Source organism: Trichosurus vulpecula (genome assembly GCF_011100635.1).
Source record: "Trichosurus vulpecula isolate mTriVul1 chromosome X unlocalized genomic scaffold, mTriVul1.pri SUPER_X_unloc_1, whole genome shotgun sequence".
NCBI classification, from domain to species: domain Eukaryota; kingdom Metazoa; phylum Chordata; class Mammalia; order Diprotodontia; family Phalangeridae; genus Trichosurus; species Trichosurus vulpecula.
In genome coordinates this window covers 1,137,592-1,252,959 of record NW_023494377.1, presented here as the reverse complement: position 1 = coordinate 1,252,959, position 115,368 = coordinate 1,137,592, and the positions used below count along the sequence as shown (strand labels likewise).

Here is a 115,368-nt window from a genome sequence, read left to right as displayed (position 1 = left end):
CTCTAAGTAGCTGTTATCAAGGAGCCTCCTGGCTGTGAAAGAGAACCAAGATAGCAGTGCTCTCCCTTCTGGTGATATGTATAAATATTTCTGTTGCTCTGTTGAGCTTTGTTTTTCTGTATTTCTATAGTGATGTTTTGTCTTGTCCTAGTGTGCAGAATAAATGTTGTGCTGGTTTAGTTTTGAGTGAAGAGTGCTTATTATACCTTGCGATTTGATCCTTAAAATATATATACATATTCATAGCAGCTGCTCATATTGAATTAACAATACAGTAGGTTGTTACCAAGAAATTCCTAGACAGTATGGAGGTGGACCAACACCAACCTATGGACTTACATGTTGACCAACCCTAGGTTGGATGCTGCCAGCTAAAGCCAGGTAGCAGCACTGAGCCTACTGTGAGTTCACTTATTGTCAGGGAAGATTTATGTAGATGCAAATGCCATGTCCCATACACCACACAAGTCTGAAGCTATGATGACACCCAGGCAAGGAGCAAAGGCCATCTGTGACATGTCACATGAAAATACCTCAATGGCCACGGAGTTTAATCTGTATCTGAAAAGGAATATAACACTATAACATATCTGACAAATGAATATCCAGCCTTTGCCCAAAGAACTCCAAGACAAGTGAACACTCAATGAGGGATGCCTCCACCTCCCTGGTCGACCCATTCCCCTCTGGAACAGCTCTAATCATTAGGAAGGTTTTCCAAAGAGAACAAATCCAATCCCTCTTCCACATGACAACCCATTAAATACCTGAACACAGCTAACATGTATCCCCTAAGTCTTCTCCAGGTTAAAAATCCCTGGATCCTTCAATCGATGCTCCTATAACATAGACTCAAAGCCCTTCACTATCCTGGTTGACCTCGCCTGACCTTCTCCAGCTTGGCAATGCTGTGGCACCCAGAATCGAACACAATATCCCAGATTTGGTCTAACCTAGACAGAGCATAGTAGGCTGGTCACCTCCCCATTCCCAGAAGCTGGGCCTCTCAGTGCAGCCTAAGAGCCCAGTAGCATTTTTGGCTTCCACTTCAGACTGCTGACTCATTGAGCTTACAGTCGGCTAACGCTCCAGGCTAGCAAGTGTCCCACAGCCAGAGCCAGGCCTGCTGACTCCATGCCCAACAGTCTCTTCATTAATGCTATGTGAATCGGGCTTGAGGGGTTCAGGTGACTGTACTGAAGCATTCCGAGCTCAGCAACTGAAGAAAAGGGAACCTCTGAGGTCCTTTCCCTCTAGCTTCTTCTGAGCCATATGTGAGGTCAGGGTAAACTAAGGAAGTTGTTGTAGCAAACAAGTTAGCCCTTGATAAGGGGCAGATGTCACACATTTCCACCGCCCAAGATCCCTCTGTGGAGATGGACTGGTCCATCCTTTCCATTCCTCTCTTCTCTTCTCCCCTCCTCCCCTCCCCTTCCTTCCTTCCTTTCTCTTCCTTCTCCCTTTCCTTCCTTCCTTCTTCCTTCCTTCCTTCCTTCCTTCCTTTCTTTCTTTCTTTCTTTCTTTCTTTCTTTCTTTCTTTCTTTCTTTCTTCCTTTCTTTCTTTCTTTCTTCCTTCCTTTCTTTCTTTCTTTTTCTCTTCCTTCCTTTCTTTCCTTCCTACCTTCCTTTCTCTCTTTCTCTTCCTTCTTTCTTTTCCTCTTTTTTCTTTCTCTTCCTTCTTTCTTTCCTTCCCTCCCTCCTTCCTCCCTCTCTCCCTCTACCCTTCCTCCTTTCTTTCCTTCCTTCTTTTCTTTCTTTCTCTTATGCCTAAAGGAGTCCTAGGATCAATTACAGGGTTTGGAGCTAGAAGGGACCTTTTTTTTCTTTTTGCTTTTGGAGGGGGGAAGGCAGGGCAATTGGGGTGAAGTGATTTGCCCAAGGTCACACAGCTAGTAAGTGTGTCAAGTGTCTGAGGCTGGATTTGAACTCAGGTCCTCCTGACTCCATGGTCAGTGCTGTACTCACTGCATCACCCAGCTGCCCCACCATCTGTGCCTTCTTAACCTATGCCATTAATGTCCCCATGTGAGATCTATTCAACCTGCTGGAAGCTTTCCTCAGGGACTTCTGCCATTCTGTGCCTATCAGTGAAGCATGTGTGTTATTCATGTATCATTTCTGACTTTTCCTACATAACTGGCCCATTCTCTGGTCATATGTAACTTTGAGGATGACTTTCTTACATTCAGATTATCATTAGTATAAGCTCCAGCCTCCTTGGCTGTCATTTCACATCACCAGGAGACTATTAGTGTTGACGAAAGATGGGCTTACTAGCAGCTAGGCCTTGTAAAAGATCCCTCTGCCCTCTTCCCCAGGCTTCCATTGCAGGGCAGTGGGAAGGAACCTGGAAGACCAGATCCCCATGGTGCTACTGAGCCTGGCAGAAGCTTTCTTAATTTGATCTGGTTGAAAATCCTTACCTTTCCTTGGGAGACCTAAGAAGTGCACCATAGTGGCTAACAGTATGAAAGTCTCTCCCTTCTCCTGCCTAACCTTCCCCAATGAGCCTAGGAGTGAGCAGTATTAAAGAAATTCCTGTGGTAAAAGGCCTTCCCCCACCCCCTCCCCTGCCACTTCCATTCAATCTAATAATAAAATGGACACCATTACTTAGAAAGGACTATGGGGATTATTTGGTATGTTGGACTAGATTAACCACTTCTCCCTTTTAGGCCTGAACATTCTGTAATGCTGTGGTCATTCAGTCAGACTTTTGATGTTCAGTCATTTTTCAGTCCTGTCCAACTCTTTGAAACCCTGTTTAAGGTTTTCTTGGCAGAGATTACTCGAGTGATTTGCCATTTCCTTCTCCAGATCATCTTACAAATGAGGAAACTGAGGCAAACAGAGTGAAGTGACTTGCCCAAGGTCACACAGCTAGTAAGTATTTGAGTCAGGTTTGAACTCAGGAAGATAAGTGATGAAACAATGTAAAAAAAGAGACTTCAAATTCCTACTAATGAAACAGTGTAAAAAGGAGATATGGACATCTGGACACTATTGTGGCAGGGCCGGAATAATAATGTTGCCCAACTGACCTTGCCAACACCACCCCCTCAATTCCTCCCCTTCACTAAGGGGAAAAAGTGAAGCACAGCCCAGCGGAGCTCCAATATTTTCAGTTAAAAAACACCAAAAATAAACATAAAAGATGGACTTTGACAGCATAGAACAACATGGAATTGTTGAAAGAACTGTAAAATTTCCCAATTGCAATCCAGCCCAATGTCTTCCTATTCAACTTGAGACCCATCTCCAATTTGTGTGCCCATTCAACTGCATGGCAGAAGATCTTTGGTGTACACGAAATGGCTCAGGGAGTTGGCCTGATCATAGATCGACTCATCAGCAGGACTGGAGCTAAGCGCTCAGGAGTCCTGATTCTGAGAAAAGCTCACTAGTCCCTACTGGCTCCCCAGCCAGAAGTTCTCCTTTCATGGTTGCTTGGCTTAGCTGTGGATGTAGACCTTATACACCTTGAGGAAGTGGACTGATTTCTCTTAGAGTCATTGAGTCATAGAATATTGGCCCTGGAATTAGAATTCATGTCTTCTGGCTCTGTTTGATTCACATGGAGCTACTTGACCATGCCTTAAACCCAAATCACTCTGACTCTCACTGATTGGCCAATAATAGGTCCCAGTCCAAGCCTTACTTAGTCATTATTTGGGTTTTGACGGCTTAGAGTGAGTATAAATAGCAACAGTTTCTGTTTGAGGGTCTTCACTCCCAGTTTGATTTTTTTTTTGAGTAGGCAAACTTAGGCCATCTTTTGCCTCATTTCTTACCTAGCCTTAAATCACTGAATGGGTGTTGCCTCAGTCAGACTGAGACCTGGGAAAGACCTTAGCTTAAAAAGTCTAAAGTCTCCCACTGCATCTGGGCCATGGCCAGTCGTTTTGATTTATGTCTTGCCACTGGACTCAGATGACCCTGGAGGAAAGAGTGAGGCTGGTGACTTTGCACAGCCCTACCTCACTTAAATCCAATTTACTTGCTAGTCAAGACATCCCCCTCCTGATGTCATTGATCCTTTGCAAGAATGAAGGACAAACAAGTGCTTTCTGTGACACCATCCATCTATATTGAGTGAGCCTGCACAGAGCAAAATAGGGGAGCCATTGGTACCCTGGTTGGTGCTCTATCACCCTAGATCTGCCCTTCTTGGTGGTTTCTCTCATTGTCTTCCCCCTCTAGCTGTCATGCCCTCCCAACTGAAATATCCTTTCCCCATGTAACTTACTTCCTGATGTTTCAATATGCCACTAGGTACCTGATCTGACAGCTTTACTCATGACGAGAAGAGCTAGAGAGCAGTCTCAAGTAACATGTATGTAGCATCTCTTTGGGCTACACCTCTCCCTACCCCCCACCCCAACTGGTGCTCACAGGTCTCCATATGCAAGGTAGGTCTACAATCCTCAAACTATAGCTTAAGAGTCCCCATCAACATGTCACCTTTCGGTGGGCAGAGGATACAATTAACTCAAAGTAAAGCCATTTGCTGAGATGTTATATAGAGTAAGGATAGTAGCAACAAAACATCTACCCCATAAACCTGGGATGTACTCTTCCATAAATACACAGAATGTATACAGGGGTAGGATAGACTGAGAACATGACCTATGACCACAGAAAAGTGTAAACTACCTTGAGTAAATGTAAACAGCAAAAGAAGCTCCAACTATCCCATGGAAACACTTGCACATGACCCTGGGCCAGCCTGGCACTATACCTTCTTTGTTCTGTTTCTATATAATACCTGACCTGACCTGGCCTGGCGTCAGTGCAGGAGTCCATGATGTTACTTTGTCTTGCTGCCTCCCAGGACAACTGGCTACTCCCCCAATTAACTTAATTAACCCTAATAAAATTTACTAATAATCAAGCTGGTATGAGCCCCTCTTTCTTTGGTATCTTAGTGTTTTCTCCAAGGGTATGCCACCCTGCAATTGGCATAATTAGGCAGAACAGATCTGTTCCCTTACATTTGGTGTAGTCGGCAGATTAGCAATCACCCTTACAGAGTGTCAGTAGGAAAAGTGAATACTCATGGAGTTTATAAGTGGAAGGCCAAGGCAACTTCTACTATGGTGCTTCCACCATCATGATGTCCTTGCATGTTTGTCATCTGGTGAGGTATCTCCTCTGTGCAAGTTGTTCTGCTGAGCCTCCTGGGTCTGCTCCTGGGTCAGGTATGTGCCTCTGATGCTTAGCCATGGTCTCTATCACCCCCAGATTTGAGTTCAGCTAACAGCCAGGCTCAAGTTACTGCTATGAGCTTTTGGAAAGAACTAGAACCCATATCCTAGAGCAAATAGGATTCTTGGCTCTGAGGGGTTTTTTTTAAAGTTAATTCATTTATTTTTAGTTTTCAACATTCGCTTCCATAAGTTTTGAATTTTTCCCCCTCCCTCCCCAAGACAGCATGCAATCTCATATAGTCTCTACATGTACGTTCCTATTAAAACACATTTTCACGTTAGTCATGTTGTATAGAAGAATTAGAATGAATGGGAGGAATCATGAGAAAGAAAAAGAACAAAACAAAACAAAACAAGAAAATAGTCTGCTTCACTCTGCATTCAGACTTCATATTTCTTTCTCTGGGTGTGGATGGCATTTTCCACCATGAGTTCTTTGGAATTGTTTTAAATCCTTGGATTGCTGAGAAGGGCTAAGTCTACCAAAGTCAGCCATCACACATTGTGGCTGTTACTGTGTACAATGTTCTCCTGGTTCTGCTCACTTCACTCAGCATCAGTTCATGTAAGTCTTTCCAGGTTTTTCTGAAGTCCGCCTGTTCATCATATAATAGTATTCTATTACATTCATATCCCACAACTTGTTTAGCCATTCCCCAATTGATGGGCATCCCTTCAATTTCCAGTTCTGGCTTGCCATCTCTTGAGGAGACACTCTGGTGCTCTAGGCACCAGACCCTTTATACCTCTTGCCATCTCAAGTGACTCTACCACACAGCTAAAGCAGGATCCCAGCTCAAGGGGCCAGACTCTGAACTTGACTCATCTGACTCAGCAGTTGTACCCTGCTCCACTGGATGGCCCCAGGTACCTCTGTTGCAAAATGTCATTGCCAATGGAAGGAGGAGAGGGCTATCCCCTTCCCTCACTGTCACACTCTCTGGGTAGAATTGGGGAAAAGGTAAAGAACAGACTCTTTAGATGAGCCCTTCTTCTGGAGCTGCCTGACTTGGAGTGGGGCTAGCTTGCTTTTGATCTAGACCACCAAGGTCATGACCTGATCTTGGTCAATTACTAAAAATTTCCTATGTTCAAGTTAATGACTTTATCCAATGGCTCTATAATTACATTAGTTTGATTGAAGAGTTTCTTCACATTTTGGGGTTGCTTAGGTACCCCCTTGATGCTTTGTGGTCTGGTTGTTTAGCAGTACTTGTACATGCCTCCTTTACATATGGGCATTTTAATACTGGCCCTCTGGACTAAATCTCCCTACCCTCCTTGCTGCTTACCACATGAGTGACTCTGGGAGCCATCTCCAGTCATCCTGATCTATATTTTACCACTGGGCCCACATGGCTCTGGAGGAGAAAGTGAGGCTGGTGACCTTGCACAGCCCTCTCTCACTTAAATCCAATTCACTTGCAAGTCATGGCATCACCTTCCTGATATCATGGTCCTTTTTGAGGATGAAGGACAAACAACAACAATGAATAACTCTAATGATAGGAACTGATAACTTGTTAGGAGGGGAGGCTGGCACCAGGGCAGGCTGCTGGGGCAGCCATTTTGGCCAGGTGAGCCTGGTGGAACTCTTCCTATCACACTAACTCCATTTATAGGGACCCCCTGCCATTTTGGTCTACACTAAATGGAATTCCAATCAGTGAATCAATCAATAAGCATTCATTAATCACTTATTATGTGTTAGGCACTGTACTAAGCTCCGGGGATACAAAGAGAAACAGAAACAGTCCCTGCCCTCAAGGAGCTCATAGTATAATAGAGGAGACAGCAAGAGCATAAATCAGTACATACCAGATACCTAGAGAATAGATGGGAGGTAGTCTTATAGGGGAAGGCACTAGCAGTGAGAGGAGGCTGGGAAAGACCCCCAAAGGAGATGGCACTTGAATTGACTCTTGAAGGAAGCCAGGGCATCTGAAATGGAGGTGAGGAGGGAGAGCATACCAGGCATGGGAGCAGCCCATACAAAAGCATAGAAATAGGAAATTAAGTCAGTCAGTCAATGAGTATTTATTAAGCCCTTATTATGGGTCAGGCACTGTGCTAAATGCCAAGGATACAAAGAAAGGCAAAAAATATGGTTCCCTGCCCTCATGGAGCTCACACTCTAACAGGGAAGACCACATGCAAACAGCTAGATACATACAAGATACATATGAGGTCAATAAAAGATAATCTCAGAGGAGGAGGCATTAGCAGCTAGGGGAAAGGCCCCCCGCAGAAGATGGAATTTCAGTTAAGTCTTGAAGGAAACCAGGGAAACTGGCAAGGAGGGGCAGCATTCCAGGCATGGAGGAAAGCCAGTGGAAAGGTAGGGGGTTGGTAGATGGAATGCCAAGTACGAGGGACAGCAAGCAAGCCAATTTCAAACAGAGGACTTCATATTTTCTGCTAGAGGTAATCTGCTTCCTGAAATCTCCTTGCTGTGACCCTCTTCTCTGCCCATCACCACACCACCAGAAGCTTGGACTCTCATCTCTGGTTCCTGTGCTTTTCCAGAGCCCAGGTCTCTATGCAACTGCCCTTAAATCTCCCGGCTATCTGCTCAGCCTCATATGTGTGAGTGGCCCAAAGAGGACTATGCAAGGGATGTGGAGAAATCAGTGGAAAGATTTGGCACTGGATGGGATATGTGGGGTGGATGGAAATGAGGAGCTGGGAAAGACACTGAGCTTGGAAGCCTAAGTGATGTGGTCTTGATAATCAACAGGGAAGTTCAGAAGAACAGAGGGCTTGGAGTGTGGTGGTGGATGTAGAGATAATGAGTTCTGTTTTGTACATGTTCACCTCGAGATACCCACAGGACATATCATTCAAAATGCCTAATAGTGAAATAGGTGATGCAGGCCTGGAGCACAGAAGAGAGACTAGGGCTGGATATGGAGATCTGGGAATCACCTGCATAGATATGATCATTGAACCCTTGGGAGCCGATGAGGTCATCTAATGGGATAAGGTTGAGAGAAAAGAGAAGAGTGCCCTCACAGAGCTGTGGGAGATGCCCATGGCTAGTAGATGCCATTAGGATAAAGATCTAACAAAGGAGATTGGGCGGGAGTGGTCAGACAGGCAGGAGGAGAGCCAGGAGAGAGCAGAGTCATCAAAACCCAAACAGGGGAAAGGATCTGGGATGTGGTCAGCAAGGTCAAATGGTACCTTGAGGTCTAGAAGGATGAGGGTTAATGAAAGACCCTTAGATGTGGAAATTAAGAGATTATTGAGGAATAATTAGGTGGTACAATGGATAGAGCACTGGCCCTGGAGTCAGGAGAACCTGAGTTCAAATCCAGCCTCAGACATTTAGTAGCTATGTGACCTTGGGTAAGTCATTTAATTCCCAATTGGAATTCTGGTTAGAATAGCTTCTGATGAGTGATGAAGAGTCAAGTGATGAATGTTAAATCAAGACATCCTTTTCAAGAGTTTAGCTAAGAAGGGGAATCAGTCATCAAGCCTTCATTAACCACTTACTATGTGCTAAACACTGGGGATACAAAGAAAGGCCCTGCCCTCAAGAAGCTCATATTCTAAAGGGGGAGGTTACATGCAAAAAGATAAATACTATGTAAATGGCAGGTAATCTCCGAAGAAAGGCATTAGCCAGTGGGGGAACAGGGAAAGGCTTCCAACTGAAGAGGAGATTTGAGATGAGCTTACAGAAGCCAACAAAGCCAGGAGACAGAAGTGAGGAATGAAAGAATCCCAGGCATGGCGGACAGCCAGAGAAAATGAACAGGACTGGGAGATAGAGTACCTCATGCAAGGAACAGCTTGGAAGCCATTGGTACTCATCTCAGAGTATGTGGTAGGAAGTAAAATGTAAGAAGACTGGAAAGCTAGGAAAGAACTAGGTTATGAAGGGCTTTCTTTCAAAGCCAAACAGGGGCTTCATTTTGGAGATAATGGGGAACCACTGGAGTTTCTTGAATGGGAGGCCAGGCCTTTGCCAGTCATCTTGACTTGTCTTGCCTCTGATGATTGTGGAGAAGAGAATGAGGCTGAAGACTTTGCCCGGTTCTGCCTCACTTAAATCCAATTCACTCTGGTGTCAATGATGACATCTTGTGATGTCATTGGTCTTCTTCTAGAACAAGGATGAACAACAAGAAAATAATTGAACGTGGCGGGGAAGATGTGTGTGTGACATGATCAGACCTACTCTTTAGAAAGATCCCTTTTATAGTTTTATGAATTATGGACTGGAGTGGGGAAGAGATTGAGGCAGGGAGGCCCACCACCATCAATTGTAATAGACCAGAGGACTACATAGACAGAGGTCCTGCAACAGAGCAGTGACAGTCAGAGGAGAGACGGGAGCATATGTTTCAACAATCCAGCTAGCAGCTTCTGTAGGGGTGTAAGATCCAACAACAACCAGCATCCAGAAAGCTGCCAACACAGGTTATTTTGATCTGCTTTACTTAAGGAAAGCAACGTTAAGGGGTTAACAATCTTACTTTAATCCAACATACAAATATCATTAGCTTAGTTCAGGGGAAAAAAACCAGCACCCTGAATTACAGACCAAATACAATTCAACATCTGGGTGTACAGATGTTGGCCCAGAGTCACAAGCCACTCCTGCTGTGGCTCAGAGCTCCAAGCTAGAATGCTAACGTCTGAGCCCTGACCTCACCCAGGCTGGATGTGGAGAAGTTCCCCACCCCCAATATCATATCAGATACAATACAAAAACATCCCACTTTATCTGCCACATTCAAACAAAGGCCAGAATCATTAAAGGTCAACAGCAAAAAGTCCCACCTTAATTACTATTACAGCATATACAAAAGACTTTAAGAAGGTAAAACCAACAGGCCTCGGCAACAGATTGGATATGGGGTGGAGGGCTGGGGTGGGGGTGGGGTGAATGAGAGTGAGGAGTCCAGGATGACTCCTGGATTGAATTCCCTTCATCACAAGGGCAAAAGTTCGGGTGGCAATGAAGACTCCACAGATTATCTTGAAGAGGCTTGGGGTTGAGGGGTGCTCGACACCCCAAAGTACCGACACGCCGGGTCCTGCCGAAAGAATTCGACTCAAGCCTTCTCAGCCATGGGAAAAGACAAAGTTTATTAAGGGTTAGCCATGCTGGTTTGCTTTAAGAAATCCCACCCTTTGTGATGCCTGTTTTCACAAGCGGGCCAGATCCAACCTACTGAACTAGATTGAAGCTGAGCGCCTTCATGGAGGCAAGATGCAAATTATATACACAAAGATTGTGGGAGGGATTGAGGGGTGGTCTGGGGTGACTAGAGGAGGGGTTTAGGGAGGGACTTGAGGAAGAGTCTAAGGAGGAGCTTGATGGGACTGAGATGAGGTCAGACTCCGCGGTGGGAAATAGCTGAAGGCTACATGGAGACATACAGACTATAGAGGGCTGGAGTAACAGAACTAGGGTATAGATATTTTGATCAGGATTAAGTGTGGGAAACTGCTGGACAATAGAGGGCTAGGCTAGGCAGAGACTCGGGCCCAATGATAATGCAAGGCCCATGGCCTTAGGGGAAGGCCAGATCTAGTTGGAAGACTCAAGGAGAGTTCAAGGGGGTTCCCAGAGACTGTGCCCTCATCAATCTGATGGCGTAAATGAAAGTGAATAAATGAATGAACAAAAAGGCATTTAATAATAAATAATCTCAACCTGAAAGTTTGATTAAAGGAGGCAAACAAGCTAGGTGATATGTAAATTCATAATGTTTATTCCCTTAAAGCTAGCGGAGCTAGCTTACTTGTACATACAAAGAGCCAGAGCATAAGTTCTGACTGCCTGAACAAAAGAATGAAAAGGCTTAAATGCATTTTTAGTCCCAACTCAGCATGTCTGTGTCACTCAAAATTTATGATCTCCATGTATGTTTAATCACAGTATAAGAAAGGAATTTCTTAATTGGATATGTGGTAAATACAATAAGATGAGAGAGTTGACAAAATGTCCATTGAAATTATGATCCAGGACATCTTTATTTTCTTTACCACTAACATACCATAACAGAGTATATGTCCATAAAATACTGAGATAAGGAAAAGTCCCATCATTCCAAATAATGTTTCAGGTTAAGGGTCTCATCCTTAATGGCCATGAACAGAGGAAAGAATGCTCTTAAGTCAGCCCCATCTGGGCTTGTTGACATAGGAAGAGGTATACTCTGACTTTGCTCAGATAACAAAGAAGCTGTTAGGTCCAAACTTGTCCTCTGGTTGATTAGTTCAGGCTCCGGCCCTTATTGAAGTCACTAAATTGATATTAAATGATTGTCAATAATCATATATATAATAAAAGCATTTGATAAGTACTTCTTATGTGCCACATACTGAGGGGATACAATTGGTGTCATTGTTCTCCTTTGTTCTCAAAGAAGACTAAAATGACATCACTATGCTAGAGTCAAGTTTCAACGTGTCCAACTGTAGCTTATCAGACCAATACAAGCTCGGAATGTTCTATCACAGGTGTGGAAAATATTATACTATTTTATATCATTTCTAATTTCTACCAGACCCAGAGCCTCCATTAACGAGTAACTGGATGAAGATCCAGGACCTGGGCTTCTTTGTTCTCTCTAAAAGTTTGCTCAGGCAATACCCTTACCTCTCTCAACAAGGCCGGATACCTGTTAGCCATTAAGGGATGAGACCCTAAACCCAAGAGAGACTACCTCGCTTAATATTAACTGACCTTTGTCAACATTCCTTCCATTAAGGAAAATCCTCTTCTTGTATCATGGTTAAACATACATGGGGGTCATAAAAATGAGGTCATACAGGCTTGCTAGCTCTGCTAAAATAACGTATATAAGTTTTCTCATTGCTTTGTTCAGGCAGCCAGAGTTTATACTCTGACTCCTTGTATGTACAAGTAAGCTAGCTCTGCTATGCTTTAAGGGAAAATAATAAACAACATGGATTTTTCTATCACCTAGCTCTGTTGTTTCCTTCAACCAAATTTTCAGGTTTAACACAGGTCAGGCACGAATAGTCCTGTGTGAACATTTGGGGTAGATTCTCTAAATCTGCATATCCTGCATTTCCTTTGAGTTGTTTCAATTTTGCTTTGCTCATAGAGCACATTGCCTTCTCTGATAAGGGCATGCCATGCTGGGCGGTCCTGTGCCAATGTCTCCCATGTCATACAATTAATTCCAGAGTTCTTAAGAGAGACCTTGAACTCCAGGTCTTCATAAAATTTTTCTTTGACCTCATCAGGGTTCATCATGGTGGGAGCATAGGCACTGATGATGATGGCATGATGTTTTCCTACAAGTAGCAATCGCATTGTCCCTGTGGCCAGAAAAACTTATCTCAAGGGCAGGAACCCTCACAGATGGGTGGTACAGATACAGAAGATCAATGGGGTAGTAGTCAGGAGACTTGGGGTCCTAGTACCAGACGAGTCACCAACTCACAGTGAGATCTTGGCCAAGTACCTTCCCCTGTGTGGGTCTAGATTTCTATTTGTTGTAAGATGAGAGAGAGAATTAGATGAGAGAGAATTAGATGCTCTCCAAGTCCTTTCCTCCCCCCCCCACAACTCTGGGGTTCTGTAATTCTAATGAAAGTAAGAATGGGAAACTCCATCTATTTCCTGGGGTATGATAATCCCATAGTGGAAAGGGAAGACTCAATTATGGTAATACATGCAATTAGGCATCTATTGAGGTCATACCTAAAGGCTATTTTCCCACAGGAAGCTATCCATTCTGAATGAGTAATTAGAACTATAGTGGATGGACTAGGACCTGCCCAGGGTTTGGGGGAGAGGTGGTCATTTGACTTGAAGAAAATGAACAAAGGGGTCCACACTTAGGATTGATCATAGATTTGGAGCTGGAAAAGACCTTAGAGGCTATTTTGTGGATGAGGAAACTAAGACTGAGAGGTCAGGTGACTTGTTCAGGGTTGCATAGCTAGTAAGTGTTGGAGGCAGGAACTGAACCCAGGTCCTCCTAACTCCAAGTCCAGTGTGCTTTCCACTATGCCAATCTGCCAAACAGCCCTCCTCATCCTCATGGAAACTCATGATGGGATAGATACAAAAAGACAATGCAGAAAATGAGAACTGGAAAGTCTGTCATCTTGGCCAATTCTTTCATTTCAGAGGAGGAAACTGAGGCTCAGAGAAGAGACAGGATTTGCTTAGGGTCAAACAGTAGTAAGTAGTAGAGTCAGGATTGAAATCCAGGACCTATGGCTGTGAAGAGGTAAAAGGTTGAGGGGTGATCGACACCCCAAAATATTGACACACCGGGTCCTGCCGAAAGAATTCGACTCAAGCCTTCTCAGCCAAGGGAAAAGACAAAGTTTATTAAGGGTTAGCCATGCTGGTTTGCTTTAAGAAATCCCCCCCTTTGTGACGCCTGTTTCCATAAGCGGGCCAGATTCAACCTACTGAATTAGATTGAATCTGAGCACCTTCATGGAGGCAAGATGGAGATTATATACACAAAGACTGTAGGAGGGATTGAGGGGTGGTCTGGGGTGACTAGAGGAGGGGTTTAGGGAGGGTCTTGAGGGGAAGTCCAAGGAGGGCAAGGTGAGGTAATGGGATTAAGGGTGGGAAGTAGCTGAACAACAAAGGGCAAGGCTAGGTAGAGATTTGGGCCTAACGATAATGTGAGGCTTGTGGCCTTAGGGGAAGGCCAGATCCAGTTGGAAGATTCAAGGACAGTTCAAGGGGGCTCCCAGAGACTGTGCCCTCATCAGCTGGAAATCCAGTGCAGAATCATGACTCGAGCATGCTGGGGGTCTTCCTCTAGGTTTTAACCTTCTAGGAATATCAGCGCAGCCCTTAGACTGGCCATCTGTTATTCCTCATTTTCCATACATGACTGGTCCACTTCATTCTCTGGTCATTTATATCTCTGTCTCTAGAGTGAGTCACCCGAAGCCCAACTCAGCATTCCTTTCAGGGAAGAAGAGGAACCTGGCATTGGAATGAGTTCTGTTGGACATGCCTGGTTGCTTCACAGGCCACTTTTCCCCTTTAACCTTATGGAGGGGAACATCCCACTACACACCCAAAACATGGCCTCCTACCTGCAAGGATGGAGCATAGGATGTGTAAGAAATGGGAGGAGGAGTTTTGTTTCCACAGAACTAAAGGTGTGCTTCCCCGCCCTTCCCCACCCCAGCTTTAGCAGAGACCAGGTCTCAAGGTCGGTCAGGTGAGAGGTCAGAGGCTTGTATGCATGTGCATGCTTTTTGAGAAGGCAGTCTGGGGAATTAGAGAGGCCAAAACCACTTGAAACAGTTCAAGCTTATCTAGGGTCTGGTCTTGGTCAAGAATCCAGGCCTACTGATTTGCATAATTTGCATATGTTAAAGAGGGAAAGTAGGGGAAATAAAAGAATATAGTTTAATCCTAAACTAAGACAAGGAAAATCTAATTAACTTCACTTTTGCTTCTGTATCCTTATTAGCCTACCTATATAAACTGTATAACCTAGGAAAACTATGTAAAAAACAAACACTGTAAACTAACCATAACTCTAGCAGGAGTGGAGGGAATGGTTACCCCTATTCCCGTAGCTGTATCAGTGTGAATGTTCCAGTGAGCACTATACCTGCTCTCTCAAGAAGCTTTATGAAATGCCTTTTTCTGCCTACTCTGGTTTTGAGTTTTTTAGGTGAGGATAGGCAAATCACATGGATCTTCCTAAGGTCAAGTGAAGGAAAGCAATAGGCAGCAGAAGCTTGCTGGGCTTACTCCTGGATCTTATCTTGGGGTGTCCTGTGATTCCCCACTGCGGTGTTAGGAGAGCTACCACTCCTGATTCCCTTGGGGAACCCTGTGGTCTGCACAGCCTTTTTAGGGGGACACCACTTGGGACTTCTGGCCCTGTCTTGTGATCTTACCGCAGTCCTAAGGGACCATCACTTGGACCCTCCTTAGGGTCTGACCCCTAGGAGGCCCTGTGATCCTCACAGATTAAGGGCGGGGCTACCACTTGGTTTTCCTCTGGGAGTCCTGTGGTCTGCACAGCCTTCCCTAGGGATTATCACAGGGTTCTTCCTCAGGACTTTGGCCCTGCCTAGGAAGTCCAATGATCCCCAAAGCCACGTGTTCTCACAATTTGGGGAAGTCCAGTGATCCCCAAAACCACAGTTTCTCACAGATGGGATTATTTCATCTGTCAAATAAAAGGGGACAGTGTGGTAATAGTGGAAAGAACACTGACCTAGGAATTGGGAAAACCTGGGCTTGGATCCAGGTTCTATCACTATTAGCTAGGTAACCCTGGAACTGTAACCTCCTCTCTCTGATCTCATCTGTTAAATTGGGGAGAGGGGTCATGATGATGGGGATAGTCTCTGGGAACCCCCTTAAACCTGATGGGGTACAGTCTCTGGGAACCCCCTTGAACCTGATGGGGTACAGTTTCTTGGAACCCTCTTGATCCTGATGGGGTACAGTCTCTGGGAATCCCCTTAAACTTGATGGGGTACAATCTCTGGGAACCCCCTTGAACTCTCCTTGAATCTTCCCACTGGATCTGAGGCCATAAGCCTTTCCTTATTGCTAGGCCCAAATCTCTACCTAGCCTACCCCTCTATTGTCCTGCTTCCCACCCCAATCCCATCAAAATCCCATTCTCTTGTTTCCTGGAGTCTTGATCTCTAGTCACCCCAGTCCCATCAAGATCCTCCTTAGACTCCTCCTCAAGACCCTCCCTAAACCCCTCCTCTAGTCACCCCAGACTACTTGACTATCCCTCAATCCCTCCCACAGTCTTTCTGTATGTAAGTCTCATCGTGCCTCCATGAAGGCACTCAGATTCAATCTAGATTGAATCTGGCCCACTTGTGAAAATGAGCCTCACAAATGGCGAGATTTCTTAAGACTACCCATTATGGCAAATCTTTAATAAACTTTGTTTTCCTTGGCTGAGAAGGCTTGAGTCTAATTCATTCGGCAGGACTCGGTGCATCGGTATTTTGGGGTCTTGAGCACCCCTAAAAAGCTATGGTTCCTTAACCTCATCTTTTTCTTTAACTTCATCAATGATACCTGCCTGTCTTAACTCGAAGGGTTAAGAATTAAGTAAGGTATTTCTGTAAAAGTATTTTGAAAACATTTTTTAGCCTTCCCTTCGTCCTAAAGGTGGGGGACTATGGGCGTGGGATATGCTGACTGTCACACTTGGTTGATGTATATTCAGTTCTGCTGATCTCTTGGCATCTTTTTACTCTTGGTTCAAAAAAATTGCTCACTGGGTAGGAGACATGGAGGGACAGATTTGAAAATAAAAGTGATATAAAACCAAAAAAAGCAATACAAATTTAGAAAGCAAACACTCCAGAAATGTAAAGGATGATAATGACCACTTGGGGGCACCTGGCCAATGCTGATATTGGCAGCAGGAAGCCAAAGTTCCTCTGGAGGCATCCATGGGAATTTTCTTTTTTGATCTATCACAAATGAAATGGGTTGTCTTGGTCATTTTCTCCTAGTTCCCTGAATCCAAGCTGGGAAGGTTCGATTGGCCCAGGGGCCTTCCTCCACCTATCCCGAATTAGCTGGTTTAAATCAGGAAAGATTGTTCTTTGGGTCCAGCCGAGTCATCGGATACATCGATGAGTATCACTGTCAGGGCCAGTTGGGCATGGTAGTGATGGGGGTTAGATCGTGGGAACCCCCTTGAACCCCACTCTGAATCTTCCCACCTGATCTGACTTTTCATGCCCAAATAGCCTAGCCTAGCCTTCCATTGTCTGGTTACCTCCCGATTGCCTTCTGGCCAGTTCCTACCCTTGGTCCTATCAAAATATCTATACCCAAGTCTGTTACCCTAGGTAATTTCTTGGTAGCCTTCAGCTATTTCCCACCCTGGAGTCTGACCTCACCTCAGTCCGCCCTAAACCCCTCCTCCCACCACCCCAGACTACTCGACCACCCGAGATCCCTCCCACAATCTTTCTGTATACAAGATCCATCTTGCCTTCATGGAGGTGCTCAGATTCAGTAGATTGAATCTGGTGTCTTGTGTCAAAAAGAGTGTCACAGATGGTGAGATTTCTTAAGACTCTACATAGTATGGTGAATCTTTAATAAACTTTGTTTTTAGTTGGCTGAGAAGGCTTGAGTTGAATTCATTCAAGCAGGACCCAGCATGTCGGTATTTTGGGGTCTCGAGCACGCTTCAACCCCAAACCTCAACAGTAGGAGTGGAGAGGACCGCTAGTAGAAACAGAACCAAGAGTAACCTCTGCTACTGTGGGTGGGGGTGGGGAGGCATTATAGCTCCATGAGGACTCCCTACTCAGGGAATAGATCCCCAAACAAGTAGAGCCCACGAACTCAGCATGAATCAGTGGCATTCCCCCCACCCCCAGGCTCATGCTGTGGTAACTGTGCCCAAAGTGTCCATTCTGAGAGAGTTCATAGTCCCACTGCGCTCTGCCCTGGCCCGACCACAGCTGCCTTGGGTGCCACATACTTGGAGCTGCTGGAAGGTGCTCTGGAGGTCATCTAGTCTGACCAGAATCCCCTCAACTCCAATGAGGAACCTCCCCCTACCCCATTCCCCAGCCCCTGAGACAGCCACCCATTCTACTTTGGGTTGGCTCCGATGGTCAGGACATTTTTCCTGTCAAGTCTACATTTATCCCTTTGCCCTTTCTGATGGCGTACAGTCTCTGGGGACCCCCTTGAACTCTCCTTGAATCTTCCCACTTGATCTGGTCTTCGCCTGAGGCCATAAGCCTTTCCTTATCACTTGCCCCCAATCTCTGTTACCTTTAAACTAGCCTAGCCCTGTATTGTCTGTTGTCTCCAGGTGGCCTTCAGCTATTCCCCACCCTTAATCTCATTCCTGGAGTCAGACTTCTAGTCACCCCAGTGACAAGATCCTCCTTAGACTCCTCCTCAAGTCTCTCCCTAAACCCCTCCTCTAGTCACCCCAGACTACTTGACCACCCCTTGATCCCTCCCACAATTTTTCTGTACATAAGCTCCATCTGGCCTCCAAGAAGGCGCTCAGATTAATCTAGCCCGCTGGCATTGGCGTCACAAATGCTCAGGCTCCCTAAGAGGCTACCCAATATGATAAATCTTTAATAAACTTTGTTTTTCTTTGGCTGTGAGAAGGCTTAAGTCGAATTCATTTGGCAGGACTCAGTGCATCGGTACTTTGGGGTCTTGAGCACCCCTAAAACATAGCTTCATCATTTTGGTTAACCTCAACATTTCCATCCCATTATTTCTAGCTCTGCCCTCGAGGGCCTATCCCTTTTTCATGTGACAGACCTTCAACCACTTGGACAATTATTGGTTGTCCACCCTTCTCCACCCCTCTTCCCTCGCCCCACCCCATCTTCTCTTCTCCAGGCAGGCTTCGCATCCTCAGTAAAGGGGAGAAAGGGATGTCTTAACAATTAGAAGCCCTCCTAAGCTCCCCATTACTTCCAAGATAAATATAAATCCTCTGACTTTTTAAGCCCCATATAACCTGGTCCCTTTATAGCTTTCTAGTTTTACACTTTCCTCATATGCCTTGTGATCCAGTGCCACTAGCCTTCTGGCCTTTCCCCATACACATCACTCCATCTCTCAGGCCCCCCGCCTTTGCCCAGGCTGTCCTCCATGCCAGGAATGGCCTCCCTCCTCACCTCCACTTTCCAGCTGCCCTGGCTTCCTTTATACTGAGCTCCAATTCCACCTTGGGCAGGACGCCTGGTGCCTTTCTTCTGAGATTACCTTCCATTTACACTGTGTATAGCTTGGATATTTACGTATGCATTTTGTCTCCCCCATCTTGAGGACAGGGTCTGGGATTTGGTCTTTCTTTGTATCCCCATCACTCAGCATTGTGCCTGGAGCATTGTTGGCACTTAATACATTCTTGTTGGCAAACTGTAGGTATTTAGGATAAGGTCTACCTGCTGACCCAGAAACCACGAGTAAGAAGTATTTGCTTAATCCCCTCTTAGGAGCCCTGGCAACCTTCTGTGGGCTTTTCTGAGTATTTTCATTTTCTTTCCCTATGGGGGTGAGTTCTAAACTCCACTTATATTGTCCTTTTGGGGCAGAGATCCACTGGAGTGCCCTTATAGAGACCCAAAGGAAACTTACCTGGATGTCCAAGGGCATTGCTGATGTTAGAAGGATCCAGGGAATCATTTTGGTGTTCCCTGCATAGAAAGGGACAGCTGGCATTTTATCCAGACCCCAGTTGGATGGCCTTGTATGCTGAGGAAATCATGGAAGAGGTTTCACACAGTTTGGCTTCTCACTGAAAGAGTGAGAGCATTTGATTTCCCACCTGAAGGATGAGGGAGTGGCTTTCAGTTGACCTCAGGTCCCTAATCCCTATGGGGTGAGCCCCAGGTATTCATTTTCTTTTAAAGTTGGCCACTGATTAAATGCCTGTGTATGTGGGCACAGGATGAGGGGGGTCTTCATAGGAAAGAGAATCCTAGTTCCCCCTGGACCTAGCACTGGTTTTGTTGTAGCCCTTGGCTGAACCTAGAGTAGAGGGACCCTTTGGTGGGAGAGAGAAAGGGCAAAGGTCCCTAGCCCATCTCTAGCCAGTAGGCTAGTACTGCTACACAAGAACCAACCCACATTGGTTTGATTTCTCACTTAAAGCTGAAGGTGTGATTTCTAGTGAACCTCAGGTCCCTAATCCCTGTGGGCAGACTCCCACGTGCTCAGGGAACTCTGTCAGGGACCAGGCTTTCCCTCAGAGAAGGGAGGCTTGGTTTTCCTTTTATGACCTATTAGGACTCTGTAAAATGATGTTCGATAAATTGAATTACAGTATTTGGAGTACAGGAGATTGTTAATTACTGGCTTTGATGACTCACTGAGTCCCTTAGCCTTTCTCAGACTAGCACAAGGCACCAGGGTCGGCATTCACAAAGGATAACATGGCACCTCCTCCAATCAATACTGAGTTTGGAACTTTGGCCTTTGCCAAACACATTTCAGTGGATTTGCTGAGGACAGCAAATATTCAAGCTGGGAGGAAGGTGTAAAAGTGGTTGAGTCAATCCATCTAACAGCTTAAAGTAAGTGATAAGATGGAACTGGTACTTTTGTCAGGTGAGAGCAATCAATCAACCAGAGGTAGGTGTGAAGAGGCCCAGACTCAGTTAATCAGTCATAGGCTTTACACTAAGTGTGAGAGGTCTTCGATCACTTTTGTTGTCTTTGAAAGCCATATGCCTGAACTGGAGCTGTGCTGTATGCTCAGATTCCTGAAAGGATCTTGGTCATGGCATGGATCACGAGTAAAATAGTTAGATGGTTTACAACCCAGGGGTTAAAGCATCTAGCCACTTAGCAGTGGAAACCTCTCGCTAAGTTCCTGAAGAAGAATCACTTGGGCATAGGGGTTGTGGGAGTAGAGTGCCTCTGCCTCAGTATCTTTCTCCTTTCCCCTTTGAACTTTGGGGCATTGAAAGATTTAGAGTTTTCATTAGTGTCCTAGGAGCATCCCTGGGACAGCAGTGTCTGCAATGGGATAGAAGATAGACTGGACCTGATCAGGAGAGGCTGATTCAAGGCTCTACAAGGAGCCCAGCAAACAAGCTACACCATACCTAAAGGGGATTTTCAAGAGAGTCATGTCCAATTCTTCATGACCCCATTTGGGGTGTTCTTGGCAGAGATGCTGGAGTGGTTTGCCATTTCCTTCTCCAGCTCATTTTACAGATGAGGGAATTGAGGAAAACAGGGTGAAGTGACTTGCCCAGGGTCACACAGCTAGTAAGTGTCTGAAGCAAGATTTGAACTCACAAAGATGAGTCTTCCTGACTCCAGGCCTGAAGCACTATCCACTGCAGCGCCACCTAGTGGCCCTAAATGTGAGTTACCCTTTTGCTATACCTGCTTTAAACTTTGAGTCTATTTTTTCCGGAGCTCTGTATGTACTGGTGGGATAATGTCATAAACTTTTTTTTTTTTTGCGAGGTGGAGGGGAGCAGGGGCAAATAATTTACTACCTATATTGCCATAGTTAGTATTCATTTCTAAACACAATCTGGTGGACTGAAATCAAACAATAATGGGGGGGACACACTTTGAGGGGTTCCTAAGCTACATTACTGGAAATTAGAAATCCCCCAGTCCCTCAGAATCCCCCAGGACCCTGAAAGGAGATGTAGCAGCCACTTCTTGGGCATCCAGAGTGGGGGTTGGAAGAATAACTCCAGGGTATTCTCTACACTCAGATGGGATGAACTTAAGTCCCCTCACCATCCTGGTTATCTTTTCCTAGATGCTCTCCAGATCTTCAATACCCTTCCTCAAATGTAGCACCCACAATTGGACACAATACTGGAGTATCTAGGACCAAGCAGACAAGGATTCATACCCTGGTCCTGGATACTAGGCCTCCATTAATGCAGTCTACGAGCCTTGTTTTGGCTGACATATTACACTGTTGACTCATTTGAGCTTGCAGTCCACTAAGGACCCCTCAGGCCTTTTTCGCAATCTAGCCATACCTCTCCAACCATCTTGTACTTGTAAAGGTGATATTCTGAACACGTGTAGACTTTATGTTCAGTACTGTTCAATTTGATCTTTTTAGATTTGACCTAATGTTCTAGCCCACCAAGATCTTTTTGGATCTTGACTCTATCTTCCAACGTTCATGCCCGTGATGCCTTTATATAAGGCATTTATATACAAATGGTTTTTTTTGTTTTTTGCTTAAGAAAAGAACAAATCCTTGGGTCACTCCACTTGGAGATTTCCTTCTAGGTTGAAATAGAACCAGATGCTCTGGGTCCAGAAATCAAAATCATATCCCCTAAGGCCATCTTCCCAGGCAGCTGTTCACTTCCCAAATCTGGCTTTTGACAAAGGGGTAGATTTAAGGTGATGTAAGAAGAAAGTTCTTAAGAATGAGAGCTGTAGGGGCAGCTAGGTGGTGCACTGAGTACAGCACCAGTCCTGGAGTCAGGAGGACCTGAGTTCCAATCTGGACTCAGACACTTGACACACTTACTAGCTGTGTGACCTAGGGCAAGTCACTTAATCCCAATTGCCCTGCCCCACCCAAAAGAATGAGAGCTGTACCACTGGGTATGGGCTGCTTTGGGAGGCACTTGCTACATCCTATTCTTCACGACAGTCCCTTTTACTGGCAGAGTGGATAGAGTGCTGATCTTAGAGTCAGGAAGACCTGAATTTGAGTCTTGCCTCAGAAGTTTATTAACTGTGTGACCTTGGGCAAGTCACTTGCTGTGAGGCTCTAATGAGATAACACATGTAAAGCACTTTGCAAACCTTAAAGTGCTATATAAATGCTTGCAATTTTTAGTATTTTTATTTTTACATGTCTTATTTCCCCTAGTAGATATAAGCTTCTTGTTTTTCTTCGTTGTATCCCCAGTACTTGGGATATAATGGGTGTTTCGTTATATTTATTGTATTGAATTCGATGGATCCCTCACCATCCTGGTTGCTCCCTTCTGGATATTCTCTCCAATGAATCACTCTGTGGAGATCAAGGACCTGGGACATTGATCATGGAACTGAAAAATGGAGCTGCCCCCACCAACAAGCAAGTCAGTAACTTCTACATTCACATTCCCACAAAAAACAAGTCACACAAAGGGCCAATTAGGATATTAAGATGAATAGATTTAATCTTTCTTATTTGTAAAACAAGACACATTGCATATATAATGTATATATCTTATTTGTATATATACTATATACAGACATTAAAAAATGGATCCTCTATGAGGATGAGAGGCCAATGAAGGGAGGACCTGGAATGCAACAGGCACAGAACAGGGAAGGTGTGGAAGAAGGATTCAGATGGGGAATTGGTGGCTATGAAAATATGGGAAAGAGGAGAGACCAGAGACCACACATGGCAGCTCTTCCAGCTTCTGTGGTCACAGGGGTAATCTGTCCCCCACTGGCAAGCTCCCTCTGATCCATTTGGCTACTTGGTCTTGGGGGTCGGGTAAGGAGCAAGGGGGTCTCCTTCTGTAGAATTCGGCCCTCTTGCCCTTTGCCAGAAATATTCACCACTCAGGGAATTTTATTGCACTGGGGCATTGGGGATCAGTTTAAAGCACAGTGTACATTCTAGAAAAGTCGTGGAACAATGGGAGATTTTCTGTGGGCTTCTAGAATAATCATAAAAAAAAGTGGATGATGGCGATGGGTGGGTGGACAGTAATTGATCTATGCAGGAGGATAAAGCCACTCTGTTTCATCCCTACAGTGGTAGGGAGACATGGGGACTTTGGGGTTCCACTCCTAAAGGGCTGGGAATCTGGGATGTATATTGGAGGGGAGGGTTCGGAACAGTGTCAAGTCTGCTCCAGGTTCTCCTGGAGAGAGGGAGGTGCAGGGATGCACCAGATAAGGCTCTCAGTTCCTCGGGGGCTCTCATGCTAACGCCCAGGAGTTTAAAAAAAAATTCACCCCACCCTCCCCTGGGTCCCCCCTCCCGGTTAAATCCTATGGGCACTATGTCTGAAGGAGCTGTTGAGAGATGGTATCTCACTCAGCCAACGGGAGTGGCTGGCCCTTCTGGGGGGACTGAGAAGGGGGCTCCGAGAATTCAGACATTTGAACCAGGTGCCTTGGCCAGAGTAAGGGAGAAGATTGATAGCTGTTAGCTCACTAAGGGCCTGGGAGTTGCTCTGCCTGGCCGGCCACTGGGTGGCATGCAGGCCTGTGGCAGGGGGCTGGGCACCCCTGCCGGGGCCAGGGCAGAAGGGCTCCCTCCGGCTGCTAGCCGGCAGCTCAGCTTCTGGCTCGTGGGCAAGCAGGCACCAAATAGCCAAGGGCCGGTGAAAGGGCCAGGTGGCCACCCGTTAGGGTGGTCGGGCTATATAGGGCACCGAGACTTAATGACCTCAGGAGGTGGTTCCCTTTGGTCTCCCCACGTGATAGCGTGGGTGCCCAGCTTGCTCGGTGCCCATCTTGGTGGCACTCTGCTCCCATCCCCCATGGCAGTTATAGTTGCCTTGACTCTGGGTTGTTCTCAGTTGGGGGGGAGGTGTGGGGCACTTATTTGTGGGGAGCCTGGAAGTCAGTAGCCAGCCCACTTTCCCATAGGATAAGGCCCCATTAGGCTTAAATAAAGGGCAGGAAGTGAGATGGGTATCACCTCTCAAAAAGTGACCTCACTGGTAAGGGTTGGGGGGTGGCTGGGCAAGGGGGAAGGGGGCACCTGGGCAGCAGCTGCCTGGAGGCTCCAGGAAAAGCCTTGACCAAGGTGGGAATTAGATCTTGTTTCCCTGACAGGAAAAGACTCTCATCTCTGTCTGGCCTGGCAGACACTCACACTTACTGCGCTCCCTACAGCTAGGATGCTCAGAGGACCATACTGGTCAGCCATCAGCTCAGTAGGTGGAATTGTGAGGTGGGGGAGGGGGTGGGGGAGGGGCGGGGGGCAGGATGAAGGTTTACTTGTTGATCAGGGTCTTCAAGGAGCGCGTGAATGTGCTCATAACAGTCGCTGATGTAACTGGTGGGCGCTCAGACGCTGGTCCTGCCGCCCCCGCCGCCGCCATCTGTTGCTGGTTCAGGGTACGGGCTGTGGACTCTTCAGCGGCTCGCAACAGGAAGGTGTAGTTCTTCACGACCTCTTCCACCTTGACCAGCAGCTCCTGACGTTGGGCCTCCGAGCGCACGATGTACACCAGCCGCACAAAGGTCTCAATGAGGCCACTTAGCACCTGGAAACTGCCCGTGATGGCTGCCAGCATGTGTGTGGGGCTCTTATCCACAGCCGCCACACGGCGGCAGGAGGCCCGAAGCTCCTTGAATTTGAGGGCCAGCTCCTGTTTATACTGGGAAAGCTGGGAGGTGTGGGGCTTGGAGCCCCGGACCTCAGGGTTCACCACACACTGCCGGAGGGCTGCCAACAGCTCATTGGTGTCCAGCTGCACGGCCAGGAAGCCATCGGGCAGGGCATAGACGTGACCCTGCAGGGCATTGATCTTAGCCAGGCTCCCCTCGAAGGTAGAGATCCTCAGGTCAATCTCTTGGGTCTGGTTGTCTTCAGGGCTGCTGCTGCTGCACGTGGTAGCGTCTAACACCTGGAGGGTATGGCTCACCACAGGTACCACCTGGTCGTCCAACTTCATGCCCGGTAGGAACTGCATGGGGATTGAGTAGGAGAGCTCATCCTTGCCGTCACTTCCGTCATCGGCCATGTCACACTTGCGGTAATAGAAGCAGTAGCGGATGGAGCAGCACCTGTCCCCTTCGTCATCCTCCTCCAGATCAGCTGGGCCAGGATACACCTCTTCTGGAAGGGAAAATGTGGCTGTTGCTTTGGGGCCTTTGCCCTCGGGAGTGACTTGGACATAAGAGGGATCCCCCAGGGACATCAGCTCATGGGGCTTGCCTTTGGGACCCACACTCTGGGGAAAGCCAGCATCTGCCTCCTTGGGCTGCAGCCCTAGGGGCGGGTGCTGGTAGATGTCAGAGGTCAGAGAGGCCTGGTCACTCTTGTCCAGCTCACTAACACTATAGCGGCGCATTAGCTTCCTATAGTGCGGGGCTGCCATGCACTCCCCCCTAGAAGCACAGGTGGCCAGGCATGACACACCACTCTCAGGCTCTGATCGGCATTCCCGGGATTCCAGGCTGGTGGACCGAACTCGGCAGCTCTTGGCGGGGCTGCTGAAGCTCAAAACCGAGGGGGCCTCTGGGTGCTTCGGCAGGGGGAGGGCTCGGTTTCTCTCTCTGCCCCGGAGCAGCTCAGGAGCGGGGAGCTGGGCTGCTTGAGGTCTCCCTCCTCGGCAAATCCGCTTACAGTCGCAGCTGCGGCGCTGCTCCCGGGAGATGCCAGGCACCTGCTGGACGGGGCTGCTCCGCAGCTGGCAGCTACAACGGCCAGGGCCCGAGGGATGTAAGTACTCCGGGGCAGGGAGGTCCCCCTTGCTCTGGGGCTTCAGGAGCTCTTCCAGGAATTCCAGCTCATACTGCTTTACCTTCTGTAACTGTGCTTGCCGTTCATCAGTCTCCTTCTTCATCAAGGATGGGAAGGTGGCAGAGAAGAGGTTCCTCAGGCGGAATGGTGCCTTCGAAGCCTTGGGCTTGGCCGGCCCATCAGGGTCAGAGTGAGCCCCATCCAGGGCCTTGTCCGGTTTCCTAGAGGGCATCGTGTTTGCCTGCCGGCCACTAGCCCAGAGCCCCAATGAGCTTGGACCTCTGGGCTGACCACCAGAGCTCTGGAAGGTGCTAGGGTGGCCAGCTCGGGGGCCTCGGCCACTATCCTCCAGCCGACTGCTTTCAGTCTGCCCTCTCTCCCCTTGACCCATGGCAAACCCCTGCTTCCTAGAGACTGAACTGGCTCCCTCGGACCCACCCCTGCTCCCCACCTCCCCACTGACCTGCTTCCCGAGGGGCTCCCGGACCTTTCTTGGGAGGTAGCTTTTGGCAGGGAAGCCCTGAGCAGAGAGCTTGTCCTCCTCTATGAGAGAGAGGCGCAAGGGGGGGTCAGCCTGGGTCCTAGAAGGGGCCTTGGCTCTGGGAGAGCCCTCAGGGCTGAACTGCCCCCTACCCCGCTGTTGCTGCTGCTGCTGCTGCTGCTGCTGCTGATAGCTGAATGTTATTTCAGCAGAACCGGGGCTCCCCTTGGCTTTGAGATTCTTACAGATGCCGCCGCTGCTCCCTGCACTGGGCCCCTGCTTCCTCTCTCCCCTAGGAGTGCTGTCCAGGGCTGCCCCTGGGGAGGCCAGAGCCTTATTATGTACCACTTGCTGCAAAGCTGCTGAGAGTATGGCTGGAGTCACACTGCCCTTGGAGTCCAAGATCAGCTTGGGACTCAGCCTTACTTCCTTGGGCACCTTGTCCCTCAGCTCTGTGCCCTGATCTCCACTCAGAGCAGAGGGGGTTGCCCTCAGAGACATCTCCAGGGCAGCCTTAGGGTGCTCAGGATCCTTGCCTTCTGCTCCCCAGGGCATCAGGCCCTGGCTCCGTTGCTCACTGCTGAGCTGCGAGGCCAGCGCTGGGTGCACAGCCAGAGCTGGGGGGAGCTCTCGGTGTGTCTGCACTTCAGTTGGGTCCAATCTTCTCCTGCCACCTGTGGGGCCAGAGCCTTGACCAGGGAGGACTGCCTTTCCAGGAGCTGCCGATGTTGGGCCGGCCTCCTGGCGCCCCAGAGGGTATGGGGCAGTAAGGACAGCTTGGGTGGCGCAGCTTGGGATCCGGAAAGGTAGGTCCTTGTGGGCCATGAGGCTCTCCTTGTTGATGTGCTGGGCCAGAAAGTAGGTGGCATTCTGACGTTGTTTCATGGCGGACACCATCTCAGACATGTCTGTCAACTCAGATGAATTGGTCTCATGGCCAGAGTCCAGAGATGACTCAGGGGTGATGGTAGCCAGCACAATCAGACCTGGACAAACAAGGGAGGGAAGTACAGAGCTCATTACTTTTGGCAAGGACAAACATTCCTAAAGAAACCCAGAGGGGTTAAGGAGGGATGATCTAGGCAGAGCCCAACTGACAGCTTTTTCAAGGTTGGGCAAAACCAATCATAAAACCATAGAATGTTGGATCTGGAGGGACCAGAGAGTTCATATAGTCCAATCTCCTCATTTTACAGATGGGAAAACTGAGGCCCAATGAAGTTAGGTGATTTATACAAGGTCACATAGCTAGTTAGTGGAAGAGCTGGGACTAGACAATTGGGAACTATCTTTGCCCAAGATAGTTCCTCCTCCCCATTGGAATGGGAAGGTCCTGGAGGCCAAAGACGGTGCGTACACAGCAGGCACTTAATTAATGTAGAAGACAGGGCAGTAAACTGGTAAGAACATTGGCTTTTGAGTCAGAAGACCCAAGTTTGCACCCCAACTCTTCCATTTACCTTCATTGTGACCCTGGGCAAATCCCTTCCTTTTTTGGCTCTCAGATTTCTCGTCTTTAATAATAGCAGCTCACATTTATTATGTCACCCTGGTTTTTCTTCTCTCGTTTGCTTCTCACAACAATCCTGCAAGGTAATTACTACCATCATTCCCATTTTATGGACAAGGAACCTGAAGCTGAGAGAAGTGATGAATAGTTAGTGTCTGAGGCAGGATTCAAACCCAGGGATTCCTGACTACAAATCCACTAAGCTGCCAAATGAGAGCTTTGGATTATTTAACCTCTAGCCTTCCAGATCTAACTCTTATTATCTCATAGGCCTAATGTTTGGGGTTGCTTTAAGCTGTATTAGTGCGGAATCCGGGTTGGACTCCCAGGCCACTGGTCTTTCCATAACACTATGGTACAACGTCTTCTTGGGAGAAAAAGAGAATACGGGTAAATTAGAAGCCATGAAGGAAAAGAAGCAGGAGTGGGGGTGGGGGTGGGGGTAAGCAGGAAATGGGAGAGAAACTGAGGGGTGGTGAGAGGAGAGTGTATTTTTTGGCAGCTTGAAATACATTTTATACAATGCCGGCTATATACGAAACAGTATGCCAATTCACACATTCTTTAGGGTTCAATAGCTGGGCATCTTTCTGGTAATTACCCCAAAGAGGGCCATTGAGGCTTAGTTGAGTTTGGCCACCAGGCCTCCTGGGCTGCAGACTGGAGACCTGGACCCTTGAGACAGGTCTGCTAGATACTCATAGGCCATCTCTCTGAGGCTTTGTCCTTGAGGCTCAGTCACTGCCAGCTCTAGCCAAGTTGAGATGGAGATATGCCCTGGGGACACAGTGTCTGAGCGAGCACCTTTGGAGCTGAAAAAGGGGAGCTTGGGAGCTGGTGGTCAGAAGCCCTTCTATTTCCACTACAATCTCTACCTATCATGACATTAACTGTCTTAACTCCCTTGGATCCACCAAAATAATGTATGCAAAGTGCATTGCAGACCTCAAAGTAGCCTATGTGCTAGTGATTATTTTTGGAGGGAGGAAGGCAGGGCAATTGGGGTTAAGTGACTTGCCCAAGGTCACATAGCGCGTCAGGTGTCTGAGGCCGGATTTGAACTCAGGTCCTCCTGCCTCCAGGACTGGTGCCACCTAGCTACCCCTGCTGTTGCTATACAGAGGGGCATTTCCAGGGGACAGGACCAACTGAAGATGGAATAACAGACACTGTCACCCTCTTTCCCTTCCTCCACCTTCTGCCGTTTGCCCATAATTCATGCTCTCTGTACCCCTCCCCCAAACCTTCATCTCCTATCTGTACTTTGTCTCCATGTTCCTTTTCTCCCTTGGTTTCATTTTGCTCATTATTTTTTCTCCTCTCATTCTTTTACATATACATGCATATGTCTTTATGTTTATTCATATTTCATAGAATTTAGGGCTGCAAGGGACTATAGAAGGGACTATTCAACCTCTTCATTTTACACATGAGGAAACTGAGGCACAAATTGGGGGGGTCTTGCCCAAAGTCATGCAAAGTAAGTAGAAGAGCCTCTAAGATTCAAACCCAGACCTAAGTTCAAATCTGGCCTCAGACCTTGACACACTTACTAGCTGTGTGACCTTGGGCAAGTAACTTAACCCCAATTGTCCTGCCTTCCCCCCTCAAAAAAAATAAAAAAGAGATGTGCAGGAAATGAAGGTCAGAGCCTTGCTCTTGAGCCGGAAGGGACGTCAGAGGTTATCTAGTTCAACTATTTTATTTTACAGAAGAGGAAGCTGACTGGCCCACCATCATACACAGGATCTAAGATTTAGAGCTAGGAGGGACCTTAGAAGTCATTGAGTGCCACTGCTTTATTTTATAGGAGAAACTGAGACCCAGAGTCTTGCTCAAAGTCATACAGCTAATAAGTAGCAGAGCTGGGATGTTAACCCAGGTCTTCTGACTCCCAATTCACCTCAGAGAGGCTCTCTCTATATGGGTTTGAATGAATACATGTATATTTGTTGGAGGAGGGCAGGAATTCCTTGGTCCCAATTACCAATGGCCCTTTACTCCCCTACCCGCAGCCTATTTGATGATTTCCTTGTCACTTCCACTCCCATGGTGGCCCCACTTCTCTTGACTCCCTTGGATCTGAGGACCAAACAAGGCAGTTAGGTGGTACAGGACCTGGAGTCAAGAAGACCTGAGTTCAAATCTGGCCACAGACACTAGTTGTGTGACCCTGGGCAAGTCACTTACCTCTTGTTTGCCTCAGTTTCCTCACCTATAAAATGGGGATAATAAGAACTCCCACCTCCCAGGGTTGCCGTAAATATCAAATGAGATAATAACTGTAAAGTGCTTCGTGAACCTTAAAGCACCATATACATTTTAACTCTTTAAGGCTGTAGAGCGCTTTGCAAACCCTCAAGCATGATCTATGTTAGCTATTCTTATCAAGCTCCTTGTCAGGGATATTTCTAGGGGATAGGACTAAGAATGAGCCAGGGAGAGCTGCAGCTGGAGTCACTGGCTTGGGAATGCTGCTTCTCACCTGGGCCACTTCTGGCCCATTCCCAGGGCTGTCTGGCCCTGGGCATCACACAAATGCCCAGCTGGGGAGTCTCTCTGGTTAGATTTAATCCAAGGAACAGTGGTCCCACATGAGATGAAGCCTAGAGAGAAGGGAAAGAAAGAGGGAGGGGGAGAGGGACAGTTTATTACCTGCTGTCTGTGGGGGTGGGGGATGCGGACAGTCCTCTGCCGCGGCGAGAGCTTCCAAGGCTTGCAGGGTGGACACCAGGGCATCATCTAGTTCTTGGGCATGGTCTCGGACAGTTCGGGTCTGTACGCTGTCAATCAGAGTAACTGGGATCTCGTCATATAAGATTCCACACAAGGGTCGACCTTGCTCCTGGCTTTGGGCCACTCGGCGCTTGGGATCATCCTCATCAGAACTGTTGTCCCGGAAACCAGGGGGTGGGGCGGCAATGGCAGGTAGCAGGGAAGTGCTCTCATCTTCCTCCTCTTCCTCTTCCTCACTTCCAGGGGGAGGGAGGGACATGAGATCCACCATATTGTCACAGGAGGTCCCAGGCCTCCTGCTCTTTCGGGAACCCAGCTGGTTCTTGAGCTTGGCTTTGCAGGAGTCACAGTAGAAATTCAGGGTCTCAGCCCCAAGGGTATTATCTATGGTATAGGCCCGGGCTCTGCTGGTACAGGGCACCTGGACCGGCCTGGTGGTGTCGTAGTCATTGGCAGCCTCACTATAACCCTGGCCAGAGCTTTTGGATGTTGGATCCGACTTGGTCCTGGGTCTGGTCTCCTCAAAGAAGATTAGATTCTCATTGATGTCTGTCTGGTTCTCCCTCTCCTTCCTCTGCTCCCGCATGTGGAGGTAGCAGAAACTGACAAGCTCTGAGTTGGCAGTTGGGGGGCCCTGCGAGCACGGCTTCCCAGGGCTGGAGACCATGCTGCCCACAAAACTACTCTCCTTCTTCCCCAGGTGGCCCCCAGAGACAGGGTGGTGGGCATTTTGCATGTAATCTAAACCAGAAAAAGAATGGAAGGGTCAGACCAAGCACCCAGGATTGCTGCTGAGCAAGGCTGTTCTATGTCCCCTTAGCATCACCAGCACCTTGCTCTGAGCCATCCGTCTACGGGTTGAAAAGAGTGCCAAAGGAGAGAGCCCTCTGACTGAAGCAAGGGAGCTGTGTCAGTTCAGGAATCCTGGGTGGTGGCCATCCGTAGGAACCGCTGCTATGCCTGTCGCCTCTTGAAATGAGGAAAAGGCAGGCACAACTGGACTCTTCTATATGGATATACCTAAAGAACTTGTAAAGTATGCGAAGTTCTCTTCTACTCCCCTTCCTTAGCCCTTCCTATCCCACCTCCATAGAACCATTGTTTGAATGCTGTTTAGGGTTCCTATAGTCAGGAGCAAAGCTATCTAATTAGTCATCAACACAGTGTGGAAATAGTGTATGGTGCTACCCCTCACCCCAGAAGAATTTAAATTTTCAAAGACTAAGACTTATTAAGGAGCTCCAAGGAACAAACCACAATTGGTGAGATTTGCACTTGGGTTAAGGTGTCAAAGTTGACACCAAACATGGGTAAACATGAGAAGATACTGTATGAGATTAGAATAGCTCCAAATCATTCCACTAACTAGCTGTGTGACCCTGGGCAAGTCAATTAACCACTCTGGCCCTCCATTTTCTCATCTTCAGAAAAAATTAGGGGGGTTATAGCAGGTGACCCCTAAGGCCCCCTCCAACTCTAACATTTTATGGCTCTGTAAGCAAGCTGATTATTTTGAAAAAATGGGAAATGGAAAAAATGTGAAGGCATTGACTTATGACTTAATTTACTTGAAAATTTTAACTGATGCTGAACAGTTGTTGCAATGAGACCTTAAGCACCCAGACACCCCCTTGATCAGCATTTAATCTTTTTTTTTTAGGCAGAATAACATGGTAGCCAAAGGTTAGAGTGCAAGCTCATATGTAAAACACTATGTTTGTAAGATAGCACAATGCAATTGAGGAGAAAACAAGAGCTGGGAGCATTGAACATGAGACCCAGCTAAGCCAGATAAATTCAAGAGCGTTTGCAGATGAATCTAGAGAGGGGATAACAAAGAGATGAGAAATGGAACAGCTCTGCCAACATTTTTATAGCGAGTTATTCTTGTTAGCAATAATGATGAAGCCATATCTGGACTGTACCCAATATACAATGTGAAAAAAGCAATAATGGCGCCTAAGATGATGAAATCAGCAAGGGATACCGCCATAGGCTTTTAAGAGAGAAGTAGGGTAGTGAACTAGGAAGAATTCTGGACTCGGGATCTTGGTCAAATCTCAGTTCTGCTACATACTAGCTATGTGACCATGGGCAAGTAACTTGGGCCTCAGTTTCCTTATCTGTAAAATGAAGAATACTTGCATGGCTAGTACTGTAAAGAACACTCATTGTCAAAAGAATTACAGAAATAGGAGTTATCATTCATGTTTATAAATATTCCTGACTTAACATGAGCTGTTACTATTAATAGTGTTAGGTGGGAGGGCTTAACCTTGGCATCTCAATCCTTTGAGGCCAAGAAGTTTTGAGGTAAGGAGGTGGGAAGCTCAGGACTTAAGTAGGTGGTGAGGTCATCTGCTGAGTCTGTGTGTGTATAAGTGCTTAGGGGCCTGCAGAGAGAGGAAGGGAGGAGGGAGGACTATGGGTAAGGCAGATGGAATTTGTCACATCTACTGTTCTCTCCCCCAACATTTGAATACAGGTGAAATCTAGTCAAAATGAAAGAAAAACGATACTCATGAGAAAGGAAAGACAAAGCCAAAGGGGAAAAGATGTCCCAAAAGGGTGGCCTGAGAAGTATAAGTAAAAGGGAGGAGGGGGGATGTCATTGCCATGTGACCAGGCCCCTACTTTCACCTATGTTGCCTTGGTAGTCATGATCATGGCCATGGTGTGGTGTGGGTATGGTGACTTAGTGACATGAATGAGTTGTAGCTCTTTCTCCCTTCAGGTACTCTCACCCTGACTCACTGAATGGCTTTGGTTACTTAGTTCTTGAGGCAGCTACGGTCCCCTAAAGTGCAGGGCTTGGGCAGGGGGGATTGGCCAAATCTGCCATACCTTAGGGGTGATGGCAGCAGAAAGTTACACAAGATTGGCCAAGTTCTCTAGCCAAGACCACCAGAGAGCCTTCTGTAGGAGGGATGCCCTGTGCCCACTTCATCACAATTAACTTTATTGGCTCATAGGTCTAGAGCTAGGAGGCACCTTAGGTGTCAGCCCCTTCCTTTTACAGATGCGGAAAGAGAATCAGAGAGAAGTTAAGTGGCTTGTCCAAGGTCATACAGCTAGTAAGTGTCTGAGGTGGGATTTGAACCCAAGTTTTTCTGACTCCAAGTCCAGTGCCCTGCACAGTGGTGTAGTTCTGTGTACATCTTTAAACCTCCTCCTGGGCTATCCTTTGTGCTTAGAAAGTCCTCTCTCTCCCTCAATCCACACTTCGAAAACCCCATTAATTTCAGGAATCACCTGAATGCCATCTCCACCAGGAAACCTTCCCAGACTTCCCAAGAGAGAAATGAGTTTGTGTCAGATGACCTCTAAGGTCCCTAACCCTGCAGTTCTAACACTTCATTAATCTAGAAGCAAGCTAATTACTTTGAAAAATAGGAAATAGAAAAAAAATGAAGGCATTTGTGCTCTCCTTCTAACCCCAATGGATCTGTGATCTCATTGATGGGGGTGTTCCTTCCAACAATTCAGATCACCATCCCTTCATGTCTGTCTATCCTGTGGGATTCTCATACATGTCCTCCCCTAATTCTATCACTGATCCTCCCCCGACCATGCTGATGACTGTCTTCTCTTGATATTGAATGGTCCTCAGTGGAGTACACAGTGTGCTCACTGATCATCCTTCACTCTTGCTATATGGCTAGTCCATCTCTTTTTCTAGTCATAGGAGTCTTTGATGACTCTCTTTGTGCTACTTTCCCTGGTTAAGTTCTTGTTTGTAATGTGCCGCAACCTGCTCTCCTTCACCATGTGCCTCTCCTTTGCCCTTTGAGTTATCCTCAGCTTTAGTTCCTTGGAGACTATGTCACCTGATGACTCACAGCCATAGGAACTCACCGGAATATTGGGTGCTAAAAAGACAGGCCTTTGTTTCAGGGAGAAGTTGGGGGTCATTCAAGGTGCTGTGCTGTTTCCCCAAAGCAATCCATTCCACTCTCCTTCCTGTTCAGTTCTTGGGTCCAATTCCTTGTCCATTTGCAGCGTCTGTCCAAGCTCTACGTACCAGTGGACAAACTCTATAGGGAGCCGATTCAACTGCATACCACAGCCTGGACAATGAGCATCCTTCATCCACTTGGTTTTCCCTGTTTGGATAGTTAGGCTAAACTCTCTCGAATGATTATAGATCATAGGTAGGAGGCACTGAAGTGTTCCAGCGCCTGGTACAATCAGCACAATGTCATCCCCAAACAGGAGCAACTTCAGGACCTCAACACCCATAGGGAATCCTTTATTTACTTGGACTCTGCACGGGACTTCTTCCATGACAGTGGGGAACAATTTCAGTGAGCATGTGATTCTGTTTTCTGCCTCACATGATATTAGTAATCAGAGAGGTGTGGAACAAAGTTCTCTCTGCTGTTACATTTTTCAAGGAATCATACAATTTTGAAATACACATGGCAAATACCTTGCTGTAGGAGAGTTTTTATTGGTGTTTTGCCCTATGAAGTCAAATGCTTTTGTTTTAATAGTCCACAGATAATGAGCACAGGGGGAAATCTTACGTTTTCTGCCCCCTTCTGCGAGATTCTAAAGATGTGACCAGTTGTGGCCTATTATCTGTGGAAACCTACCTGTTCTCTTTCTTTGTTAAGGAGTGTAAATTATTCACATATGAAATTGAAAGACATGGAAAAGTGTACATACAGGTCAGTAGTTATTGATAATATCTCAGTTGCCTCCCCCCCCGCCCCCTTCAATACACATTTGGTACTTTCCTATTTTTCAGATACCTTGGGAATTGATTCTTCAACATCCTCAAAATTGTGTCATTTCCAGGACGGACCACCTCTGTTTATACTTGATTTAATCCAGCTGCTTTTAGCCTCATCGTTCAGGGCCACTGTCATTTCCTCAAGCAGCACATCCATGACTGTGAAGTTAGAGTGCCTAATGTGGTAGTTGCACTGTCTTTGATGGCGAAAAGTGTTATAAAATTTTTTTGCAGATCTTTTCCTCTTTCCTATCTTTGTTGTCCTTTCATCTTCATCCTCATATACTCTCAAGAAGATTTTGCTTAGTTGGATCTCTCACCAAGCTTTCTTTAAACTGGTTTTTCCCTCTACTGCTTCTCACTGTTTTATGAAGTGATATTGCCAGAAGTATGCTGGAGGCAACTCATACTGGCTCTCAAGCCAACTGTTAAATTTCCATGTGAGTATTTACATCTCAGAAATTAGTAAATTCTACAAATCAAGCCTTGATTTATTGTTTTATTGATTGTCTAGACTTAAGAAAGTGATGAAGAAAATGTTAGTAATGCCGATTAAAGTTAAAAGTGTGTCGAATGTACATTTTTTTCAGAAAACAGGTGATTAAACATTTACCAGCACACCACCAGATACTATTCGTAATCTTCCACCATCCTTCTCTGTAAGATTTTACAAATGAATTCGTATTCTAAACCAATGTTGTCCTTGCTCTGCTTGTCTCTAGCAAGAAGATCACTGTTTGTCAGCTGAGGTCATTTCTAGGCTCTTTTGGTGTCATTGTTATGGTCATTAATTTATTTGAATTCAATTTAGGAAAGTAATATAATCAGTGTTGCCATCTGTTCCTTCATCCATTTCTCATTTCTGGCATCAATGACTTGTCTATATAGGTCAGTTCGTAGTTGTTTTACTGGCACACCCATAACATGTTAAAAATCTCAATATCTTCACCAAGAAAGTGGCATGAGGCTATTTGCCAACATGTTGGAAAAGTACATGCAGAAAAAAGGCTTCACAGGTAAGTTATGCCCTAATTTTTTACAACCATTGCCCAGTAAAATACACAATAGGTACCATTTGTGCTATGTTGTCTAACATTACCTAGTACCAGATGACAGTCCCGAACAGTATAAATGGGAAGTAGCCCCTCACCCTAGGGCTCTCCTGCAGTCTTGGCCAGTGTAGCAACATGTGTGGCATACCCACTTGAAGAATGACAATTGCATATCCCAGAATCTAGACACCTCAGAGTCAAGGACCTGTATGGTGGGCCAGTCCTAAGAACATGGTGATGTGTACATTAATATGCCAATTTCCATTGGCCCTTTAAGTAAAATTACTTTCACTTTTAACTGATGATTCTCCCAAACCACCTTCCCTCAGTGGCACTGCTTTTACTTTCGACTAAGTTTGTGTTTACTGGTTCTCCTGGGAAACCTTGAGTCCCATCATAACTAATAAGATACAATTCTGTATCTTTTCCCTATGTTTATTCTTTGTTCTAGTTTTGGGTTAATTTTAACCTTTGTTCTGACAAGTCAGCGATCTGACTTTATACAGATAGCTGCTACAGGAAGGACTCTCATATCCATAATGAGTCATTTCATATCTGTTAAAACATTATTGCTTTCTTTTTTTACGTTGTTATTTGATGTTTGTTAGGTCCGCTGCCTCCCAATTCTTTTCTCAAAGAGATTATTCGTGACAGACAGGCATAAGGCTTCCATGTGGTCTATATGCTTCTCTCATTCCTTACCTCTGAATTATACCTTCTTGTATGTTCCCCCCAAACCTTCCCCAGCATCCCCTATGCCAATCTTTGTATGGAAGTCACTGAGTATCAAAGTATAGGGATAGGGATAAGGGCTGGATGAAGAGACTCCTCCAACCAGTCCAGATTGGCACCTTCTCTGCTACTTACAATCTTAGAGAGAGTTGCCTAGGACACTGGGTAGGGAAGTGACTTGTCCAGGATCATTCAGCCAATATATGCCAGAGGCAGGGTAATATATACCAAAGTATATGTTGACCTAATTTTATTACTTCCTGGACTTCTGCAACCAATATTGGAATGTGAGATAGAATTATTTTCAGTGGTCTTTTTGCAAATACTTACCGTGGGCACTGCAATATGGAACAATCGAATGTTCTATGACAGTGTTTCTCTTGGCCTTTAGACACAACTCTTTTTATTTGCTTCTGCAAGGGGAACCTATGAGACATCCTTGCCTTTCACTGCCATTTCTGTCTATCTTCTGATTTCATTTATTGGGAGAATGTAAAGCCTCATGTGAATTCATTCCTCTACTACTTATGGCCACCCTTGGTCACTGGTCATGTTTAGAGGACCAACAGCTAAGTTAATATTTGTAGACATGTCTAAAAATAGTGCGATTCTAAGCAACCTCTGCCCCCATCACTGCAGAATCAGAAATGGGAGAGGGCTATTTTGTACTCTTTGGTGTTTCTTGGCTTGTCAGGGCCAATTCAATTGAGTAAACATTTATCAAGCACCTACTTTATGTCAGGCGCTGTGCTAAATGCTGGGGATACAAAAAGAGGCAAAAAAATAGTTTCTGCCCTCAAGGAGCTTACAGTCTAATGGGAGAGACAACACACAAAAGACATATCTACAGAGCAAGCTATATACAAGATCAATAGGAAAGAATTAAAAGAGGGAAAGCACTACAATGAAGAGGGATTGTAAGGGTTTCCTGCAGAAGATAGGATTTTAGTTGGGGTTTAATGGAAGCCAGGGAGGTCAATAGTGGGAACAGAGTAGGGAGAGTATTCCAGCCATGGAGGACAGCCAGAGAGAACGCCCAGAGCTGAGAGATAGAGGGTCTTGTTTGAGGAACAGCCAGGAGGCCAGGGTCACTGGATCCAAGAGTATGTGGTGGGGAGTAAGGTATAAGACGCCAGAAAGGTAGGAGGGGGCTAGAAGATGGACTTTGAATGCCAAATAGAGCATTCTGCATTTGCTCCTAGAGGCCATAGGGAGCCACTGGAGTTTATTGAGTAGAGGGTAACATGATCTTATCTGTGCTTTAGGAAAATCACTTTGGTGGCTGAATGGAGAATGGATGTGAGTGGGGAGAGCCTTGAGGCAGGCAGACCCACCAGTAGGCTATTGCAATAGTCCAGGCATAAGGTGATGAGAGACTCGACCAGGGATGGGGGGTAGTGTCAGAGGAGAGATGGGGGTGTATCCAAGAGATGTTGCAAAGGTGAAATCAGTAGGCCTTGGCAACAGATTGGATATGGGGAATGAGAGTGAGTGAGGCATCCAACCCTATCTACAGTAACAGGGAAAGCCAAAGAATTCATATTACCAAGTAAAGATCCTAGTGTCTCCAACTTAGCTAGGTTGGGTCCCAGAAGGCAGCCACAGTCTGTGACCCTGAAGCTTTGCCAGTGTGGGAGAACCTATCAGAGATTGCACTCTGATGGCAAAGCCTTCAAAAATCTAGGAAAAATGCATACCACAACTAAGTATCAGAGTAGGGCTAATCAAACAAAAAGTTCCCACAGACACTAATTCCTTGTGCAGAATGTAATAATTTACTCTTATGCATTTATTATCTATTTATTCTCCTATGTTCATTCACTCAAAGGCCTTAGCTTTTTTTGGGGGGGGAAACTGGGGTTAAGTGACTTGTCCAGGGTCACACAGCTAGTACTTGTCAGGGGTCAGATTTAAACTGAGGTCTTTCTGGCTCCAGGGTCAGTGCTCTATCCACTATGGCACCACCTAGCTGTCTGGGCATTAACTATTAAGTAATTTTTTTGTATTGGCTACTTTGAATGGTAAGAGAGGCAAGAGGGATGTTTACAGGCAATATGAGTTTTTACATACTTTACAACAGTCTACATAATGGATGACTTTTGTTAGGTTTGTGCATCAATTGAATTTGGATGAATCAAATCATACTTTCTCAATTGCCTCTATTAAGATTCCAGAACTGCTTTGTTTGACTATCCAAATGTTCTTTCCATATATCAGAAGATCCTTCCAGGAGATAGTGTGGTACTGGTTCTATGATCAGAAAATTTGGGTTCAAATCCCACACCCTTGATACTAACCATTTGTATGACTTTGGGTAAGTAACAATCCCAGCGGGCCTCAATTTCCTCATTTTTAACATGAGGTCCTTTCCAGCACTATATCAGTGATCTTAGGTGCTGGACCCCATCCTTCTGAGGCATACAATGTTCTAGAAACAAACGAGATATTTCTGCCTCCAACAGGGGATTGGACTAGATGACCTGTAGTCAATTGTGAGATTGGATGGTTCTAAGTACTGGAGGTACTAGAGTAACCCCCTGTTTAAGGGAAATATTTGTAGAGTGAATATTCCTTTAGTAATGTGACTAATCACTTCCATAATGTATGTTGTAAAGAGCTATACAAATACTGGTTCTTATTATCAGTTTTTACATACTTAGGTTTTGCATATAAAGATAAAACCCTTTGGTCAAGAAGCTCTATTGGGTTAAGTGCATTGCTTTGTTGGAATGTTATTTAAATGAACAGAAAGAACATCGGGCTGAGTCCTGGTTTTGTCCCTAATTAGTCATGTGACCACAAGAGCCAAACTTCCCTGGTCCTCAGTTTCCCCATATATAAAATGGATGAGTAGATTGGATTGGATTGGATTGGGTGATCTCTGGGGTCCTTTCTAGCTCGAACAATCCAATGATTCTCTGAGCTCTTTGCTAGACATGTCCCACTCCTGGTTTTGGCTCTAGTGATGAAAAGCTGATGCCCAGACTTTCTGTATGAAATCAGCAAATGAGGCCGATGGCAAAGGCAGGAAGGTGTCTGTCATGCATCCCAGCTCACCCTATTACTGCTGCCTCTTCCTAGGTCTTGGACCTATATGTGAGATTTGAGTGAGCAGTATGGGAAATAAGGGGGGGTTCTTTTATGGGGCTCTCATTTTTTGCTTTGCTTTTTATCTTTGGATCCTCAGTTTCTGGCACCTAGTAAGTGCTTAATAAATGCTGGTTGAATTTAATTCTGCCTGCCTACAATACAAACAGTACAAGATGACTAGGACTAGGTACTGCATGGATGCTGAAGTAAACAGATCAATACAATTTTGTTTCTATGGTCTTCCTGCTGGGACCTGGAAGCCTCTTCATTATACAGAGACTTGGGGAAAAATGGAATTTGGTATATTCAGATATCACCAGCTTCTTTTAAAGAGGGATGGAGGTGCCATGGGATTTTGGATTTACACTCTCGTATGACATTACTCTGGGGTTTGGAGAGGGCTCAGACCAGTAATTTCATCCATGTAAAGAACTTCCTATACCTTCTTTACAATTTCCAGTCTTAGAGAGTTGTCCGGAGGCACTAAGATATTAAGTGATTTACTCAGGTTCGCAAAGCCAGTGTGTCTCAGTGCTGAGACTTGAACACAGATCTTCCAAGGCCAGCTTTCTATCTATTAAATCATTGTTTCTTACCTTGTCATTTCTATTATTGCAATATGGACAAATCGAAAGGAAATCCTTTTAAAATTGGAATAAAGGAGGCTTGCAACTAGCATACATTAATAAGGTTTTGATTGTCTAATATTTCATTTGAATTGCCTTTGTAAGGTGTGTGTGTGTGGCGGGGAGGTGTGAAGAAGTACCTTGCTGCTTTAATATAGCTTTTTTCTCTTTCTTCCCAGGATGCTTAGTGACTGGGGGAGGGAGAGAGGGGATTAGACAATGAATGGATAAGAATGTAGTGATAAGAATTTTGAAGAGAATCTTGAGAAGAAGACATGGGGAAAGAGAAAGAGACAATAGCTTCCATGGCCAGGTTGCTCTACTGGGCATCCATTGTGGGTAGGAAACTCTCTTCCATACCTTTGAGGTACTGAAGCAGCCTGGGGAGGGGTGGTTTAGGTAGGGGTAGGGGATTGTTCCTATCCTACCAAGCCAGAGATATCAAGGGAGCACAGGGGGCCAGCACGCAGAGCAGCCGAAGGTAGCATCACTCGCTGTCTGAAAATGTGTTGTTGTTTGTCCTTGGTTTTGGAAGAGGACCAATGACATCACAGGGTGATGTCATCTTGTGAATGAATTGGATTTAAGTGAGGCAGAGTTGCATAAAGTCATTAGCCTCACTCTCTCTTCCAGAGTTATCAAAGTCCAGTGGCAAGACAAAAGTCCGGATGACTGGCAATGGCTCAGGATGCAGGGGATGACCTTGGCATCTTTGATGCCTGACCACAGCACCTGAGGAATGTAGAAAGATCAATATAGCCCCCAAAGCCTGTTGCTAGCTGCCTGAGCCACATCGTGAGTGACTGTTGAGTTTTCCCCTTGAGGGAGGTGAGGAAATGACATGGGGAATAAGGAGAGATCACATTTCCGGCTGAGTGTATGGGAGTGGAGAGAAGCACTGGACTCCAGTCTGGACTAGGGGGAGGAGTAGAAGTGAAGAAGGTCGTTTGGAGGTTGAAATGATGGCCATGTATTAGAATATCTTTTTTATGATTCTCAATACTGCCATGTTTTTCATGATCAGTTAAACTGTTTCTATGATAAAATGGTACTTCGTTAACAGCTGGATCCAAATGGAGGAGATTTCCAGATGGGATGAACTTAAACAAGGAGTCTTTTCTATTTGTACGCCCAGTGCTTTGCACATAATAAACATTCAGTAAATGCTTCATTCATTCATACTGAATTAATGTAGATATCTTGAATCCAGGTAAGCTTAAAAGTAATAGGAAATAAGTTTATCCATAAACCCCTAAAGAATGTTACATTTGTGGGGGCTTTATCTAGGATAACTTTTTTTTAATTTTGTCCTCTCCTTCTCTCTCTCTCCCCCTCCATCTCTCCTTCTCTCTCTCCTCCTCTTCTTCCCTCTCCTCTCCTTCTCTCTCTCTCTCTTTCTTTCTCTCTCTCTCTCTCTCCCCCTCCTTATCTCTCCTCTTCTTCTCTCTCTCCTCTCCTTCTGTCTCTCTCCCCCCTCCTTCCATCTGTCCTTCTCTCTCCTCTTCTTCTATCTCTCCTCTCCTTCTATCTCTCTTTGTCTCTCTCCCCACTCCCTCCATCCATCCTTCTCTCTCTCCTCTTTTCTCTTCTTCTCCCTCCTCTCTTCTTTTTCTCTCTCCCCTCTTCTCTTCTCCTCTCTCTCTGTCTCTGTCTCTGTCTCTCTCTCTCTGTCTCTTTCTCTCTGTCTCTTTCTCTCTGTCTCTGTCTCTCTCCTCTCTCTCTCTTTCTCTCTCTCTCTCCCCCTCCTCTCCTCTCTGTCTCTGTCTCTCTCACCTCTCCTCTCTCTCTCCATGTCTCTCTCTGTGTGTCTGTCTCTTCGTCCTTTGCCTCTTTCCCTCTCTCTGTCATTATCTCTCTGTCCGTGTCTCTCTCTTCCCCCTCTTCTGTCTCTCTGTGTTTCTCTCTGTAAATCCATCTCTCCCCCCATTTCTCTCTCTCTTTTTCTCTCTCTGCTCTCTCTGTCTCTCTCTCTGTCTCTCTCTGTCTCTCTCTCTCTCTCTCTCTCTCTCTCTCTCTATCACCTGTTTGAATATTACATCATACTGAGGTTAGTTCATCTGACATTGTTGGCCCCCTGAAGATTTTTTTCCTGTCTTTTTCTGTTCTATAGGCTATAACTGCCAGGTCCAAGTGTTGACTGTTGCCCAATGGCATTCTTACTAAACAGACCCATTGATGTTTCCCTATACTTTTTATGCAATGGCTGTTGTTAAACATCGTTGGATTGTCAAGACATGTGGCAATTGAGATTGGGCTAAAGTAGCACCCATTTCTATGCAACCACTGGCAAGTTGGTTTGTCCTAGGACTGTTCATTTCAGTTTATCTATGAGATATTGGGAAGAATATAATAAAAAGGGACTCCCCAGAGTGCTCAAGGAGGACGACAGAACAATGGCTCCAACCTGGCAATTTGGGATAGTATCTTCAAAGATATGAAAGACTAAAGATGTCTGGGGATTAGTTACTTGACTTCCCTCTTCCACCCCCAGCCTATGGAGGATGAGTTAGTAGCAACAAAGGGGGAAGCCCTCCTACACAGATGGTTGGACTGAAAAGGTCACAAAGCATGGGGGTCATGACCCACAGATTGAGAAGTGCTGAAGGGGCCATGTAAAGGCAATCAGTGAATGGAAAGATCTTTCCCGCCCATCTGAGTGGGCTTCAGGGGCAAGGCTCTCAGGGTCCTAGGGGGAGTGCCTAGGACTGGAGCCAATGGTAGGCACCTGAGTTCTGGTCCACGTGATGACATGAAGCCTATGGTGGGAGGAGCTTGCTGAGCGGTTGGAGCAGAGCTAAGAGGCAGTTGGTGAGGCAGTTGGTGAGACCAGTTAAGAGCTGAAGGAGAGAGGAAGCAGTCAGGTAGCTGGAACACAGCTTGGAGATTGTGGCGGAAGCGGTGGCGATGGCAGCAGGGGTTACAAAAAGGCAGGACTGACCCTCGTGGAGACCGGAGAGTGCTAGGCAGGGGCTTGAGGCCAGTGGGTGGTCTTCTTGCTGGAGGGCCCTGGCATTGGGGAGGAAGCACCAGTATGGCTTGGCTTGCTGCCATAATGTTTTTCTGTGGCCTCCTGGTCACTATTGTGAGATGGGCATACTGGTTTTGGAAGGTTCTTGCCAAGATGTCGAATTGGGGACACTGGTCCGTGGGTCTGCTACTTTTGAGTTTCAATAAATGTTTTAACTCCTCTGCCTTCTACTTAGAGAATTCCTTATATCCTGCAATTCTGGACCATTCAGGCATATTCATGGTTATCTTTGAAGTCATGAATTCTGCCTTAATGATATAGGCCATGAGTGGAAAACGTTTAAGAAACCCTGGGCTAGGAGAGAAAATAGCACTTGCATGGGTGATGTCAACAAGAGGAGGAGACAAGACTGTAGGCCTGTTGGTGGAAGTACAAGAGACCCACTAAGGGAAATCAAGATACTTCTCAGGAGGATAGCCTTAACTCTTTGGGGTGGAACTGTTTGAGTCCTAGATAGGGCATATTGCTAGAATAGAGAGATACGGCAGTGGTAAAGGACTGACTATAGAAAAATGGAGGAAGCCAATGAAAAGTCTCAGGAGCCCCATATTTGAGCTCATTTGTGTCCTGAAACTGCAGAATCCCGATGTGACTGAGTACCCAATTTGGGAAAGTGGAGATTGTGCAATAAGTCTACGTCTAATTGACCAATATATTTCAGCAGAAGAGAGAAGAGCCCTCCTGGGAATTTGGGTTGTGTGTGAAAAGGCTGCTTCTGAGACTGGTGGCCAAGGGGTCATCAGATCAGAGAGTCTGAGAGCCAGAGCTGGAAGGGACCTCAGAAGCCATCGTCTCCAACCCCTTCATTTTACAGAAGGGGAAACTGAGGCCCATGGTGAAGAAATGAGTTGTCTAAGGTCACACAGCTAGTAAATGTCACAGACAAGATTTGAACTTCCTGACTCCAAATTCAGTATCAACAACATGAGATCACAGATTTTTGAGCTGGAAAGGCCCTTAGTGCAGAAGTTCTTTGCCTGGGAGATTTCAGCAGATTTCAAGGTATCCATGGACTTGAAAAGGAAAAAAATTATACCTAAGTTTTTACCAACCTCTAACTGAAATTTATTATTTCCTTCAATTATTAATTTTTTTTAAAAAATTCTTACAAATACTTTGTAGCTGTCACCAGACTGCCAAAGAGGTCTGTGACACTAGCAAGGTTAAGCAGGCCTGCTTCAGACACCATTGAGTCCAACACCCTCATTTGACAGATGAGGAAACTGAGGCACATAAAGGTTAAATGAATTGCTCAGGATTATGCAACTTGTAAGGCAGGATTTGAACTCTAAGCCCAGTGCTCTATCTCCTGTGCCAAATTAGCTACCTTGGGGTCTGTGCATGGAGAACAAGTGGACAGATCAATACAAGCAGATAGTGGGTTGGTGCAAACCAGGAGCCTATGAGGGCACATGGGCATGCTTGAGCAGAGAGGAGTATGGGTTGGACATGATGGACTGCTAAGAGCAGTGAATTTCTTTGAGAAGAGGGCAGTGGATAGAGTGGATAGTTAAAGACTGGAAAAAATTATACTCAAGCGATGAAGAGACAGCTCTTCATGAAAGGGCCACAGAGGGAAACTGAGAGACTACTTACTCTGGGTAACTCTGATTCCAATTCAGGAGCTCTTGAGGAATGAAACAGTGGTCAGAGCTGCCTCTCTTAGAGGGGCAAAGGTGGGGGTGAGGTTAGGGCGAGGCAAGCATCAGCAGAGGGCTCTCAGAGAAGCAGAACCATGTTGTGCTATAGCACAGTGCCTGGAGCACATGGAGGCACAAAATCAGGCCTAAGTTTATTAGAAACTGCCATCCTCTAAAGCAGCACTGAGACACGGATGTGGGGCTGGCGCACATCGGCTTGGGTCCTAAACAACTTAAGCCACCCCTTGCCAACAGCCTTTCTTGTGTCCTTTCCACTTGGGCTCATGGGAACTCATGTGGAAGTGACACAAACACAGAGGATATTGAGGGTCCTGATTTGTTGGCCAGCATATCTCAAGTGACAGTTGTATATTAGTTATTTTAGAAAAGACATCTAAGACATGTATTTCCATAGCCTGTGCAGGGCCTAAGGCCTCTGTAGAGTGAGGGCCACCCACGTAATAATAAGTAAGAGCTGTTATACAGTGCTTTAAGGTTTACATGACACTTTACACATAGTTTCTCATTGGGTCCTCACAACAACCCTGTGAGGTAGGTGCTGTTATTATCCTCATCTTACAGATGGGGAAACTGAGGTTGAGAGAGATAAGTAATTTGCCCAGGGTCACAAGGCTAGTGTCTTGGGCAGATATTGACCTTGGGTCTTCCTCCCTCCAAGATTACCAGGCCAACAAGTGGCCACTCCAAACCATGTTTGGGTTTTATCGATGAGAACTTGATATTCCCTAGGAAAGTCATGGAGTTTAAGTAAGAAGGGGAACACCACAGCCTCTATGGAGGGTAGCAAAAAAGCACTAAACCTGCTGCCACGAGGGAAGGTCCAAAGAAATGTGATGTTGGTTATTCTCCAGTGAGCTTGAGAATATCCAAGTGCAAGGAACGGAGAGCTCTCACTGCATGAGAGATGGGCCAGACCAATGGAACAACACAGAGAATCCACTTGGAAGGTGCTCAGCTTTTGCTAGAGAAGCTGCAGGAGACTACCCTCTGCAGACACTGTCAGTCAACAGCATCATCAAGGAGTTCCCTGATCTATGTGTCTCCCCCTAAGGGAGAAGACTAGAAATATCTGGATGCGAATAGACTATTGGGATTTGAAGAAGAGAAGCAAAATGGAACAGTGCTAATGCTAGGAGGCCAAGATGCTGTGAACCACTCCTTAGGCAGCCAGTGATTTGAGGAAGACAAGGAGAAGATGGCTTTGGCAGCCCAAGAGGAGGACTCTACTGGCTTGAGTGCTGATCCTAAGGCATTAGGAGGGGTGGGTGCTCACCACTTTTCAATGGCTTGTGGGGAAGGTAGCTGGTGGCATGGGCTACTCAGGGGTATATTTTGTTACTTTTTTGAAAGAGTCTTTATCTTTACTGATGCCTTGTTTTAACATCACAGTCAGTTCTGAGTCTTATCCTGGCCCCCACCTTCATCCCTCAACTCTTCCGTCGAACTGAACCCTCCTTTGGAATAAAGAAAAAACATTCAGCAGGAACAACCAATTCGACCAATGTCTTATTCTGATCTTGACAATGTACGTATGGCCCTGAAATTCTCCAGCTTTCTGGGGAGCAGAGCAAGGGGTGGTTCATTCTCTGTGCTCTGGGATCAAGATGCGTTATCACAGTTACTCAGAGCGCAGCTTCCTTTTAAGATTCTGTACATTTACCTTATTGTAGATTGTATATTATTTTATATTGTTCCTCTGGTTCTGCTCACTTCACTGTATCAGTTCATAGAATTCTTACCACGGTTCACCAAATTCTCCCATTTACCATTTCTTGTCTGCATCTACATCTGGGATTTCATGGCCCTGCCATTTATAGGTTCAGAGTTGCCCCGAGGCACTGAGGAGTTAAGTAACTTACCCAGGGTCACACAGTCAGTGGTGGTGGAACCTCAAGCCAGGTCTCTCCCAGGCTCTGAAGCTTACTCTGCATTTCTTACTACATAATAATATCCCATTATATTCATATACCACAGTTCGTTCAGCCATTTATTTCCTCAGTGATGAGCACTCAATTTATTACCCTGAAAAGTGCTGCTTGGAATGTATTGGTATATATGGAACCACTCCTTCTATTTTTTACCTCTTTGGGGATATACGCCAATAGTGGCAACACTGGGTCAAAAGTTATCAGCAGTTTAGTGACTTTTTGGACAGGATTCCACATTCTTTTCCAAAAGGGTTGGACCAAACCACAGCTCCACCAACAATGTATAAGTGTGCCCATCTTTCCACAGGCCCAAACTATGTGGATTCCTGATTTTGAGACCTATTATATGCCTGAATCAAATCTAAAAAAACTCAAGTCAAGTCCACCGATGTCAATTGCTCATCTAAGTGCTTGGCTTCAACTGTAAGCTTTTCGAAGGCACGAATTAGGTCTGTGGACTTCTTTGAGCAGTGTTATCTCAAGTAGAACTAGGTGATGGAGGTGGTTGCACATTCCTGTCTTGGCATGCATGTTTGTTGGTTTGATATTGTTGATAATGTTAGATGCCCTTTTCCTGGGCAGGACTGTGTCTTTCTACCTTAAGTTCTGCACAGGGCTGTTGTGCACATGGCCGGGGCTCAACACATATGACGGCCAGTTTAGAGGAGATTCACCTGCAAAGAAGCAAACTCATTCATGGGCAGGTTAAAAACCTGGCCACTTGGCTACGGTCCCTCCTTTTTATGTGTCTCTCCAGAAGGTGGTGTCCCCAGAAATTGCCCCTCCCCTCCCCCCACATTCGCATGGCAATTGTAATTCCTATAGCGCATTACAGTTTGCAAAGTTTTTTCTTCACAATGAAACCACAAGGTGGGTTGTGTAACTCATTGATATATCCATTTTTACAGACGAGGAAACTGATTCCTAGTCCAGTCCTCTTTCCACTTTACCATATGACCTTTTATATTATGCCAAGACTTCCAAATAGGTATCACAGAGATTAGCATACCAAGAAGCCCTAGAGAATGACGGCAAAAGGCCTGTGGGCCTACTTCATTCAACAAAGACACCAGGCTATGTCTGGGCAGACCAGGGCAGTCCATCTTTGACAGGTGGGAAACAAGGGAAGTCAACATAAGGCACTGAGGCAGCCACAGCCCCCCAGGCCATTGGACCCATGTCCATGGCACATGTAAAACGGAGGCTGAGCCCTACCTGCCTTGTTCATTGGAGCTGGAGGAGGCTGGCTGGGAGTCTTGGAGAACATCATTTTTCTGGAATCCAACAGAAGGCGGCAGTACCCCGCAATCAGGCAGGCAAAGTTGGTGGCTTCCGGCCATTCCATCAGCAGTACCAGAGGCTAGGAAGAAGATAGCACAAGACTAAGCTATTTCAGAGATAAGGAGAATGATATGTGTGTGTGTAGAAGCATGGTGTGCAAGTGTTAGCATATCCATTTTACAGATGTGGAAACCAGAGTTCGAGTGACTTGCCCAAAGCCTGTATATTCTGAGTCCAAATCCAGTGTTCCTGCCTTACTTAGCCAGTATCTACTGAATGAAAAGGGGAGTTGTCTCCAGTCTCAGCTGGAGAGAGAGCTGACTTTCTGGACTTTAAAACCCTGCCTCTGTACTGAGTATCCTCATGCTTTATCTCTCCCCCTTTCCCTTACTTTTCATCTCCCTTTTGTGTGTTGCTTTCCCCTGTTAGAATGTAAACTCCTTGGGGCAGCTAGGTGGCACAGTGAGTAAAGCACCAGCCCTGGAGTCAGAAGCACCTGAGTTCAAATTTGGCCTCAGACACTTGACACACTTACTAGCTGTGTGACCTTGGGCAAGTCACTTAACCCCAGTTGCCCTGCCTTCCTCCCTCCAAAAAAAGAAAAGAAAAAAAAGAATGTAAGCTCCTTGAGGCCAAGTACTGGCTGTCTTTTTGCCTGTATTTGTAGCCCTGGCACTTAGCAAGGTGCCTGGTACATAGTAAGCACTGTGTAAATGCTTGTTTCCTTTTTTCCTTTCTTGTCCTCACTCACTGAATAACTGGCCCATCTCCTTCCCTAGTCCTCTATTTCCCAAATGCTATCTTTCAGGCCACTTCTTGAGCACAGGTCAATTGAATTTGTCACCAAGCATGTCTGAGTTGTCTTTTGGGTCAACCAGAATAGGCTATTGTATCAATGCTGAGAAAATGGGAAATGGACAAAGAAAAAACTGATTCCAATTATTACCACTTCCTACATAAATTTAATCAGTGTAAAGCAATCATGCCAACGAGAAGGCCAAAAGAGCCCACTCAATATCCTTATCAAATAGTTACACATGACAGCTTAAGGGAAACACCAATTTAGAATATAATCTCCTATGTAAAACATTTCAGGAGGACGGTGAATAATAGCAGAGAAAAAATCTGGTTTGCAGAAGGCTTGATGGGATACCCAATTCAGCCACTGGCAAATTTTATTCTTGAGACAACATACCAATCCGTCCTTCTCAGTTATATGGCATGAATACGATTTAATCTCATTGAACAAACATGTATTAAATGCCTACTACATGCAAGTGCCTGTGTTGGAGGAGCTGACATTTTCATGGAGGTGTTCAACATATGCAAAAGAAAGTAAGCATGAAAGTATATAAACAGTGATTTCAACCGACTACTTGGAGGGATCGGGGAAGGCCTTATGTCAGAGGTGTTTTGGAGGCAGTCGGGATTCCAAAAGGTACAGGAGTGGACACACAGCACTATCTGTCTGAAGGGGGGAGGCATAATGTCATTTATAGGGACGAGTTGGTAGGCTAGTTTAACCAGAGCAAAGAATGAATAAGAGGAGTCATATGAAATGAGAGTGGAGTAACAGGGAGGAGCTAGACTAGGAAGGACTTTCAATGCAAAATGATTTTGTATTTGATCTTAGGAAAATAGGGGGCTATTGAAGATTTCTGAGGAGAGTCACATGGTCAGATCTATATCTTGGGTAGTTTTGGCCTTGTGTTACAAGATGAATTTGGAGGTTAAGGAGCATGTTGAGAACATTGAAAGTGCATTTGGAGGACCTTATCTATGGGGAATCTTTCCAGTTGGACCTTATGTTGCCAGTCTCCATGACTTTTGGGGAATGCAGATCTGTCTCTCTGGTCTCTATGCCTCACTTGATATGAATAACTAATCACTCAACTGGAAGTTCCTAAGTGCCTACTATGTGCTGGTCAGTCATTGAACAGTTATTTCTGTGGCTGCAAGGGATCAAAGGATCCTAGATCTTGAGCTGGAAGGGGGCTCAGAGGTCATCTAGGCCAAACCCTCTCTTCCAGGGAAGTGACTTGGCTAAAGTCACACAGATAGTAGCTGAGGTATTTATCAAGAAACCTCATAAGATCTTATTCATACATAGGAGATAGTTTTTGTCTCTTTTATTAAAGCCTTTGAGGCTGTGTTCTGCTTTGACAAATCAAGTGACTTTTCTTTAGGGAAGGCATGATGATGACGATGATAACTTTTATATAGCTCCTACTATGTTCCACGCACTGTGCTAAGCACTTTTTTTAGCAAGATTCTCGTATCTACATGATGTATCTTGCATCCATCCCCTTCTCTCCACTAACACTGCTGCCATCTTAGTTCAGGACCTTATTATCTCTCACCTAGACTATTATTATAATAGTCTCTTAAGAGGTTTCCCTGGCTGTAGTCTGTCCCCTCTCCGATCCACCCTTCACCCAGCCCCCAAAGGGATCTTCCTGAAGCTTAGCTCTGACCACATCATTTGCCTGCTCAAAAAGCTGCTGGGGCTCCCTATTGCCCCCAGGATCAAACACAACCTCCTGTTTGACTTGTGTAGCCCTTTCGCCCTCATCTACCTTTCTAGACTAACTGTACATAAGTCTCCTTCACATATAGTAACTGTTAGCAAAACCAGGCTAAAATGCTGGTCATCATATTCAACATTCCATTCCCCACCTTGGGGCCTTTGTATAAGCTGTCCCCCATGCTTGGAATGTGCTCCACCTTTACCCTTGCCCATTGGAGACTCCAGATTCCCTCAAAGCTCACCTCCTACGGGAAGACTCTCCTTGAAAATGACTTTAGATCTATTTCATATTTAATTTGCTATGTATATGTTGTTTATCCCCAATAGTACGTAAGCTCCTTGAGGGTGCAGATGGTTTCAGTCTTGTCTTTGAATCCCTTTGTGTCTTGCACAAAGCTTAGGTACTTAAGTACACATAGTAGGTACTTGTTGAGTGACTCAGTATTAGAGAAGGTAAGGGCTGGCCTGGATATAGCCAGATCCTCTGACTTCTTCCACAGTGTCTGTCTGTTTCCTGTGAGTCAATGGTGAATCAGTGACAGAGTTCCACTCAAGTTCTGGATACTTCTCTCCTAATTAAGTGCTTTTTGGCCCCAAGTATGCTACCTCTAATTGGCTGAAACTGGAAGCTCTTGGAGGGGAATCTTTGTATCCCAGTGCTTAACACATGGGGAGGGGGCACTAAATAAGTACTGACTGCAGGGGAGCCCCAAGAAGGGAGAGGGTGTGACATCTGCAGATGGGTCATCTAGTCATTCCACCTACACTCTTGCCAACAGGTACACACTCTTCTTGCCTTCAACTGTAACAAATGGTGTGACACTTGTGGGGGCACCTCTCAGAGAAGGGGAGGACTCTATCACCACCCTTCTAGGTCTGCTTCTGTGAGCAGTATCAGAGTCCAGGGAGGTCATCCCTAAGGCTTGATTCAAACAGAACAATGGATGTGCTAGTTGCTCTGCCTCAAGACTCCAGTATCTCCCCAGCATGGATGGAAGAGAGTGGAACCTGGGAGGGCTCACCTTAGCATCTAAGATGCTAGTCTCTACACGGGCCACGCCTTGGTTCTCCTGGAACAGCTGGATCTTGCTGATTTTGCTGAACTCCGACAGCACAGTGGTGAGATTGGTCTTGAGGTCAATCACGTGGCTGATACCATGCCGGGGCCCCACCAGGAGGGTTGTGGCAGAATGTTTCTCGTCCTGCCGGGCAAGTGACCCCAGGCACATGCATTCAGAGAATTCACAGCGAGGGGTAGAGGAGGTGGGGAGACATGAAGAGGAAGGAGACATGAAGAGGGGCTGTGGGGCAGCTCTGCTGGAGAAGGGGGGTGGGGTGAGTCTAGTGGTGCTTGGTGCCAGGTCCAGAGGGTAGGTGGGAGGGAGAGCTGGTTTGGCCATTCCACCACAGGGTAGGTCTAGCTAGTAAGTCCCAGGCCCATGTTGCATTCTCCCCTGGGACCATTTGGGTCTTGGATGTCTCCCTGGCCCCTTCCTTCCCTTGGTCCCAGAGGTTGTACTCATTTAAGCCTGTTGGGATCCCCAGTAGAACCTGATCATGACCCAAATAGCAAAGGGGGCAAAGCCTGTGTTCAGGGCCTCCCACCTCTGCTTTGGCACCCTACCCACCCAACTCCCCTCCTGCTGTCCTTGGCCCATCCCAATCCCCTTATTCAGTGCTCATGTCCTCCCATGCAAACCCCCCCCCATTCAGAACTTTCCCCCCTTCAAACTTACCTGTCCCATCCTGAGTCCCACTCCCTCAGAGCCCTGCCAGGAACTAATCTGATAAACTCGTTTCTGAGAAGGTAATGGCTGATCATGGCTTAATGTGCTCCATCCCCCCAACCCCAGTCCCTCAGATAAATTTGTTCCTCTAAAGGGATTCTGGATGCCTGGAATCAAAGGAGTGACCTAGGGTGGCCCAGTATAGCAGATGTTTTTTGGGTAAGGGATCAGATCACAGCAGGCTGGTGGCTACCTGCTTGGGCAATACATAGGGCCAGTCCGTTGGGGGAGGTCACTGTAGCAGTACTAAGTAATGCTGAAGGCTTCCTGGGCCTACCAAGGCCTAGCTCTATGCTGGTCCCTCTTCCTAGACATCGTTATCAGCTTCCTGTCAACACCCTGGTCTTCAACCAGCATGCCCTGAGAACACGGCAGGCACCTGAGCCCAGTATGTAAGATGAGATTGAATGCAGCATATGAACTAGCCTGGGTCCCATTCTTAGGGGGCCACCCCAGGCTTACTGGGCCTGTATGGATGCACTCAGGAACAAGGGAGGGGAAATCCCTTCTGACATCTCCCCTGATGACCTGCTCTAAGGCAGGCCCCTTGCTCCCCCCACCCCCATCCTCCCCGCCTCCAAGTGCCCCCTGCCCCACTCACCAGGCCCACAGTGTTGAACAGGACGCCTGTGAAGGTGGGAAGTTCGTTCAGAATCCGAAGGTATTGAAGCTTTGCCTGCATCTGGGAACCCTACAGAATAACAAGCCCCATGACTGCTGGGCCTTGGGAGAGAGGAGGTTAATGTGGGATGGGCAAAGTAAGCCCTTGCCCAAGTGGGGCATGAGGCTCCAAGTCACAGAGTGAAGTTGGCCAAGTCTCTTTGGCCCCTTTGACCCCTTTGACGTCCCTTGCTCTCCCACCTTTCTGTCTCTTCTCCTCCATCTTCCAGTGCCCAGTGCTCTCCTGATGTTCTTTGGCCGGTAGTACCCCAGTCAGGCCTGCCCTCCCCTTGGGGTCATTCCTATCCAACAGACACACTCAATCATATTCTAGGGTCTCTGACTCCAGAACCGACTTCTCTCCACATATGCCTGAGGTAGAGGGGCTGGTTACTTTCCTGGAGCTGCCCAGGCCCTATGGAGCTTCTCTTTGTACCAAGACCACAGAAGAAATGGGTACTCCCTTTGCTTCAGGGTCCTGACTGTGCCAAATGAATATGGCTCCTGAAGGAAATGAACCCAGGGAAGTCTCATCACTGAGTCCACCTCCAAAGCCACACGTGGCAGCCCAGATGCCAGTGGTGTCTGAGCAGAGCACTTGGTGGCCAGCCTGCCCTGGGTACCTTGGTGCCGCTGGGGGGATGGGCTTGATGAGCCTTCAGTTGTTGGGAGAGTGATTTCCGAAGGTTTTTCTCTTTGATGCTCTGTAGGAGGGAGGGAGGAAGAAAGGGTTCCAGGCCCCACTCCTTCCTAAAAGCAGAAAAGGAGGAAAACAGTGAGACATGCAAAGGGAAGGGGAGAGAAAGAGAGAGAGAGAGAGAGAGAAAAAGAGAGAGAGAGAGAGAGAGAGAGAAAAGAGAGAGAGAGAGAGAGAGAGAGAGAGAGAGAGAGAGAGAGAGAGAGAGAGAGAAAGAGAGTATAGAGGGGGGAGTGAGAGAGGACAGGTGGGGGGGAATAGAAAGTCCTAGCTCTAGAGTTGAAAGGACCTTCAGAGGCCATTTTGCCCATCCCTCTGCATTTTACGGCTGAGAAAACTGATAACCAGGGAAACTACACATACCTAGTCCAAACTCATTTTACAGATGGGGAAACTGAGGCCCAGTGAGGGAAGTGACTGGTCCAAAGTCACATGTAAGATCATTGCTCTAGAGCTGGTGGGGACCTCAGAGGTCATTTGGTCCAACTCCCTCATTTTACAGAGGAGGAAACTGAGGCCCAGGGAAGGGGAGGGACTTGACTAAAGTCACACAGGTAAAAGTGGAAAGGGTAGGATGTGAACCCTGGGGAAAGGTAGGGGGCGGAGACCAAAAGTAAGATGGATAAGAGAGGCCAGAAGGCCAAGAAAGATTTGTATTCAGTAAAGCCTGTTCTAAGGCACTGCAGAACTTCATTGGGCTCGGCTGCAAATGAGATCAGGCACAGAGCCTTCACTACCACCCCTGCCCCCTAAACTAGCCTCCTTCTGACCCAGAGCATATAGTGTCTAATGACAATGACGAGCCCTAATGTGAGTCAAGCACTCTGTGGTTTACATAACCACATCTTTCCGCCATGATCCTGATACCCATCCCTTGTGGGAGGTGACTACGGATTTGTTTAGTTGTTTGGATTTTGATTGATGATTTCATTGGGTGTGAGGAAAGTCCTCTTACCAATGGTGATCAAAACCTGATCTGGAACTTAGCACCTTAATGGAGTTACTTGGGCCACTGAGCTTAAATTTGTTGCCCAGTATCAGGGCCAGTGTGTCATGGGTGGGCCTTGAACCTAGGTCTTCTGACTCCCAAGCAAGCCACTCACTAAGCTGCATTTCATGATTACGTCCATTTTACAAGTGAAGAACCTAAGTGATATTATGAAACGATTTGCTTAAGGTCTCATGGACATAAAAGTTGGGTAAACCAAACTCCCTCATTCTACAAAGGAAGAAACTGAGGCCCAGAGAGGTGAGGCGGTATGCCAAGGCCATAGATGTTAGAGGTAGAATTTGAACCCAGATCCCCAAGCCAGTGTTTCTTATACAATGTCTATCTGCTTCCTTCGAGTCAATGGTGAATCAATGATGGATAGAGTTCCACTCAAGCTCTGGAAACTTCTCTCCTAATTAAGTGCTTTTTGGTTTCAATTATGCTACCTCTAGTTTGTTGAAAGTGGAAGCTCTTGGAAGGCAATCTTTGTATCCCCAAGTGCCTAACACACAGGGTGGGGGAGAGGGCACTAAATAAGTACTGACTGCAGGGGAGCCCCAAGAAGGGAGAGGGTGTGACATCTGCAGATGGGTCACCTAGTCATTCCACCTACACTCTTGTCAACAGGTACACACTCTTCTTGTCTTTAACTCTAACAAATGGTGTTACGATTGTGGGGGCACCACCCACCATTTCATAGAAATTATACCTACTAGGGATGGCGCAACAAATTGTGGTACATGAATGCAATGAATGAATAAATGCAATGAATGAATGAATGAACAAATGGATGAATGAAAAAAGCATTTATTAAACACTTAATGTGTTGAGTACTAAGCTAAATGCTGGAGATACAGATAGAAAAACCAAGACAATCTGCTCTCGAGGAGCTCACAATCTAATTGGAGGAGAGAATGCATTATCAGAATTCAGCAGTAGGGCAGATGGAAAGGTGTGGAAACCCTAATGTAGCAACAGGGCAGGTGGCAAGGTCCAAGGGTCCCTTGGGGTGCATCAGCAGGTCAGATGGAGAATGGTAAGGCCTGGCAGTCCTCCATGTCACCAAAAGGATTGTAGTTGATGACTCTCAGCTCATCCATGTGGAGGGAATGCTGCCCCAGAGATGGAGTCTGGTTGCCCTGGCACCAGGGGACAGGGAAAGGGACCCCTATGGTAGCTGGATGGAATATTACTGTGCCCAAAGGAAAAATGAATATATAGAGTTATGAGAAAGAGAAGAAGCAAGCAGGACCAGGGATGATTAAAATAATGTAGAAAAATAGAAAACAAAAATAGAAAAGCAAATCAGTAGCAACTAAACACCGTTTAATTATTCTGTCCAAGAAACTTGACCTGGCAAAGGAGTTGAGAAAAGCATCTCCCTTTCTTGGTAAAAGTGGAGGACTATGGGATATTGCATATGTCATATCAAAACTGATTGTTTTGCTGTTTTTTTTTTCTTTGCTACAAGATTACTAGGTGGGGGAGTAGTGATGATGGTGGTGAGGGGACAGATTATGAAATGAAGGTAATGTAATGTTACTCTCAGAGTCCCCCTTGCCCAATGCTCTACTCTCTTGTGGCTGGTTTTCCCGATTCCTGGTCTATCTTATACAATGCCCCGCCTCCACCCCACCCCCTACTCCCTGGAGACCTCTCTGGACAACTCACTCCACATTCTTGAGGGAGAACTTTTGGCTGGGTCGTGCGGCAGAGACAGTGATGTAAATGTGGAGTGCAGCAAGGCCTAAAAGCATCTCAGGCTTGGGGTCCATTCCAAAGCGTTCCCGGATGACATCATTTCGGCTCTGGGAGAGAGGTGAAGAAGGCCCTTAAGTCAGGCCCTTTCCTAGCTAGGCCCAACCCTGCCCCCACCCCCCACCCCTCCAACCCTTTCACCTCCAGTGGGAACAATTCAAACTTATTCCTAAAATTGGCTTCCCATCCTATGTAGTGCAGAGACTGCTTGCCTAGAGTCTAAGTTAAGGCACCAAGTTGTTTTCGATGTATTAGAAATGAGAAAGGGTTAGAATAAGAGGAAATCTATTGTTATGTTAAATTGTGGGAGAACAGTCAAGGCCCCAGTGGCTTTTTCTTGGGCTCTCATCAATGTTTCCTTTTACCCATCATTCCACAAAGCCTATCCCCCCTTCTCCCTCCCATTCCCACCCATGCCTCTCCTGGCAGTAGGTGCCCTTATCTCCTACGGGCAGCTAAATTGGCTACTTTGGCCTCCAACTCCTCTCCTGCTCAGCAGCAGCTCCCAGGGCTGTGGGCCTCCCCGAAGTTAGCACCAAAGGCACCCTGGAAGCTTCCTCCCCACCTACAGGTTCTCTGTTCCTTAAAACCTCTTTCCTTCCCATGCCTGAAGGAACAAGTTCTTTAACTATAAATATGGCATTGTACCTACTCTACTTTAGAATCCATTGCTCTGACAAGAGGCTAGTGGTGGTCTATCCTATCGCCATGGCCAACCCCTTCTAGCCTAGGGCCACTGGATACCCCAGAGCAATGGAAAAAGGCCTCAGGGGATACCACCTTGGACCCTTAAAGCCCACACTAAGGACATCTTGTCCAACTTAACTGCTCTCTTCCTAGGTGGCCAGCTTTCTTATCAGGGGAAATGGAGGCCCTCTCCCTCACCATCCAGCCACCTGCCATCAATATCCTTATGTCCCTGGGATCTGTGCTAACCACCCACCCAGCCAGCCCTATTCCTCAGTCTTGACATCTTGGGGAGGAAAAAAAAACCCTTTCCCAGAGCCTGGACTATGGAGAAGGGTGAGAGGGGGCAGGGGCAGTCCTCCTTCCCCAACCTGAAGGGGAGCCCACAACTGCACATATGAGTAAGGCCAATGCCAATACAAAGCCCTACTAGTTGGAGGCCTAGATGCCACCAAGCCTTCCTCCTCCCGTAGAACAGAAGAATGGCAGGGGCGACTTGTTTCATTTTTGTCCTTGTAGCCTACCAGAGAGCCTGGCACAAAGTAGACCTGCAGCAAATTGCTGAACGACCCATTGACCATGTTAATTCCTACCTGTTGTTCAGGTGATGATGGGGCTGGGGAGGCACCAAAGGGCCAATCTTGAAAGATAAAGCTTGAGAGGGATATAACCGAAGTCTACGTTTCCATTAGAGGGGAGGATAATGACTTGTGTGTCTGTACCCAAATCCCCAGTATGGGCCAAGGAGGCCACCTTGGAAATCTGAAGAAATCAGTTTAGGAAAAGGAAGGAAGTGAAGGAGAGGGGAGGTTGCTATCTAATGGTCGAGACTTTGTGACCTTGCGAAGTGGTATGCAACAAAGACAGCTTCCGGGTATGGTAGCATTTGGACTTTGTTTTGGTTTAGATCTGTGGTTTCATTAGCATAGGAGACTCCCAGAAAGTGAACTTCCTCTGCCCATGCAGGTTGACACCCGCTCTGCAACTCAAGAGTCTTAGAGTGTTGCCTACAGCCCAGAGAGGTTAAGGGGCTTGCCCAGGGTCCCGGAGACATTTGGTGGGACTTGAACCCAGGCCTTCCTGGCTCTGAGGCTATAAAAGTATGCAATCAGGGATTGACCAGGCAAGATCTCATATGATGGCATGTGCCAAATGGAATGGGGATCCCTGAAAGATGGCAACTTTTATGAGAACCCAAGGAAGAGAGTGGCAGAGGCTTTGGCTATGGGAGAAACTCCATTGAACATATATGAATAATAGATTTCATTTTCTTCTGCCCTATCTCATGTCTAATACAGTGAAAATAACTTGGTGCCTTAAGTTATGCCTACAGGCACTATGTAGAACAAGCATATCCAAGGTGGGGTATTAAGAGCTGTTAGGGCCATCAAAAGCATTCCCTGCACCTTGGAAACCAATCTCTAATCCCTGTTCCAGTAGTCCTTGGTACCTCTGGGTGGGAGGCAGCAGAATGGCCTAGCTGCAGCATAGCAAAACTTCCCTCCTCCAGGGGCTAGTTTTGCTATTATTTTCTGCCCAGCAGCCTGGCAGCCCCCTCTGAGCTGGGTAGCAGAGATTCCTTCCAGATTGAAGCTGCTCACACTGCCCCAGTGGAAAGCTGGGAGGAGAAGCTTGAGAGGGCCAGGCCTAGCTAGCTGCTTGTCTACTCTGTGGTTCTGTTGGGCTGCCTGCCTGGTGTGTTCATTCTCTGCTTGTGCCCCTGTCACTCCCTTGCCAGGACCCTAGCCTATTTCTCTTACCTGGATATATAGGTACTCAAAAGCAGCAGGATCTTGGCGCAATAGCTCCACGGGGTCTTTGGGAAAGAAGCTCACCCGGAAGAGGCATCTCATACCTTGGTAATGTGTCCGCTGTACCACCTGAGGCAGAGAGGAGAGGAGGAGGGCAGAGACTGGAGCAGGAGACGGGAAGAAGCCAGCACAGGAGCTAAGCAGGGCTGGGGGGAGGGGCTGGACAGCTGACATGTTGTTTCCCTAGCCCCTGGGGGTCTCAGGTAGGGGTGTGCTGGACCCAGCTGGAACAGGATTGTTGGAACCAGCCAGAACCAGCTCATGAGAGCCCGATGTCAAATTTATAGTAGGGGCATTTACAGCTTAGAAATCATCAAATGCTATAAATTAGGGCCTGATTTATTGGGATCATCTGGACTTAAGAAAGTGACTAAGAAAATGTTAACAACGTAGATGGCACAGAAAAGTATGTACTGCATCCATTTGTTCCCAGAGAGCTGGTTGTTAAATGGTTTCTTTGCTAACACACCACTGGTTGGGTCTGAGCTACACTCAGGAGAAAGAAAGGGCAAGTACCAGGGGAGCCAATAGGTCAAAGAATCACAGATCCAAAGCTAGGCTGGCTCGGGAGGCCAAAGATCTGGGTTCAAATCCTGTCTCTGCCACATTCGATCTGTGTAGCCTTGATCAAGATCCTGCCTAGAGTCATAGGGATCTCAACTCTTGAGTATAATAACAAGCAGCAGAGTCCAGATTCAAACTCAGGTCTGGGGACCCAACTCGTCCCTGACACAGCAATTTTCAATCAAGTCACAAAATGACAGCAGAAGTACATATTATCAGCTCCTACCTTAGGGCCTTCTGAGTCATGTCAGACCTCAATGATACCCGGTGGGCATAGGGTGACCTGATTGAGAGAGCTTATTTTAAACCTCTTCCAGTAAGCAAGAAGCCTCTTGGGGAAGTTGGGCTGCCCACCTTGGGGTTTTCCAATGGGCCCTTTGATCTTCATTGGCTGAGCTAGAGGGGATCCCAAAGGCCCTCCAGTCCAAATCACTTGTTTTACAGATGAGGAAACTGAGGCCCAGGGAGTTTAAGGTGATTTGCCCAAGGTCACACACAGGAGCCCAGTTCTAGAGCTGAAAAGGACATCAAAGGCCGTCTTATTTTACCCCAAAAGGAAACTGAGGCCCAGAGTGTTTAAGGTGATTTGCCTAAGGTTACAAGGCTAGACCTGTAGGTTAGAGCTGGAAAGGACCTCAGAAGCCATATCAATGATCTCTGAAAGATTATGGCAAAAAGTCAGTCAATACACATTTATTAAGTACCTACTATGTGAAATAGGTCAGAAGGCAGCTAAGGAAGGATATATAATACTGAGAATCCAAAAAGAGATAAGAATGATGTCTCTATAGGCTGGTGAGCTTTCCATCAACTGGCAAAATCCTAGAATAGATTGCTAAAGGAACAGCTAATGATTATCTACAAAAGGAAATGATACTTGACAGAATGGCTCATTAAGAGCCATGTTAGACCAGTCTCATTCCCCTATTCTGGGAGATCAGGGGAACGTTCTAGATGAGCTTGTCCTGAAATTGACATAAAGTCTCCCACGCTCTCCTTGGGACCAGACAATATATCATTAGGTGAATTAGGAACTGGCTCATTGACGAGAACCCAAGAGTAGTCCGCAATGATATCATGTCAGCTTGAATGAAGACCTGTAGTGGAAAACCCTAGGGAACTGTACTGTGTAACATTTTTATTAATGACTTGGACAAAGGCCAATTTGATTGCTTATCCAATTTGCAGATGATACACAGCAGGGAGCGATTAAAACAACTGAGATCTCACCTCACACCCAGCAAATTGACAAAGATGAGAAAAAACGGGAATAGTCGATGTTGGAGGGGCTACAAGAAGACAGGCATACTAACGTTCTGCTAATGGAGCTGTGAGTTGGGCCAACCATTTTAGAAAACCATCTAGAATTAATTATTTGAGAAAAGTGTTTAAAATGTTCATAACAGTTGACCCAGTGATCCCAATACTGGTCATATGCCTACAAGAAGGTCCCACATATGCCCAAATATTTATGGCAATCCTTTTGGGGGTGGCAAAAAGCTAGAAACTAAGAGGGTGCCTGTTAATTTTGGAATTGCTGGACAAAATGTTGTATCTGAATGTGATGGGTTATCATGCAGTGAGAAAGGACAACTATCGGGTTCAGAGAATCACTGGAAGATTTTATGATCTGATGCAAAGTGGAGTAACCAGAAGAACAAGCTTAATGATCACAGGCACATCAAAGAAAAAGATCATGGAAAGGAAGAAGCTCAACTCTTGAGTAACTGTAATAACTATCTTGATTTCAAAGAACATACAATAAAACATTCCTCCTCACTTCTTGGTAGAGAAATAGGAGACCACAAGGGCAGAAATGTACATCCTTGGTCAGATGTAGTCACTGCATCTGTTGTTTTTGTTTAATGGTTGTTCTTTGTTATAAGGGATGGATTGATTACATCTGAAATGACTGATGTCAAAGCAAAAGACATCAATAAAGTTTGCTAAAAAATGTCCCAAAGCTGGGAGGGGGATTAATAACATGTCAGATGACTTCTTTGAAAAGATCTAATACATTGGACCAAACCAAAAAGATGCCATTCAATAGAGATAAATGTAAAGTCTTACACTTGGAGTCAAAAGTCAACTTCTCATGTGCGAAGACAGGGGAGACTCGATAGCCATTCATACAGAAAAGGTCTAGTGGACCATAATCTCAATAAGAATCAACAGGAAGGACATTGATAGGCTTGGGAGTATCCAGAGATAGACAGGAAAGGACAGTGGAGGGCTATTAGAGGACAGGATGAAGGAACTGAAGATATTTAGCCTAGAGAAAAGGTGGCTTACTTAGCTAGGACAATATCACAGTCTTCAAGTATCTTAAGGGGAGGAGAGAGTGGACTTATTCTGGTTGGCCCAGTGGGCATGGAATAATGGTGGTAGCATGGAGAGAGAGGCAGATTTAGGACTGATCTCAGCAGCAACAATTCTCTGAATTCAAAGTAGAATGGGCTGCATTAGGATAAGAAGTTGTTGATCACCTTTTGGTGGACTTCAAAGTAGAGGCTGGAAGACCGCTTACATGAATGAAAAAAGTTTTTGTCAAGCACTTACCACATGCCAAGAATTGTGCCAAGTTTGTGGGCTACAAGACATACACAAGGGAGTCCAGCTTCAGAGAATATGGGAAGGCCCCATGGTGCTTAGGGTACAGCAGCAAAACAGATGGTAATGCCTCTTCTTTGATATCATTTTTACTTGTTACAAATGTTGTAGAAGAGATGCCTGTACAACTAGAAGTTGAACTAGATCAATGATGTCAAATTCAAATAGCAAACCCTATAGAAGCATACCTACGGCCACATGTTGACTTAGAAAACCACATATTAACATTAGCTATGCTCTATTGCATTTTCATTTATTTTATTAAATATTTTTCAATTCTATTTTAATCTGGTTTGGGCCCACTAGGGAATGTTGTCTGAGAGTGGTGTGTCTGCCACCTCTACACTAGATGGTTTCTGAGCTTTTGTCCAATGTGAGTTTTCATTCTAAATATCACAGTTGTGCTGAGGGAATCTCATAGGTAGGTAGACAGGAGAAATGCCTATCTTTCCTAACCTGGTTACCTAGGTGATCCTGAGAATCCCTTAGGTCCGTCCCCATCCCCCCTCCACACCTACCCTAAACCTCCACCTAGAAATGGGATCTCCGTGGTCTCCTAAGGGTAGATGGGATACCAATGGGCTGCTCATTGGAGCTCTAGATTCCAAGACTGGTTGCCTTCCTCAGGCCCGTTTTTCCAGGAGGGACCCTATACAAACCACAAGAGGGATCACTTACATGGGCCAGGGGCTGCTTGTCCTGGAGAAGCAGGAACTTGTGGCTCTGTTCCGGGCTTGCATACTCCAGGACGAGAGCAAAGTGTTCGATGTACCTTAGGGAGAGGCGGTCCTGTAATGTCACCATCACATCCTGAGGAAGAGAAGATAAAGACCTGAGGGCTTGACCTTTGTGTACTCTGCCGTTCTAATAATAATAATAATAATGAAATTCCTGGGAAAGGAATAAGCGGGGGGGGGGGGGAGGGAGGGAGAGGGGAGAGGGGAGAGCGGAGGGGTGGGGAGAGGGGGAGGGAGGGAGAGAGAAAGAGAGAGAGAGGTAGGGAGGAAGGGAGAGAAGAAGGGAGGGAGGGACAGAGAGAGGGAGGGAGGGAGGAAGGGAGAGAGGGAGGGAGAGAGAGGTAGGGAGGGAGAGAAGAAGAGAGAAACAGGGAGACAGAGAGAGAGAGGAAAGGAGAGAAGAAGAGAAAGAAAGGGAGAGAGGGAGACAAAGAGGAACGGGGGGGGGGGAGGGAGAGGGAGAGAGAGAGGGAAGGAAGGAAGAGAAAAGCCCAAGAAAAGAGAGACAGAAGGTTCTAGAGAAGGCACTAGTCCTTCTCTGATGGAACTGGCCCCATGAAGCAGAATCCAACTAGTGACCCTTATCACAGCCAAGGATTCTGCCCATCACTAAGCGCTCTGAGCTCTAGACAAGCACATAAGCCTAGGGACAGAGTGGCACTCAGAGGCATGACAAAGGCTAGTTTAGAAACAGGGAACCAGGCAAGAGCAAGGAGCTTTGGACAAGCTAAAAGGCCAAGAGCCGAAATGTCCCCTTGACTGCCCACTGAAAGCCGTTTAGCCAACTGAACATTCGGGGTAGATGCTGGAAAATCTCCCCCTGTGTCATATTATCTGTTGCAGGGCAGGTGCTTGGAATTGCTAGAGGGAGTTTCCTCACCAGAAGCTCTCTTAGACCAAAGAAATCACAGGTGCAGACCATTACACAGGTAAATCACAACCGAGCCAATGTTGCTGGAGCTGAGACAGGGGCAGATGAGATTTTCAGCCCATTTAGCACTGGGAACCTCGACAGCCAAGCCAAGCGTTGCCAACAAAAGTTACAAGCTTAATGGCTCCCGGGCCATGCTGTCAGCTCACCCAGGCACCTCTCGGATACAAGTGCCTTGGCAGCCTGTCAAAGTGCCAATGAGCAGCCAACTGCACCCGCCATGGAGCGGGAGCCAGAGCCATGGCCAGAGGCCACACCCTCCAGCCACTGGAGGCAATGGTTAACAGGAGATTGGGGGAGAGCAAGGAAAGAAAACCAGGGAAAACATTCAATGCCACAGAGACACAATGCACAGTCACAGGTGCCAAGGCTGCGAAATCTAGAGCTGGAAGAGACCAACCCCCTCATTTTACACAGGGAGAAACTGAGGCCTTGCTCAAGGTTCCACATGGGATTAGTCAACTTCCTCATTTTACAGAGGAAGAAAATGAGACAACAGGAACCAAGAAGCTCAGAGACCCTTCCCATTCAACATACATGCAAATTGAACCCTGACCTTGGGGGTGAACAGGCATCCCCTGCTTCAATAAGCTATAGACTATTTGGCCTCTTCGACAGATTGAGGTGAGTATTCAGTGATGCCACAAGACTGTGGGGGCGGCCTCAGCCCACATCCCTAGACGTGGGGAAGGCCAGGGAGTCAGTATGAAACTGTCACTCCGTATTAGTTCTGTAGCCACTGTCCTGTCCTTCACTGACTCCAGAGTTAGGCCTAAAGCCATCTAGGAAGCTCCAGGCTCAATCTGTCCAGGTTAGGAGTTCCACAGGAGCTGAGACTCAGGTTTCTCCAGATTAGCCATGGGCCACTATGAGGGCTGTCAAGGAAACTGAGGCTTTGGTTCCCATCTATGCCTCTAGGAAGATACCGTGTGTATAAAAGTGCCTGGCACAGTGCCTGCTTTGTAAATAGCATTCTCTCCTCTCTGGTCCATGATTGAACTTGGGTTATTTGATTCTCACTCCAACGTGAGTTGGTGCTCTTATGTCCAGTTTACAGATGAGAAAGTGGACACCAAGAGATCTGTTTGTTAGTTTGTTTTAGTGGACTATAAACTAAACATGGGTTAATAGGATGATACAAATGGATATACACGTGTTTGTATGTATGTATATATGTGTGTATGTATATGTGTATATATATAAGTTTATATGTATACAAGCTAATATGTCATTTTTGTTATACATTCATTTTAGTTGTGTCAATTCTTTGGGACCCTACTTAGGGTTTTCTTGGCAGAGATACTGGAGTGGTTTGCCATTTCCTTCTCACTTTGCATATGAGGAAACTGAGGCAAACAAGGTGAAATGACTTGCCCAGGGTCACACAACTAGTAAGTGTCTGAGAGCAGATTTGAACTCACAAAGATGAGTCTTCCTGACTCTAGGCCAGGCGCTCTATGCACTGCGGCGCCACCTAGCCGCCACCATATATGTACATACACACAAACTAATGAGTATTATTTGTATAGTAATTACTTGTATATATACAAACTAAATATGGGTCAACAGGATGATACAGACATATATACAAATACATGTATATGTACGTATGTATGTATTATCCTGTTAGCCCATATTTCTCTGTTTGTGTGTGCGTGTATATCGTTGTTATACAGTCATTTTAGTTGCGTCAATTCTTTGTGACCCTACTTAGGGTTTTCTTGGCCAAGATTATGCTGTGGCTTGCCATTTCCTTCTCATTTCACAGGTGAGGAACCGAGGCAAACAGGGTAAAATGACTTGCCCAGGGTCACACAGCTAGTCAGGTCTGAGGCCAGATTTGAACTCAAGAAGAGGAGTTCCTGACTCCAGGCCCGGAGCTCTGTGCACTACAGCACCACAGAGCTGCCACCATATATACATACACACTAATTAGTATTATTTGTGTACATACAAACCAAATATGGGTCAGCAGGATGATACACACATACATACATACATATAAACACATGTATATCCATTTGTATCATCCTATTAACCCATATTTAGTTTGTGGTCCACTAAAACAAACTAACAAACAGATCTCTTGGTGTCCACTTCCTCATCTGTAAAATGGACGTAAGAGAACCAACTCACGCTGGAGTGAGAATCAAATAACCCAAGTTCAATCATGTAAAAGGGACCAGACGGACGAGAACGCTATTTACAAAGCAGGCACTTTTACAAATATGATCTCATTTGATCCTCAAACCACCTTGGGGGGTAGGCACTGTTATTATCTCTATTTTACAGATGAGGAAACTGAGGCAAACAGGTGCAGTGACTTGCCCAGGGTCACACAGCTAGGAAGTGTCTGAGGTCAGAGTTGAACCTACATCCTTCTGACTCCAGGCCCAGCACTCTATACAATGCGCTTCTAAAGCATGTTGCAAGCCTTAAGACATTATATAAATGGTAGCTATATTTATCCCTATGGAATTTTAACTTATCTGATCAAATCAATTTTCTGGCCTATGGCGATTGTGTTTGTTGTTGAGATCTTTTTCGATCCCGACTCTGTCCTTTAACTTGTCAACTATCCATTTTGTAACAACAATGCTGCTTGCTGCTACTGTGGCTGTGTAAGGCCAGTAACACCAGCACACAGGAGGGCTGCTAGCACAGGTTCTTTGATCTGCTTTTCTAAGGAAAAGATCAAAGGGGTTTATAATCTCACTTTAATTAAACATACATATCATTCACTTAGTTCAGGGGGGAAAGCCAGCACCCTCGACTTCAGAGAGAATACAAACAGAAATTACCAACAGAGACAATATAAACAGATCAAATACCACAAACCAGTAGACTGGCTTGTAGCTTTCTGTCCAACATCTCAGCACACAGTTACCAGGGAAGCACCAATATCTAGGTTTTCAAGTCTTGCTTTGCATCACTGGCAAATTTGATAAACATGCCACATGGAATGAGGTCAGATCCCTGTGGCACTCCACTGCAGACCTCTTTCCAAGCTGGTCTTGAACCATTAATAACTGTGCTTTGGGTCCAAGTTACCCAACCAGTTTTAAAGCTACCTAGTTATACTATCACCTAAGCCCACCCAACAGGACTCTTGTCAAATGCTATGCTAAAATCTAGGCAAATTCTACTGACAAGATTCCACTGATGGTCAAAAAAAAAAAGGAAACAAGGTTGATCTGGCACAAGTCTTCCTTTTCTGTAACCATTCCTCACCCCTTTCTTTATTTTCAGATCCTAAGTATTCCTTTCATAAACATTTCCTCCAATTTTGCCAAGTAAAGTCAAGTTCACCAGCCTGTAGTTTGCAGAAGTTAATTTTTCAATCCTTTTTGAAAATCCAATGACCATTTGCCCTTCTCTGTTCCTGTGCCACCCCTCTTGTTCTCCATGATCTTTCAAACATGGCTGACTGTAGGCCTTTCTGCATGGGGGAGTGCCATTTACCTGCATCTGCACTCTTAAATTCAGCAAAGGCAGCCAGCTTCTCTCTTGGTCTCTGCCTACATACCCTGGATTCCAACTTCCTATTGGCTATTTTGGTCTGTTCTTTCTACTCCAAATGTCACTCTCTTTGGCAGAGAAAACAAAAGCCAACTAAAAGCTGGGCTGTCTCTCTGCAATCCCCATGCCATCCCCTTGGAGCAACTGTCCCCTCCCTTCTTTAATCTGCTGCTTTGCCCCAATCCTGACCATCATCTTTTTTTTTTTTTGGAGGTGGGAAGGCAGGCCAATTGGGGTTAAGTGACTTGCCCAAGGTCACACAGCTAATAAGTGTGTCAAGTGTCTGAGGCAGGATTTGAACTCAGGTCCTCCTGACTCCAGGGCCGGTGCTCTACTCACTGCACCACCTAGCTGCCCCCGACTATCATCTTAAAAAAAAAAAAACCAAGCCAGCACAGAGGCTGGCACATAGTAGGCGCTGCATACATCTTAGCTAATATTGTTATGATTATTATTATCACTAGCATGCCATCTAAAGCAAATATACTCTGTTGGGAGCAGCTTAATGGCCCTCCCCCAATCCAATGTGCTTACATGGCAACAATTTCCTACACTATTCTTTAGGAGGTCTGCTTGGCACAATTTGGAATCAAAGAACCTGGGTTCATATCCTGCCTCTGACACTACCTGTGTGACCTTGGGCCAGTCTCTTCCCCTTCCTGGGCCTCAGTTTCCTCCTTGGTAGAATGAGGACGTTGGATTAGATGGCCTCTGAGGGCCCTCCTTGTAGATCCCAGACTCCCTGCCACTGAGCACTAGCTGAGATCGATAGCAGGGCATGACTGAAGAGCGGGTGCCTACAAGCCAGCCAGAGCCACCCTCCTTTTTTTCTCTGTACCCCACCCCCAATGTCAGTTGCATCTAGACCTGAGACAAAAGGAGAACCTGTACCTTGACAGTTGTTCGGCCATCGAACGTGAAGGACTTAATCTGCCCATTCTCTAAGAACACCTTCAAGACGTTGGGGATGAGGAGGAGGGCTTCTTTCTTCAACATGTCCTGGAAAAAAGCATGGAGGGGATGGAGAAAAGAGCAGGGAAGCAAGGTTTCCAAGGGAGAAATGGGGATGGGGTGAGAGAGAAGAAAAGAGGAAGAGAAGGACAGAGACAAGCAAGAGCAGATGGGGAGAAAGGGAAGAGCTACAAAGCTAAGTTCTCCATCCAAAGGCAGCTGCAGCCAGGGGCCGTGGAAGGTCAGTCAAAGTGGAACTTACTGGATCCTTTTTGCTTTCTGTCACCTTCTGAGAATTGGACCTTTACAGGACTGCACCTCCGCTCAGCCTTCTTAGCAGCTGCTAAGATAAAGGCTGATTCCGGGGCTGAAAAAAGAACAAGAGACTGGTAAAGTTGTCAATATCCTTCACGTGCCACAGATGACTTAGAGACAAGTCTGTCTTTTAAATCAATTGGCCGATCAGCAGGTATTTATCGAACACCTCCTAATGGCCCTGTGCTAGATCTTAGGCAATTTTTGTGTGCTTGGGGAAAACGTGACTTGGTAGAGTTTGGGGGAATAAAAACCATTTGTGTGAGTTTCTCGTCATTATAGCACCTACAGTCCCAAATATATCCCCCTCTCTCCTACCCAGGTTTTTTGGTCGTAACCAAAAAAAAGAAAAAACCTAAAACCAGTCCACCCAAAGTCACCAGCACATCAACTAACAGCATGTACGGTGTTCCACACCCACTGGCCACCACTCTGCAAAGAAAGGAGGGAGCTGCGTTCTTCCATCTCTTCTCTGGGCCTAAGTTGCATCAACGCAATTTCACAGCCTTCAATTTCCAGTGTCCTTCTTTCTATCTGCATTGTTGTAGGCATTGTGTATATTGCTTTTCAGGTTCTGCTGACTTCTATGACAGTTTTCATAACACACTGCCTCTCTACCTTCTTCCCATTCATCAAAAAATCCCATTTCTTCCTACACGTATGAGGACAAATTCTTCATGTTAAAGATCCCCACCGAATATCCTTTTCGAATGATGAATGCACCTGCTGCAGATTTGGATGGGGGGGGACCTGGGTTCATCTGTACAATGGTTTTTGTTTATGTAGAGACAAGACTACCAAAGCACTTTCCGGTTATTGCCCCATCCATCTTTCACACACTACTGGTCCTGAGAGGTGGGTACAGGGCCAATATTAGCTTAGAGGTGGAAGAAGCCTGGCCTTGGGTAATGATTTTTCCTGAGTTATACTGCAAGGGAATGGGAGGCATCATACACATAGGCTCTACATTACTGTTGCCTGTCAGAGCAAAGCTATTGGGGAGGGCTCAGCAGCAGGGAGGCAGATATATTTGGGGAGCGGACCTTGGAACCCCAAGGTAGAAGCTGGATGGGAAAAAAGTCAATTCGATGAGCTTTGATGAATCCTGTACTATGTGTCAGGCACTGTAACAGGTGCAGAAGATACAGAGACATAAACAAGGAGAGAGAGCAATCCCAGCCAGGAGGACAGACTGTACAAAGACATGGAGACCGGAGATGGACTATTGGAGAAGAACGGCATGTGGAATTTGAAATCACTCTGGAAGGTAGGTTGGGGACAGGTTGTTAAGGGCTTTAAATACCAAACAGAGGATTTAGTATTTAATCCTAGCAGAAATAGGAAGCCCCTGAAGACTTCTGAACAGGTTGTGATACGGTCAGACCTGTGCTTTAGGAATAGAAATTTGGCAGCTGTGGGATAGATGGATTGGAGGGGAGTAAAACACAGAATCCAAATGGAAGAGACAGGAAAGGTCCGTAAACGTTCCTGTTTGGGGATGCCATCGACCCCCATAATAATCCACCAGGCCTCCTTAACAAAATCTATGGTCATTTGAAGCAATTTGCCTAAAATACTACCAGCCATGGTTGATGTGATGGCTACTGTCACTAAATTACTTCCTTCTCCTTTTTTTTGTCCTTTTGTGTTCTCTGTCACAGGGGCTGGCTGGCATGAGGCAGGGAAGAGAAGGCAAACAATCAAAAAGAAAGGGGATGTTAAAAAGCCCGGAAGATGTCAATAGATATTAACGATTTTTAAAAAGAAAAATCAGCCCAGCAATTCATAGAAGAAAACTCAGGTGCGAAGAGAAGAGCAGATCTCCAGTAGCCAGATCTCAGACTGATCCTGCAGACTTTGAGCCAGGGCCCAGGATGGAAAAGAAGCCACAGAAACTGGGCGACTGGGCAGTGTTTCCAATCCCAATCACTCTCCCTAATGCAAAGGCCCAGCCTTCCCCCCGGCAATGTTAGCGATATTCTCCCGCTGATGTTCTGGGGTTGGGAATCAAGCAATACAACATCTCTGGAGAATCCAAATTACACAGGACCCAAAGGGCAGCAGAAATGAGCACAGTGGGTGTATGTAGGCTGCAGCACATTACCAACTATCACATGGGGAGAAATTGTGCAAAAGGACATCGTTAAAAGCGTGCGTGATCAGAAAAGGTCAAGTGAGGGAAAGTGAGGGATGATAGATAGCATAGCCTGAATGTTGCATAAGCAGCCATGATTCTCTCTTTAAAGAACAGAGTTGGGCCTGCAGGGCCCAGAGTAGATCTTCAGTGGGAGATCTGTTGGAAGAAATGGCCATGGATTGTACAAGATGGAAGAAAGCATGGGTGTGCTGTGATGGCCACCGGTGGATGGAGCGGTCACAAAATACTGGCCAGCAGTGGCAGAGGGAGGTACAGAACAAGCCAAGGAGGAAGTGGGAATGATCTCTACTACCCTGAGCCACTACAGCCGGGCCGGTGTGGTAGTCTCAGAATGGCCAAAGATTCACCATAAGATTGTTGCCTTCCTCCCTCCCTTTGCCCCTCCACATGACCCAGAGGCACAATTAGCCATAATCTTCACCAAGCTTTTCCCATGTGCCTTCTAGGGTCACAATTAGGGAGCCAGGAGGGCAGATCCACATCCCCCACTCTGTGTAAACTTCTTCCACTTCCCTAGTGGAGTCTGCTGCCCATTACATCACTACCTGTGCCCTCAGGGAGATTACAATCAGATCAAGTTCTTGAGGTCTTTCCCTTGCCCACTGACAGATGCCAATACAGCCCAAAGGGTCACATGTCTATAGTACTCTAAGGTTCACAAAGCACTTAAGCACTGATAAACCTGTTTTAGAGATGAATAAACCGAGGCTCACAAAATGAAGGGGTTTGCCTAGCATCCCATGTCTTCTCTCTACTCCCACAGCCACTAATCTGATGGTTCAGGCCATCAATATCTCTCTCCTGGACAATGCAATAGTTTTCTAATTGGCCTCCCAGCCTCCAGTCCTCCTTCCAATATAGCTCCCAAAGTGATTTTTCCCAAAGACTAAGGGACTGGAACCAGGTCAAACTGCCTCATGAGAGCTGATTGTTAAATTTTCAGTGAGCATTTATCAGCACTCCTCTCACTCCCTTTCTCTTGCTCTCTCTGTCTCCTTCCCTCCCTCTCTCCCTCCTTCTCTCTGTCCCTGTCTTTCTTCTCTCTCCCTCTCTTCTCTCTGTCCGTCTCCCTCCTCTCTTCTCTCTCCCTCTCCCCATCTCTCTTCTCCCTCTGTCTCTCTCCCTCCCCCCTCTCTCTCTCCCTCTCTGTCCCTCTTCTCTCTCTCTGTCTCTCTCCCCCTCTGTCTTCCTCTCCCCCTCCCCCTTCTCTGTCTCTTCCTCCCTCCCTCCCTCTCTCATCCCAGTTTTGTAGCGATTTCGATCTTTCCTCTAACACATCAATGGTCTGACTACATACAGCCAGCTGCTTCAGAAATGGCCCCACATCAGTGACAAGTCATTTCTTGTCTGCTAAAATATAATCAATTTCACCTCAGTGCTCACCATGTCCAGCATCTTCCAACCCTTTTCTTGTAGAAGGATTTGTGTTGTACCTGCCCGAGGCTTCAGTGTAGTCTCTGGTCTCACTCTTTTCTTCCTGACCTGGGTTTTCCCATAGACTTCTCCCCATCCTCACCTGTTCCCACCTTTTTCACTAAAGCCACTTGGTATTTCAAAATGTATGTTGATTTAATGGGGTTGGAGTGGGGGAGGATGCCTTATTGAGTTCGGCCTAGAATTTCTCTGTCCTCTCCATCCACTACAACTGCTGCTGAATAAATGGCCTTTTTTCCGGGTGCTATCTTTTTGTTCATCCTCCTCATGAGCACTGCTACCTAGATGAGATAACCAGGCCACCTGGCAGGTGCTTTTTAGTGTTGCCTCTGGCCTCATCTTAGGGCCGACCCCACCAAGCCCTAGCTTTGCCTCTCCCAGAGGCGCCTGGAAGCCTTCTTTCTTCAATTTAGTCTTCCTTCTCTCTTCCAATTTTATTTACAGTGAGCCTTTCAAGATGGCTAATACTCAGCTCCTCCAGCTCTCTCTGTCTGCTTGGTGGTCTTCATAAAAGGATCTCACATTTAGGTGACCAACAGCCGAGCTTAATAACAGTCTAAAAATTGTCTCTCCTGCTAATGTCACCACAAAAGCATTAGCGGAAGGGCGGGGGCACACAGCACTGAGGGCCATTTTCTCTCTTTCTTTGTTTCCTGGGTTGCCATGGCCAAATAATTTATCACCAAGCGACCATTCCAGTGATAATGTGTCTCGCCTCTCTATACCAGGCTAAGCAGGCTCTCAGAAATCAGGGACAGTTGGGTGCTGGTACCATGTCAATTACACACCTTCCCTCCCAAGGCAGCGCCAGATACAAAAAGCCTGGCTCCTTTTGCTCCTCTAAGCTTTCCTCACCAGCACCAGGCGCTGAGCTCTCCCCCTGTTATTGGCCCTTTCTGTGTGTGTGTGTGCATGTGTATGTGTGTGTGCATGTACATGTGTACATTGGGTATGTGTGTGTCTATGTCTGTGTATGTATGCATGTGCATGTGCATTGTGTTGTGTACATTGCGTATGTATGTGTGCCTGTGTATATATGCATGCATGCACGTGTGTACATTGCGAGTGTACATGTGGGCATTGTGTGCATGTGTCTCTGTGTGCATGTATGTGCATGTGTGCATTGTGTATGTGCATGTACATGTGTGCATTGGGCATGTGTGTATCTATGTGCGTGTGTCTACATAGTGTTGTGTACATGTGTAAATTGTGTATGTATGTGTGCCTGTGTATGTGTGCATGCATGTGTGTACATTGTACATGCACATGTGTATGTGTGTGCACATGTGTCTGTGTTTGTGCATGTGCACACATGTGTGAATCATGTACCTGTGTGCACATGTGTGCATTGTGTGTGTATACCTGTGTCTGTGTGCATGTACATGTGTGCACACACGTGCATGTGTCTAGGTATATATGCATGTGTGTCTGTGTATCTGTGCATGCATATGTGCACATGTATATCTGTGTACATGTGAGTATACATGTATGCATTGCATGTGTGCCCATGCACATGCAGGCATTTGTGTACATGTGTATGTTGTATACATGTACATGTACATGTGTCTATATGTATGGTGCATGTACATGTGTGCATTGTGTGTATATGCATGTATTACACGATGTGCGTATGTTTGTGTTCAAACCTATCTTGGGCATAGCTTGCTGGGTAGGAGAGACAAAAAAGGCTCTATTCACAAATGAAGGGGGCATAAAACCAAGTTATCTCAGTAAAAATAAAATCATGTACCATGGTTGGTCCTTGCCTTCAAAGTGTTAAAGCATTCTGTCTCCAGAAGATCCTAATTAAAAAGCAAATATTTGACTGGGGAAGGGAAGAAGCCCAGTGAGCCATCAGCCTGTACTAGGCCATCAACATGGATTAATTGATCAAGCTTCCACAAGCTCTCACTGGCCATGGGGCTCATCTAAACAGCTGGCAGTCTGCTTGGCGACAGGTCTTTTTCTGGCTGAAATGGATTTTGGCTTGAAACAGGGGCTTGGAATTGCTAAGTACCTCTGGGGCCCCTCTGTAAGCCAATAGGTAAGCCTGCAGCCAGGTGGATGAGCAAAGCCTGTCTCCCCCACCCTCCCCCCTTCCTTCTCCCAGCCAGGGAGGCCGAGCTGGGCAGCTGTTGCTGTTTTGGCCAGACAGCCCTTCTGGGATCCAGATTCCAGGCCTGGGGACATATGTCTATGTCCTTCCTTCCTGGCTTCTCTGGCCCTCCATCCCTCCCACCTCCCACTTCGACCCAGCACTGGGCACAATGGCGGCCATGCTGTATGCACTCAATACACGCTCAGTGGTTAATTACCAGTCTCGCACCCACATCCCAAAGCTGGAGAATCATAACTGAGCCTCTGACATAGGCCGAGTACTGCCAACCAGCAAGCTGGAGTTTTATTCCAAGCAATCATCTGTGCTCACTACCCTGGGAGCTGAAAAGCTGGGCTTGGCAAGGCTCTCCATCTGGGCATTCCCCCAGGATCCCCCCCTCAGGCTCCAATCTCCTTAACTGGGTACTCTGAAGGGGGCTTTGAAGAGAGAACTGAGCCTGCTGGGACTTCTCTGAACACATGGAGGCAGAGTAGATAGTCCCATCAGGGTATCATCTATGCCCACGTCAGGGCATCAGCTATGCCCACATCACAGCATCAGCACTGCTCTCAGAGGAGCATCTCATTACCCCCTTAACATCTACATTCCCAGAATGACTCCCACAACATGGGACCTTGCACACAGTAGGCTGTTTAGAGAGGGATGGCACAAGGAATTTGTCAGTTAGCTTCTGGTATCTAGCAGAACCCAGAAAGAATGGGACACAGGATTGGTAAGTTTTGACTGCAGAAGGAGGGAAGAGAAATCGAGAGAATGTCAGACTCTTGAGGATGGGGCCTTGTGTCTTTGTATGCCCAGAATCTAGCACAGGGCCTCACACACAGTAGGTACTTGTCAAACTGAAGAGTTCAGGTGTTGAGACAAAGACAGTAAGGGTGATGAATGCCTCTTCATTCCTCTCAGCCTCAGGGCTCCAAGCCGGCCTTCCCCACCAAGGACACCTGGAAGCTCTACTTCCCTTGCCTAGAGTTTCTGGAGGCTGACAGAGCAGGAAGGCAATTCTTTAGCAATCATGGCTGCCAACATCCTCAGTGCTACTCTCTGAGATGAGCTTTCCTGGAGTTTGTTCTTAAGTACACTCAGTAGGTTCCCACCCCCGCCCCGAATGAAAGAAATCTGAGAAACACTAAGGCATCTATGGGCTGGAAAACTATCAAGTCAGATTAAGGGTTGGAATGACAGGCACCTAAGGGCTGACAGAGTTTGAGAATCCTGGGAGATGAAGGCAGTCATTTTCTCATTTTGGTTGGGGAAATCTCAAGCCAAAAGAAACCATCACATATAAGCAAAAAACCCCAAATGGGAGTCTAGCATTAGTTAGAGTCAAGAATCAGAAGAGCGAGGCAGGTCAGTGGCTAGCCAGGAAGTGGGGTACCCACGTGGAAAGCCAGAGATCCCAAAGGAAAGGAGAGGATTTGCCTCTTGCATTGGCCTCTCCCGCTGGTATGTGGGGACTCAGGCATTCACTTGGCTGTGCCAAGACACTATAAAGCTTTGGCAGTAAGGAGAGCCCAAGACCCCCATTCTTTGGGGAGCTGAAGCTAGGGATCAGCAGCAACTGCCTGGCTTACAGTGGGCACTTAATAAAGGTTTACTGATTGACTGAAAGGGAAGCTGCTCACTTGGAAGGGAAAGAATGGGGGAAATCCTTGCTCCTTGGAAGTGTTGGCTAGGATTTCCCAATAGATCAAGTCCACTGAGGGCTCCCAGTGCTCTCCTGTGGGCTAGCGGAAATATCTCCAAGCAGCAGGGGAGGCAAGTGAGCACAGGCAAACGAAAAAGTCACTGTGAATCTGGTCTATTTCAGGGCTTTGTGTTCAAGATTAGTAGCTCGAGGAAGGCCTATCACAGGCTTCTGAGTACATGTGAGGCCTTGAGTAGAAGGCAGAGGGCATTCATTGTATGCCAACTGGGGAGGATGGGGAAAAAGGGAGAAGCACAGACAGCCCTTGCACACAGATGAGCCTTTTCCCAAGAGCTCTCAGAGGCCAGCTGGATTACTATATTACCTGGGTCATTACCCAGGGTTATTGGGTTCTTTGGAACCCAGAGAGCACTAATGGGAGCTTAAGGCGGGAGATTTCCCTGCTATGGGTGGAGCTGTGGACAGCATCGGCAGATGTCTGCCAACTGGGCTCCAGTTACCTGGCAAGTTCTGTGCAGCTCCTTCTGGGGGGGTCCTCCTTGTTAATAGCAACAATGTGGTCATTGGCCAGCTTGTGCTCAGAGTAGCCTCATGGAAAAGAGAGCAAAGATAGGGGAGTGAGAGGGATGTCCTGGCACAAAGCCTCCTCCCAGAAAGGGCCATAGGAGATGAGGACAAGATGAAGGCCTTCAGTTGGGAGGACAGCGGGATCAGAAAGTAACCAGACAGGGTTACCGAGGCCCAGTCTTAGCTCAGTGCTCCGCTCTGGAGAGGCAGACAGACAAGGGGAGAAACAGCAAGAATAGAGGTGGGTTCCTACGGTGGCAATAAGGCTGGATTATCACTGATAACTTGGACCCAGACTGACTAACTCAAACCCAACTGAACGATCTAATATGCTGTTCCTGCAAAGCCACAAACTAGTCAGAACTGGTTTGCATGCATCAGCTTTTGAGGGTCCAACCTGTGCATCTCTCCCTTCAAGGAAACATGATCTGAATGCAAAACCCATTCATGGTACCTCCATAAATGCTAACATAAAGATAAAATGTCAATGTCACATCACCCCATTCCTCTGAAAGCTCAGAGACCTTGTTTTGCTATTAACTATAGCAGGTTACTGCACCTTCCCCCACCTTTCCTACTGACCCAACGAGAATAGACCATATGAATAATTGGCAGGAGTGCACAACAACAGGGCTACTCCTCCTGTGACCTAGCTGCCTGGTGCTCCAGCAGGGACCAATCTTTGAACAGATCACAGATTCTGAGTGAGAAGGGTCCAACTTTCTAACACTTCCCCTCAACACTATCCCTAATAAACACTCCTCCAGCTTCTCCCTGGGGACAGGAGGCTAAAAGCACTGGATTTGGTGTCAGAGGATTTGTTACTCGTTATCTATATGAGCTCGAGCAAGACAGTTTCCTCCCTCATAAGAATGAGGGGACCAGATGGACTGTATGGCCTCTCAGGTCCTCTCCAGCTCTTAATCTATGGTGCTAGGACTCCCAGTAGCAGGTAACTCACTTCCTTATACAGGAGGCCAGTGGAGGTTGCCTTGTTTTGGTTCTTAGTGAGAGCAGTCCCTTTGGTATTCCAATCTACCCCCCAAATCCCCTTGCTTGCAGGGTCTGGCCCCTGGATACAAGCAGTGACTTGCCTTTATCACTACTTTCGAAGAAAGGCTTCATGGTGTGTTCTACCATAATTGCTTTTCTGGGAGATTTCCTACAGCCTGAAACACAGCATGAAATATGTTCTTGGTGCATTCAAGCTTCTCTTCTGTAAGAAGAAGTTTGTTTGATCAGCCCGAGTGCCTTTCAGGTCCTTGGGCCAAGAACAGAGAGAGCCCTGGTCCTGGAATGCTCCAACAAATAACCTCACAATCAGTTCTTGAGCTCCCATGGTGGGGATAAACCTGAACAGGAGATGATCTGAGCTTTATTATTTGTGCCCCCAAATCACCCAAGGTCTTTCATTCACAACTGGCCCTCTCTTCAGTCTGTCAAAGCTTAAGACTGAGTCCTCAGGGGACATGGGGAATTTAACAAACTGTATGGGCTCACCATTTCTTTCCATTCCCAACCCAATGGAGGAGTTGTCCATGCTGAGGTTTTACACTGCTGCTCCCCCTCTGAACCTAGGCTGGGGGCTAGGTATTAGGGTCTGATCCAACAGTTTCTTCTTGGGCCTCAGGACTCTTGGGCCTGTGCACTCTCTACTGTCCCACAGTCTTGCCCGATTTTACATATGTAACCTTGAGCCCATCATTTCTCCTCTCTGGGTCTCAGTTTCCCTCTCTGCAAAACGAGGGGAGTTGGACAAGCTGGTCCCCGAGGTTCCTCCCAGCTCCAGATCTGGGATCAATTTCTCAAAATGGCACCTGAGGTGTAGGAGCCTGAGCCATTCTATCTTCAACAGTATCCTCCGTCCCTCCCCCTCCCATACCCTCTGGTCAAAGACAGAGTCTTCTAGTCAATCTCTACCTTCCAAGATTCCAATATATGTGTCACATTTCTGTCACACCAGTCTGTGCTCCTACCCCTCCCTTTGGCTGGCAGGAAGCTGTTGTAAACATCTAAATGCATCAGGTCCAGTGCTGGCTATCTTTTTGGCCAGCAGCTTGAGATAGAGAAAAACCTGCATCACTGGGCCCTTGCAACTGCCTCATCTCACACCTGCAGGATAGTCCCACAAGGCAGGAGAGAATGCAAAGTTGTCCCTTGATAGATGGGGATAAAGTGAGGCCTGGAGAGGAGAGGAACCATCTTTGTCCTTAGAGTTGGTCACAGAACAGATGATTATATCTGGCATGTGATTTGATGAGTTTTGCTACTGTTCAAATCACCTCTCCCACTGGTCTTTTTAATGTTATACACCTACCCCTTGGGGGTCGAGATATATTTCTAGAAGGCTAATTACTTCAGTACCACTTGGCACCTAGACAAAAATAGAACTCTTTTTTGCTCTTGTCTGTATCCTTAGCACTTAGCACCAGTCCAGCATGCAGCAGGTGCTTAATAAATGCTCGCTGACTTGATTTGCTAGGTCATAGAGAAATGTTATTTGGGAGGTGGAGACCCATAACCAGCAGTAGCCACAAACTCATTCTAGTGATTTTGTTTCTCCTTTCCCTAATGGAGAGCAAGGTCCTGAAGGAATGGGTTATGGAAGTAGAGGTGGGTTGGAATAAATGACCTCTAAGGTCCCTCCCAAATCTTAAGACTGTCTGAATGGATAATCTATAACTGTATCTATCTATCGTTGCTGTTCAGTCATTTCAGTCATATTTGACTCTTCGTGACCCCATTTGGGGTTTTCTTGACAGAGATACTGGAGTGGTTTGCCATTTCCTTCTCCAGCTCATTTTACAGATGAGGAAACTGAGGCAAGCAGGGTGAAGTGACTTGCCCAGGGTCACACAGCTAATCAGTGTCTGAGGCTAGATTTAAACTCATAAAGAGAAGTCTTCCTGACACTCTATCCACTGTAGTACCACCTAGCTGCCCATCTATCTATATTTACAGCTATCTATATCTATATAGACAGCTGTAGATTAGATAGATAGAGAGACAGATATCCCTCAAGTCCTTGCTGATCTGAAGTTTGACCTGTGAATGACAAGATGACAGAGTAGTTGTTTTCCGTGAACCTCTCAAACTTCTCAACAAAAACAGACATATACACGCCAGACAAGTAGCAAAAAAGAAAGTGAGAGACTGGAGGAGATGGGATGAAAAGATGAGGGTAGTGAAGAGACAGTTAGAGAGAAAGAGATGGAAATACCTGAGGAAAAGGTAACTGGAAACCTAGCTGGGTCTAGTCTTCTCCCCCTCAGGCTGGACCATACTACCTAGTGAGAAGAGGCTAAGAATATTCTGGGATCTGAGCAACAGTGGGAAGGTAGGGAAAGAGTGCAAAAACTTAATAAATTCTTAACTGATTGATAGGGACTACAGGAGGAAGCCTGAAGTACCAAAAAAGAAAAACCCTAGCTCACAAGATGTATTAAATGCTCATAAAGATAGAAAGAAGAACGAGTAGAAATCAAAGGAAGGCTGAAATACTGTCACTGAGAAAACTGAACCAAAATTCCATGATCAAAAAGAAAATTCTGAAGACCCCCCCAGAAATTGTAGAATAGTAAGACATTCTAGAATGCTTTAAAAGAGAAATAAAACTATTAGAAGAAATACTCAAAATTAAGTTAGTTGAAAAATCAGAGCTCTTAACACAGAACCGAAAAAAGCCAAAAATGGAGTACTTAGAGGACAAGATGAATATTCTCTCCAAAGAAGCAGAGACTCTGGAAGACAAAATGAAATAACTAGAATACAGAAATCTAGGAGTGGAAGAAAAGTGGGCATAAAAGGCAAAAATATTAAAATTCAATATATGCCAATGATTGACCTGAACTTAAGAGTAAAATAAAGAACAAAGAGGGATCACCAAGAGAGAAAAAAGACCTAAGGGTTTAAAGATTTAAGGGAAATTGGAATAATCAGGAAAAGGAAAGGGGGTGGGGGTGGAAAGGATGAACTCTAAGAACTAAATCCTGCAGCTTTGTTTAAATCAATCAATATCTTTTGAAAAAATATCACAATGGGAAGTAATGTAAACAGGGAGCAGTGAAGAAAGAGACAGAGGGGTGCTACAGATGCATCCCTATAAAATTTTTATGTGAACACTCCAGGTATAAAAATTTCTTTACTCTCTCAACAAGAGTGTGGGTTCTGAAAGAAGAAAATAAAAGCAATGGAGGAAAGAGACTAGATAGAGGAGAGAAATAAAATAAGAGGGAGTGGATAAAAGCAATACAAAAGAAATATGGATCTGTTAGAAACATATGGAAGCCACAAGCCTGCAAATCCCAGCATGAAATGTGAATGAATTAAATGATTTGATAACCCCAAAGGGAACAGCTGACTGGATAAGAAAAGGAGATCCCAAAACCGCCATAGACAAGAACAACCAAAAACTGAAGATAGATAAAATGGAAAGGAGAGGCTGAAACAAAACTTCCTACAAATCAGGTGATTGCAAAAAAAAAAAAAAAAAAAAGGCAGAGCCACAGTCATGCTATCTACAGTATGGAGCAAAAATTTTTAATTCTCAACATTGAGAGAGATAAATGGGGTACATAAATGAAACACAGACACTAGAGCAATATCAGAACTAAATGTCTATCCACTAACAGGCATAACATCTAAATTCATAAAGGAAAACTTAACTAAATTGGAAAAAAACAGATATTAACACTACATTTTGAGGAGATTTTAATGTTCCTTCCAGAGCTAGATAAATCTAAAAAAAAAAGAAAAATATGGAGCTGAATGAAGTGTTAGAGAATTTAGATCAGAAACATTTATGGAATTTTCTGAGTGAGAGAGAGGTAATGATGTGTAGGAGTCAGAGGGCTGGCCTTGAAATCAGAAAGACCCAAGTCCAACTCTGCTTCTAACATACTGATTGTGTAACCCTGGGAAAGTCACTGTAGTGCTATAGACAACTGAGGCTGTAAGTGGCAGAGGAGGTGTCAACCTACATTGATAGAGTTCTTCCTCAGCTAGGAGTTGCCTATATTGAAGAATGGCAACATTGAAGGATATGCATATTTCTTAGCATTTTGCAAAAACATACTAGGGTAAAGAGAAGTTACAAATATATGTTAAAAAGTAGAAATAAACATGTTCTTTATGGACCATAATACAACAAATTATATATATATTAGAAGCAAAAATACAGACTGAAAAGGATACTTAATAATGACATTCTGAACGAGTCAAAGAACAGATCATAGAAACAATTAATTACTGAAAGATAATGGTGAGACAACATACGAAAGTATCTGGGATACAGCTAAAGCAGTCTTCAGAAGACAAACTGTTATCTCAGAAAACATTCAATAATAAAATAAAAGAGACGATTAATGAGCTCAGTATACATTTAGAAGCAACAACTAGGAAATAAATGACCACAAAATTAGCACAGAAGAGGATATCTTGAAAATTAGAAGATAGATAACACTAAAGACAAGACTATGGAATTGATAAACAAAATTAAAAGCTGGTTCCTTGAAAATACTAACAAGGTCGATAAACCTTTAGCTGACCCAATCAAAAAGAGGGAGGAAAATCTAATTACCCAAATAATAAATGGACAGGGCATAGTCACAACAGAGGGAAAAAAATGATCAGAACTCATTAAGTACAATTACAATCTAGCAAAAGAGAATTTAAAAGAAATACAAAAATATGAAATACCCAAATTAACAAAACATGAAGCAAAAATCATAAACAACCCAATTAGAAAATGAAATTAAACAGCCATAGAGGAACTACCAAAGGGAAAAATCCCTCATCCAGACATATTTACAGGGGAATTCTATCCAAGAACTATTAATAATTAAGTTACAAAAATTATCTTCAAAATTGAGAAAGAAAACACTAACAAACTCCTTTAATGAGACAAATATGGTCCTAATATGCAAACTAGGGAAATATAGAGAACTTAGACCAACAATGACCCAGAAATTCCCATTGTTAGGCACATCCCTCAAGGAGATCAAAGACAGAAAGATACACATGTATTCACCAAAATATTCGTAGCAGCACTTTTTGTGGTAATCAAGAATTGCAAACAAAGTCGGAGCTCATTGACTGAGGAGTGGCTAAATAAACTGGGGTTACATGAACACAATGGAATATGATCACATCTTCAGATCAACTAATATGAAGAATTCATAGAAGCATGGAAGACTTAGAAACTGATGCAGAGTAAAATAAGCAGAAGCAGGAACAGTTAGACAATGACTGCCCAATGTGGATAGAAAGAATGAGCAAAACCACGCAGAGATGGGATACCGTGTAACTGTAATGACCAAGTTTGGCCCGAAAGATGAAAAAATGCAACTCAAAAAATTTTTGGAAGGTGTGAGGGACTGGGTATGGAATAGACTTTGTAGAGGTAGGGGACAATAGATATGGAACACTGCACACACTATCAGACTACTGATGAGTTGGTTGGTTTTGATGAACCACTTTTTCCCCCCTTTCTTTTTAAGAAAATTTTATGAATGAGGTGGCTCACTGGTGAGAAAGACTCTAACCTGGTATAGTTGGGCTACAGAAACACTTGCTACACAAGCCTTGCCTGGCATCTTTTGCTAATCCATGCTTTGCCCTCTTCACAGAAAAGGGGAGCACACAAAAGCCAACAACTCCTTGTAGGAGTCAGTCTGGTTAGGTAAACATTCCAGACAGGCTGGTAAAGGCCCTATCTCCATCAGAGGGCTTCCTTTACCACACACTGCAAGAGGTCCTGGGGCCTCTGACACAGGCATACCTGGGAGAATAAATAAAGAGAGGCTCAGACGTTTTTTTCAGGCATAGCAATCGCTAACCTCTTGACACAATATCATCATGGCCTCACTCTTCAGAATTCTCCATGGCCAAGGCCTCAGGCAACTTACAGCACAGGCCAGTCACCAAGAACAAAAACAACACTAGGCAGTGAAGAAACGAAGAAACCGAAACCAACCTAGGGTTGATAAGAAGAGTTCGCATTTCTATAGAGCTTTAAGCCTTGCCTCATTTGATTCTTACAACAACCCTAAGAGGTGGGTGCTGGTGTCATTATCCAGAGTTTATAGATGCAATCCCTTCATGCTCTTTCCACAATAGTATCCTAGAGTTAGGATACTTACTATTGGACATGATCTAATTCAAGTCCCTCATTTTACAGAGGAGGAAACTGAGTCCTACAGCAGAGAAGTGACTTATTTGCTCAAGGTCACACAGGTTAGTATGTCCCCTTCCCTCCTGGGAATCACTTTGCCTTTTGCCCTGAAGTTAAGAGACTTGTGTTTAAAATCAATCTTCATTAAGAGAAAATGTCCAGCTCTAATCCTGAGAAGGCTAATATAATACAAGTGCTGGGAAGAGACCCTGTAGCAAACAGTGCCTGCCATTGGCTGTGACCCCAGATACCACAGTCAATGATGGCCCCCGGATGGAGTAGGGCCAGGGCCACCAAGGACCCAGAGGACGCCAGGCCTGGAGTGGATCCAGGGTCTGCTCCAAAAAAATCAGGGCATGTTTTGCCAGGATTTTGCTGTTCTATATTTTAATATTATTTTATATGAAATCTATTGGATTTTATTATATATCACATGCTATATATATATGTATATGTATACATGTATATACATATATATGAAAATGTATGTGTATATGTCTGTGTGCTTATGTGCATATATCTTTTGGTATGAATAACTGACTTCATTGGGAAATTTTGCACATGTGTACTTTGAGACACTTAATGTATAGTAATAAAAGTAAATCTGATAATGCACACACACAAAAAAATCAATCTCCACTGTATGATTTCCCCACTTGCCAGGGACAAGAATCCTTGTGTCACTCACCTCCCTTGCTTGTGGTAAGGAAAGCACTCCTCGAAAAAATCTCCAATTGGGTCAAGGAAGGTAAACTCTTATTAGGGATCATGGCCTTCTAATGCAGGGCCTTTGTCCTCCTCAGCTTTGGGAGCTTGGCCCAGGCCCAGCCTGTGTACCTCCTTCCTCCCCTTCCATACCTCCTAGTCCTGGGACAGCTCCACAAAGCACTGTCCTTTCTGAGAATTTCTGAACAGCAATTCAGGCAGCTAAGTCCCCTTCTGCACCCTGGCTCCTCTTTTCTTGCCAGGCAGCCTGACCTCTCTTGCTCCAGTCACTTCCCAAAGAAGAGGCAGGCAGCATGAGATTGTCCTGCCTAACAACTGTTGCTAAGCGGGACATGGCCAATGAATCGAGGTGAGGCTGGATGGATTGGTTCCAAGCCAAGGCTTTGCCCCTTCGTGTTTATGGGGAGGTAGACAGAGATATGACAGCTCAAGTTTCAGAAAATCAGCATTTCCCTCCAGATCTGGCCTTGTGATTTATTCTACTACCTTGCAGAGTTTGCCTCCTGAGTGGGCTTCTCATTTTTAACCTGTCTGTGCTTCAGTTTCCCCTTTTGTAGACCGTAAAGATCTCTTCCAACTCCAGACAGAGCTTCCCATGGAAAGCTATCTATGAGCTTCTGGGAATAAAAATACACATGGTACTCATCTCCTATGGATTATTGGAAGGACAGTATTACTCGCAAAACCTCAAAATTTGTCAATTGCTGTAGAAATCGAGACTCTTATTAGGGATCATGGTGAAATGTAGCCCATCCCCGGGATGATAATCATGCTGACTGCTTGCTGCTCTCACCTGGTAGCCAGAGGCAGAAATGGGTCTCACAATGAAGAATTCAACATCGAGGCAGTGGGGTAGTCGCACTTGATAGGCAGACTTCTCCAGTGCCTGAAATCCCACCATGAGAGACTCATTACTTTGAGTTAGATGTCGAAGGCCCTGCAAAAAGGACATCACATGCGAAGGGGAGCATTAACCTAGTCTCAGCTGTGAACACGTTGTCGCTAACTTCTTCAGAATTACATTTGGAAGAAGCCAAGTGCTGGAGTCACCTCCAAAAGGTGTTACCAGCTGTGTGACCTTCAGCAAGTCATACAGAGGTTCATCGCTATACTGAGAAGGAGAGGAGGGTCGAAAGTGAATGGTGTAGATGGAATAAGGATCATGGAGAAATGAAAGAAAAGACAAATTATTGGCATTTGATTTTGATTGTTTTCTTTGCCAAAGATAATGATCTAGGGATGCCCAAGATAAGCAAGGAGATAAGAGCACCTCTCATGATGATCTTGTTTCCTTAAAAAAAAAAAAAGATTCTAGTGCTAAAGCCAGAAGGGAACTCTAAGGCCATCTAGTCCCACCCCCTCATTTCATGGAAGGGAAGTTAAGATCTTGAGAGAAGAAGTGACTTACCCAGGGTCACACAGGTAATAAATATCAGGTGAGATTTGAACCCAGGTCCTGACTCCAAAGCCAGTGCACCATATGGTCTCTGAGGCCTCTGCCCCCTTAAATTCTCTGATGGTATGAGATTTCCAGAGCTGGCAGATAGGTGGCCCAGTGGATAGATCTCTGGGTCTGGAGTCAAGAAGAACTGAATTCAAATCCTGCCTCAGGCACTTGCTAACTGTGTGACCCTGGCCACTTAACTTCTCTCTGCCTCAATGGTACCTACCTGCCAGAGTTGTTGTGAGGATCAAATGAGATATCTGTAAAGGGCTTAGCACAGTGCCTGGCACATAGTAGGTGCTATAGGTGCTTGTCCCCTCCTCCCTTTCCTTACCTTACCACATTCCCCTGTCCAAGCACCTGTAGACTCACTCTCATGTAATTTCGGAGAGGCAGGTGCTGGAAGGGCCTCCGTTATCTGGCCTCTTGCCAGCTGCCTGGATGATCCCTAGAAGGCACAATGCCCTGGGATTGAGGCACCTGTCCAAGCAGGTGAGGAGTAACTGAGCAGAGGCCTCCAAAGCAGACACCCTCTGGCAGTCACCCAGAGGCACAGTGGCACCAGAAGAATGGACCAACCAATCTGCCAGTCCATCAACACTCCCAAGGGAGATTTTTAGCCCTTCTCCTTCCCTTCAGACATGTCTCATAGAAACGGACAAATTTGCCCAAAGCCCTACTGCCAGGCTTCCGGCATGGGGACAGATGGGAGGCCTACGACAGATGGGAGACAGATGCCTCATGGCACCTCAGGTCACAAGGTGTGTCTGTGGCTGCTACCGTGCGGCTAGAGATGACCAATAGAGGAGTCAGACCCCTTCCTGGCCTCCTATTAGGGGCAGAGGAAATCATTCTAGGACTTGGAAGGGGTGATCATGTGCTACATGTCCTATCCCCCCTTCTCTTCATGCAACACTTAGTATATATGGAAGAGGCAGAGAGAGACAGATTCATCGAGGGAGGGGAGAGACACAGAGAAAGGCAAAGAAGGAAAGACAGCAAGGCGAGGCAAGGGGCCAGAAGGGGGAACGCAAAAGGAGAGCACATTGGACAGGAAAGGAATAAAAAGAGATAAATAAAAAGTGGGTCTAGACCTGTGATTTCATTAGTCTAAGAAATTCCTGCTATGTAAATTTCCTCTACCAATGCAGGCCGGTCTTGGGAGGTGTCTGGGGCAGCAAAAAGTCAAGTGACTTTGTCCAGGGTCACACAGCCAGGATGTTGGTCAGAGGTGGGCCTTGAATCCAGCCCCAGTCCTTTTTGACTCCAAGACTGGCTTGTTATCCACTCCAACACCAGGCTCCTCCTCTGATTTTATGGTACTTCACAGTTAAAAAACACCTCACCTCACATGAGTGTCATATTGTTAATAGCAACAATGTGGTCATTGGCCAGCTTGTGCTCAGAGTAGCCTCATGGAAAAGAGAGCAAAGATAGGGGAGTGAGAGGGATATCCTGGCACAAAGCCTCCTCCCAGAAAGGGCCATAGGAGATGAGGACAAGATGAAGGCCTTCAGTTGGGAGGACAGCGGGATCAGAAAGTAACCAGACAGGGTTACCGAGGCCCAGTCTTAGCTCAGTGCTCCGCTCTGGAGAGGCAGACAGACAAGGGGAGAAACAGCAAGAATAGAGGTGGGTTCCTACGGTGGCAATAAGGCTGGATTATCACTGATAACTTGGACCCAGACTGACTAACTCAAACCCAACTGAACGATCTAATATGCTGTTCCTGCAAAGCCACAAACTAGTCAGAACTGGTTTGCATGCATCAGCTTTTGAGGGTCCAACCTGTGCATCTCTCCCTTCAAGGAAACATGATCTGAATGCAAAACCCATTCATGGTACCTCCATAAATGCTAACATAAAGATAAAATGTCAATGTCACATCACCCCATTCCTCTGAAAGCTCAGAGACCTTGTTTTGCTATTAACTATAGCAGGTTACTGCACCTTCCCCCACCTTTCCTACTGACCCAACGAGAATAGACCATATGAATAATTGGCAGGAGTGCACAACAACAGGGCTACTCCTCCTGTGACCTAGCTGCCTGGTGCTCCAGCAGGGACCAATCTTTGAACAGATCACAGATTCTGAGTGAGAAGGGTCCAACTTTCTAACACTTCCCCTCAACACTATCCCTAATAAACACTCCTCCAGCTTCTCCCTGGGGACAGGAGGCTAAAAGCACTGGATATGGTGTCAGAGGATTTGTTACTCGTTATCTATATGAGCTCGAGCAAGACAGTTTCTTCCCTCATAAGAATGAGGGGACCAGATGGACTGTATGGCCTCTCAGGTCCTCTCCAGCTCTTAATCTATGGTGCTAGGACTCCCAGTAGCAGGTAACTCACTTCCTTATACAGGAGGCCAGTGGAGGTTGCCTTGTTTTGGTTCTTAGTGAGAGCAGTCCCTTTGGTATTCCAATCTACCCCCCAAATCCCCTTGCTTGCAGGGTCTGGCCCCTGGATACAAGCAGTGACTTGCCTTTATCACTACTTTCGAAGAAAGGCTTCATGGTGTGTTCTACCATAATTGCTTTTCTGGGAGATTTCCTACAGCCTGAAACACAGCATGAAATATGTTCTTGGTGCATTCAAGCTTCTCTTCTGTAAGAAGAAGTTTGTTTGATCAGCCCGAGTGCCTTTCAGGTCCTTGGGCCAAGAACAGAGAGAGCCCTGGTCCTGGAATGCTCCAACAAATAACCTCACAATCAGTTCTTGAGCTCCCATGGTGGGGATAAACCTGAACAGGAGATGATCTGAGCTTTATTATTTGTGCCCCCAAATCACCCAAGGTCTTTCATTCACAACTGGCCCTCTCTTCAGTCTGTCAAAGCTTAAGACTGAGTCCTCAGGGGACATGGGGAATTTAACAAACTGTATGGGCTCACCATTTCTTTCCATTCCCAACCCAATGGAGGAGTTGTCCATGCTGAGGTTTTACACTGCTGCTCCCCCTCTGAACCTAGGCTGGGGGCTAGGTATTAGGGTCTGATCCAACAGTTTCTTCTTGGGCCTCAGGACTCTTGGGCCTGTGCACTCTCTACTGTCCCACAGTCTTGCCCGATTTTACATATGTAACCTTGAGCCCATCATTTCTCCTCTCTGGGTCTCAGTTTCCCTCTCTGTAAAACGAGGGGAGTTGGACAAGCTGGTCCCCGAGGTTCCTCCCAGCTCCAGATCTGGGATCAATTTCTCAAAATGGCACCTGAGGTGTAGGAGCCTGAGCCATTCTATCTTCAACAGTATCCTCCCGTCCCTCCCCCTCCCATACCCTCTGGTCAAAGACAGAGTCTTCTAGTCAATCTCTACCTTCCAAGATTCCAATATATGTGTCACATTTCTGGCACACCAGTCTGTGCTCCTACCCCTCCCTTTGGCTGGCAGGAAGCTGTTGTAAACATCTAAATGCATCAGGTCCAGTGCTGGCTATCTTTTTGGCCAGCAGCTTGAGATAGAGAAAAACCTGCATCACTGGGCCCTTGCAACTGCCTCATCTCACACCTGCAGGATAGTCCCACAAGGCAGGAGAGAATGCAAAGTTGTCCCTTGATAGATGGGGATAAAGTGAGGCCTGGAGAGGAGAGGAACCATCTTTGTCCTTAGAGTTGGTCACAGAACAGATGATTATATCTGGCATGTGATTTGATGAGTTTTGCTACTGTTCAAAATCACCTCTCCCACTGGTCTTTTTAATGTTATACACCTACCCCTTGGGGGTCGAGATATATTTCTAGAAGGCTAATTACTTCAGTACCACTTGGCACCTAGACAAAAATAGAACTCTTTTTTGCTCTTGTCTGTATCCTTAGCACTTAGCACCATGTCCAGCATGCAGCAGGTGCTTAATAAATGCTCGCTGACTTGATTTGCTAGGTCATAGAGAAATGTTATTTGGGAGGTGGAGACCCATAACCAGCAGTAGCCACAAACTCATTCTAGTGATTTTGTTTCTCCTTTCCCTAATGGAGAGCAAGGTCCTGAAGGAATGGGTTATGGAAGTAGAGGTGGGTTGGAATAAATGACCTCTAAGGTCCCTCCCAAATCTTAAGACTGTCTGAATGGATAATCTATAACTGTATCTATCTATCGTTGCTGTTCAGTCATTTCAGTCATATTTGACTCTTCGTGACCCCATTTGGGGTTTTCTTGACAGAGATACTGGAGTGGTTTGCCATTTCCTTCTCCAGCTCATTTTACAGATGAGGAAACTGAGGCAAGCAGGGTGAAGTGACTTGCCCAGGGTCACACAGCTAATCAGTGTCTGAGGCTAGATTTAAACTCATAAAGAGAAGTCTTCCTGACACTCTATCCACTGTAGTACCACCTAGCTGCCCATCTATCTATATTTACAGCTATCTATATCTATATAGACAGCTGTAGATTAGATAGATAGAGAGACAGATATCCCTCAAGTCCTTGCTGATCTGAAGTTTGACCTGTGAATGACAAGATGACAGAGTAGTTGTTTTCCGTGAACCTCTCAAACTTCTCAACAAAAACAGACATATACATGCCAGACAAGTAGCAAAAAAGAAAGTGAGAGACTGGAGGAGATGGGATGAAAAGATGAGGGTAGTGAAGAGACAGTTAGAGAGAAAGAGATGGAAATACCTGAGGAAAAGGTAACTGGAAACCTAGCTGGGTCTAGTCTTCTCCCCCTCAGGCTGGACCATACTACCTAATGAGAAGAGGCTAAGAATATTCTGGGATCTGAGCGACAGTGGAAAGGTAGGGAAAGAGTGCAAAAACTTAATAAATTCTTAACTGATTGATAGGGACTACAGGAGGAAGCCTGAAGTACCAAAAAAGAAAAACCCTAGCTCACAAGATGTATTAAATGCTCATAAAGATAGAAAGAAGAACGAGTAGAAATCAAAGGAAGGCTGAAATACTGTCACTGAGAAAACTGAACCAAAATTCCATGATCAAAAAGAAAATTCTGAAGACCCCCCCAGAAATTGTAGAATAGTAAGACATTCTAGAATGCTTTAAAAGAGAAATAAAACTATTAGAAGAAATACTCAAAATTAAGTTAGTTGAAAAATCAGAGCTCTTAACACAGAACCGAAAAAAGCCAAAAATGGAGTACTTAGAGGACAAGATGAATATTCTCTCCAAAGAAGCAGAGACTCTGGAAGACAAAATGAAATAACTAGAATGCAGAAATCTAGGAGTGGAAGAAAAGTGGGCATAAAAGGCAAAAATATTAAAATTCAATATATGCCAATGATTGACCTGAACTTAAGAGTAAAATAAAGAACAAAGAGGGATCACCAAGAGAGAAAAAAGACCTAAGGGTTTAAAGATTTAAGGGAAATTGGAATAATCAGGAAAAGGAAAGGGGGTGGGGGTGGAAAGGATGAACTCTAAGAACTAAATCCTGCAGCTTTGTTTAAATCAATCAATATCTTTTGAAAAAATATCACAATGGGAAGTAATGTAAACAGGGAGCAGTGAAGAAAGAGACAGAGGGGTGCTACAGATGCATCCCTATAAAATTTTTATGTGAACACTCCAGGTATAAAATTTCTTTACTCTCTCAACAAGAGTGTGGGTTCTGAAAGAAGAAAATAAAAGCAATGGAGGAAAGAGACTAGATAGAGGAGAGAAATAAAATAAGAGGGAGTGGATAAAAGCAATACAAAAGAAATATGGATCTGTTAGAAACATATGGAAGCCACAAGCCTGCAAATCCCAGCATGAAATGTGAATGAATTAAATGATTTGATAACCCCAAAGGGAACAGCTGACTGGATAAGAAAAGGAGATCCCAAAACCGCCATAGACAAGAACAACCAAAAACTGAAGATAGATAAAATGGAAAGGAGAGGCTGAAACAAAACTTCCTACAAATCAGGTGATTGCAAAAAAAAAAAAAAGCAGAGCCACAGTCATGCTATCTACAGTATGGAGCAAAAATTTTTAATTCTCAACATTGAGAGAGATAAATGGGGTACATAAATGAAACACAGACACTAGAGCAATATCAGAACTAAATGTCTATCCACTAACAGGCATAACATCTAAATTCATAAAGGAAAACTTAACTAAATTGGAAAAAAACAGATATTAACACTACATTTTGAGGAGATTTTAATGTTCCTTCCAGAGCTAGATAAATCTAAAAGAAAAAGAAAAATATGGAGCTGAATGAAGTGTTAGAGAATTTAGATCAGAAACATTTATGGAATTTTCTGAGTGAGAGAGAGGTAATGATGTGTAGGAGTCAGAGGGCTGGCCTTGAAATCAGAAAGACCCAAGTCCAACTCTGCTTCTAACATACTGATTGTGTAACCCTGGGAAAGTCACTGTAGTGCTATAGACAACTGAGGCTGTAAGTGGCAGAGGAGGTGTCAACCTACATTGATAGAGTTCTTCCTCAGCTAGGAGTTGCCTATATTGAAGAATGGCAACATTGAAGGATATGCATATTTCTTAGCATTTTGCAAAAACATACTAGGGTAAAGAGAAGTTACAAATATATGTTAAAAAGTAGAAATAAACATGTTCTTTATGGACCATAATACAACAAATTATATATATATTAGAAGCAAAAATACAGACTGAAAAGGATACTTAATAATGACATTCTGAACGAGTCAAAGAACAGATCATAGAAACAATTAATTACTGAAAGATAATGGTGAGACAACATACGAAAGTATCTGGGATACAGCTAAAGCAGTCTTCAGAAGACAAACTGTTATCTCAGAAAACATTCAATAATAAAATAAAAGAGACGATTAATGAGCTCAGTATACATTTAGAAGCAACAACTAGGAAATAAATGACCACAAAATTAGCACAGAAGAGGATATCTTGAAAATTAGAAGATAGATAACACTAAAGACAAGACTATGGAATTGATAGACAAAATTAAAAGCTGGTTCCTTGAAAATACTAACGAGGTCGATAAACCTTTAGCTGACCCAATCAAAAAGAGGGAGGAAAATCTAATTACCCAAATAATAAATGGACAGGGCATAGTCACAACAGAGGGAAAAAAATGATCAGAACTCATTAAGTACAATTACAATCTAGCAAAAGAGAATTTAAAAGAAATACAAAAATATGAAATACCCAAATTAACAAAACATGAAGCAAAAATCATAAACAACCCAATTAGAAAATGAAATTAAACAGCCATAGAGGAACTACCAAAGGGAAAAATCCCTCATCCAGACATATTTACAGGGGAATTCTATCCAAGAACTATTAATAATTAAGTTACAAAAATTATCTTCAAAATTGAGAAAGAAAACACTAACAAACTCCTTTAATGAGACAAATATGGTCCTAATATGCAAACTAGGGAAATATAGAGAACTTAGACCAACAATGACCCAGAAATTCCCATTGTTAGGCACATCCCTCAAGGAGATCAAAGACAGAAAGATACACATGTATTCACCAAAATATTCGTAGCAGCACTTTTTGTGGTAATCAAGAATTGCAAACAAAGTCGGAGCTCATTGACTGAGGAGTGGCTAAATAAACTGGGGTTACATGAACACAATGGAATATGATCACATCTTCAGATCAACTAATATGAAGAATTCATAGAAGCATGGAAGACTTAGAAACTGATGCAGAGTAAAATAAGCAGAAGCAGGAACAGTTAGACAATGACTGCCCAATGTGGATAGAAAGAATGAGCAAAACCACGCAGAGATGGGATACCGTGTAACTGTAATGACCAAGTTTGGCCCGAAAGATGAAAAAAGGCAACTCAAAAAATTTTTGGAAGGTGTGAGGGACTGGGTATGGAATAGACTTTGTAGAGGTAGGGGACAATAGATATGGAACACTGCACACACTATCAGACTACTGATGAGTTGGTTGGTTTTGATGAACCACTTTTTCCCCCCTTTCTTTTTAAGAAAATTTTATGAATGAGGTGGCTCACTGGTGAGAAAGACTCTAACCTGGTATAGTTGGGCTACAGAAACACTTGCTACACAAGCCTTGCCTGGCATCTTTTGCTAATCCATGCTTTGCCCTCTTCACAGAAAAGGGGAGCACACAAAAGCCAACAACTCCTTGTAGGAGTCAGTCTGGTTAGGTAAACATTCCAGACAGGCTGGTAAAGGCCCTATCTCCATCAGAGGGCTTCCTTTACCACACACTGCAAGAGGTCCTGGGGCCTCTGACACAGGCATACCTGGGAGAATAAATAAAGAGAGGCTCAGACGTTTTTTTCAGGCATAGCAATCGCTAACCTCTTGACACAATATCATCATGGCCTCACTCTTCAGAATTCTCCATGGCCAAGGCCTCAGGCAACTTACAGCACAGGCCAGTCACCAAGAACAAAAACAACACTAGGCAGTGAAGAAACGAAGAAACCGAAACCAACCTAGGGTTGATAAGAAGAGTTCGCATTTCTATAGAGCTTTAAGCCTTGCCTCATTTGATTCTTACAACAACCCTAAGAGGTGGGTGCTGGTGTCATTATCCAGAGTTTATAGATGCAATCCCTTCATGCTCTTTCCACAATAGTATCCTAGAGTTAGGATACTTACTATTGGACATGATCTAATTCAAGTCCCTCATTTTACAGAGGAGGAAACTGAGTCCTACAGCAGAGAAGTGACTTATTTGCTCAAGGTCACACAGGTTAGTATGTCCCCTTCCCTCCTGGGAATCACTTTGCCTTTTGCCCTGAAGTTAAGAGACTTGTGTTTAAAATCAATCTTCATTAAGAGAAAATGTCCAGCTCTAATCCTGAGAAGGCTAATATAATACAAGTGCTGGGAAGAGACCCTGTAGCAAACAGTGCCTGCCATTGGCTGTGACCCCAGATACCACAGTCAATGATGGCCCCCGGATGGAGTAGGGCCAGGGCCACCAAGGACCCAGAGGACGCCAGGCCTGGAGTGGATCCAGGGTCTGCTCCAAAAAAATCAGGGCATGTTTTGCCAGGATTTTGCTGTTCTATATTTTAATATTATTTTATATGAAATCTATTGGATTTTATTATATATCACATGCTATATATATATATATGTATATGTATACATGTATATACATATATATGAAAATGTATGTGTATATGTCTGTGTGCTTATGTGCATATATCTTTTGGTATGAATAACTGACTTCATTGGGAAATTTTGCACATGTGTACTTTGAGACACTTAATGTATAGTAATAAAAGTAAATCTGATAATGCACACACACAAAAAAATCAATCTCCACTGTATGATTTCCCCACTTGCCAGGGACAAGAATCCTTGTGTCACTCACCTCCCTTGCTTGTGGTAAGGAAAGCACTCCTCGAAAAAATCTCCAATTGGGTCAAGGAAGGTAAACTCTTATTAGGGATCATGGCCTTCTAATGCAGGGCCTTTGTCCTCCTCAGCTTTGGGAGCTTGGCCCAGGCCCAGCCTGTGTACCTCCTTCCTCCCCTTCCATACCTCCTAGTCCTGGGACAGCTCCACAAAGCACTGTCCTTTCTGAGAATTTCTGAACAGCAATTCAGGCAGCTAAGTCCCCTTCTGCACCCTGGCTCCTCTTTTCTTGCCAGGCAGCCTGACCTCTCTTGCTCCAGTCACTTCCCAAAGAAGAGGCAGGCAGCATGAGATTGTCCTGCCTAACAACTGTTGCTAAGCGGGACATGGCCAATGAATCGAGGTGAGGCTGGATGGATTGGTTCCAAGCCAAGGCTTTGCCCCTTCGTGTTTATGGGGAGGTAGACAGAGATATGACAGCTCAAGTTTCAGAAAATCAGCATTTCCCTCCAGATCTGGCCTTGTGATTTATTCTACTACCTTGCAGAGTTTGCCTCCTGAGTGGGCTTCTCATTTTTAACCTATCTGTGCTTCAGTTTCCCCTTTTGTAGACCGTAAAGATCTCTTCCAACTCCAGACAGAGCTTCCCATGGAAAGCTATCTATGAGCTTCTGGGAATAAAAATACACATGGTACTCATCTCCTATGGATTATTGGAAGGACAGTATTACTCGCAAAACCTCAAAATTTGTCAATTGCTGTAGAAATCGAGACTCTTATTAGGGATCATGGTGAAATGTAGCCCATCCCCGGGATGATAATCATGCTGACTGCTTGCTGCTCTCACCTGGTAGCCAGAGGCAGAAATGGGTCTCACAATGAAGAATTCAACATCGAGGCAGTGGGGTAGTCGCACTTGATAGGCAGACTTCTCCAGTGCCTGAAATCCCACCATGAGAGACTCATTACTTTGAGTTAGATGTCGAAGGCCCTGCAAAAAGGACATCACATGCGAAGGGGAGCATTAACCTAGTCTCAGCTGTGAACACGTTGTCGCTAACTTCTTCAGAATTACATTTGGAAGAAGCCAAGTGCTGGAGTCACCTCCAAAAGGTGTTACCAGCTGTGTGACCTTCAGCAAGTCATACAGAGGTTCATCGCTATACTGAGAAGGAGAGGAGGGTCGAAAGTGAATGGTGTAGATGGAATAAGGATCATGGAGAAATGAAAGAAAAGACAAATTATTGGCATTTGATTTTGATTGTTTTCTTTGCCAAAGATAATGATCTAGGGATGCCCAAGATAAGCAAGGAGATAAGAGCACCTCTCATGATGATCTTGTTTCCTTAAAAAAAAAAAAAGATTCTAGTGCTAAAGCCAGAAGGGAACTCTAAGGCCATCTAGTCCCACCCCCTCATTTCATGGAAGGGAAGTTAAGATCTTGAGAGAAGAAGTGACTTACCCAGGGTCACACAGGTAATAAATATCAGGTGAGATTTGAACCCAGGTCCTGACTCCAAAGCCAGTGCACCATATGGTCTCTGAGGCCTCTGCCCCCTTAAATTCTCTGATGGTATGAGATTTCCAGAGCTGGCAGATAGGTGGCCCAGTGGATAGATCTCTGGGTCTGGAGTCAAGAAGAACTGAATTCAAATCCTGCCTCAGGCACTTGCTAACTGTGTGACCCTGGCCACTTAACTTCTCTCTGCCTCAATGGTACCTACCTGCCAGAGTTGTTGTGAGGATCAAATGAGATATCTGTAAAGGGCTTAGCACAGTGCCTGGCACATAGTAGGTGCTATAGGTGCTTGTCCCCTCCTCCCTTTCCTTACCTTACCACATTCCCCTGTCCAAGCACCTGTAGACTCACTCTCATGTAATTTCGGAGAGGCAGGTGCTGGAAGGGCCTCCGTTATCTGGCCTCTTGCCAGCTGCCTGGATGATCCCTAGAAGGCACAATGCCCTGGGATTGAGGCACCTGTCCAAGCAGGTGAGGAGTAACTGAGCAGAGGCCTCCAAAGCAGACACCCTCTGGCAGTCACCCAGAGGCACAGTGGCACCAGAAGAATGGACCAACCAATCTGCCAGTCCATCAACACTCCCAAGGGAGATTTTTAGCCCTTCTCCTTCCCTTCAGACATGTCTCATAGAAACGGACAAATTTGCCCAAAGCCCTACTGCCAGGCTTCCGGCATGGGGACAGATGGGAGGCCTACGACAGATGGGAGACAGATGCCTCATGGCACCTCAGGTCACAAGGTGTGTCTGTGGCTGCTACCGTGCGGCTAGAGATGACCAATAGAGGAGTCAGACCCCTTCCTGGCCTCCTATTAGGGGCAGAGGAAATCATTCTAGGACTTGGAAGGGGTGATCATGTGCTACATGTCCTATCCCCCCTTCTCTTCATGCAACACTTAGTATATATGGAAGAGGCAGAGAGAGACAGATTCATCGAGGGAGGGGAGAGACACAGAGAAAGGCAAAGAAGGAAAGACAGCAAGGCGAGGCAAGGGGCCAGAAGGGGGAACGCAAAAGGAGAGCACATTGGACAGGAAAGGAATAAAAAGAGATAAATAAAAAGTGGGTCTAGACCTGTGATTTCATTAGTCTAAGAAATTCCTGCTATGTAAATTTCCTCTACCAATGCAGGCCGGTCTTGGGAGGTGTCTGGGGCAGCAAAAAGTCAAGTGACTTTGTCCAGGGTCACACAGCCAGGATGTTGGTCAGAGGTGGGCCTTGAATCCAGCCCCAGTCCTTTTTGACTCCAAGACTGGCTTGTTATCCACTCCAACACCAGGCTCCTCCTCTGATTTTATGGTACTTCACAGTTAAAAAACACCTCACCTCACATGAGTGTCATATTGTTAATAGCAACAATGTGGTCATTGGCCAGCTTGTGCTCAGAGTAGCCTCATGGAAAAGAGAGCAAAGATAGGGGAGTGAGAGGGATATCCTGGCACAAAGCCTCCTCCCAGAAAGGGCCATAGGAGATGAGGACAAGATGAAGGCCTTCAGTTGGGAGGACAGCGGGATCAGAAAGTAACCAGACAGGGTTACCGAGGCCCAGTCTTAGCTCAGTGCTCCGCTCTGGAGAGGCAGACAGACAAGGGGAGAAACAGCAAGAATAGAGGTGGGTTCCTACGGTGGCAATAAGGCTGGATTATCACTGATAACTTGGACCCAGACTGACTAACTCAAACCCAACTGAACGATCTAATATGCTGTTCCTGCAAAGCCACAAACTAGTCAGAACTGGTTTGCATGCATCAGCTTTTGAGGGTCCAACCTGTGCATCTCTCCCTTCAAGGAAACATGATCTGAATGCAAAACCCATTGATGGTACCTCCATAAATGCTAACATAAAGATAAAATGTCAATGTCACATCACCCCATTCCTCTGAAAGCTCAGAGACCTTGTTTTGCTATTAACTATAGCAGGTTACTGCACCTTCCCCCACCTTTCCTACTGACCCAACGAGAATAGACCATATGAATAATTGGCAGGAGTGCACAACAACAGGGCTACTCCTCCTGTGACCTAGCTGCCTGGTGCTCCAGCAGGGACCAATCTTTGAACAGATCACAGATTCTGAGTGAGAAGGGTCCAACTTTCTAACACTTCCCCTCAACACTATCCCTAATAAACACTCCTCCAGCTTCTCCCTGGGGACAGGAGGCTAAAAGCACTGGATTTGGTGTCAGAGGATTTGTTACTCGTTATCTATATGAGCTCGAGCAAGACAGTTTCCTCCCTCATAAGAATGAGGGGACCAGATGGACTGTATGGCCTCTCAGGTCCTCTCCAGCTCTTAATCTATGGTGCTAGGACTCCCAGTAGCAGGTAACTCACTTCCTTATACAGGAGGCCAGTGGAGGTTGCCTTGTTTTGGTTCTTAGTGAGAGCAGTCCCTTTGGTATTCCAATCTACCCCCCAAATCCCCTTGCTTGCAGGGTCTGGCCCCTGGATACAAGCAGTGACTTGCCTTTATCACTACTTTCGAAGAAAGGCTTCATGGTGTGTTCTACCATAATTGCTTTTCTGGGAGATTTCCTACAGCCTGAAACACAGCATGAAATATGTTCTTGGTGCATTCAAGCTTCTCTTCTGTAAGAAGAAGTTTGTTTGATCAGCCCGAGTGCCTTTCAGGTCCTTGGGCCAAGAACAGAGAGAGCCCTGGTCCTGGAATGCTCCAACAAATAACCTCACAATCAGTTCTTGAGCTCCCATGGTGGGGATAAACCTGAACAGGAGATGATCTGAGCTTTATTATTTGTGCCCCCAAATCACCCAAGGTCTTTCATTCACAACTGGCCCTCTCTTCAGTCTGTCAAAGCTTAAGACTGAGTCCTCAGGGGACATGGGGAATTTAACAAACTGTATGGGCTCACCATTTCTTTCCATTCCCAACCCAATGGAGGAGTTGTCCATGCTGAGGTTTTACACTGCTGCTCCCCCTCTGAACCTAGGCTGGGGGCTAGGTATTAGGGTCTGATCCAACAGTTTCTTCTTGGGCCTCAGGACTCTTGGGCCTGTGCACTCTCTACTGTCCCACAGTCTTGCCCGATTTTACATATGTAACCTTGAGCCCATCATTTCTCCTCTCTGGGTCTCAGTTTCCCTCTCTGTAAAACGAGGGGAGTTGGACAAGCTGGTCCCCGAGGTTCCTCCCAGCTCCAGATCTGGGATCAATTTCTCAAAATGGCACCTGAGGTGTAGGAGCCTGAGCCATTCTATCTTCAACAGTATCCTCCCTCCCTCCCCCTCCCATACCCTCTGGTCAAAGACAGAGTCTTCTAGTCAATCTCTACCTTCCAAGATTCCAATATATGTGTCACATTTCTGTCACACCAGTCTGTGCTCCTACCCCTCCCTTTGGCTGGCAGGAAGCTGTTGTAAACATCTAAATGCATCAGGTCCAGTGCTGGCTATCTTTTTGGCCAGCAGCTTGAGATAGAGAAAAACCTGCATCACTGGGCCCTTGCAACTGCCTCATCTCACACCTGCAGGACAGTCCCACAAGGCAGGAGAGAATGCAAAGTTGTCCCTTGATAGATGGGGATAAAGTGAGGCCTGGAGAGGAGAGGAACCATCTTTGTCCTTAGAGTTGGTCACAGAACAGATGATTATATCTGGCATGTGATTTGATGAGTTTTGCTACTGTTCAAAATCACCTCTCCCACTGGTCTTTTTAATGTTATACACCTACCCCTTGGGGGTCGAGATATATTTCTAGAAGGCTAATTACTTCAGTACCACTTGGCACCTAGACAAAAATAGAACTCTTTTTTGCTCTTGTCTGTATCCTTAGCACTTAGCACCATGTCCAGCATGCAGCAGGTGCTTAATAAATGCTCGCTGACTTGATTTGCTAGGTCATAGAGAAATGTTATTTGGGAGGTGGAGACCCATAACCAGCAGTAGCCACAAACTCATTCTAGTGATTTTGTTTCTCCTTTCCCTAATGGAGAGCAAGGTCCTGAAGGAATGGGTTATGGAAGTAGAGGTGGGTTGGAATAAATGACCTCTAAGGTCCCTCCCAAATCTTAAGACTGTCTGAATGGATAATCTATAACTGTATCTATCTATCGTTGCTGTTCAGTCATTTCAGTCATATTTGACTCTTCGTGACCCCATTTGGGGTTTTCTTGACAGAGATACTGGAGTGGTTTGCCATTTCCTTCTCCAGCTCATTTTACAGATGAGGAAACTGAGGCAAGCAGGGTGAAGTGACTTGCCCAGGGTCACACAGCTAATCAGTGTCTGAGGCTAGATTTAAACTCATAAAGAGAAGTCTTCCTGACACTCTATCCACTGTAGTACCACCTAGCTGCCCATCTATCTATATTTACAGCTATCTATATCTATATAGACAGCTGTAGATTAGATAGATAGAGAGACAGATATCCCTCAAGTCCTTGCTGATCTGAAGTTTGACCTGTGAATGACAAGATGACAGAGTAGTTGTTTTCCGTGAACCTCTCAAACTTCTCAACAAAAACAGACATATACATGCCAGACAAGTAGCAAAAAAGAAAGTGAGAGACTGGAGGAGATGGGATGAAAAGATGAGGGTAGTGAAGAGACAGTTAGAGAGAAAGAGATGGAAATACCTGAGGAAAAGGTAACTGGAAACCTAGCTGGGTCTAGTCTTCTCCCCCTCAGGCTGGACCATACTACCTAATGAGAAGAGGCTAAGAATATTCTGGGATCTGAGCGACAGTGGAAAGGTAGGGAAAGAGTGCAAAAACTTAATAAATTCTTAACTGATTGATAGGGACTACAGGAGGAAGCCTGAAGTACCAAAAAAGAAAAACCCTAGCTCACAAGATGTATTAAATGCTCGTAAAGATAGAAAGAAGAACGAGTAGAAATCAAAGGAAGGCTGAAATACTGTCACTGAGAAAACTGAACCAAAATTCCATGATCAAAAAGAAAATTCTGAAGACCCCCCCAGAAATTGTAGAATAGTAAGACATGCTAGAATGCTTTAAAAGAGAAATAAAACTATTAGAAGAAATACTCAAAATTAAGTTAGTTGAAAAATCAGAGCTCTTAACACAGAACCGAAAAAAGCCAAAAATGGAGTACTTAGAGGACAAGATGAATATTCTCTCCAAAGAAGCAGAGACTCTGGAAGACAAAATGAAATAACTAGAATACAGAAATCTAGGAGTGGAAGAAAAGTGGGCATAAAAGGCAAAAATATTAAAATTCAATATATGCCAATGATTGACCTGAACTTAAGAGTAAATAAAGAACAAAGAGGGATCACCAAGAGAGAAAAAAGACCTAAGGGTTTAAAGATTTAAGGGAAATTGGAATAATCAGGAAAAGGAAAGGGGGTGGGGGTGGAAAGGATGAACTCTAAGAACTAAATCCTGCAGCTTTGTTTAAATCAATCAATATCTTTTGAAAAAATATCACAATGGGAAGTAATGTAAACAGGGAGCAGTGAAGAAAGAGACAGAGGGGTGCTACAGATGCATCCCTATAAAATTTTTATGTGAACACTCCAGGTATAAAAATTTCTTTACTCTCTCAACAAGAGTGTGGGTTCTGAAAGAAGAAAATAAAAGCAATGGAGGAAAGAGACTAGATAGAGGAGAGAAATAAAATAAGAGGGAGTGGATAAAAGCAATACAAAAGAAATATGGATCTGTTAGAAACATATGGAAGCCACAAGCCTGCAAATCCCAGCATGAAATGTGAATGAATTAAATGATTTGATAACCCCAAAGGGAACAGCTGACTGGATAAGAAAAGGAGATCCCAAAACCGCCATAGACAAGAACAACCAAAAACTGAAGATAGATAAAATGGAAAGGAGAGGCTGAAACAAAACTTCCTACAAATCAGGTGTTTGCAAAAAAAAAAAAAAAAAAAAAGCAGAGCCACAGTCATGCTATCTACAGTATGGAGCAAAAATTTTTAATTCTCAACATTGAGAGAGATAAATGGGGTACATAAATGAAACACAGACACTAGAGCAATATCAGAACTAAATGTCTATCCACTAACAGGCATAACATCTAAATTCATAAAGGAAAACTTAACTAAATTGGAAAAAAAACAGATATTAACACTACATTTTGAGGAGATTTTAATGTTCCTTCCAGAGCTAGATAAATCTAAAAGAAAAAGAAAAATATGGAGCTGAATGAAGTGTTAGAGAATTTAGATCAGAAACATTTATGGAATTTTCTGAGTGAGAGAGAGGTAATGATGTGTAGGAGTCAGAGGGCTGGCCTTGAAATCAGAAAGACCCAAGTCCAACTCTGCTTCTAACATACTGATTGTGTAACCCTGGGAAAGTCACTGTAGTGCTATAGACAACTGAGGCTGTAAGTGGCAGAGGAGGTGTCAACCTACATTGATAGAGTTCTTCCTCAGCTAGGAGTTGCCTATATTGAAGAATGGCAACATTGAAGGATATGCATATTTCTTAGCATTTTGCAAAAACATACTAGGGTAAAGAGAAGTTACAAATATATGTTAAAAAGTAGAAATAAACATGTTCTTTATGGACCATAATACAACAAATTATATATATATTAGAAGCAAAAATACAGACTGAAAAGGATACTTAATAATGACATTCTGAACGAGTCAAAGAACAGATCATAGAAACAATTAATTACTGAAAGATAACGGTGAGACAACATACGAAAGTATCTGGGATACAGCTAAAGCAGTCTTCAGAAGACAAACTGTTATCTCAGAAAACATTCAATAATAAAATAAAAGAGAGGATTAATGAGCTAAGTATACATTTAGAAGCAACAACTAGGAAATAAATGACCACAAAATTAGCACAGAAGAGGATATCTTGAAAATTAGAAGATAGATAACACTAAAGACAAGACTATGGAATTGATAGACAAAATTAAAAGCTGGTTCCTTGAAAATACTAACGAGGTCGATAAACCTTTAGCTGACCCAATCAAAAAGAGGGAGGAAAATCTAATTACCCAAATAATAAATGGACAGGGCATAGTCACAACAGAGGGAAAAAAATGATCAGAACTCATTAAGTACAATTACAATCTAGCAAAAGAGAATTTAAAAGAAATACAAAAATATGAAATACCCAAATTAACAAAACATGAAGCAAAAATCATAAACAACCCAATTAGAAAATGAAATTAAACAGCCATAGAGGAACTACCAAAGGGAAAAATCCCTCATCCAGACATATTTACAGGGGAATTCTATCCAAGAACTATTAATAATTAAGTTACAAAAATTATCTTCAAAATTGAGAAAGAAAACACTAACAAACTCCTTTAATGAGACAAATATGGTCCTAATATGCAAACTAGGGAAATATAGAGAACTTAGACCAACAATGACCCAGAAATTCCCATTGTTAGGCACATCCCTCAAGGAGATCAAAGACAGAAAGATACACATGTATTCACCAAAATATTCGTAGCAGCACTTTTTGTGGTAATCAAGAATTGCAAACAAAGTCGGAGCTCATTGACTGAGGAGTGGCTAAATAAACTGGGGTTACATGAACACAATGGAATATGATCACATCTTCAGATCAACTAATATGAAGAATTCATAGAAGCATGGAAGACTTAGAAACTGATGCAGAGTAAAATAAGCAGAAGCAGGAACAGTTAGACAATGACTGCCCAATGTGGATAGAAAGAATGAGCAAAACCACGCAGAGATGGGATACCGTGTAACTGTAATGACCAAGTTTGGCCCGAAAGATGAAAAAAGGCAACTCAAAAAATTTTTGGAAGGTGTGAGGGACTGGGTATGGAATAGACTTTGTAGAGGTAGGGGACAATAGATATGGAACACTGCACACACTATCAGACTACTGATGAGTTGGTTGGTTTTGATGAACCACTTTTTCCCCCCCTTTCTTTTTAAGAAAATTTTATGAATGAGGTGGCTCACTGGTGAGAAAGACTCTAACCTGGTATAGTTGGGCTACAGAAACACTTGCTACACAAGCCTTGCCTGGCATCTTTTGCTAATCCATGCTTTGCCCTCTTCACAGAAAAGGGGAGCACACAAAAGCCAACAACTCCTTGTAGGAGTCAGTCTGGTTAGGTAAACATTCCAGACAGGCTGGTAAAGGCCCTATCTCCATCAGAGGGCTTCCTTTACCACACACTGCAAGAGGTCCTGGGGCCTCTGACACAGGCATACCTGGGAGAATAAATAAAGAGAGGCTCAGACGTTTTTTTCAGGCATAGCAATCGCTAACCTCTTGACACAATATCATCATGGCCTCACTCTTCAGAATTCTCCATGGCCAAGGCCTCAGGCAACTTACAGCACAGGCCAGTCACCAAGAACAAAAACAACACTAGGCAGTGAAGAAACGAAGAAACCGAAACCAACCTAGGGTTGATAAGAAGAGTTCGCATTTCTATAGAGCTTTAAGCCTTGCCTCATTTGATTCTTACAACAACCCTAAGAGGTGGGTGCTGGTGTCATTATCCAGAGTTTATAGATGCAATCCCTTCATGCTCTTTCCACAATAGTATCCTAGAGTTAGGATACTTACTATTGGACATGATCTAATTCAAGTCCCTCATTTTACAGAGGAGGAAACTGAGTCCTACAGCAGAGAAGTGACTTATTTGCTCAAGGTCACACAGGTTAGTATGTCCCCTTCCCTCCTGGGAATCACTTTGCCTTTTGCCCTGAAGTTAAGAGACTTGTGTTTAAAATCAATCTTCATTAAGAGAAAATGTCCAGCTCTAATCCTGAGAAGGCTAATATAATACAAGTGCTGGGAAGAGACCCTGTAGCAAACAGTGCCTGCCATTGGCTGTGACCCCAGATACCACAGTCAATGATGGCCCCCGGATGGAGTAGGGCCAGGGCCACCAAGGACCCAGAGGACGCCAGGCCTGGAGTGGATCCAGGGTCTGCTCCAAAAAAATCAGGGCATGTTTTGCCAGGATTTTGCTGTTCTATATTTTAATATTATTTTATATGAAATCTATTGGATTTTATTATATATCACATGCTATATATATATATATGTATATGTATACATGTATATACATATATATGAAAATGTATGTGTATATGTCTGTGTGCTTATGTGCATATATCTTTTGGTATGAATAACTGACTTCATTGGGAAATTTTGCACATGTGTACTTTGAGACACTTAATGTATAGTAATAAAAGTAAATCTGATAATGCACACACACAAAAAAATCAATCTCCACTGTATGATTTCCCCACTTGCCAGGGACAAGAATCCTTGTGTCACTCACCTCCCTTGCTTGTGGTAAGGAAAGCACTCCTCGAAAAAATCTCCAATTGGGTCAAGGAAGGTAAACTCTTATTAGGGATCATGGCCTTCTAATGCAGGGCCTTTGTCCTCCTCAGCTTTGGGAGCTTGGCCCAGGCCCAGCCTGTGTACCTCCTTCCTCCCCTTCCATACCTCCTAGTCCTGGGACAGCTCCACAAAGCACTGTCCTTTCTGAGAATTTCTGAACAGCAATTCAGGCAGCTAAGTCCCCTTCTGCACCCTGGCTCCTCTTTTCTTGCCAGGCAGCCTGACCTCTCTTGCTCCAGTCACTTCCCAAAGAAGAGGCAGGCAGCATGAGATTGTCCTGCCTAACAACTGTTGCTAAGCGGGACATGGCCAATGAATCGAGGTGAGGCTGGATGGATTGGTTCCAAGCCAAGGCTTTGCCCCTTCGTGTTTATGGGGAGGTAGACAGAGATATGACAGCTCAAGTTTCAGAAAATCAGCATTTCCCTCCAGATCTGGGCTTGTGATTTATTCTACTACCTTGCAGAGTTTGCCTCCTGAGTGGGCTTCTCATTTTTAACCTATCTGTGCTTCAGTTTCCCCTTTTGTAGACCGTAAAGATCTCTTCCAACTCCAGACAGAGCTTCCCATGGAAAGCTATCTATGAGCTTCTGGGAATAAAAATACACATGGTACTCATCTCCTATGGATTATTGGAAGGACAGTATTACTCGCAAAACCTCAAAATTTGTCAATTGCTGTAGAAATCGAGACTCTTATTAGGGATCATGGTGAAATGTAGCCCATCCCCGGGATGATAATCATGCTGACTGCTTGCTGCTCTCACCTGGTAGCCAGAGGCAGAAATGGGTCTCACAATGAAGAATTCAACATCGAGGCAGTGGGGTAGTCGCACTTGATAGGCAGACTTCTCCAGTGCCTGAAATCCCACCATGAGAGACTCATTACTTTGAGTTAGATGTCGAAGGCCCTGCAAAAAGGACATCACATGCGAAGGGGAGCATTAACCTAGTCTCAGCTGTGAACACGTTGTCGCTAACTTCTTCAGAATTACATTTGGAAGAAGCCAAGTGCTGGAGTCACCTCCAAAAGGTGTTACCAGCTGTGTGACCTTCAGCAAGTCATACAGAGGTTCATCGCTATACTGAGAAGGAGAGGAGGGTCGAAAGTGAATGGTGTAGATGGAATAAGGATCATGGAGAAATGAAAGAAAAGACAAATTATTGGCATTTGATTTTGATTGTTTTCTTTGCCAAAGATAATGATCTAGGGATGCCCAAGATAAGCAAGGAGATAAGAGCACCTCTCATGATGATCTTGTTTCCTTAAAAAAAAAAAAAAGATTCTAGTGCTAAAGCCAGAAGGGAACTCTAAGGCCATCTAGTCCCACCCCCTCATTTCATGGAAGGGAAGTTAAGATCTTGAGAGAAGAAGTGACTTACCCAGGGTCACACAGGTAATAAATATCAGGTGAGATTTGAACCCAGGTCCTGACTCCAAAGCCAGTGCACCATATGGTCTCTGAGGCCTCTGCCCCCTTAAATTCTCTGATGGTATGAGATTTCCAGAGCTGGCAGATAGGTGGCCCAGTGGATAGATCTCTGGGTCTGGAGTCAAGAAGAATTGAATTCAAATCCTGCCTCAGGCACTTGCTAACTGTGTGACCCTGGCCACTTAACTTCTCTCTGCCTCAATGGTACCTACCTGCCAGAGTTGTTGTGAGGATCAAATGAGATATCTGTAAAGGGCTTAGCACAGTGCCTGGCACATAGTAGGTGCTATAGGTGCTTGTCCCCTCCTCCCTTTCCTTACCTTACCACATTCCCCTGTCCAAGCACCTGTAGACTCACTCTCATGTAATTTCGGAGAGGCAGGTGCTGGAAGGGCCTCCGTTATCTGGCCTCTTGCCAGCTGCCTGGATGATCCCTAGAAGGCACAATGCCCTGGGATTGAGGCACCTGTCCAAGCAGGTGAGGAGTAACTGAGCAGAGGCCTCCAAAGCAGACACCCTCTGGCAGTCACCCAGAGGCACAGTGGCACCAGAAGAATGGACCAACCAATCTGCCAGTCCATCAACACTCCCAAGGGAGATTTTTAGCCCTTCTCCTTCCCTTCAGACATGTCTCATAGAAACGGACAAATTTGCCCAAAGCCCTACTGCCAGGCTTCCGGCATGGGGACAGATGGGAGGCCTACGACAGATGGGAGACAGATGCCTCATGGCACCTCAGGTCACAAGGTGTGTCTGTGGCTGCTACCGTGCGGCTAGAGATGACCAATAGAGGAGTCAGACCCTTTCCTGGCCTCCTATTAGGGGCAGAGGAAATCATTCTAGGACTTGGAAGGGGTGATCATGTGCTACATGTCCTATCCCCCCTTCTCTTCATGCAACACTTAGTATATATGGAAGAGGCAGAGAGAGACAGATTCATCGAGGGAGGGGAGAGACACAGAGAAAGGCAAAGAAGGAAAGACAGCAAGGCAAGACAAGGGGCCAGAAGGGGGAACGCAAAAGGAGAGCACATTGGACAGGAAAGGAATAAAAAGAGATAAATAAAAAGTGGGTCTAGACCTGTGATTTCATTAGTCTAAGAAATTCCTGCTATGTAAATTTCCTCTACCAATGCAGGCCGGTCTTGGGAGGTGTCTGGGGCAGCAAAAAGTCAAGTGACTTTGTCCAGGGTCACACAGCCAGGATGTTGGTCAGAGGTGGGCCTTGAATCCAGCCCCAGTCCTTTTTGACTCCAAGACTGGCTTGTTATCCACTCCAACACCAGGCTCCTCCTCTGATTTTATGGTACTTCACAGTTAAAAAACACCTCACCTCACATGAGTGTCATATCAATCCTACATAAGATAGCATTTAGACAGTGCTTTAAGCTTGGCAAAGTGCTTTGTAAATATCTCATCTTAGCCTCAAAACAACTGTGAGGGGCAGGTGTTACTGCTAGCTTCATTTTACAGAGGAGGAAACTGAGTGGTCCACACAAATAGGATGGAAGGTTTTCCGAGGAGACTGGGCCAATGCATTTGACATCCCAGTCTCAGATGTGCTGCTGCATGAGGAAGCAAAATGTCTCTAAGGAGCCAAAAATGATGGCAACTGAGCCAGCCCAAGTCTGTACAGAAGATATCTGGACTGGAGCTGACACATCTGTCTGGGCACTGAGATGACCCAGAAAAGGCAACTGAGAAATATCAATCATTATCGACCCATATGCCTCTTATCCTATCTTTATACGCATTGCAGGCATCCTTGATGAAGGTATGAGAAAGGAACAGACAGATTTATAAAGCACAGTTAAATGAAAAAAAAAGCCAACATTTATAACACCTACTATGTGCCAGGCACCATGCCAAACACTTTTTTTTAACTTGTCCTTACAAAGACCCAGAGAGGTTGGTGCTATTATGATCTCCATTTTACAGCTGAGTAAAACTGAAGCAAATAGAGGTTAAGTGACTTGCCCAATGTTACATAGCTATAAGTATCTGAGGCTGGATTTGAACTCAGGTCTTCCTGACTCCAGACCCAATGCTCCAGCCACTGCATCATCCAGCTGCCTCTTAGAAAAAAAGTATAGAAGATTCAAGATTCCATCATGTTTAACCATTTGTCAATTACGAACTGCCAATCCCAAGGACTTTCTAACTCTAAATCAGCTAAGAGATTTGGTACAGAGACACTGGCCTTGATGATCAAGAAAGAGAAGTTAAAAAATAGACTTAAAGCTTATGGACACAACTGAGCTGACTGGCTATTCTGTATTCCAAAAGCTTGTCTCCCAGAAACAAGATTCTCCTTTTGCAGATGAAAAGCCTGTCATAGCCAAGGCTCTGGGAACTGTCAGACTCTCCTAAAGAGAGGAAAGCAGCCAAAGGTTTTGCCGTACTCTGAGACTGAACATGTGAGGTTCCCTGAGCTCTAAGCTAAAAGAGAAGGTAGAACCCACTCCTTTTTCTCCTAAGCCTCAGAGGCCTTCAGCACCCAAGCTGAAGACTCCAGCAAAAGGCAGGACATGGAAGCAGATGTTCCACAACCCCATGTCTGGTTGAGTCATGACTGACAAACAGCGGTCACACCAGAACAGCAGGGACCAACATCCAAAGAAGATGAAACGTCACCCCCTTGCTTGACAGGTTATGCACCACTCCAGACCATCTGGGAACAGGTCCAGCACAAACAATCCAATGACATCACCAGAAGACAGCAATAGCCTTTCAGTATCAGGGGTGTAAACTGTCCCTCCATGTGTGCCCTGGCAATCCCTATGGTGCAGTGGATAGAGCGCTGGACCTGGAGTCAGGAAGACTCATCTTCCTGAGTTCGAATCTAGTCTCAGACACTTACCAGCTGTGAGAGCCTGGGCAAGTCACTTCACCCTGTTTGCCTCAGTTTCCTCATCTGTAAAATGAGCTGGACCACTCTGGTATCTCTGCCAAGAAAATTCCAAATGGGGCCATGGAGAGACAGACACAAGTGACCATTAACAACAAAAACATGCGTCTACTCTTCCCAATAATGGCGGTAGTTGTGGGATAGTGCGCCCCAGGTTTATGTGGGAAATACTCTATTGCTGCTTTTTTATAAGGCTATTTTATTGAAATGTCTTTACTTTGAAAAAACTGAACTCCGGCCAGTGCAAGTAATCACAGTGGTGGGGACTGGTGAGTAGATGCAGACCCAAAGTACCTTGAACATGCAATGGGGTGTATCTGGGGCAAGTTTGGGGTTGCCTCCGGCAGCTTCATTGATACCATCAGGGAGGATCAAGCTTATGCAGTAATTCTAGGGGATATGGGAGACACAGGGAGAAGCAGACAGCCTATCCCTATGTTCCAGGACCCTGCAACAGCAGAGTCAGGGTCAACATGAAGAAAGATTTAGGATCGCTAGAAGGAAATAATTCAGCATTAGCCAAGGTGCGGATAGTCTCATTGCTTTGGGGAGCAGACCTTTAAAAGATTTCATCCCTTGGAAGCCCATCACACCAGATGGGGTCTGGAGAGGTGATTCTTCATTCCCCATTGTCTGAGTTCTGTATCCACTGCCCCTGAGCCTAGAGAGAATGCTCTCTGGCCCTGAGTCAGCTGAGGCAGGCTAACCAGGGAAGAGGGAGGAAACGACCCTGCCACGGTCATCTAGGTTGGCAGCCCAAACCCCTTTCCTTCAGGGCTCTGGGAGGAATCCAGAGTTCTGCTCATTTTCCATAGCAAGAGAGGTCTGAGGCTTGGGGTGGGACTGCATACAATAAAGGTCTGGATGGCCCAGGACCACATGAACATCTGAGGAGGGAGAAAAAAAAAGGCAGAAAAGGGCAAAGGAGGGGCTCGGCACACTAATTCTAACAGTTGTGTCAAAGCCAGCTCCAACAAGTGGCTTATGAATATGGGGAATGGGGGGAGATTCATTGTCAGGTGAGGAGGACAGAAACCCAGCCCCACCTGGGAAAGGTGTCAGGGTAAGCATCACATGACTCAGCACATAGAAGCCCAAGGGCCCCCACTGCTATCTGGAGAAGCCACCTGAATTGGAGACACTTGAAGAAAAGGTGATCTGCATATGTTTGCATATTCTTCCTGCCAATGTTTTCCCCATTCATGCAAATTCTCATTACATGGCATTTCTTAGGAGCCCCAGCTGGGCCTCCTGAGTGCTGAGGTTGTGTTTGCCTGCATTTCCTGGCACAGAGAAGAGCTGGGACCCAGGAGCCCAATCCCCTAGCCCCGTGGGGAGCTCTAGATACCGGAATTAAGGAAACCTCCAGTCCTGGAGCTTGGAGATGCCACATTCCTCTGGCAGGGTGGGGTGATTTGAGAGACAGGAATGGGGAGGGCAGAGGCAGAGATGAGGGTTAAGGCACAGGACTTGGGAAAGAGATGAAATAGTCAGAGACAGAGGGATGCCTTGGGTTGAATGAGCACCAGAAAGGTCCCCACCCCCACCCCCACCCCTTATGGTCTTGTGACAACTCAGACTAAGGTAAAACTTCCAGCATCTGGCCACTTTTCTATGAGGTCTTAAAGCAGTCTAATCCTTCCATAGCCCCCAGGCTGCCTGGAAGACCAATTTATTAAAGGCTGGGCATGGCAGCTCAGCTCATGCTCTCTCTCTCTCTCTCTCTCTCTCTCTCTCTCTCTCTCTCTCTCTCTCTCTCTCTCTCTCTCCTTCTCTCTCTCTGTCTCTCTCTGTCTCTCCCTCTCTCTTTCTCTCCCCCCCTCCCTCCCTCCCTTCTTCCATCTCTCTGTTGCTGCCTTCTCCACTAAATTAAGACAGTAGTATGTAAGCACTGAGAGCATCCTTCCCACTACCACACACACACAGCTCCCACCCCCCCTTCACCCCACCCCCAAAGGAGGCAATTCCAAAGCTCATTTTACCCCAGTCATCTTGGGACTGATTGTGGGCCAAGATGGAGCCAATCTGGTCCCCCTTCTATTCCCACTCTTTCTCTTCCCCTTTCCACTTGTCCCACGGGAGGTAGAGGTGGAGGTGGGTGGGGGAGGGAGGGAGGGAGGCAGAATTTTTGATATCTAAGCACAAAACAAAAATGTCAGAAACGGATCTTATTTACAAGCTGCATAAGAGAGAAGAATACTTACTGTCTGTCCCCTCTTCCAGCTAGGGCCCTGGGATGGGCACTTGACCCTTCTCCTAGGGCTCTGCCAGCAGCAGCGGCGGCGGCAGCAGTGTCTGTGTATGAAGAGAAAGATCATGCTAAGTCTTCGAAAATTTAGCATCTGCTGTGACCAGAATCTTAAAGAAGGAGGTGACTGGCTCAGCCCCAAAGCTGGGGCTAGGGCAGAGAGAAGGTACATGCAGCAACTGCTTTTTTCTCTCTCTCCCCCGCTCTCCATCAGCAAGCCCCTGGGGGCATCTGTTAGGCCCTGGATCTATCCCAGGAGCCCCGAACACCAACCAGTACAGGGAAGTCCTTGCTACATACGTGGACAAATTTCAACATGGACACACTGGTCTTTCATGAAATCAATGAACCTGGGTCTGAGTTCCAGGTCCAAGAGTTAAGCAGGGATAAAATATCTGCCTCCCTGTGGCCACCCCCAACAGAGCTGGTCACATACTAATGTTGCTGGACGATTTCAATGAAGCACCTGGGAGGCAGTGCCCAGCTAACACAGGCACTTCCCCAGACAGCTGAACCAGGTTCAAGGTACTCTGGGGGTTCCCATCCACTCAAAATCATAGCTCACCATCCCCCATGGGTGTTTCCTCGTACAAGTCAGCTAAGGATCACAATTCTTCAAAGTAAAACTTAATCACCCTAGACTGTTCACTCTCCCCCCTGGCCCATCTGCCCACCAAGTCATGAGGATTCCACAGTTTATGTCATATCAGTCACCTTCTCTTCAGTCACACAACTGCTCCCCGAGTCTAGGCCTTCACTTCTCAAAGCCTCAGTTACCTCATCTGTAAAATGGAGATGCTCTTCCTACTTCCTGCTTTATGGGACTGTTCTGACCCCTGCATACAAATACCTTGAGCTTTGTAAGGTGCAAAACGCCAGAAAAATACAAGAGCTATTACTTCAGTTATATGGACATGATAGTTGATGACTTGTTCTGTGAGACAGTATGCTAGATGTTAGAGGGAGGCACATTTCAACTCATTATAAGGAAATTGTGAGACCTGGGGAAGATCTGTGTGTGTGTGTGGGGGGGGGGTCCATAGCTTCTCAGAGTTCCCAGATGCAGGCAAGATGGTGGATGGATAGAGCACCAGCCCTGGTGCTCTATCCGCTGCAGCGCCACCTAGCTGCTCCTGGATGATCACTTGTTCAGGATCATGGGGTCATAGTGACCTTAGATGCCACTAAGTCTAATGACCTCACTTTACAGGAGGTTGGACTACTGGCCTCTGAGGTCCCTTACAGCTCAATCTGTGATCCTGGGTTTGACTCTGGTTGAACAAGTCCCTTCCCCTTCTTGGGCCTCAATTTCCTCAATTATAAAATGAGGGGGTGGGATTAGATGGCCTTCAAGGCCTCTTTCAGCTTGAAATCTATGACCTTCCCTAGAGAAAATGGGAGGCAGCCTTGCCCAGTACATTAAGCCCCTGGCTGGAAACCTAGCCTTGGCTCTGTGACTAACCCACTGTGTACGTCACTTAATCTCCCTAAGCTTCCGTTTGCTCAAACGGGGACAATAATCCCCTCCTTGCCCAACTTCCAGGGCTGTTGGGAGGATCAAACCAGAGGATAGATGGGAAGGTGCCTTTAAAAGCATAGTCATGAAACAAATGGCAGTGATTTTTTCCAACCCGGGAGCGTCTCCCTCTTGCCCTGGAGACAGAGCTCAGAAGAAATCCTGGCAGGGCATTGATGGCTGAACTAATCTCAGAGGATTCGACTTTCAGGCTATTTTATTTTTGCCTTTGTATGCCTGCTCCCCACCCCACCCCCAGCAGAGTGCCTGGCTTATAGGTAAGTGTACTGACTGATAGGCTGTATCTTTGCAGTTCTAATGATGAATGGGTATTCCCCCCAAATCCTACCTTGAACATGGGTTATTGTGTCTCTCTAGGAAGTTGACCCCCAATCCTTAGCAAAACATGTGATCTCCAATTGTTTGAGCAAGAGGATACCACTTTGAAGGAATG

The 115,368-nt window shown here is 45.5% G+C and overlaps 1 protein-coding gene across 1 annotated transcript; it reads right to left on the bottom strand.

Moving 5' to 3' along the window:
* Window positions 1–24,614: 24,614 nt before the first annotated feature.
* On the bottom strand, window positions 24,615–69,471 carry FRMPD3 (FERM and PDZ domain containing 3). Its single transcript, XM_036740460.1, has 11 exons — window positions 69,442–69,471; window positions 69,120–69,227; window positions 63,720–63,851; window positions 59,817–59,936; window positions 57,283–57,419; window positions 54,547–54,673; window positions 53,865–53,954; window positions 52,499–52,678; window positions 48,884–49,028; window positions 30,736–31,557; window positions 24,615–27,556 (listed from the first exon to the last, which is right to left on the bottom strand). The coding sequence occupies exons 2-11, from the start codon at window positions 69,222–69,224 to the stop codon at window positions 24,615–24,617; spliced, it is 4,800 nt and encodes a 1,599-aa protein (XP_036596355.1). The 5' UTR covers window positions 69,225–69,227; window positions 69,442–69,471.
* Between the last annotated feature and the right edge of the window lie 45,897 nt (window positions 69,472–115,368).

What these genes read in the sequence shown, in the direction of transcription:
- FRMPD3 (XM_036740460.1), bottom strand. Translation starts at nt 69,224, where the DNA reads ATGTTGAAGAAAGAAGCCCTCCTCCTCATCCCCAACGTCTTGAAGGTG. An exon ending in TGTTCAACACTGTGGGCCTG is followed by an intron (nt 52,679 to 53,864) that starts GTGAGTGGGGCA and finishes CTTGCCCGGCAG; the next exon opens with GACGAGAAACATTCTGCCAC. An exon ending in CTAGCATCTTAGATGCTAAG is followed by an intron (nt 49,029 to 52,498) that starts GTGAGCCCTCCC and finishes TCTTCTTCCTAG; the next exon opens with CCTCTGGTACTGCTGATGGA.